Here is a 144,179-nt window from a genome sequence, read left to right as displayed (position 1 = left end):
CGTCCTGCTGGATATGTACCATTGTGTCGAGTTCTTCTCCTCATTTTAGTTCATCATGCAGTGAGTGTTCAATAGTAAAAAAAAAAAAAAAAAAAAAAAAAAAAGGAGGGTCACGGCTGTCTCTATGCTGCATTTAGTGAAGCGATTACTCTTCACTATCAGCCTCAACAGCACAAAGACTGTTGGTGTGCTGGTTGGGTGCCCGAGAGAGAGAGAGAGAGAGAAAGAGAGAGAGAGAGAGAGAGAGAGAGAGAGAGAGAGAGAGAGAGAGAGAGAGAGAGAGAGAGAGAGATAGAGAGAGAGAGAGAGAGAGAGAGAGAGAGAGAGAGAGAGAGAGAGAGAGAGAGAGAGAGAGATAGAGAGAGAAAGAGAGAGAGAGAGAGAGAGAGAGAGAGAGAGAGAGAGAGAGAGAGAGAGAGAGAGAGAGAGAGAGAGAGAGAGAGAGAGAGAGGGGGGGGGGGTTCTTAGGAGCAAAGTAGAGTAAAGTTTGCGCATCCGCGTTACCACCGGCTTACGATTGTGTTGAGAAACACAACCAGCTTAGAGCAGTTTCGCTCGGTGAGTAATGTGTGTAAATGATTGCTCTGGGGTATGACAAACATTCAATTTCTATAACGTGATCATTGCAGCAACTCAGGGCACAGATTTTAGGTGACACCCTGAAGTGTGAGCTTAAGTGGGCTACTGGATTCGGAGCTGCACAGCGTGAACTTGTATTCAGTGGTGTTCACACCTCGAGCGAGAAACCTATTTTCCAAAGGAGCTATTGTATTATCACAGGGTGAATGTTGGTACGTCTCTAGAGCTGCAATAGGATACTGGTTCACTCAGTGTGGCAGCATTGGAAGGAATCTGCATGGTTGGGATAGTGTGCTCCAGAGGTTTTCAAGTGGTGGCACAACACCGTGAATACAACAGGGTCCTTCAAGTGGTCAATCACTTCATTGGAGTGTGGAGTCCTTGAGAAGTGGCTCTGCCTCATAAAAATACAGTCATGTACTCGTCAGCCAGCACGTTCCACGTGCATGATTGTGTTCCATTCTTACCTGCTGAAGGCAGCAAACCAATATTATCCAAGCGGCTAATGCACTCCAATAAATCCTCGTTAGTCTACTCGATCCGTGCATAGTAGACGGGCTCCTCTTGGTTCCTACTGGCGTCCTAACAGAGCCTGTACACACGGTAATACGCTGCTGAAGGCACGCTACGCAGCTACTCTCCTCCATTCCTAGAATTCAGAGCAAAACGGAGAGAGCTGGAAAGGCGTTCTCCTTCTTTCTCTCTCTCTCTCTCTCAGAGAACTCTCTATCTTTCCGGCTGCGTTGCGACCTTCACGTCACCTCTTCACAACCGTACCTGCGCGGAAGCGAAGTCAAAGTGACTAGCTGCAATTGAAGTTCATCTCACCAGTATTACGCACATTGAGCTCGAATCCGGGTTCCTGAATATTGAAGAAACGCAGCATACCTTGCAGCAATCAATGTAGTTTGCAGTTGGTTGTACTTGCGATAAGTTGCACAGGGGCTCGGCATTCTATCGAAATAGCAGCGTTGTCGCTGAGTGGAGCTAAATCGGTTTGTTTTGCCGGCTTGTGGTCTCGAAGCCGACAAGTGGTGAGAGGCCTAATTGGCCTTTGTGCACGGCATTGTTGGATTTAGATGGTCCAGCTTTAGACTTGCAGACGCGCGTAAAGACAGAACGTGAAGGAAATGGCCACGCACTCCGTGACTCAACTGCGGGTTGATCAAGTGCAAAGAAAAAAGAAAGAAAGAAATGGACTTTGCGGGAAATGCCTGATTGTTCAACGGGGCTTTGGAAGTTTTCTGATCAAGCGCTCTTCAGTGTGAGTCCTCGACATCCTTACCCGCTAACATTATAACTCCACAGCAGCAGAAGCATGGCCGGGGTTGTAATATGTTCTAGTTAGAGCAGCGGAAGTACAAAGTACGTACTGATCTTGCGAGTGTTCTCTATGTTCAATATGCCAATTGAGTGGTTCAAAAGTGGAGATTCGTAAACAGTTGCTCCCCGTGCAGGTTGGAGTTAGAACAGATAACATTTGCGCTTCTTTCTAGAGATCCGAAATCGGCTTTGCCGGTGGGTCCTTTGCGTCAGTGATAGGCAACCGTTGAAAACCGTCAGCACCCGCCAGACGCAATACTGTATGGCCTATGCCTAGGGATTAGCAGGGTGCGCGGAGAGCACGCACACACATGCACTGCACACATTACGTGCACAAGATTCTTACACACCTATTGAGATGTTGGTAGAACATCGTGCGCGACATCTCTCAACGCCGGTTCAGTGTTTTCGGAACGCTACACGAAGTTGCTTCGGTAATAGCACTTCGAAAGTACTTCGAAAAACCTGTTCCTCACGGCCTGAAAGTAAACAATCCAAGAATAGATGATACAATGAAAAGGCGGAAAGCGTGTCAAAGCTTCTATGAAAGAGTCTGTCGTCCTTCCATTTGGCACAAAAATGAACTGTTCTATCTGAGAGACATGTACAATGTCATGCACATGTACATGACCTGTTGTGGACATGGAAATCCGGTCGCACGTCTAGCGGCCCCAGGGCGCTGGCCATGCAGCCGTGGCCATGCGGTAGATCTACACACATGCATTTAGGGGCCGTCCGGAAATATCGAACTTTTTTCACCAAACGAATTATTTTAGTTTAGACCCAACCCCTCCCTCCCTCCCCCTCAGAACGTAAACATTGTTGACATATACATGCATATACAACAAAAGTCGCAAGTGTGTCACTGCTCCTATGGCCATGTACATGTATCGAACTTTTCTGAAACGAAATTGGTCAACCCCCTCCCACCCCATAACGAAATTATTTCGTTTCGTGAAAAAAGTTCGATAATAATGGACGACCCCTTATGCGCTGCTGCCCGCTGGTCGCATCAGATCAACATGTGCATTGCATACAGCGTTCTGTACGCGCTGAGGGCGCCGGCCCCGGTCAATCGACCGGATTTCCATGTCCGCTACAGTACATGTAGCCTACTGATGTTGCTATAACCCATGGTTACCAGATTGGATGGAGTTGCGCAGGATGTCAGTTGCGTTTCTCGAGTTCTGGTAAGCCTGGGGTGCTGAGTGGACAGGATCGGCCAAAGCCAAGCCACCATACTTGACTGGCAGGGTGAGGAGCTGGTGTTCCGGAAGAAGAACCTCCCGCCCAAGGATGCGGCTGTGGCAAATTGCTCCAGGATGACGTCTCGAAGTGGAGCAAACTCCTCTTCAAGACCCTGGACAACACGCTGAAGGTATGACCACTCACATGATAAAGAGATCGATTCAACGCACAATATGCGGACTGGGGATATTTCCTGCCAGCAGCGGCAAGGTAATCGACACTGCTCACCCACGTCTCCACTCTCCCCTGGACAAACGATTTCACTCCGTCAGGTTCACCGATACAGCCTCCTAGGAAGCGGGCGGATGTGGCTACTTTCAGATCCCCGGAGATATCATTAGCTTGCTGAACGAGGTCCGGGGATACAATAATGATACTCTTTGTCGGTTCAACTAACTAGGTAGCCGAAAGCTTCACCCTGATCGATAAGGCGGTCGAGCCACTTCCTGATGTTGCGCAACCGTCCCTCACAAGAATAATAATCGGCGTACCAGTTTTGGATGTGCTAACTGGGTTCCTCCAGACTCTCAATCAGAGGGTGCAGACCAATGACATAATCATATATACACAGAAGCCTTGCTTGGTAGTTTAATTTAACATGTTTTTCGATTTTGACAGCATGTTACAAGATTATGGTTGTAGTCAGGAGCACTACGCGTCCTCGCCTTGTAACATGCTGTCAAAATCGAAAAACATAGTACAATCATGTAATGAGCATAGCCAGGGGACATCCCTGAGAGTAGATCTACAATGTACATGATGTAATACCTAAGTCCTTCCCGGCTAAGGGTTTCCACAAAATTCCAGAAAAAATCTCAAAATTGAAATTCAAAATTCAAAAATATTAGGCAAATTTCAATGATAGAATTAAAAAAAATCTCAAAATTTAAAAAAATTCAGCCAATCACTCGGGTTGCGCCGAAATTTCTGGATTTCACCATGGCAACACCATGGTAACGCAAAATGGTGGCCGAAGAAAAATGGTTGTGATCAATCTTCAGTCAATCTGCTTTCCAGTTCCGGTGATTATTATTATTATTGTTTTGATCCAAGGTTTCTCCACACAGGTCGATGGGACGATGGCATCCAACAGCTTACTGGAAACCCAAAACCAACATGCAAGTGGGTAATGTATGGCAAAATTCAACAAAAGGGACTCGAAATTCATAAAGAAATCAAAAAATCGCCAAAATTCAGAAAATATTCAGAATTTTTTGTGGAAACCCATATTCCCGGCTGAGAAGGGTGTGGACCTCACTGTCCTCAGGTGTACAGGACCCTTTCAAGATGATCACGGCGTACCCACGGTATACCGGTAGGCGTTGAATAGAAACCTTGCGCATCTTTACCTGCATCGACAAGAGGGAGTCCGTCTGTCTGAAGAATCCATCATGTACTACAACAGTACAAGTACATGTACATGTACATGTACATGTGCCATGACCCGCACAAAAGTCCAGAGCAAAGCCAAACTCAAAGGACGAAAAGGCGGAGAGAACCAACAGAGATGCAGGGTTTATGGTTACATGTGTCATGTACATACCTCAGTCTTTACTCAACGGTACTCCCACAGTCCCAGATATCTTGTCCGTGTACATGATTGTACTAATCGCTTCATTGAGTTACTAGTACACGGTGCATGGGTACCTCCATTGGCAACCACCCGGAAAATGCGACAACCTGTCCAAGGAGACCACTGCGACCAGGACTATACTAGTCGACTTCAGTATAAAACAAAAAACCCTGGATAAGGAGGCCACCTGGTAACAAAGACCACATTTTGAAGGCCCCTTGGACGGTCGTCTTACTCTTACTTAGTCTTAGTTATACAGGTTCCACTGACGTTGAAGTGTCACCACGCCCATTTATCACACTTGACGAGCTGATCAGCTGCTGGATATCACTAACTCACCGCGATCGCGCTCGACGAGTATCACTGCCGCTGGGAGCACGCCATGTGTACAATCATGTACCTGTACGTATGTATCAGTCACGTTACTTGGCAATGTGACAAGGAAAAGCGGAGATGTTTCCTCTTTCTATTGCCTAGTCAAAGCGTTCCAGAGCGACCATTCTCTAGTCGGATTGCCTCATTTGATGAACCAAGAGTGCTAAAAATCTAAGCGTAACAATCCTCATTCGCCCCAAAGAGTTGAAAAAAATGACGAACATCTGCTGTCCTGACAGGTCACGTAGAAATGTTGACATTCAACACTTCTCTGTCTCTTAGCAGTTTGAGTCACTTGTCCGGCCGAGTGGTTCTTATAGAGGATGGATCGAAGCCAGGAGCAGGAACAGGGTATGCGTTTCTCCACAGACTGGACGTGCTAGCGGTGGTACATGGTACGCTGATGTAAAGACAGTACATGTACATTGTATTAAATGTTAGTTTGGACATCTGTACGAACATTAATTTTCATACTTTAATACTGGACCCTTGGCCTTGTCCTAGCCTAGAGGTACCGGGCGTTGGCGTTCCTGCGGATGCGGAACACTGGTCCCCAAATGATTACTTTTATGAGTCGTGGATATCCTCACGCTGTCATTTCAGGCCAACACAGTCGACTCACAAGGTGTACGTCAACCTCTCCAGTCCAGCGTGTTGCAACGTCTCACCGGAACTTACTTAGTTTGCCCAAAAGCAAGACCTAGTCTACAGGTCTGCTACAAACCAATGGCCACCGCCGCCTGTGAGGATGGCAAAGAGTGTCGTCCGGATGCAAAGGCCGACAGAGTGATTGTGGTGGCTGGCAAGACGGGTAATGGCAAGTCGGCCATGTGTAATGTTGCCGCGGGTCGCTATGACGGTAGTTTGTTCCCTGAGTCCAACGGGCCGGCGAGTCACACGCAGGGTATCACCAGCCACAGCGTCAAGGTCGCGTACGGAGGCCAGGATTACGTGTTGAAAATCGTCGACACCATCGGCTTCGCAGACAACCGTTTCAGCAACGAGCAGGTGCTGCGTCTCCAAGCCGAACTGGGCAATGTCTGCAGTGAAGGCATCCACCAAGTTCTCTTCGTCACCAAAGGCAGATTCACCAGCGAGGACAAAGACAGCCTGAATTCGTTGATGGACGTAGTCTTTCAGCCGGACGTTGCCAAGTTCTGCACAGTGATTCGAACGTGGACACCTGCATCAGAGCTGGCTGATGGCTCGGTAACTGCGAAAACCGACGCATACAAACAAGAAGTGATCAGAGCTCATTTTCGTGTCAACGAGATCAGCACGTTTCTGATGGTGAGCAATCCAGACGACGGTAGCCCAGCCAGCATTCAAATGCGTCAGAGGTCGCGACAGAAACTCACGGAGCATATCATTCTCCACTATAGGAGCCGGTACACACCACCTACGTTCGCCACCATCACGGCCCGGATTGATCAGCGAATTAGCTCGGCCAAAGCAAAGCAGGACGTCGCGAAGAAGCTGACAGAGCAGCTGAAAACAAAATCCGAAATCGACGAGCGTCAGCGACGGGACGCGGAGGCCAGGAACAAAGAGCTGGCAGAAAAGAATGCTGCAGTGGCAAAGAAGGTGGAAGCAGCCAAAGCGCAGCAGAAGCCTCCGTCACGACCCGTGCTAGCCGCAGCATCCATGCCCATAGTGAAAAAGGTGCCGGTCGTCAAGAAGCTAAAAATCAAGAAGCTAAAATTCTGAATGTGACATTCAAGAATCCCTGGACATGAATGAAGGAAGCATATCAGCGTAGAACCTGTGTGAGTAGTAGGAGTAGGACTACAGATCCCTTATTCTCACGTACATCTATTACTACTAATACTAGCTAGAACTTATCCATGACCTTTAGGCTTTAGCTCAATATCGTATCTTTACCGTTTTTTCCAGTCAGCCATTACTATGGTTTATAACTAGGGGTGAAACAATTATACCGAGTACTCGAGTACTCGCTCGGTTTTTTCAAAAATAATCGTACTCGGAATAAATCAGAGTACTCGTTCATACATGGTACATGCATTTACTACAGAAATCTGCAGTTTCAGGGCAGCAGTCGGCAGATGGTGATGTGCAGGCTGTGTGGTGAACATTTGTTCACGAGTAGAGAGAGCCCAAATGACCCACCAACCGATATACCCGAGAAAAATTACTGCTACTCGGTTCAATCAGGGTTGTATCATGTTATTTTAAAGCCCTTGGTGTGCAATTTTTAGGAGATGAAAAATACTCAAATACTCGAATATTCGATCGGAGAAAATCAGAGTACTCGAACTCGGGATCTCAGTGCCAACTTTCACCCCTATTTATAACCTTTTGGCAACACATGATGTACATTGCCCTCATTGCCTGCTTGTGAAGCGACTCATCAACATGCCACAACAATGGCAGCATACTCTCTGTTTTCTTTCCACGCGTTTGCTGTGCAGTGAAGCGGAGGCCTAGGTCGGTGGTGTTGTAAACCACCAGTTCTCAATTGGGAAAGGCCTTCGCGCTTATGGCATTGTATTCGTTGAATGTTGTATTTCGACTCCGCCGTACCGCTGATGTTGCTGCATGGCATACGCTATATGCGTTGTGTGCGTTTTGCTGTATACGCTGTTATGTCCAGTTTTATATGCTTATGTTTTGCATGTACGCTGTTTCTGCATGCTATAAATAGCTGGTGTTATTAGTGTTCATTGTTAATTATCAGATGAAGTGAAATATACTGTGTAAAGGAAAAGAGTTGTCCTCGTGCCGTGTGGTCGTACGATCCTGACAATTTAGAGAATCTTAGAGGGTTCATAACATTTGGCGACCACGCCAGGATAGGAGCGAGCATGGCAGAGCAACTACACAATTTGGAAGCCAGCTTTATCGCCAATGGAGTTCGGTTAGGATTAGAAGGCGAGTTGTTGATGGAACATGTGGAGCAGAGGCTCCAACAGTACGAGGAGCGTGAGGAGCGCAGTGCCAGACGGCGAGAGGAGGCGCTCCGCACCGAGTTTGACAAAACACTAAAGGAGATTAACGAGCGCATCGCCAATGCGTATGAGGGTGATGGTAAAGCCGCGATGGGAGGTACAGAGGAAGCTCCCAGTAACAGCGGGGGGCGTCAACCGTTGATGAAAATCCCCTCATATGATGGAACGCAGCCACTGGAGCGTTATCTTGACCTGTTCGAGGACATCTGCTCCAAGAACGAGTTCGAAGAAAGCGAATGGCTGCTGCGACTGCGCATCGCGCTAGCGGGTAGCAAAGCGGAGAGGATATGTATTGGATGCAATAATTACGAGGAAGCGAAGCGAGAGTTGCTCGCCTCGCTCGGAAAGACTCCGGATAAAGCGTGGAAGACATTGCTGACAGGCAAGCAGCGGTCAGATGAGTCGTTTCACCAATACGTTGTCCGTGTTTGCCGAGAAGTAGAAGTGTGGGCCACACTCGCTATGACAGAAGATGGCGAGGTGGACACCAAGTATAGCGCCGATATAGGTAAAATGTCCCCGGTGCTGCAAGCAATGGCAAAGCAGGTAATCTTGGAGCAATGCGGACCTGAGATGAAGACGTACCTGGTCGAACGGCAGTGCTACGGGATGTCACTGCGCCAGGTACAGGAGCACGGCGCGTCTTACCAGGTCGCGCACGGACGACAGGGTGATACTGCCAGGAAGCCAGTAGAACGATCCGTGCCAAGGCCCACGGCGTCGGCACAGTGCATGGCGATATCGGTCGCAGATGCAGAGAAGCAGCTAAAGTCGCTGCCACTGGAAGGGAGAAAGGGTTTTCTGCAGCGAGAGAGACTCTGCTGGAACTGCCTGAAGTATGGCCATATGGCCAGAGAATGTCGGTCAGGCTCGAGATGTACGAAATGCCAGAGGAAACACCACCTGCTAATACATGAGGTGTTGGATAGAGCAGGTTACAGCCGGGAGAAACCGACTGAGATAGTTACGGAGAAGAATGTTGGGTCGTGCTGTCTACACTCGCCAAGTGTGCGGCTGATGACCGGAGTGGCACGAGTTGAGGGAAGAACTCGAAACGCGAAGGTTCGCGTGTTCCTGGACTCGGGTGCTGAGGCGTCATTCGTGACTGCAGCGTTGGTGTCAGCAATCGATGCAGAACACGTTGGGGTTGAAAATGTAGAGGTGAAGCCGTTCGGCGCGGAACCAACCCAACAGCGCATGGATAAGTACGCCATCACGATCCAGGGTAGCTCCACTAGCATTCGGGTACGCGCGTTCGTGAAACCAACGCTTGAGATGGACCTGAAGTGCGCAAGTCCGCAGACCATTGCCCAGTGGCACAGTTGGGGAGTAGAGCTGAGTGACAAGCCTCAACAAGGGACATCAGACGAAATACATATGCTGATTGGTGCAGACTATATCAACGCGGTACTGCACAGCAAGAAGGAAGTTAATGGTGAGACGGTGTGGAACACAGAGATAGGTAATGTATTATCTGGTCCAGCGTCTGCACCAAGTCAAAACAGTCAGCCGGTGACCGTGTCATGTGTCACAGCCCACATTGAACAACTATGGCAGTTGGATGAACCTCCAGGACAACATCAGCACCTGCCATCTTTCCCGCTATGTCGCCAGGGCAGCGGGTACCAAGTGGGTCTTTTGTGGCGAAATGAGCGTCGCCCAACGGATAACTTTGCTCAAGCTAGAGTCATCGCAACGCGGCTTCTTGAAAAGCTGAAGAGGAATGGGAAGCGTGCGCTCTATGATGATGTGCTGATCAGGGAGTACCGCGAGCTTGGAGCAATTGAGCTGGAGCCATGTGAGAGCGATGCCGAGTACTATGTACCGCATCATGGTGTATTCCGCGAGCACGCTGCAACCACGAAGTTAAGAGTGGTGTTCAATGCCTCGGCGACGGCTCCAGATGGCAAGTCGTTGAACGACATGGTTGACCCTGGACCGTCGCTATTACCGAGTCTCGCAGGTATGCTATTACGGTTCCGTGAATATAAGAGCGCGCTGCAAGCGGACATCCGCAAGGCTTTCTTCATGGTCGCGGTTAATCCCGAAGACCGTCCGTACCTGCGTTTCTTGTGGCCCGGTCGAAGCGACAGCGATGAACTGTTAACCTGGAGGCTAACGAAACTGCCATTTGGCGTAAACTGCTCGCCGTACATGCTTACTGCGGTGATTCAGCATCACTTGAAGGAGCTACGGGCGTTGTCTGCACCCAAAGAGCGAGATCGTATTGATCTCTTGCTCACGAGTTTCTACGTTGACGATTTGGTCTCTAGTGTGTCAAATGCCTCGGAAGCCAAGGAGATGCAAGAGTTCAGCGTGCGTGTGCTTACGGATGCTGGCATGGAGTTACGCAAGTGGCGAGGCAACGAAATCCCGTGCGATCCAGAGGCCGGAGATAAAGTCCTCGGTCTGAAATGGAAAACCAGTGATGACTTGCTCAGCATAGCAGCGCTAGGCGAGTCCAATAGGCCGTCTGTTTGGACCCGGCGATCCCTCCTCAAGTGTGTTGCATCAGTGTTTGATCCGCTAGGTCTAGCAGCACCGGCAGTTGTGCCGGGAAAGATACTGCTACAGCAAGCCTGGAAAGTCGGAGGCGACTGGGATGATATGTTGCCTGATGGCATCGCAGCCGCATGTGCGCAATGGTGGGGAGAGTTGGCCGAAGTGGTGAGCATTGACATACCACGTTGGATTTGCTGCAATCTTGACACGCCGATTGCGCTTCATGCCTTCGCCGATGCCAGTGAGAAAGCGTTTGGATGTTGTTTGTATGCAGTCGTCAATGGACAGTCGCACTTGGTATTTGCCAAGGCAAAAGTGTCACCTGTGTCTCCGCCCACGTTAGCCCGCCTTGAGTTACAAGCAGTATGTTTAGCGGCTCGCTACGCTGAGTTTGTGGTGAAGGAGCTGCGTGTTACCGTCACGCAAGTCTATGGCTGGACTGACAGTCTCACTACCGTTCATTGGATCAGTAATCCATCGTACAAATGGAAAACATTTGTGGCTAACCGCGTCAGTCAAGTCCAAGAGATATCGAAGAAGGTCGGCATTGTGTGGAACCATTGCCCGGGCCTTCACAACCCAGCAGATTTACCGTCGCGTGGGAGTAGTGCACAGCAGATCCGTAGTCCGTTCTGGAGGGGCGGACCAACCTGGATCACGGAGCCCAATGGCTGGCCCACCGCATCCTCAACCGCAGCTACAGATGAGTCCAGTGTAGAAGTACGAGTGTCAGCCACCACCTGTAGTCGAGAATCTGATAAGGAATGGTGGCTCCGATTCAGTAAATGGTCGAGGGCACAGGGCATGGTGACTCGGATGTTGCAGTGGAAGCACACTGAGCCTCGTGCTGAACTCTATTTTGCAGCAGACAACGTATTGTACCGCATCGTTCAAGCCGCATGTTTCGCTGAGGATCTTGAGCTGATCAAGCAAGGTCAACCAGTGAAGCCCGGGTCGAAGGTGTATCAGCTTGCACCGTTTCTGGATGAGCATGGAGTGCTCAGAGCCGGGGGACGACTTCAGCACAGCGAGTTGGCGTATGGAGCCAAGCACCCAGTCCTGTTAGGCAAACATCATCTGACCGATTTGCTGTTGGAGAAAATGCATGTTGAAAGGATGCACCAAGGTGTAGAAGGAGTCTTGTCGTTTATCCGTCAGAAATTCTGGATTATCGGTGGTCGACGAGCGCTACGCAACATTACTCAGCGATGTGTTACATGCCGCCGCTACAAGGCTAAGGCTGCCTCAGAAGTCTGCCCGCCGCTGCCAGAAGACCGAGTTGTTCACGAGAGGCCGTTCGCAACTACCGGCATCGACTATGCTGGTCCGTTGTACGTGCGCCGTGGTGAGTCATCTCCGAAGGTATGGATAGCATTGTTTGTGTGTGCCACCACCAGAGCAGTTCACTTGGAGGTAGTCGATAGTTTAAGTACCGAGTCATTTTTGATGGCATTTCGGAAGTTTGTCGCGAGACGTAGTTTGCCGTCTCGGATCAGGTCTGACAACGCTACAACGTTCAAGGCGGCATCTGACAAACTGAGTGTGCCATGGATGTTCAATCCTCCAGCTGCACCATGGCATGGAGGCTTCTATGAGCGAATGGTTGGTACAGTGAAGAGTGCCTTGAAAAAGGTAATGGGAACAGCGTTTCTGAAGGTTCAGGAGCTTGAGACCATCTTGTATGAGGTTGAAGCAGTGGTGAATAGTCGTCCGTTAACTTATGTGTCTGATAGCCTGGATGAGCCACCAGTAACCCCTGCAATGATGATGGGTAACATTTGGATGTCGTCAGCGAAGCCAGCAGGTACCCCGGACGCTACGCATATGTCAGCGAGATTGCGTTACCTCAGTCAGACACTGAAGCATGTCAAGAATCGTTGGGAGGTGGAGTACCTAAGTCAGCTGAACAAGCACCAACAGACCATGTCGCGCCCTTTAGCTGTGGGTGATGTTGTCTTTGTTCTCGATGATACCAAGCGCAAACAGTTCTGGCGTTTGGGACGGATCATCGAGTTATTCCCTGGTCGAGATGGCAAGCGTCGTGTTGCCAAGGTTAAGTTGAGTACCAGTACCCTGTTGAGGCCGATCCAAAGGTTAGTGCCATTAGAAGTATCGTCACAGGACGTGGCTCCTGGGCTTGCCGATACCGCTCAACCTGCTATCGTCCCTCAGCAGCCAGCGTATGAACCGCCAGCACCGTTACCACCACCACGGCAGCAGGAGATGACGCGTTCTGGGCGCGTAGTCAGAGCCCCGGATCGTTTTTGACTTGTGTGCATTGTTGTACGGCGGTGAGAAGCCCTTTGGTGGGGAGAATGTTGTAAACCACCAGTTCTCAATTGGGAAAGGCCTTCGCGCTTATGGCATTGTATTCGTTGAATGTTGTATTTCGACTCCGCCGTACCGCTGATGTTGCTGCATGGCATACGCTATATGCGTTGTGTGCGTTTTGCTGTATACGCTGTTATGTCCAGTTTTATATGCTTATGTTTTGCATGTACGCTGTTTCTGCATGCTATAAATAGCTGGTGTTATTAGTGTTCATTGTTAATTATCAGATGAAGTGAAATATACTGTGTAAAGGAAAAGAGTTGTCCTCGTGCCGTGTGGTCGTACGATCCTGACAATTTAGAGAATCTTAGAGGGTTCATAACAGGTGGAGCACATCAGACCACGTCCAGGATTCAAAACAAAATTTTACATTTGAAAGGAAGATGGAAACAATGGGGACGTATAACACCTAGGGCAGAGCTTGAACGGCTGCAAAGAGCATCAATATGGAAAGACCAAGAGAGACGATCAGCAAGCATTATTCCCAGGTGTTTATGGTTGGAAACAACCTTTATGGGTTCTGGGAAATCAGGATGGTGTAAAAGTGACATGGATGAGATTGGGGGAAGGAACATTATTTCGGTTTTAGTCAGGTTGGGTCTAAGTCGCCATGTTTGCATCCAGCGTAGGACACTGCATATCTGAGCCGACACTCGAGGTACAAGAGCCGCTGAGGACGAGGATGCTGACAGTAGGGTTGTATCATCAGCAAATAACGAGACACCTGGGTCTATAGAGGGTAAATCATTTACGTATGCTACGAACAAAAGAGGTCCAAGTATGGAGCCTTGGGGAACTCCAGAAGACACTGGTAGAGGATCAGAGTTGATGGAGAGGGCAGAAACAAACTGTGATCGGCTACTCAGATAGGACTCCAGCCAGGACAGAGCAGGGCCAGACACACCAAAGACAATATGTAGCTTGGCAAGGAGGCCACGATGCCAGACAGTATCAAATGCCTTTGCCAAGTCAAAGAAACAGAGAGCAATATGGTGTCGAGCATCACGAAGGGTGGCAATGTCTTGTACTAGACGAGCTAGTTGGTCAGAGGTTGAGTCGTTGCGCCGAAAGCCAGATTGGGAAGGGCTAAGGCATGGTGAAATGTGGCAATACAACTGGTCGTAAAATACCTTTTCACATACTTTTGAAAGGAAGCAGAGGAGAGATATTGGACGATAGTTTGAGGCTTGTGATCGGGAGCCTTTACACTTGTAGATGGGCGTGACCTTAGCGATCTTCCAACGATCAGGAAATACGCCGGAGGAGTAGGAAAGGTTGAATATAAGGCACAGTGGGTACGCCAGAGATGGAGCCAGAACTTTGAGAACTTCATTTGGTAGGGCATCAGGACCAGGGCTTTTGTTGCTTTTTAGTCTTTTTAGGTAGCTGCGAACAGATGATGTGGTGGTATGTATAGAGCGCAGATCAGAAGACACAGTCGCAGAACGTTGCAGAGGTGGTATTGGAGAGGAATTGTCGTCTGGAATACCAGCTGATGTGAATTGCGTATTGAGAGTATTAGCTATAGACTTGGGGTCAGTCACCATCGAACCATTGGAAGCTAATAACGGTGGTATGTCTTGACGTGTACTAGTTGTCCTTTGAGTGCGAACAAAGGTATACAGGTTAGGCCTGGAAGAGGGGTGAGATAGGGGGGTAGTGAGCGAACGTAAATATGCTCGATACTTAGAACGTGACAATGACTTCACCAGATTGCGCTGTTTTTTGTATAAAGAAATATTAGCATAGGTGGAGTACTTCTTACTTAAGCTATAGTAGTCATATTTGAGTTTAATTGCACCTTGGAGATCTTTGTCGAGCCAAGGGATCTTGGGGTTACGGCTGGACTGACGAGGGTGGTGGCTGCCATGTTTGGGTGTAGCGGGTCTTGCTCCGTTTTGTGGCACATAGAAGGAGAGCACGTCATCAAGAACTGTGGTGAACTTCTCCACAGCTTCATCAACAGTAGTGGAGGTGAATATAAGATGCCAGTCACAGGCAAAAAGTGCAGAGTTGATGATTGACCAAGTGGAGGGTGTAACCTTGCGGAAGGCATGTCGCGGAGGGGTAGGAGTCTGAGAGCAGTTGTAAGAGGTGTTAGCAGTGGCAATGTTGTAGGCTAGCGTTGTAATGACTTGCAAATGATCCGATGCACCAAGCGGGGCAGCATCGTCAACAGACCGTACAGAGAGGGGGCGGTTCGTAGCAAGCAAGTCCAGACAGGACAGTCTTCCATTCGGAGCGACACGGGTGGGGATTCTGCTCCATTTCTTTATCCACATACCAAACATGCATGAAACGTACCAGAAAAAGTACCGAATTCTGCCAATTTTACTGCCGGCATATCCGCATATGCCTAGTCGTGAGTTACCATCGGGAACGGACACGATAATTTACTTTTTTTACTTTCACATGTATATTGACATTGTCTGCAGCTTTTAAATACTTTTGAGCGAAGATTTCATACATGTATGTAGAGAAAGAAACTGCATGATGTTTACCAAGAGCATTCTTCTTGGGTGAGCAGCAGAAAATCTGTCTGTTCAGCGCTGCTTGGAGATCGAGAGGAGCAGACTTGTGACAGAACAACGCAATTAGTCATTTAGTGCACTCAGGCGAGACTCGGTCATGGTACTGCGGCGATCCGTCCTGATGAATTTCAGGACAGAATTGGAACGCTCGATTTCCGCAGATGTCACGGGTACAAGCTGCAGAATTCGACAAATGTTGGGTACGGTTTCTGGGGGTCACACTCTGCAACATGAGTCCACGGTACAATGATCATAATATTATTTTTCGCAACATAGCCTGCCTCGTAAGCACTGCAACTCGTTTTTTACTTTCTTGTATTTTTACTTTATTATTATTATTTTATTATTTATTACAACATCTCATGACTCGGCGGAAACACCGGCCAATGTTACGAGAGTGGGTGATTGACAACCACGGCGATAAATAGAAATAAGGGGAGGGAAAAAGAATAAAAACAGTGAAAAACACAGAGACGCAAAGGACATGTGGATAATGAGCTATGTATGTCGTAGTAAATAAGGGGCGGCACGGATCTTAAACAGGCGGAGTGAGGTCAGGTCCTTAACTTCTCTGGGTAGAGTGAGCCAAACAGAATAAGCAATAAAGAGAGGGGAGCGCAAAAGAGTGGATGAGTTACACTTAGGGAGTAAGAGCGAGTTTCTAGTTCTTAGAGAAGAGAACCAATTAAAACACATGAGATGAGGTGGGCACAACTCAAGCTTAATAATAGAATGGACAAGAGAAGCCAGGTGTGCACTGCGTCCATGTGATAACGGGGTTGTGTGAGCGATTTCATAAAGGGCGGATGATGAGAGCATGCGGGGTTGACGGAGGAGAATTTTAAGGATTTTCTTGTGATGTATTTCAAGCTTTGCAGCAGCGGAAGAGGATAACCCAACCCAAGACGTATCTGCATAATCAAATATTGGGCGAAGGTAGGCTAAATAAAAAAGAAGCTTGCAAGAAAGTGGGAGGTAGGAGCAGTGGGGGGAGAGAATTCCTAAGGATTTACTTGATTTTTTACAGATATATTCGATGTGAGGTACCCAAGAGAGTACAGAGTCAATCACAATGCCAAGGTGTTTGTGAGAAGACACTATGTCAATTGGATTTGGAAAGTTGGCATGGATGAGGGTTGTGAACTCCGGCTGGGGCGGGAAGAGCATGATCTTTGTTTTTGATAGATTTGGGGACAACCTCCAGGACGACATCCAGGAAAGAAATTCCTGAATGCCAGCACGCAAGTTGTTTTTCAGGCCAGTGAGGGAAGCTGATGAGGTGAGAAGGGTCGTGTCGTCAGCAAACAGAGACGTTCCAGGGAAGACTGCAGGTAAGTCGTTTACGTAAATTATAAATAGTAGGGGACCAAGAATTGATCCTTGAGGAACGCCTGACAATACTGGCTCTGCAGCCGAGGATGTGCCAAGCACAGTTACGTACTGATAACGCCCAGAGAGATAAGATTTCAGCTACGAGAGTGGTTGTTTGCGTACCCTGAATGCATGCTCAAGCTTTGCCAAAAGTCCTCGATGCCAGACGGTATCAAAGGCCTTGGCCAAGTCAAAGAAGCAAATGCCAGCAAGCGCTCTGTTATCCCTATGCTGGCACACCTGCTGCACGATGCGGGTCAGTTGAAGGGAGGTGGAGTCGCCTTTACGAAACCCAGATTGTGCGGGACTCAGAAACGGCGAAACATGTCTGTATAAGTGGTCATAAAAGATGCGTTCACATACTTTGGACACGCAGGGAAGAGAGAGATAGGGTGGTAGTTTGCAGGTTCGTGGCGGGAACCTTTCTTGAATACAGGTATGACTTTCGCTGTTTTCCATGCGGAAGGGAATATGCCCGTGGTAAATGACATGTTGAAAATATGGCACAAAGGGAATGCTATGGATGGTGCCAGGGCCTTGAGGACCCGGTTGGGGATGCCGTCAGGACCAGACGCCTTGCACGTCGGAAGCTTCTTCAGATGACGCCGGACAGTGGCAGTTGTGGTGATGACGGACGTGAAACAAGCTGAGGGCTCCGAGGGGGTGAGAATAGGGGGAATAGAGAGCAACGGGTCATCTGGCCGAGTCACAGAAGCAAACTGGGCGTTTAATGCCGTAGCTTTGGCCAAAGGGTCAGCCGCCTGCTGAATCCCTGTTGTGAGTGACGGAATTTCCCGTGATACGTTTCGAATTCTTGCTTGTCTCACAAACTGGTGAAGCGATGGACGGTGTCTACCCTGCAAAGTAGTTTGCACTGAGCGGATATAAGCTCTGTACTTTGTCCGCGTCAGGGTTTTCACTATATTTCGCTGCTGTTGGTATGCTTGTTTGTTTTGTTGTGTTGGGTACTTCTTAAAAATGCTATAGAGATCATCTTTCCACTTGATTGCTGTGCGGAGATGGGCATCAACCCAGGGTGGCTGACTGGGCCGTGGGCAGCGGTGAGAATACGGCTGCTTTCCGAATGGCCAGAGGTGCTTCTCAAGGGCACTGTTGAGAATGGAAGAAATGTGCGAAAGCGCATCATTGACGTTGCTGGCACGAAACCATGCAACCACTTCGTAAAACCGGAAAGAAGGAGGAAATGACCAAAACAACAGACTAACAAGACATTGACTGAACGGGGCTGCAATGCAAGACAGCGGTGGTGATGGGATGCTGCAGGCTCCGCCGACCAATGGTCTCGTCATCCACGCCTACTTCACGCATCAGAAAATCGGGAGAAGAAAAGGGAAGAGAAACAAAAGAGGCAGTATAGTGTGGAGGCGGAGGTAGAGAGGGGGAGAGAGAGAGAGAGAGAGAGAGAGAGAGAGAGAGAGAGAGAGAGAGAGAGAAAGAGAGTGAGAGAGAGAGAGAGAGAGAGAGAGAGAGAGAGAGAGAGAGAGAGCGAGCGAGAGAGAGAGAGAGAGAGAGAGAGAGAGAGAGAGAGACGTTGTAAGAGACGCCAGCAGCTCGCCGAGTTACTACTTCGAAGTATCAGAATGTTCTGTATGGTCTAAAAAAAAGAAGAGTAAATTATCGGGTCCGTTCCCGAAGGAAAGTTCGAACTCATGTCGGCCGCTAACATCCGGTAAACCCTAGCTGCAGATGCAGCGCCTAACGGTGGGGGTGAGCGGATAAGTCTCACAGCCACAGGCACAAGTCAAGTGCGAAGAAACCCCGTTACTGTACATGTAGCTGTATCCATGTACCTCTTGTGCCTGGCCACAAGTTCCCAGTTACTAGTAGTTGACTGTGTCCCCATTGTGGGTTGCAGCATGGCTGGAAATCTGCTCCCAGGCAGGACGTGAACCAGGTACCTCTCGTCTCTCAATCATGGCCTTTGACCAACCCACTGGCACTGCGCCTGCAGCCTGGTATAATAATATAATATAATAATATAATTATATTATGGTCACCACATTCAGATTAGGCTGCCCTCCACCGGCGCTGAGCACTCGACTAGGCTCACTACCTCTGTGCCAACCAAATACATGTCGTTTATCCTTGTTATTTAGGGGATTCCCCAAAGGCAGACGCCTAAATCAAGGGGGTCTCCGAGAACAATAATTATCAAGATTGGTGCTAAGAAGTTTTAAGAATAGTAGTAGTAGAATCATGCGAAAAGAGTAAGTAGAAAGACTAGTAAGTGAGAACACCTCGGGCCGAGGATGTAATCTATATAATTGTATTTTAATCTCGCTTCCTTCAATGCTCTTCTGCTTTGCACCGATTCAGCACTGCAGATCGCAGCCATGGGATCATAAATATAGGGCGACCATGCCCGTTGGATATCGATGCAAAATAGATACAAATGCAAAATGCAACTGTACTTCAAAGTACAAAATTTAATATAATTATGTGGAAGTGGGACTTGAAGTGCCGCCTAAATACACGACGGGTTTCAGATATCCTAATCTCGGTAAGCAGGGATTTCTTTGATCAGGTGAGAGATCTGGACCGCTCTCGCTACGCAGTTTTTTTATTTTTCTTATTTTGTTCATTTCTACGCAGAACACAAACCTGTCTCGAGGCAAAAATTAATAACAAGAAAGATAACGAAGTTGTAGGGAGGAGACGACTAGAACACAGAAGTTGATGATTGACAGAACAAACAACTATTGTGTCGGCCCTGACTATCCACTAGTGCAGCTGGGTAGATGGTATCTCTCTCAGTCTGTGTGCTCACAACCGGACGGGTAATTCACGTCTAAGCTCCCGAAATGGAAACTCGTTCATTATTTTCGTGTCGTTAGAAACCACTAGTTCACTGGGGATATAGGGAAAGCGCCTAGCTGCCATTTTCACATTCCAGCCGACGCTAGGGTAGCAGATAGCGTAGGTGCGTGGTCTGATAGCAGGCTGTGGATTTCGATCCTCGTGTGTAGCGTACAGGTTGGCTTGAAAGGAGCCTCCACCAACCACGAACAACCACTCGCCACCCACCAGCAGCTCAGTATCGACCAGGGCACGCATTCCGGGATTATTCAAGAGTTCCTTTTCGCCTGGGCTCGAGTACTGGTCCACTATGTCATCAACCATGCGAATTCTAGTATCGGGGATAGCCCGTTTCAGATCGTTCAGCAGCGAACTCTGCAGGTCCGGCAACGCCCTGCGCAAGCTTTTCGGAAAGGTTCCCGACCGAGCGTCGAAGGCCAAGAGCAGCGTTCCAGCCCAGGGTTCAACGTGTTTGATGACGGCCAGTAGGGATTGAAAACAGCGCAGGCAGAACTTGATGAATTCAGGATCGCGAGCTGAATACGGGTACTGCCAGCCTGGCTGCTTCAGGAACTGCTCCGTACGTACATGGATCACAGTGTAATTGCTTCCCAGGCCGGATGCTGTACGTAAGCGGTTTGCAATCTGCCGGAGTTCCACAGCAGGTTTAAAGGAAGTGAGCAAGGGGGATGAAGCAGTCGTATTAGGCGGGACGTTGCGAATATGATAGCGATCGGTACCGATCCACGTATGTATTAGCAGGCATTGGCTGTTGTTCACGACGTCCAAATGGGTGACAAGGTCATCCATGCTCCAATGTCGTTCAGCATAGCTGGGAACTGCAGCGCAGATAATGTCACGGAACGGTCCATGGGCAAGGACACTGGGCGAGAAGCAATCCTCCAGCCACGGACAGTTGGCAATAGCATCTGAACGCTTTGTGGCGGATTGCAAGCGTTGGTGTAGAACTGCCTCCCTCTCGTGCAGGCCGCTGGCGGATCTGCACGCAGCCACAGGTTTCTGGTTAAGATTGTCGGAGACGATGTAGAGAACCGTCCACCGTCCTCGACACGCTGATTCGGCGTCACTGCCACTAATAAGGTGGACATTGTTTCGAACCTTCAGTAGACGCCGGATATCCGTGAGGTCAAAATACGCAGAGAGAGGCCTGGGGATCACCTCGGTGTTCGCCTTACGTCGGTAGTGATTGTAAATGTGAGAGCCACCTCCAAGCGAAACCAAGTAACCACCATACACATCCGGTAACACCACGCGACGACGATTCAATCCCACGGAGAGCGCGAGCAAATCAGCCAGTTGCAGCATGCTCCGCGTCAGCTGTTCGCCACTGAAATAGCTCACGGCCAGAATTCGCTCAGCTGTGGTCTGCCTGTCAACATTCGTCCTTTCTTTTCGCGCTAGCCCAACGGTAACCTTCCTATCGATCACGGCACGTAGATCAGGGCGTCTAGACCTGGCCTGATCAAACGTTGTAGCGTCCACTCGGAGCACACTCAGTGCGTTTGTATTTCTGGGTAGATGATGGTGAAGTTCAGGGAAGTGACTTCCTACATTAACCTTCCCATCACTCACGGAAAACAGACCAGGGCGTCTAACATTAGACGTGGTGACTTGCCCAGACGTTGCAGCGTCCACTCCAAGCACATCAAGTGCTTTTGTATTTCTGGGTAGACGATGGTGAAGCTCAGGGGAGTGGCTCGCCCCCTTTCTCTTCAAGACAATGGCCACACAGGCGAAGTATAATATGCACAGTAGCCAAAGCAGCCAGTGAGCCGTGCGAAGTGGAAACCTGCTTCTTAAACTGCGAAACATGGCGAGGCCAAGGATTCCCAGTACAAGGGCAGTGGTCTGTTGGGAATCCCCTGGTAAAAATTAATAATAGAAACTACTACTACTACTACTACCCGCGACACATGTACAGTACACAACACTTCAGAAATGAAACTGTGCATGTTTGAAGTGTCGTGTTTTCATCAGTGAACATGTACTTGTACTGTATACACACTGTGCCAGGTTATACGTGCAGCTCGAAATTCGTTGGTGTAGTGGCTCTTAGCGTTGCAGTTGCACAGGACTCACGACAGGTGGCGAGTTTGTTTGGGCCTCTGGTGGCAAGTAAGTAAGTAAGTTAGGTTAGTTGCATGTGACTTCAGGTTTTTACAGTGCCGTTTCCATGGTTGTAGCCAATGAGCGACGTTCCCGCGGTGGCCTTGATGAGCCGATAAAGGCCCGCACGCTGTCAGCCTAGCTCTTGAAAGGAAGCGACGTACATGTACATGTACCTGTACACCCGTGGCAGCTGAAATCCGACCCCTGAGCGGTGCGTTCACATTCTATCAGTCTCTACCAGTATTTCTTAGTTTTACAATCCCGTGTTGGGTCTTTGCGACGAGAGCGCACCGCTCAGGGGGTCGGATTTCAGTTGCCAGCACTGTACATGTCCATGGTAACATTGGCCAGTAAAGACAGTGTATCGCTCGTCGTACGTAGGGGTGCGCAACCCACGGCTGATGACTGTGATGCGTTTGGATTTCACTTTCCAGCAATGGCGATGCAGATGCCACAATGCACAATGCAACTATGATCAGTCACCGAACCGTAAAGCTACAAGTGGGGAATGGCAGTGACAGCCAGGTGATACCGGTCAGCAAAACCTTGGCTTGGGCTTGGGCAAGCAAAGCACCTTGCCGGCCTTGAACCCAGCATATCATGTACTTTAAAGTTGTACAATGACTGCATGTACATGTACATTTTGTTAGATTGGTTTATCTAATACATACATGTACTACTTTTACTTGTACTAGTTTTGAACTAGCATTGGGTATTATAATGACTGGAACTCTCTCCCCGCCGCTCTTCTGTCCCAGCCTCCCCACAGCAAGGGAATGCAAGCATTCACAACTAACGTTTATCGCCATCTGCGAAGCACAAACTGGCTCTTATCTGGGCAGTCGACTCTCTATGATGATGCTCTCGCGCGTCTATTTCTATCTATGCACCACAACTGGCTCGGACAATCGACTCGCCATGATCAGCCATGATGATGCTCCTCTCAGTCACAACCCTGGTAATGTGTTAGTAGTCTCACAGTTTCTCCCGCACACTCGCTGGTCTTAACCCTTCCTTTCTTTTCACTTTGCTGACTCGTACAGCTCTATCTTTTATTTTTGGTGCGTGTTTTTGGCCGTGATGCCGAGACCTCAGGTCGGCAGAGCCATCAATGCCCCACCATCATTGCTGCGTCTCGGTGCAGCCCCTGCTCAATAGTTGTCACGTTCATCCTAGTCTCAGTATCATTGTCTTAGTTTATTATTTTCGAGCTGGGAATGTGAACATAGTAAAAAAATTAAAAAAAGATGTATGTACATGTACATGTACAACACACACATGTACAATGTAGCTAGACAAGGAAGTGACTTTCCTATCGCAAAAAAAATAATGTGCTCAAGAGTTACCCGCACTGCAATACTTCAGCTTTGCTGAAATTATTTATTATTTAACAGCTGATTGTTTTGTCTCCACTTTGATTTTGTCGAATGAGATCCTGCTGAGGCATCATCTCCCCCCCCCCCTCACATTTGCCGCTGACACATACAATGATGCAAATGTACATTGTACATGTGCATAATCGACACATGATTTCGCGGTATAGAGCGACGAGCTATCTTCTAATTCTAGAATGTCTGTGCTGCCTCCTTTGCACCACGGCTGGTAGCTCGGCCTGTTTAGCTCGTCGCTGTGCTGATGAGGCCTTTATGGCCGAAACAGCTTGCTGCCTACAGCATTGCCATTGGGTTATAATAATATTTTTATTTTTATCACCTGGCACTTGGACAGTGGACCCCAATTAGCCGATAACATGATTGTAATCAATACACTGTGTACCTTGTCCGAGCAGAGGCACAGCTGGTGGTCAGCTAGACAGTTGTCATCATGTCTAGTTTCTGAGAAGTTCTCAATCTCTCATTTTCATGCCAGGCGTGAGCCAGCCCTCTGGCCTAGCAAAATGGGTGCTCCTTTTCAGTTTAGTTTATGTTCTTTTTAGTTTAGTTTTTCTTCTCTTCTTCCTTGTTATTTTTATTTTGCTTTGCCCGTACAAGAGGTTTCTACCTTGAAAAAATATTAAAATACATTGTGTACATATACATACATGTATATATGTACTCAATCTGCGGACAGCATGCTGTTTCGTTCTTTTTGAACTTATCAGCGCAGCATAGAGGAAATGAGGCCGAACCTGATAGCAATGGAAATAAAAATTTCCAATCAGGCCCGAACGTACCTTGCCAGAGTGCTCAAACTGACAAGTCAGTGAGCTTTGCATAACGCAAACAGCAAAGGCACTACCCCACGCAAGAGTGCTCAACTGCTACAAGAGCAGGAGCGAAATACTCAATCTGCGGACAGAACTGTTTCGTCCTTTGTGGACTCGTCAGCGCAGCACAGAGGAAATGAGGCCGAACCTGATAGCAATGGAAATAAAAATTTCCAATCAGGCCCGAACGTACCTTGCCAGAGTGCTCAAACTGACAAGTCAGTGAGGTCTGCATAACGCTATATGTATATGTATATGTATATGCCGGTCTGGTGTGGATTTGGAACCAACATGGATAATAATAAAATGTAGATCTACAATGTACTATAGCCGAAGTCGTACAACCTCTTCTTCACATAAATGTACATGTACAATGTACATGTAGATGTGCAGTAGCTCTGGACATGTACATGTACATGTACGTGTACGTGTACATACATGTACATGTACAATGAATGGAGTAGGTGCAGCTGCTACGTTTTAAAGTTTTACGCATTTCCGCGATCATCAGAAAGCAGCATCAAATTGGCATTCTCTATTGGATTCTCGTTGTGTGTGTGTATACTGCTCAGTACATTTGTGCATTGGGTACTCTGCTTTGAGCTGATTTGACGTGGGCTATCAATATTGCGTTTAAATAGTATCAAGAAATAAACAACAAAGGAGCTGAAGTAACATAATGTACATGTACGTGAACAAGTACAGGACATGTACGTGAACAAGTACAATCACATCATGTATACATGTACATGTGCGTGAACAAGTACATGTATACATGTACTTATACGTCATGCCATCAGAACTCTTTCTCTCTCTCTATACATACATGTACATGTACATGTATATAATATACATGTATCTCTCCACCTACGCTCTCTCTCTCTCTCTCTCTCTCTCTCTCTCTCTCTCTCTCTCTCTCTCTCTCTCTCTCTCTCTCTCTCTCTCTCTCTCTCTCTCTCTCTCTCTCTCTCTCTCTCTCTCTCTCTCTCTCTCTCTCTCTCTCTCTCTCTCTCTCTCTCTCTCTCTCTCTCTCTCTCTCTCTCTCTCTCTCTCTCTCTCTCTCTCTCTCTCTCTCTCTCTCTCTCTCTCTACATGTACATGTACATGTACGCCGATCCCCAGACCCTTGGTCGGGGGAGTCCACGGCACCTCACCTGCGCAGCTCACGTAGCGCCTACACACCCATTGCATTTTTGTTTTGTCTTCGTTTTGTTCCCCTTCTTCCGTAGGTATGTGCAATGACGTAATAGAAGAGTACATTGTGAAGCTCCAGACGACCCCTACATATACAATGTACATGTACATATACAATGTACATGTACATGTACACTAATTTATACTGTTGGTTTAATGGCTTCAGGACACAGCTATTATGGATCCAAAATCTCACACATTGCAAGACTTTAGTGAGTATACATGTACATGTATATCACTGGTACACTTCAAATGTGTGTGCGTGTGTGTGCCTACGTGTGTGTGCGTGTGTGTGTATGTGTGTGTATGTGCGTGCATGCGTGCGCGCGCGTGTGTGCGTGTGCGTATGTGTTGGTTGCGATGGTCAATCGCAGGCAAACACACACACACAAACGCGCACATAAGCCCACAAAATCAAACGCACATACATGTACACTCACTCACACGCAAACACACGTAGATCTACGCATCCTCAAAACCTCACACCACGGACCATGTACCATGTATACGCTCGTCGCAAAAGAAGCACGATATCTGCAAATACGGATGCGGATGCGGATGCGGAAAACTCGGCTTCCAGCCGAGTCTCACGCGAACCGTGAAATTTATGTTTAATTTATCTGCAAATACACTGGATGTGCACCCAAAGTTTTTCTTTTATAGCAACGATCGGACATGATCTGAATGAGATAGATCAAGACTAGCGCCAGATAACTGCCCAATCCACACAACCTGCGAAGCCATGTGAATCGACCCCCAATGCACACCTGGTCTACACCACACGGAGTACATCGGAATAAAATGACCAAGACAGTTACCTATGCATAGCCTACACTTGCTGGGGTAACCAGCATAGACAGAACGCTGCTTTGATAGAAGCAGACAATAAATGTACTACCGTTATTTTGAAATGAAATTGAAGTTTTTTTACCAGCCAGCCTCGGCTACTGAGTACTGGGAACCCAGAGCCAACAGACATACCAACAACCTCAGCCATGAAAGCTATAATACCCATATTAAAGTTAAACCACACACACACTACACACACATACACACACACACCATCACACACGCACGCACACACACACACACACACACGCGCGCATACCTACATGTTATTTTTATGAATATCCTTCATGAACATTATGGTCATAAAAAAAGGGTTTAGATCGTATTCCGATCCACGTTTCTTCAGCAGATCTTACAGAAGCGGGGAGCCACGCTGAACGCAGTTTGAAGATTTTTACTTCAATTGTAGATTACCAAAGGCGCTTGTACCAAGGCTTTTTGCGGGGCTTAGGGTGGGCAGCGATTTGCTTCTTTAACTCTTCATTAGCCAGACGCAAGCGTTCGTTGTCCGCCTCCTGCTGCCGTCGTTGTCGCTCATTACGTTCAGCCTGGGCTTGCGCCTCCTCCGCCAGTCTTGCCACTTGTTCTTGCTGCTCTCGTGCGGCGCGCACTTTATCATCAATCCGGGCCGTGATGGCGGCGAACGTCGGTGGTACGTATCGGCTCCTATAATGAAGAATGATGTGCTCGATGAGTTTCCGTCGCGACCTCTTACGCATGCGAATGCTGGCTGGGTTACCGTCGTCTGGATTGCTCACCATCAGAAACGTGCTGATCTCTTGGACACGTGAATGTACTCCGATCACATCTTGTTTGTAGGCCTCGGTTTTCGCAGTGACCACGTCATCAGCCAGTTCTGGTGTAGGTGTTCTGGTACGAACAACCGTGCAGAACCTGGCAACTTCGGGCTCAAAGACTACGTCCAACAACGAATCTAGGCTCTCTTGGTGCGCGCCGGTGAATCTGCCTTGGGTGACGAAGAGAACTTGGTGGATGCCTTCACTGCAGACATTTCCCAGTTCGGCTTGGAGACGCAGCACCTGCTCGTTGCTGTATCGAGTGTCTGCGAAGCCGATGGTGTCGACGATTTTCAACACATAGGCATTGCCACCATACGAAACTTGAACATTGTGGTACACAATACCTTGAGTATGACTGGCTGGACCGCTGGACACCGGAAAAAGACCTCCGTTGTAACGACCAGCCAAGACATCGGCCAACGTGGATTTACCCGTCCCGGTTGTGCCAGCCAAGACTATGATTCGATCGGGCTGGGCGTCCTCAGCACAAGCTACGAAGTCTTCGAGTTGCGGCATTGCCCTCCTCTTGGTCGCGGAGTTCCTTCTGGGAACTCAAAGGCAACGATTTCGTCTGATGCAGTGTCTAATTGGCCTTGAAGAACTGCAACGAGCTGGTTCTTGCAGCAACTTATATTCTGAGCCACAGGCTAGGAGATTGTAATCGGTTGTCATTGATTTGTTGCACGTCCTTTAGACTCAACTGCCAGCATCACGCGATTAGGAAACTGCCTGCCATACAGCAATCCTATCCTGTCGTCTTTTTTTAGCTGAATTTTTGCCAGAGTGCTGACGGGGTTTCATCGTCCCCTAAGCTCTGACTTCATCCAAGGAGTTGAAGTCACCGCATCAGACTACAGAACAGAGTTCCTTGATTTGCAATTGCAGGAGGAAACGAATGTGCCATCCGAATTACGCAACGTTCTCCTGTTCAAAGATCAACATGCATGTGTACTATGTGTAAGTATTGTACAATTGTAAGTATGTAGGTGGCAGTCCCGGCTACCTCACGTCACCCTGTCTGAAGTCATCAGGGTCGGTCGCCAAATCAGTTGTCATTTTCTCGCTGCTCAACCGGCATAGATCTCAGACAGCATCGACAGCGACTGCTGTCACTATCAGCATAATGACAACTAGGCTCGCCGCTGCTCTCAAACGGATCACGTTCACCAAGTCATGAAGCAACAGAACGACTTCAGTAGGCGACGAGGAGCCAATAACTGTATTAAGGCGATAAATAGTATAAGCGAAGCAAGCGGACATTACGAAATGATCAATGAGAATACAGTCATGTACATGTATGTTAAAATTGATGTTCCTAATCGATTTTCTTGAGACTATCATCAGGGAAAAATCGTCTCACAATAGAGGCTATACGGAGAAACAAACTACTTTTAAACGTCTATAGGATAGTGGGAAGTATACAAGGTGAGGTGTGGAAAAAACCAAAGTGGGAGAGAAGACGAAAGAAAGAAGAAGAAAAGATGTGAGAGTGTTCCAACGATGTGAGCTACTACAAAAGGTGAGTGAAACGAAGGCGTGGAAGCAGGTGAATGTGATAGAGTGAGGAACTGTGAGGTGTAGGTGTATGCGAATGACTACGTGTGTGAATGCTAGGTGAAAAGTCTCAGTTTTTCTAGACAAGGCCAAAGAAGAATCACAAGGTGTTCTTGCACGATAATAGGTGCGTGAAACATAACAATGAAACGCTCAAAGGGACAAATTTTAAGTATGAACAACACTAGTGACAAATTTCTAACCTGACAAGGTCAGACGAACACAACATTCTACTGGTTGAACAATTTAAAATACATGTAGATATTACGGAGGATTAACAAGACGAAATTCGGGTTCGTGTTCGCACTCCAAGGAAAGTCGAACTCAGTGACCGAATTCGCGTGATGAGAAGGATTAGCAAACAGCACATGCATGACGTTGACACGACGTACATGTACAGGTACATTGTGCACAGACAGTACAGAGTAGTAAATTTATGACTGTCCTGACATGAATCCGCGATTCGTGTTTCGACTACTTTTCCGTACGAAAAAAATGCGAAAGTTCACAATCCAGTTGGCGAACCCAAAAAATAATGTCCGCGAACAAGAAACGCGAAGTCCGTCTAGCTAATCCTCCGTAATACTCTCTTTTTGAACACAAAGGTCAGAACTTGTGAATGCGTTGGAAAACAGCCTCCAACACTTTCACTTGTGTAATAATCATGACGTCCACGACGCAAAATGTATAACATGAATCAGAATACACTTTGCAACATTCAGGACGATAATACCAAATGATAATACATGGAAGACGTACGCGAAACATACGCCCACACTCACTCTCACACTCTCCCATACCCGTGTTATTTCTTTGTCCATCACCACTTTCTCTAGAATTTGTTCGTGACGTCTGAATTAAAACTGTCGTGAAATGACGCTTCAGGTGGTTCTGTTTACTGCCATCGTTAAACTTTTGTCACCTCGCCGCCTTTTCAATTACAGTGAAACCTGTGACTAACGACCACCCCTTTGGCCCAGAGAAAGCGGTCTTTAGTGGCAGGTGGTCCTTAGTTAGGGGTTTGCACTGCGCAACCATAATAATGAAAATGAGATCGCCCTTGCCTGGCGAAGTGGTCTTACATGTAATTACCAGGCTGGTCGCTAGTCACGGTGGTCTTTAGTTACAGGTTTTACTATATTATTTGTTGTTAAGCTTATTCACGGAGAAGGCGGAGAGCCCGAACGTGCGGGAAAACATTCTAGTGGGTATCGCGCATCGTAATCCAGGCTCCAAGCATGCAGCACATCAAAAAGCACCACATTCATCACGTGAACAGATTGTGTGTTTGGACAGGTGAACACCGGCCACGATGCACCACAATGCTGTCTTCTATTCTTTCATCAGCAACACAACGGTATAGTGGATTTCAGCATGATTAATCTGAAATATTATCCAAACTGGTTTTGCAAGCTGTAGATCATAAAATATAATTACAGTCCATTCATCGGAAACAGTCCCGCTGGCTTTTGAAGGTCGGATTTGGGCCGAATTGAGGATCCAAAACCCATATTAAATCTCAAAAATCTTGGTTTGGGATCTGCTTCTCCACACATTCTTCCATGGCATACCTGTCCTAATTTTGTAAAACCTGGCTGAATTTCTATTTCCCTGTTCTTGGACTTTTCTGCCCTAATATGTGGCAAGGAGTACATGTAATTGCAAGGGTCACACAATGCAGGATATACTGTTGTTTTCACGATATCTACAACTACATGTACATGTGCGGGTGACACCAACAAGTTAGGGTGCCAGTTTCCAATGAATGGACTGCAGTTGAGTACATCGTCATGACGGCGGAATGTTCAAAGCAAAGCAAAATCAGGCTTGAAACGAGGCCCACGTGCTAGTACTAGTACAGTGCACATGTATGCATGTACATGTACATGCAGGTAGTGTCGCATGTGGACAGCCAGGAAAACAGCGACAACCACAGCGTACTCGTGCATACGTGTACATGTATATTTTCAAGACGCAAAACGAACCGCGGAAACACCAGCAAGGCTGAAATTACTTGTAAATTGAAACAACTATGAAGCGGATAATAATAATATCAAACATGTAATCGTAATTCCCCACGTGATCAGTTGTACAGAACACTATAATAATTATGAGCAAGTGAGGGCTAGTTGAGAGGTCTTACGAGGGCTAGTTGAGAGGTCTTACGCATATTATACGAGACGCAATTCTCGCTTCTGGACCTACATGTAGCTAGAACTTTAGAAGGACACAAACCTGGCCTAGAGTTCAAATGTTGAATCTACTACTTCAGTACTCCTATCAGCGGTTGCTACTAGCTACTACTATTAGCGTTATAATGATCTGCTTTGATAACAGCGACTGATGCGACTCAGTAATAATTGCCTGTATTGCCTTTGAACTTTCTAATCATCTTTCCGATCACGTGATCATGAACTTTCAAAAAAGTTCTATTTGACTATCCTATGGATGCCAGCAGCCTAGTAATCTCCCGAAACATATCTTGCATTTATTACTGGGGGAAACACTATCAAAATACTTCTACGGATTCTAGTGGATACAAATGAGGAGTTCATCCCTGCTAGGAGTGGATCTAGGGATTGCACAAAGCGGCAGCAATGTTACCGACGTGCAGAAATGATTCTTGGTCGAATAATGTGAGATCTATGATGCACAGTTTCTTTTTTTCAGTAACTCTCTAGGAGACAGGACTCTTATCACGGCCAGGAAAGATTACAAATTCCACACTATTTACCGCCATCATCAATGAGAAGATTGACAGTTTTTTTCAGTCAGAATTATAATTCAAACAGCTATGAAAACCTAAGGAAACCAACCACACAACGAACTTAGCCCATAATTTTGTTAAATACTGTGCCGCCTATTGGTCCAAGCACAACTACGCTTGCTATTCGTCCCAACATGCTCAGGGCCTTTTTCCACCACGGCATTTCTTCCTTGACCTTTTCAGTCAGCTCGTCGTTGATGCGCTTGAGCTCTGCCAGCTCCGCGGCGTTCTGCTCTTCGTAATCCTCCTTGCTGATGCGCGCCGCCGCCAGGTCCTCCTCCAGCTGCTGAAGTTTGCGCTCGGTCGCGGTCTGCTGCTGAATGTGGCCATCGATCTTGTCCTTTACTGCGGCAAACCGAGGTGGAACGTAGACAGCCTGATAATGTAGAATGATATGTTCCATCACACGCTTTCGTGTACTCCTGCGTACCCTGTAGCTGTGGTCATCGCCGTCGTCTGGGTTGCTGACCATGAGGAAAGTGTTGATGCGCCTCAGGCTGGAGTGTAGAGCGACCAACGTCTCCTTGTAGGCCTGTGTCTTGGCCGAGATAACGTCTTCTCGCAGCTCCCCGCCCGGCGTTCTCGTTCGGACCAGGGTGCAGAAGGGTGCCACTTGCGGCTGAAAGATCACGTCAATGACACAATCAGAGGCAGTTCGCTCTTCCTGGGTGAATCGGCCATCGGTGACGAAGATGATCTGGTTGATCCCGCCGCTGCACTTGTGTGCCAGATGCGCAAGCTCCAGTAACACCTGCTCTTCAGTGTGCCGGTTGTCGTGAAATCCGATGGTGTCGATGATCTTCACTGCGTAATCGCGGCCGGCGTACGGCACAAGGACGGTCTTAGTCGGCAAGCCCTCGGTCTTACTGGTCGGAGAGCTGGACTCCGGGAACAAGTCACCCTTGTATCGACCCGCAATGACGTTTGCAAGAGTGGACTTGCCCTTACCAGTCCGACCCATTAGGACAATGGTGCGATCAATTGTCTTTCCATCCGGACAGGGAATGTAGTCGTCGAAGTTGTCCATCACAACCTTGCGTCAACTGAGTCAACTGAATAGTAGTACCCGGGTGTCTGACGTACGCTAGAGCAGTGAACCGTTTCACCAAAGACCTACTCGATTGAGAGCCAATAATTCACAAGTTAGTCACTCCAGGCAGCTGTAAATTGCTCTGAAATTTGTTCTGAAGTAGCCGTTGAAATTGTGTGCTTTTATGCACTGATCATACTATGTCTTGACCGGCTTCGTTGGAGAGTGGCAAAGGGTGAGTAATAGGTGTTTCGATGTCGTCAGACCACACGGACAATTACCACCAGAGGAGTTGCCGGCACGTCCGGCTTACTGACTGGAGCAAAGGGCACCCCAAAAGTCTACGGTCTCTGTTTCGTAGTTTTACCATCCCGTGTTGGGTCTTTGCGATGTGAGCGCACTGCTCAGGGGTCGGATTTCAATTGCCAGCTCTGTAGTAGTACCGTGCAATAGTATACAATGTAACTAGACATGGTCATACGTGCTGTACGCGCAGTGTTGTGTACTGTGTAGTTTCTAAAAAATGTCGCTCTGCGCTCAGCATGAGTCATGTTGACGGGTGCCAGGGACATCCCTGGCCTGGCCTGTCACTGACACTGAGACGTCACCTACACCGACAATTAATTCTTTCGTTTGCCCCTGCCATGCGCCGGCGCCTGATCTGCTGAGTGCCGTGAAAATTCACCAAAATGCCTCATTCTTAGCATTCCTTTATTCGCTTCCATGTAATTGGGCTTATTGCCCGTTTGGTATTGCGAATTCAAATAAAAAAAAACAACAAAATACATACAATTATCCCTTACTGTGCATAGTTCGAAACTCTCCCCCCCCCCCCCCACACACACACAATGGTTGCCTCTTTGCTTTGTCATACCACAACCATTCAATGCGGTGAACCCCTCGATAGGCGATTTTGCCTTTTGGTCATCCTAATAAAGTTATTATTACAAGTGCAAAAAGAGCTGTGAATGTCAGTGACGAGCCGATCCAGGGCATGGGGTTTGTTGGGGCTCCAGCGCAGGTACATACATACTTCCCACTTCCGCCCCCCCCCTCCTCCGCTTTCCTTTTTTTGTTTTCCATGTTTTAGTAGAAGTACAGTGTGTCACACAAACAACGTGAACATTGAACATTATCAGTTGTCTGAGGATTACCGTAGCCCTGCTACATGTATGTGTATGAAACGCAGCGTTACAGCAATGACCTTTCCTTTCAACGATTTTCGTATGATGCAGTGTCTACATGTAATCGGTCTTGGAAAACTGCAACGAGCTGGTTCTTACAGCACTGTATACGGTGCCACTGGCTAGGGGGTTGCCATCGGTTGCCATTGGATTGTTTTATGTCCTTTAGACTTTACGGCCAGCATCACGCGATTAGGAAACTGCCTGCCATACGGCGATGCTAAACTGTGGTCCATCCTTAGCTGAATATGTGCCAGAGTGCTGACGGGGTTGACGGGGCTGACGGGGCTGACGGGGTTTCACCAAAGCTATTTCCTCCCTTCGTCGTCTTCTGCGCGCTACCTCGGCGCTCACCTTGAAGATCGCCTAGATTTGGCCACCCATGTAAACTATGATTGTGGTCACCAAGGTTGCCAAGACAATTGGCGCCCTGTGGCGCGCACGCCAAAGCCTATCAAGACGCTCTCCTGAGGTGTATGACAGTATGTATAGGCGGTCATATTGCCCGACCTGCTTTATGGCTCCTGCTGCTTTTCAGCCGCACTGCTAGAGGGTCAATTGAAACGACTACAAACCGCGCAAAACAGAGCCATTAGCTGTATCGATTGCAACCCGCCCCGGACCGTCATGCAGCCGCTGCTCACTCCCTGTACGGTGTCAGCGAGCGATACAGGCAGAAAATTGATATTGATCACTATCTGGCGGTGCATACACGTCCGCACCAGCCCTGTGCTCACCCAGCTTCGTATCCCAGCACCCATACCCGCCATCAGCAGTCAAATGGCCTACTACGCCAGGCAAACCGTAGCCGCTGCCGTCAGCGGAGAATTTCTGTTGCTTACCCTGCTGTGGAACGCTCCCCCTGGTGAGGTCCGCACAATTACCCAGCTACCCGAGTTTAAGCATGCATGTGTGCCATTCGCCTGTAGGGAGTATTTTGAGTTAGTGCTGGTCGCTCTGCTCTCCATCCCCGTACAGTTCAGTAATCCACACGTTGTATTCCAGATACATCGTATCCCCCCCCCCCCACTATACTCTCGATTTTTAGCATCCTGATCTCTCACTATGTCCTTGTTTGAAAGTGCGAAGTAAAAATAAAACCACAGCAGATGATTTCACCGCAAGAGACTACAGTTTACCTTTGAGCTCCACACAAAATATTATAGAAAGTCCAAAAATGTTTTGCAAGCTGTGAATCATGACATACATGTATAATTATTATACATTTGTATACATCGTGATCTTGTGCACATATTTCAGCAGGCAAAACGAACCGGGGAAACACCAGCAAGGCTGAATTTACTTGTACACGGAAACACCTGTGAAGCGGATAATAGCGAATAATAATTATCAAACATGTAATCCTATTCCCCACGTGATCAATTGGACAGAATACTATAATTATGAACAGGTGAAGGCAGTTTTTTTCATTTGGAATTATAACTCCAACAGAACCTGAGGAGACCAGCCACACAACTTATTTAGAAAAAATCTCGCCAATTACTTTCCCTACTACTTGCCCCAACATTTTCAGGGCTGTTTCCCACCACGGCATTTCTTCCTTGACCTTCGCAGTCAGCTCCTCGTTGATGCGCTTGAGCTCAGCCAGCTCCGCGGCGTTCTCCCTCTCGTAATCCTCCTTGCTGATGCGCGCCGCCGCCAGGTCCTCCTCCAGCTGCTGGAGTTTGCGCTCGGTCTCCGTCTTTTTCTGAATATGGCCATCGACCCGGCCCTTGATTTCGGCAAATAGAGGTGGCACGTAGACAGCCTGATAATGCAGAATGATGTGCTCGATCATACGCTTTCGTGTACACCTGCGCACCTCGTAGCTGCGGTCATCGCCGTCGTCTGGGTTGCTGACCATGAGGAAAGTGTTGATGCGCCCCAGGCTGGGGTGCAGAGCGATCGACTCTTCCTTGTATTCCTGTGTTTTGGCCGAGATGACGTCTTCTCGCAGCTCCCCGCCCGGCGTTCTCGTGCGGACCAGGGTGCAGAAGGGCGCCACTTGCGGCTGAAAGATCACGTCAATGACACAATCAGAGGCCTGTCGCTCTTCCTGGGTGAATCGGCCATTGGTGACGAAGATGATCTGGTTGATCCCACCGCTGCACTTGTGTGCCAGGTGCGCAAGCTCCAGTAGCACCTGCTCTTCGGTAAAGCGGTTGTCGCAGAATCCGATGGTGTCGATGATCTTCACTGCGTAATCGTGGCCCGCGTACGGCAAGAGGACGGTCTTAGTAGGCAAGCCCTGGGTCTTACTGGTCGGAGAGCTGGACTCCGGGAACAAGTCACCCTTGTATCGACCGGCAATGACGTTTGCCAGAGTGGACTTGCCCTTGCCTGTCCGACCCATTAGGACAATGGTGCGATCAATTTTCTTTCCATCCGGACAGGGAATGTAGTCGTCGAAATTGTCCATCACAACCTTGCGTCAACAGAGTCAACTGAATACTAGTACCCGGGTGTCTGACGTACGTTAGAGCAATGAACCGTTTCACTAAAGAGCTACTTGACTGAGAGCCAATAGTTCACAAGTTAGTCACTCTGGGCAGCTGTAAATTGCTCTGAAATTTGTTCTGAAGTACCCGTTGAAAGTGTGTGCCTTTATACACCGGTCATACTATAATCTTGATCGGCTTCGCTGGAGAGTGGCAAAGGATGAGTAATAGGCGTTTCAATGTCGTCAGACCACACGGACAAGTACCACCAGACGAGTTGCCGGCACGTCCGGCTTACTGACTGGAGCAAAGAGCACCCCAAAAGCTAGAAACGGCTAGGCACGCGATGGAAGTATACTGGTAAGAAGTGCAGTGCTGGCAACTGAAATCCGACCCCCTGAGCGGTGGGTTCACATTCTAACGGCCTCTGTTTCGTAGTTTTACCATCCCGTGTTGGGTCTTTGCGATGTGAGCACACCGCTCAGGGGGGGGGGGGTCGGATTTCAGTTGCCAGCACTGTAGTAGTACCGTGGATTACTACAACTATGACGTCATGGTCATACGTGCTGTACGCACTGTACGCGCAGTGTTGTGTACGAGTACTGTGTAGTAAAAAAATGTCGCTCTGGGCTGGCCATGAGTCATGTTGACAGGTGCCAGGGACGGCCCTGTCACTGAGACGTCACCTACACCGACAATAATTCTTTCGCTTGCCCCTGCCATGCGGCGGCTGAGAGCCGTGAAAATACATACACACACAATGGTTGCATCTTTTCTTTGTCATACCACAACCATTCAATGCGTTGAACCCCTCGATATGTGATTTGCCTTTTGGTCATCCTAATAAAGTTATTATTACAAGTGCAAAAGAGCTGTGAATGTCAGTGACGAGCCGATCCAGGGCATGGGGTTTGTTGGGGCTCCAGCGCAGGTACATACATACTTCCCACTTCCGCCCCCCCCCCCCTCCGCTTTCCTTTTTGTTTTGCATGTTTTAGTAGAAGTACAGTGTGTCACACAAACAACGTGAACATTGAACACTATCAGTTGTCTGAGGGTTCTCGCCACCCTTTCCAGTTGCAATGGCCACTTGCTCCGACAGCACCACTGAACTACCTGCTGAGGTCATTCCCTACACCCTCATTGCAGCATGGAAGGACATTCCTGCGCAAGTAATCCCAGGGAATGCAGGCCTTCATGTCACGCATATTGTCAGCACCTGATGCGCCAGGAATGGTTGTGCGCGACAGCATTCCATGGCTAAATTTGACTATTCCATTCGCCAGTCCCACACCTTGTCTTCACCCCACTGAACTGTACCTTGCTCCCTAGAGCTATAGAAACACCTCAGTGCAGAATGTTTTTGCGTTGTGCTTCTTTCTTCTCTACTTATTTTTGCACCTTTTGGCGGCCCGCTTCTCGCTGATCCATTGCCTGTACGCTACTCTGCCTGGCAGCAACTCCGATTTTACTTCTCCGTCTTGCTGGGAGTACATGTACATGTAGGTGTATGAGGTTATGAAAATGAGGCTTGGTTACAATCATGTACTTCGAAGTACATAAACACGTACTGTAAAAGCCATTATTCTCACGAGGCGCATATAACGGTTGGTTGGTTGGTTTTTATTTCACTTCGCACATTCAAACGTGATGACGACCCAATAAAATGACGGCGAAGGCTTAGCCTAGAAGTGGCTATGGAAGAACATAGTAAAAGCTATGGAAGCACATAGTAAGAGAATAGGATACTAATAACTGCGGGTAAACGGGGGGAGAGAGAGAATACGATGTATCTGTGATACTACGTGCGGGTTACTGAACTGCACGGGGAGGGAGAGCAGAGCAATCAGCAGCAACTCGAACTACTCCCTACAGGCGTATGGTACACATGCATGCTTAAACTCAGGTAGCCGGGTAATTATGCGGACCTCACCAGGGAGAGCGTTCCACAGCAGAGCACCAGCAACAGAAAATCTCCGCTGACCGCGGCGGCTACGGTTTGCCTGGCTTAGTAGGCCATTTGACTGCTGATGGCGGGTAGGGGTGCCTTGTGCCGGGGTCAGAAGCTGGGCGAGCACAGGGCTGGTGCGGGCGTTGATGCACCGCCAGATGGTGATCAATATTTTCTGCCTGTAGAGCTCGCTGACACGGTACAGGGAGTGAGCAGTGAGCAGCGGCTGCATGGCTGTCCGGGGCGGGTTGCCATCGATACAGCGGATGGCTCTGTTTTGCGTGGTTTGCAGTCGTTTCAGTTGACCCTCTCGCATTGCGGCTGAAAAACAGCAGGAGCCATAAAGCAGGTCGGGCATTAAGACCGCCTTCACATACACCTGACGAGAGCGTCTTGATAGGCTTCGGCGTGCCCGCCACAAGGCGCCAATTTTCTTGGCAACCTTGGTGACCACATAGTTTACATGGGTGTCCCAATCTAGGCGATTGTCAAGGTATAATTATAACGATTTCCCAAAATTGACTAGTTTCGGTGTACCAAAGGTAACGATTCTCACTCATTCTCAGCGCTCAATAGGACAGTATATGTATCGATTTCTGTATAACGATTTCTATTTTAACGACAGATTTCTCCTCGTTAACTCGTTAGAGTTAGCACTTCGTTATGGCTTTTACAGTATGCCATGCTGGGAGAAGCTGGTTGCAGCAGTTAGCATTCCCGGGCGGAGGGGTGGAACTGATGGTGGTGTATGAATGACAGAGAACGGTCCAATGCCTAGCTTGCAGCTCCATGTTAGTGGAGATTGCAAAAACGGGACTGTATCACGACCCAACACAACTGCATGTACTCACAGCGGTGGAAAACCTTATGGGCCTTCCAAAAATATCGCAATAGGATTTGCTAGTGTTCCACGTGATGAAAAAGATCCCAATTTTCTCACCGAGTAGACAATAAATAGAATTCAATGGATTGCGTATGGTCGCGATTGTGTTAAAATTACTCAAATACCGTACTCGCGGGATTAGGGCACTCTCTTGAATAGTGCCCTGTCTCGAATAGTGTCCCATTCGCTAAGAACCAGTGGAAAAAATGGAGCCCTCTCTTGAATAGTGCCCCCCCCCCTTGGCTCATAACCCAGCAAAAGTGGAAGTTTGGTATGCTTTTGGTAATGATCTTCTCCATGTCATTTTAACTGGCGATTTCACGATCAAGATCTCAGTTCTTGTTGCCCTTTCTCTGGAGTCATGATAGCTTACAGTAAACTTCAGGCTCCGTGTTTCTTTGCCGTCTTTGGTTTATGCTGGATCACATAAATGTACCAGCATTGAATAAATAGTGCCCTCTCTTGGATAGTGCCGCATCTGCGATGGGCATTGAAAAAAATAGTACCCAGGAGCACTAATCGGGCGAGTACGGTTAGTCATAATGGCAGCTGAGAATACAATCTTGCTCAGCAGTCCCTGGAGAAAGGGAGAGCATGCCCAATAACCAGTGAGGATCGTATACCGGTATGCTATTTCGAAGTACATAATGAGCAATAAAACCGGGCTAGGTTATTCGAAATACATGTAGAACAAGTAAATGTCCATGGATGAACTTGATCATAGAACAAAGTGTTGGGTTGCACCTCCGCCATCTCACTCCGTCACCAACTGTGTACTAGAACCGTGCTGCAGACTTTAGTCACATTATTGAGCATTGTTCGGCCTCAGCAGGCCTTCGTCGCAGCTCCTCATTGGCACGCCGCATTTCCTCGGCCTTTCTTTCCTGCTCTTGCCGAAGTCTCTCCTGCTCCGCCTCTCTGGCGTTTAGCTCCGCTTGGAGGCGTTTCCGCTCCTCTTCCTGGGCCGTTTGTGCGTTCAGGTGCTTGCTAACCCTTGCCAGAACGCTGGTGTAACCTGGAGTCGCATAGCACTGCATGTAATGCAGTATCACGTGATCGAGAAGAGTCTTGCGAGAGCGTCGGCGCATCTGCATGCTGCGTTCGTCACCATCGTCCGGGTTGCTGATCATGAGAAAGGTACCGATCTGGGCGAGGTTCGGATGCAGCCTGATCATCTCCTGGCGATACTCGGCAGTCTTGGCAGCCACCACAGCTTCGTACAGTTCTTTGGCCGGTGTTGCTGTGCGAACGATTGTAGAGAACTTGGCCACGTTGGGCTGAAAGATAACGTTCATCATCGCATCCATGGTGGTTTTGTCCTCCTGGGTATATCGACCACGTGTGACAAAGAGAATCTGATTGATTCCCTCGGTGCACGTCTGAGCCACCTTAGCCAGTGCGTGTAGGACAGCCTTCTTCGACAGGGAGGTGTCTCCATAGCCGATGGTGTCCACAATCTTGATGGCATGGTCTTTGCCAGCGTACGACACTAGGACGGTGTGCGTCGGCAAACCACTCGTTTCGCTCGCAGGGTTGCTAGATTCGGTGAAGAGGCCACCGTCGTAGTCTCCCGCCAGTACGTTTGCCACGGCAGACTTTCCGTTGCCCGTTTTTCCCATCACGACGATTGTCCGGTCTGGTTTGCGACCAGCGGGACAGGGTCTATAGTCACTTGTACAGGGCATACTGTTTAAATACACAGTCTATACTACAGACTTCACTACAGTCTACACTACAGACCACGTCGTTGAGTGACAGACACTAATGACACACTAGGTTGCTGTAGTTATACAGTGAAATTCCCCTCTCCGATAGCTTCTTGATTTCACTCACTCACAATGGCTACTCTTAGCTAGAGGTAGTACAGAAATCTGCTGGAAAGGTCACTATAATGCACTGGAACCTCAGAAACTAGAAATATATGCAAGCTTTCGTCTGCAGAAGCGATCTTTGCACTGAGGTAGCACAAGATTTTCTCGGGCTTTAATATTTTTATGTCGGTCGAGGCGCGGCACATGCAGGAAAAAGTAGTAAGAAAGTACAGCCGTATTAAAGTAAGGTTAATGCCTATGCTCGCCAGCGTCATGATTGTTATCCAGCGTTCAGCGTCATACAATGATTATGTAGATCTACATGTACATCACGCGATTTGCAACACACTTGTCAACTAGCTAGGTGTCAACGTTGCAACCCTCAACAGCAGTGGTGGGGTACGTTGAATCATTTTGGGGGAGTTCCCGCAGCGTGATCCAATGGCAGGTACATAATTATCGTACATGAGTGTATTGCACACTCAGCCTACAATCTACTCTCCATAATCAATCGTAATCTCTGGAACCACGCAAAAATTATGCCATATCGAGAGTTATGTAATGTAGAAAACCGTGTGTAAAATGTACATCAAAATGAAGGGTATGGCGGACAATTCCTCGAATTTTGCTATATTTCTTTATCCACATACCAAACATGCATGAAACGTACCAGAAAAAGTACCGAATTCTGCCAATTTTTCTGCCGGCATTTTCCGCCGGTGCCTATCCCCTCTTTGGTCCTACGTAGCCATTAACCACTACGGGGGCAGCCTACCCATAAATTTCATATGGCATTCAATTGACCGTAACTTTGGTGTTTCTCAATGGATTTGAGTGAAGTTTTGACCACACACTCCTGCCACTATGCTGGCCCTCAGGACATGATTTACAAGTTCTTGCGCCTTACTGACAGGCTTTCCAGGCCGGAAAAACTAAAATTTCCGGCATAGTGCCACGGTGTGCGAGCCACCCAGGAGCCAAACAAATGCATTTACAATTTTTTCACATTTTCGTGCCCATTCTGTCCGTGCGCGTGGCCCTGGAATCTGTCACAACGGAACCAGTTGGCGTTCTCTCACAGACTCCCACAGACCCAAGTCAATTTTTGAATTTTTTAGGTTTAGCACGTGATCATTCACAATTCTCTCGCTGATTAATGCCTCTACGATCACCTTGTGATTATGAGTTATACATACATACATACATACGTGCTACGAGGTCGTACCTTTGATACAACATCCAGTGCTGGGACGTCCAAAGCAAGCACACCCCTAAAGCAAGTCAAAGAACACCGTCACCTTGGAATCATACTACAAAACAACCTCCAATGGAACTCACATGTCACGCACATAATAAACAAATCCAAAAAACTCCTTCACCAACTTCGTAAAACACGAGGCCAACTTAACACCCCCAGTCTGCTCGTAATCTACACCGCCTACATTCGCCCGGTTATAGAGTACGGCAGTCTCGTGTTATCCAACACCACCCGCACGCAGAAGGACCAATTAGAACGCGTTCAGCCACGAGCAGCCCGTATCTGCCTGCGGATCCCCCTTTTTGCACCAGTCCATCACAGCTCACTTCTTCATCATCTCCAACTCCCCACATTAGTCTCCCGGCAACTCTTACGACAGGTTACTCTTGCCCACAACATCAAGTACATCCGCGCTCCCCTTCACCTGCAACAGCCTCACCTTGCACGACCAATCACAGAGCAGCCATATGCACTACGACACATGAGAACATACACATTGAGAACATCACACACATACCGACACACCAACTCACCCATCAACCTATCCCTTCACAATTTCAACCAACTACCCCCCGACCTGCGTGAAACAAATAGCAAGCATGCGTTTAAATCAATGGCGTCTAGCCTCATTCTATCATCCATATGCTCCTGTAGTAGCTCACACTGTACCCCATCGTGACCCCATCCCCCTGCAATGTGTTGGTTTCCTTACTTGCAAGACTGATCTTATATGATTCTGGACTGATTTGAATCATATTATCTTCCTTATTGGCCATGGGCCATCGTGGAAATAAAGAATAATAAAAAGCCATTTCCACAGCGCTGCACACCAAATCCAGGATACCCTCAGAAACCGGCAAAGACTACCACTCACGTTCCGCTACTGCCTAGTACTGAATCCTACCTGACTTCTTGACACGACTAAAGTCACTAAATCAACGTCAACTACAATAATCAAGCCACATATCTGCAACGTCACGAGGGTGCTGGCAAAAGTCCTGCTGCACGGCGGCGGGCAAAGCCCGCCGCCGTGCAGCAGGACAAAGCCCGCCGCCGTGCAGCCCAATACGTGGCTCAAAAACGTGATTTTTGGACTTGGAGCAAAATTCTGCACACTTTCACGTGTTTCCATGATACGACAAGTTGCGCACGGTCTGCTCACATTCAAATACATTGCTGCCAACAAATGACAGCGTGCAACAAAAAAATCTTTCCTTGCAAGGGCACATTTTCGGCCAGAACTCTTGAACGGCTGGTCAGATCGGGACACAAATTTCAGACATTTTGCAGCTATTCAAGCTTTTTCAACTGACGTCGCACTCAATATGAATTTACAAATTCGATTTTTCAGCGAATATTGGGTAGTCTGCCACCTTAACCTTCCAAGTTGGAAGGCTGTTGGTTTGCGCACTGGAGATGTGTTAGAGCTACATTTTACATGCACATGTACACAGTAGGTCTCGGGTCGCTGAATGGCTCAGTAGCCTGTCAGTTGTGTGCCCTATTATCGCACTTTCTGACTGTTTATCATCTTGTTACAATCGTGGATTGTTGCTGCATACTAACTCATTCTCATGTGTTTCTTCTCCTTTTTACGGATATTGTATGTGTTTACATAATAATGTTTTATTCTATTCGTAACTCGGATGTTGAGCCATAAATAAATGTAGAAAAGAAAAGGACTATGGATACGAGTTAATTAAGAGTAACTCTCCATCACTGTAACTGGATATTATACAGTCAGAAAGTGCAATAACTAGGCACACAACTGACAGAGTACTGAGACATTCGACGTCCTGACACCTAGCTTCAACACATCTCCGTAGCGCTAACCGACAGCCTTCCAACTTGGAAGGTTCAAGGTTATGAAAAGACCAAAGAGGGGAAGGCAAGCGCAACGAAAACGAGCAAAAGCTACAGTCCCAACGGAACAAAGAATGTCGATTGTTACTGGACGATGACGAGACCAGTACGATATTTGACAAAGCGGTCTTACTACAATTCGAAGCAGCAAAGCAGCACACCACCCAACTTGGGTGGGTCATAAATGTCAAAGATAAGCACAGAAAGGGGAAGCTTTGCGAAAACAAATTGTACAAGCCGAAAGCCAAACTCCTACAGCACTCCTCATGCATGACATTGTGATGGACTAGTCGACTACAAAACAAGTTGTTTCCCACGACGTACGTTTCGCCGTATGGTTCGTGACGGCTCATCAGGTGTGCAATTTGAAACTCGGATGTTGAGCCATAAATAAATGTAGAAAAGAAAAGGACATTATGGAAACGAGTCAAGAGTAACTCTCCATCACTGTAACTGGATACTATATACAGTCAGAAAGTGCAATAACTAGGCACAAAACTGACAGAGTACTGAGACATTCGACGTCCTGACACCTAGCTTCAACACATCTCCGTAGCGCTAACCGACAGCCTTCCAACTTTTTTATTCTATTTGTGTGTGATCTTTTTCCAAAAAATATTATTCTATTCTTTATTTTTCATTCGTGTCGGGTTTAACTATTCTGAGTATTCACTGTGATGATCATACAGTACATGGTGATGTTTGTGCTTCGCTCTGCCCGTAGAAGAGGCCTTTTCGGATCAAAAGTGATGTGCAACAGTTGCATTAGCCGAACACTGACTGACGGTGCAAGTTCATGTACTCGTACATCGTCCATGGTCAAAACTAGGACTAGGAGTCGAAATGTGTGGAATCGAGCGTGTGCCCTTTCCATATACATGTACATGTTTATCACTCTCTTAGTATTGACTCCCATAGATTTTTGCCTTACCTAAGCAGTCAAATATTCCTACATATTTCACTCCTTAGGGCTATACTGACCGCTTATATTTGACTCCTTTTTAGCGATTGCGCACATGCTTTGGTTAGTCGTGATCAATCTAATATTAACTTCGTACTTGGTCAGTATAGGAAATAAAATACCTCGTAAAAGACCTCGGCTTCGCCTCGGTCTTTTACTCGGCTTTTATTTCCTATATTGACCTCGTACTCAGTCAATATTAGATACATAATATTCATCGTGGTCCACAGTGTCAGTTAGGCACTGGCAGATTCTGCTCGAAAAGCAGTGAAATTGGCAGAACCATACAAACCTTATGGCGGGCAATTCCTCGAATTCTGCTCCATTTCTTTATCCACACACCAAACATGCATGAAACTTACCAGAAAAGTACCGAATTCTGCCAATTTTTCTGCCAGCATTATCCGTAGGTGCCTAGTGTCAGCACGGCTAGTGATAGTGACTACTGAGCCTCAGCCTCCAAGTCTGTAGCTGTCCCTCTGCCTGGCAGGGCGAAGGCAATCCTCACTCAGGCAGCTGATACATGTAATGAATCCTCACTCAGGCAGCTGATACATGTAATGACAATGCTCACGTTTGCTGCTTGACGCACTGTACTTTACTATAATTATTTGTTTTTTACAATGCAACACAGTTGAGAAGAAGTAGCGACGACCCGGCCATTATGGAATCCAATACACCACACCACCATAATTATTGCGCTCTTGGCCGATCCAAAATCTGCACTCACATCACCATCACCAAAGCGAGGACAATTCCGGCATATAGATTGATATTGACAATGACCCTCCAGACAGCTGTTTCGCTCCTCCTGAGCTCATCAGTGGAGGCATTGTTGTTGTTGAGTTTTATTTAAAGTCGCAGCACAAACATGCGATGGCGCCTTCTTTTATACATGCGAGCGACATGACAAATTTAATAATAATAATAATAGTAATGGGGAGGGTTGATAAATATGGTGGTAAAGACACACCTGGCAATATGGCGGTAAACACACGCCTGCCCACACACGCTCTCCCACACACGCTCTCTAGGCTGCAAAGTTTGCAGCCTAGAGAGCGTGTGTGGGCAGGCGTGTGTTTACCGCCATATTGCCAGGTGTGTCTTTACCACCATATTTATCAACCATAAGTACAGCTGCAGTGGTGTCTTCAACTTTATTCTCCCGAGTCAAGCTCCGTATGAAGACATCCAAGAAGAAGATTGCCTGATGAGTCCAACGCGTTAATTAACGGGGACGAAACGTACGTCGCAATCGAGCTATGTCGTTGCTGTGTCATCATCTATGTGCCATGCGCTACTTGATGTACCAGCCTGCTATGCCGGATACCGCCAGCCATGCATCGACCAGGCGCCAGGCGCCAACTGATGGTGGTGGTGGTGAGAAGGAGAGCTCTGTGCCAGAACTTTGCAGCCTAGAGAGCTTGTGTGGGCAGGCGTGTGTTTACCGCCATATTGCCAGGTGTGTCTTTACCACCATATTTATCAACCATAAGTACAGCTGCAGTGGTGTCTTCAACTTTATTCTCCCGAATGGGGAGGGGAGGAGAAAAAAATCACAAGTGAAAGAAGTCACCGATGGTAACTGAATAGGTTACAGATAGGTCTGCGGGAAAAAGAACCCTGTTGAAAACCGAAAACGTAACTGAGCGAAGGATTGACCATTGGTGACCAGATAAAAAAGTGACCTATTTTGAATACTTGGACGCTTTCGAGAGAGCACAGAAATGGGCGTGACAAGGTTCACAGCGCATCATGGGCGGTGTCTTGCATATGATGTTGAATGAAAGAATAATAAGAATAGGAGGGTCTTTGTCAATATCAATCTACTAGTATATACCGGAATTGTCCTAGCTGTGGTGATGGTGATGTGAGTGCAGAGTTCGGATCGGCCAAGAGCGCAATAATTATGGTGGTGTGGTGTATTGGATTCCATAATGGCCGGGTCGTCGGTACTTCTTCTCAACTTCAAATGCGCCGTAAAGCGACACTGAAATTACGAGACAAGCGGGATAGTTCCTCAACATCAAATGCTAGATCAAAATTTAGCAGCATCGGACACAGCACAGCCCTGACTGGAGTGAATGCCCCACGGGCCTCTCTGTGTGGCAAGAGGCTATTTTGCGGCGGAAGATGCTGACTGAAGGCGCAGCCAACATCAGTGTACGTGTTCAACGGGTTTGGCGGCGTGGTGTGGCTGTGTGCGACGGGCTGGCAGGACAGTGATTGCCTCAGGGGCCTCTGTGTCTGCCGCGTCGGCCAGTTCATTTCGTCGTTCGTTCCCCGTCACGTCACTATGGGACAAGTACAGTCAGCCGAAGTATCTTTGTTTTTGTTTTTTGTGGCACATGCAATAACTACAGTCATGTTACTTTTCTGGTGTTAGACTGGCTGCTGATTTTTTGCCCCCCCCCCCCACCTTTTCACACGTGCCACATGTTCCTGTCCCAGCCAAGAGCGCGTGTCGTTATCACCTGACCTTGTTATCACTTTTGTCACTTTTGTCACTTAGGGTGTGCCACGTTTCTATGCAGAATGAGCGCAATTGCGCCAATTTAGCCGTATAAAGATCAGTCTATTCTTATTATTCTTTCATTCAACATCATATGCCTCCACTGATGAGCTCAGGAGGAGCGAAACAGCTGTCTCGAGGGTCATTGTCAATATCAATCTACTACTTGGTCCGCGTCAGCAATATGTATCAAATATTGACTGAGTACGAGGTCAATATAGGAAATAAAAGCCGAGTAAAGGACCGAGGCGAAGCCGAGGTCTTTTACGAGGTTTTTATTTCCTATAGGCTATACTGACCAAGTACGAAGTCAATATTAGATTTATCACGACAAACAGTCCGTATTTCAAATTCCAGAACGATAACCTCATGAATCCCGGTTTTATGATTGCACAACCGTTGCACCACCACCTACTCATGGAGTGACAATGCTGCACTAGGCACTGTTCAACTGCGCAACCCCTAAGCAGTCAAATATAAGCAGTCAATATAGCCCTAAGGAGTGAAATATGCAGGAATATTTGACTGCTTAGGTATGGCAAAAATCTATGTGAGTCAATACTAAGGGAGTGATAAGCGACAATATCGCTGACGCGGACCAAGTAGTATATACCGGAATTGTCCTCGCTGTGGTGATGGTGATGTGAGTGCAGAGTTTGGATCGGCCAAGAGCGCAATGTGGTGGTTTGGTGTATTGGAATGCAATACAGTATTGTGGAAAGTACACAACAACAAGAGACAGGATCAAAAGGCAAGCTTCACAATAACTGTACTTCTACTAAACATAGAACAAACTGGAAGGAAAGTGGGGGAGGCACACCTGTGCTCAAGACCCAACAACAATTAACAACCTGCCCTGGATCTGCTTGTCACTTATGTGTACATGTACATGATATTTTTACAATCATGTACATGCATTCTCAGCTCCTTTTCGCCAGGTCTCAGGCGCATGCCGCATCGCAGGGGCATATCAAAACTACTTACTTGGCAGACACTCAATGACAGGGAAGTCCCCGGCGCCAGTCAACATGACTCATGCCGAGCGCAAAGCACATACGCAGCACACACGTACTAGTACTACAGCAAATAGTGGATATATCAAACGTGCCCCTTTGATTTTCGATAATTTATCACTATATCCGGTGCATCACTATAGCCGATTTGCATGTATGACTGACACATGGCACATGACTGTGCATGAAATGATGCGTACCTGCTGGAAAAAGCATGAAAATCAGCCACGTGTACTTGCGGATGCTTAGCATACAGGGAAGAATTTTCTCTCAATCACGTCTGCTGCCTGATGCATCCAGGCAACACTGGATCAGTTTTGGAAGAAGTGAACTACTGTATATTGGAAGAACACTTGTTTTGTGATCATCACTCTTGATCAGTATAATTATGCGATATTTTCCTGTGGATTTGATACGGTTTGCTTCCTGAAGCCCATCACAATAAGGGTTGGTTCACATATCGCCGGTACGCGCCGGGAGTCACCGGCGGTGGGCTTCTTACCACCTCTCCCGGCGCATTGCGATTGTGTGAACCAGTGCAGTCGTAACAAAATCATACGGTAAAATATCGCAAGGGACCGCCGGCAAAGTTGGACAGTGCCCAACTCTTGCGATCTGCCCCGGCGCCGATCCCGTACGATTTTGACCAAAAGTGGTTTGTGAACCGTTCGCGCCGGTGATCGCCGGCTGCCGGGAGCCAGACTTTGTCAAAATATCAAACCAATATGGCAATACTTGTCCGTCCTAAATTTTCCTAAATTGAAGCTAGAGAGGAGATCCGTTCGCCATTCTTGTAGTCGCTTCAAGGCGGCAAATAAGTCAGGATACCAGCCCGTCCTTCTCAGATGATCTGCTTGACCATTGTGCAAGTTATGAGACAAATACAATTGAAACAAATATAAAATTATAATGGATACATTGGCAAGTTTTTGTGACTTCATCAACGTTTGCAAGCATAATTTCGACACAATCGCTTACTAGACTGCAATAAAATGTGTAGAAGTAGTTTCATGATCTCCAGTAAAAGGCAGCACCAAGTGGCCATCACCGCAAGACCTCGAACTACTGAAGAAACAAAGAATTCAAGCTTTAATTGGCAAACCTGTCGTAGCATTTTGGCACATTCTGTACTACTTTGTAGTAGATTTGGTACTCGAACCGTAGGCGCAACGGATCGGGAGCTGGCTCACCGCCGATGTCTTGCGGCGACGATTTTGCTTATGTGAACCAACCCTAAGCGATATATCGGTATAGCCGATAATAGTGTATAATTAAAGTGATATTTTAGCTGTATTTTTTTGTGATTTGATTTTGATTTTGACGAGTTCTATCATTATAGCCGGTATATCGGTACACCCGGTCACTAACCATACTCACTGTACTACTGTCATGACCGGGGAGTGGGCCAGACATACTATCAGGATTCTACAATTCCAGGTTCTTTACGGAAATATACCAGGAGTCCAGATACCCATTCCTCACCCTCACCACACAAGAAGACCAAAGCTTCACTCTAGGACCAAGTTCCAAGCAACCGAGAAGCAACAAGAACAACGACAACCCATATACCTATATACTGCTATTATGTCCTAGTACATAGTAGCGTGCAAGCTGAAGGAGCGAAGGGCGCGAGCAGCCAGCCAGCAAAGCACGAATAGTGATACGTTTCCCAACGCTATTCATAGACGAGACACATCGACGCCACGGCAAACACTTCACAAAGATACATGTAGGAGCAGACGGAATACATTACAGATAGCAACACACGGACACGACACTACTACTAGTCTACTACTACTAGTATTTAGGACAAAGTATTTAAAATAAGTTGCCTACAAGTTAGTTCACTGAAATTTTTAGACAACCTCAACATCACGTGACAGCAACCTCAACATCACGTGAGAGCACAAATAATAATTGTGTTTGTTCTTGTGCATGCAGAAGTAGTAGTACTGGTTCTACTTGTATCTTTCGGGATGACCTTTAGTCCATGACGAATAGGGAGATGTCCGTTCATCTGACCATCTGTTGCTTGAATAACCCTGGACAAAGTGTGACCAGGACTGGCAAACAGATGCATGTACTCGTACTGTCGTCGTCAAGATCACCTTTTGGGTTTTGATGGGACTTTCCCCGCGGTAATGCTCTTGAAATAATTGATAGTTGTGCCAGCAGCACTACGATCATGTGCTAGTTGTTAGGCAGTGTGATCTGACGACATCGAAACACCTGGTGACCTATTACTCATCCTTTGCCACTCTCCAGCGAAGCCGATCATGACAGAGTGTGACCAGTGAATAAAAGCACACAATTTGAGCGTCTACTTCAGTACAAATTGCAGAGCAATTTAACAGCTGCCTAGAGTGACTAAGTTACTTGGGAACTATAGGCTCTCAGTCGAGTAAGTCTTCAGTGAAACTAATCATTGCTTTAGCGTACGTCAGGCACCCGGGTACTAGTATTCAGTTGACTCAGTTGATGCACGGTTGTGATGGACAACTTCGACGACTACAGACCGTGTCCGGACGGAAGGAAGATTGATCGCACGATTGTCCTAATGGGTCGGACAGGCAAGGGCAAGTCCACTCTGGCAAACGTCATTGCCGGTCGATACAAGGGTGACTTGTTCCCGGAGTCCAGCTCTCCGACCAGTAAGACCCAGGGCTTGCCTACTAAGACCGTCCTCGTGCCGTACGCGGGCCACGATTACGCAGTGAAGATCATCGACACCATCGGATTCTGCGACAACCGCTTCACCGAAGAGCAGGTGCTACTGGAGCTTGCGCATTTGGCACACACGTGCAGCGGTGGGATCAACCAGATCATCTTCATCACCAATGGCCGCTTCACCCAGGAAGAGCGACAGGCCTCCGATTCCGTCATTGACGTGATCTTTCAGCCGCAAGTGGCGCCCTTTTGCACCCTGGTTCGCACGAGAACGCCGGGCGGGGAGCTGCGAGAAGACGTCATATCGGCCAAGACACAGGCCTACAAGGAGGAGTCGGTCGCTCTGCACCCCAGCCTGGGGCGCATCAACACTTTCCTCATGGTCAGCAACCCAGACGACGGCGATGACCACAGCTACGAAGTACGCAGGAGAACTCGAAAGCGTATGGTCGAGCATATCATTCTGCATTATCAGGCTGTTTACGTTCCACCTCTGTTTGCCGAAGTCAAGGGCAGGATCGATGGCCATATACAACAGAAGACCGAGACCGAACGCAAACTCCAGCAGCTTCAGGAGGACCTGGCGGCTGCGCGCATCAGCGATGCGGAGTTCAAGAGGAGTAACGCTGAGGAGCTGGAAAGGCTCAAACGCATCAACGGGGAGCTGACTGCAAAGGTCAAGGAAGAACTTCCGTGGTGGAAAACAGCCCTGAAAAAACTGGGACAAGTAGCAAGCACAGTATTGCGCGATATGATTGTGCCTAGGTTAGTTTGGGCCTGGTCTCCTCAGGTTCTTACAACCGTTTGAATTATACATGTAACTCTACTTTGCAAACAATTGTCAATCCTCTCCTCGATGATGGTGGTGAAGACTTTGAAATTTGTTGTCTTCCCTGGCCCTCATACAGGTACGTGTCCTGTTTTCGAGAGAGTCATTGAACGATTATCTGTACACAAGGGGTCTCACATGAGTCGACCAAGAACCACTCATGTGGGTACCTTTTCCGCAGCTTTATGCAATCTCTTTGAACCCCTACTCCAACGTGCAGTAGGGTTGAACTCCTCAATTGGATGCACTAGAATGCGCTGAAGCATTTTTAGGTTGCTGTGGTAACTAGCCCCACTGCCAACATATTATGATCACAATGTGCATGTATATTGATCTGCTATCATAAAACGGAGACTGAAAAAAGAGCCACAACGAAGTGTTACTTTATTATGGCAATCAACAAGATGCATCCATCTGGATGTCTCTTGAAAATTGTATTATCCCTATTTTGTTGTTGAGTACTACATCACAGGAAGACCACACACATGCACAGGCATGTTTGCGATGATCTGAACAGTCCAATACCGTACGCACAATGCTGATCTGAATTTGTGTTGCACTTTCAAATTGTTTGTGATCACAGTTTGGATGTACGCTATCCAGTACCGCACTAATGGTCAGGATGCCAACATGACGGAACAAGTGGTCCCTGCAAGCACCACACGGCAGGAGTTTGCTGCAGCTTCATGCAAATTTTTTGTACCGTAGGTCCTTTCCTATGTACCTAGGGTAAAAATTGAGGATAGCATCATGGTCGGGGTTAAACTGTCCCAATCAGGGATGTATATCATCTTTTCAAAGCATTCGTCTAGGGATTTAGTTGAATCTTTTACTTGTACACAACCTTGTTACATTTGCCTTGAGTTTCTTTGGATTAGGCTTTTTTCAAATTTTCATTTTGATTTCATCGTCGAGTTTCATCCCTTGTATCTTTGGTTTTCTTCCTTCTTTCCATGTCGTATGGTTTGAATAAGCCCGTTTTGAGTCCCATGCAGGGCGTAGTCAAATAAATGTAGTAATATTACTACTCCCTGGTTCAAACACTCAACTGCCTTGGTGTATGCTCAAGCTGTGCGTACTGATGCTGCCCTTGTATGTATGTATGCACAGGTACTTGCAGTACACTTTGCTGAATAACAATCCCTCACATCTCCATCCTGGATGAGAACAGTTACGGTCGTTTTTCAGGATTCGTTTTTCTTCAGGTGGAGCATTTCTTTAGTCAATTGGCCCCTATATGTACGTCACAAAACTATCTAGCTATGCCTGAGTTGGTCCTACTCCGGAGGTCGTTTTTGACGAGGTTGACTGCGTTATTGTTTTGGTGTCCCGTGCATCTACATGTACACTACACATGTACATTGTACATGTATAGTGTACATGCTACTGTAGTTTTGATGGAGACCATCATGAACAATGGACTGTCTAATAATAATTATTATTCACTTGTCCTGTCTTTCTAAATAACATGTTGTTGCACATGTTCTTGGGTTAGTTTTTGGCCTTTATGGGGTTACTTGTTGTTTTTGGAGAGTTCATCTTTATGCTTCTTTTAAAGAAAACAAAACAAAATTGTAGTACTGATTAGCCCTTGGCTCGATTTTGCGGGCAGGAAAATCGGCAGAATTCGGTAGTTTTCTGGTATGCATAATGCATGTTTGGTATGTGAATAAAGAAATAGAGCAACTTGGAAGGTTGGTTGGTGGGGAACGTTCCAATGAGTTCCAATTCTGTGTAGCCTAGGGACATAGCTCGTGGACATCTCTCTGGCACCTTCTTGGGGCATCCCTTCCCCTCATTGAACGGTTCAATACCTAGCTTACAGCTCCATGTTAGCGGAGATTGCAAACCAGGAGTTTATCACGACCCAACACAACTGCATGTAGGCACAGCGGTGAAAAGCGTTATGGGCCTTCCAAAAATATCGCAATAGGACTTGCTAGTATTCCAAGTGATGAAAAAGATTCCAATTTTCTCTCCGAGTAGGCAATAATGAATTCAATGGATTGCGTATGTTCGTGATTGTGTTGAAATTACTCTAAATAGTCATATTCCAGCTGAGAATACAATCTTGCTCATCAGTCTCTAGCTGGGGAAAGGGAGAGCATACCCAATAAACAGTGATGGTAGTCTACCGATATATTACATAATGAGCAATAAAACAGGGCTAGGTTATTCGAAATAGAACAGTTATATTATGTCAAGGGATACAGAACAATAAGGGTAATCAAGGCGTGTTTGTCGCTACTTGAAGTTCGAGAACAAGAAGTACCGTAGCGACAAACCAGCCTTGATTGCTCTTGCTGTTCTGTATTACACTAGATCTGCAGATCTGGGTGCATCATATGGAATGTCCAAGAATATACATAATTGTACTTGATCATGAAACAAAGTGTTGGGTTGCACCGCTGCCATCGCACTCCATAGCTCCCTGTGTACTAGAACTCGGCTGCAGACTTTATTCACATTATGGAGCAACCCTTCTTGCGGCGTCGGCGTCGATTGCGTTCCGCCTCTGCAGCCCTTCGTCGCAGCTCCTCATTGGCACGCCGCATTTCCTCGGCTTTTCTTTCCTGCTCCTGCCGAAGTCTCTCCTGCTCCGCCTCTCTGGCCTTTAGCTCCTGTTGGAGGCGTGTCCGCTCCGCTTCCTGGCGCTTCTGTTCCTCCTGCTGAGCAGTTTGTGCGCCCAGGTGTTTGTTAACCCTTGCCACAACACTGGTGTAACTTGGAGTCGCATAGCACTGCATGTAATGCAGTATCACGTGGTCGAGAAGAGTCTTGCGAGAGCGTCGGCGCATCTGCATGCTGCGTTCGTCACCATCGTCCGGGTTGCTGATCATGAGAAAGGTACCGATCTGGGCGAGATTCGGATGCAGCTTGATCATCTCCTGGCGATACTCGGCAGTCTTGGCAGCCACCACAGCTTCGTCCAGTTCTTTGGCTGGTGTTGCTGTGCGAACGATAGTCGAGAACTTGGCCACGTCGGGCTGAAAGATCACGTTCATCATCGCATCCATGGTGGTTTTGTCCTCCTGGGTATATCGACCACGTGTGACAAAGAGAATCTGATTGATTCCATCGGTGCACGTCTGAGCCACCTTAGCCAGTTCGTTCAAGACATCTTTCTCCGACAGGGAGGTGTCTCCATAGCCGATGGTGTCCACAATCTTGATGGCATGGTCTTTGCCAGCGTACGACACTAGGACGGTGTGCGTCGGCAAACCACTCGTTTCACTCGCAGGGTTGCTGGATTCGGGGAAGAGGCCGCCATCGTAGTCTCCCGCCAGTACGTTTGCCACGGCAGACTTTCCGTTGCCTGTTTTTCCCATCACGACGATTGTCCGGTCTGGTTCGCGCCTAGCGGGACACGGTCGATAGTCACTTGTACAGGCCATCCTGTTTAAATACACAGTCTACACTACAGACCACGTCGTTCAGTGACAGTCACTAATGACACACTAGGTAACAGTAAAAATTTCCCTCTCTGATAGCTTCTTGACTTTCGATCAACCACAATGGCTACGCTTAGCTAGAAGTATTATAGAAATTCTGCTGGAACGTTCACGTCTCGCTAGTGGACTGGAACCAGAGAAACGTATGCAAGCGTTCGTTTGGAGAAGAGATCTTTGCACTGAGGTAGCACAATATTTTCTCTGGCTTATTTATGCCAGTCGAGGCGCGCGCGACTCATGCATTCAAAAGTATACGGCAGTAAGCAGGTACTACTGCTACTAGGTAAGTAAGAAAGGGTTTGCTCCCCACACCGGAGCTCGCGCTATTCCGCCGACTTTACTTGACACTTGACTGACTCACGAGCAAACCCTTTCTTACAAATCATCGCCGAAGTCGCAACCACTACTTCGTACTGTTGTGCCCAGCGCGGGCTTGCGACTAGTTGGTTTGGAGGTGACAGCGTTGCGAACGACTGAGGGTCCTCAACGTCTGGTCTCACCGTCTCACCGTCCAGGAGCGACACTGACTCATGCTGCTACCTGGTGTTCACGAGGTGTTTGTCGCGCTGGAAATGGAGCGTCTCTGTAAGTTTGTATCCCTGGTGATGTTTGTGCCTGGAGAGCACTATATAAGTGGTGCTCTTCAGGCACAATCCTCCTCAGCCTACTCAAGCTCAACTGATGAGGGGTGAATTCCCCGAAACACTGTGTATTGAGCAGGGAGTGGTGCTTTCTTGCAGGTTTGCCGAGTCGACGGTTCGATGAACTTCTCGTGTGCTCTGGATGGCAGTCGTGAGTCAGTCAAGTGTCAAGTAAAGTCGGCGGAATAGCGCGAGCTCCGGTGTGGGGAGCAAACCCTTTCTTACAAATCATCGCCGAAGTCGCAACCACTACTTCGTACTAGGTAAGTACTCAATAGTGTATAGTAGTTCATGCATGCCTGTGCTCACATGCTCGCCAGCGTCATGTGTTTCGCCATACTAGTATTACATCATGCGATTTGCGACAAAGTAGTCAGTAGGGGTTTCCACAAAAAATTCTGAATATTTTCTGAATTTCGGCGATTTTTTGATTTTTTGATTTTTTTATGAATTTTGAGTCCCTTTTGTTGAATTTTGCCATACATTACCCACTTGCATGGTTGGTTTTGGGTTTTCAGTAAGCTGTTGGATGCCATCGTCCCATCGACCTGTGTGGAGAAACCTTGGATCAAAAAAATAATAATAATAATCACCGGAACTGGAAAGCAGATTGACAGAAGATGGACCACAACCATTTTTCTTCGGCCACCATTTTGCGTTACCATGGTGTTGCCATGGTGATGTCCAGAAGTTTCGGCGCAACCAGAGTGATTGGCTGAATTTTTTTAAATTTTGCGATTTTTTTGAATTCTATCATTGAAATTTGCTTAATTTTTTTGAATTTTGAATTTGAATTTTGAGATTTTTTTCTTGAATTATTTTGTGGAAACCCTTACTAGTCAGCTGACAAGTGACAACACACTAGTACAGTACATGCAGGGAGCAGTGAGCAGCCGTAATGGGGACGTGAATCATTTTTGGGGGAATTCCCGCAAGTGTGATGTAGTGACAGGCTACACAGATGAAAAAAATTTCATCTGTGTGTGTTAATGCTGTCTTGTCAAGTAAGTAACTTTTCATGCATGCGCTCATTGCGTTGATCCAGTCATTGATTTCTTTATCGCTGTGTTATGAACCTCACATGCGGCGGCGTTCTGGCCTTGTGCCTTAGTAACTTGTGCCAAGTTGTGGGTCATCAAACCAACCACATGCATAGTCATTGTAGGTCTACATGTACATGATTGTACATAATCAATGTACAACAATGATAGCATGCATTGAGCATGAGGGGAGAAATAACCGGATCTGAAAAGTAGGCATGAGTCACGCGCGCGATGCCACAGTACAGTAGGGTGCAGTGCAGTCATCATGGTCATGCGTGCCTGGTGTGAGTATCACTCAGTGCTCCAAACCATTAGTCATTACTTTTTGCTATGTAGCAGTGCCGAAGCGGACTATATTGTACATGACTGTACAAGCACACATTTGCATGACTTTGTACTCGTAGTGACTAGTGCGCTACATGCAGCGAAAGACAACAACAGGAACTGTAAGTGTTACTCTGATCCTGTCAATGCGTTCTTGTGGCAAGGAGCAGAGCTGGGAACAGTGCGACGCACACAAGGACACACGTACATTGTGCATTGTACTTACGTACTGTCTGACTTCAGCTCACAGTCATTGCCTAAATCGTTGATTAGGTGTTCACGCACATTGTACAGTAGGTGTTTTCCCCTGGATCATGGAAAGTGCCACACACGTTTTGGGGCGCACGTTTCGCACGCGAGCTCGTCTTCGGAATGATCACACACGTACACATGCACTGATGATGATACATGTATATGATTGTACAATACTTTTGCAGTAGTCATTGTACAGTAGGTATTATACAATCTAACAATAATTATTATGAGTATGTACAGACAGTCATGTTGCCATTGTAGGTGTTTTCCCCTGCTGCGAAGTGCCACACAAGTGACACAGGCTGTCTGGCCTGGGTAGCACATTTCGCATGCGACTCGTGAGCGCGATTCTTGGAAGTGATCAAGTCACCAGGTCGCTATCAGTATCAAAACTGCACATGCACAACTAACTGCACCGGTACCGTTAGTGGTAGTGGTACGAAGTCAGAAGTGCCAAATTAAATTTTGCTGACGGTTTTGAAACTATAATTACTTCTCTCCTATCTGAAAACCCCGACTACTAGACTCGACACATACACATAGTGAGGTTTTGAGGCAAGTACAGACAGTGCATGTACATGTACATGTACATAATATGTTTACTATTGTTTAGCATGCACATACATGTATTGCTACACTCGTTGGCGTGACTGGCACTCTTTTGTTGGAAGTATTCCTCTAGGAAGGGAAAGTGAGCTTACATGTCCCTACAAATGAAGTACCCAGTTATACCCTTAGGCCTAACGTTCAGGGCAGGCCGCCTCCGTACTCGTAAGTCGTCACCCAACCTGGAGGGAGGTCTCCACTCTCCATACCACAGACGAATCGAAGATTAGGTACACAAGGCAGAACAACAGAGACTAAAAGCTTTCTCGTTACTCCGAGTTTCGCGTTCAAAAACATTCATCAAACCAAGATTAGACACGTGTACAGCTGTACAATGATTATCACATGTACATGAAGGTCTACAACATGAATAATACTGTATTGCACTGGCATGATTTAGTCTTACTCATGGCTTTGGGCTTTGTACTTGTAGCGCATGTAGTATAGTACAGTCGGCCTACCCTTATAACGATATTTGCGTCACACCAAGAAATATTGTTATAAGGGTAATATTGTTATAGGGGTAACTGGTTCATTTCATATACATATGTCATAATGCATGGATTTTTTCATTTTTTACACTCTTCATAGCATAAAAACTGACATACATGCACATTATGTGCACAGCAAGGTGCCCACTGGTGCCCCATTGCATTTCGTCATGTCCCAACGACTTATCAAGTGAAGCTTGCCCTACCTGGATAGTAGGCTCAACATATTCCCTGCTAGATATTGTTATAAAATGGAAAATGTCGATTGGTCACAGCCCATTTTATATCGTTATAGGGGTAATATCGTTATAGCAATATTGTTATAGAGGTTAGGCATTGTATACACAAGTCAATGGAGTGATTTGGTTTGGCAGAAAAATATCGTTATAAGGGAAATATCGTTAGAGGTTATCGTTATAAGGGTAGGTCGACTGTAGTAGTCGATCTGCAATATACATGTACACGGAGACTACTACAGTAGTACATTGTAGATGTACATGTACATGATTGTACATTCTTACATGACACGTGACCGTATCCTAGGAATTGTCTAATCACCACCTTTCCCGCCGCGGGCATGATTGAACCATCATGCCCGCTGCCCTTGGCAACACTGACGTCACTTCAGGTATGATTGACAATCATGCCCGTGGTCAAGTGGCAACGAGATGTAGCCAATAATGTGACAAGGCGCGGGTTTTGAAGAAAGAAGTGGAAGTGCATGTAGAAGGGAATGTCGCTTGTCTTCTTGACTCTTGTTACTTCGTGTGTTCTGGCTGTGACTAGTGCAGAGTGACTTTTCGCCGAACTGTGCTAGTCTTTGGCTTGTTTCAATGTTTGAGTAGGCTACGTTCCGTGCGTGCGCATGGGTCAAGTAAGAAATCCAATCATACACGGTCTGTCGAGCTTGCTGGCTGAATCATGCCCTCGCTCCCAGCCCTCTGGCCTACGGCCCTTGGGCTGGGAGCTCAGACATGATTCAGCCATCAAGCCCTCCAGACCGTGTATGATTATTATACATCATGTACATGTACATCTACAATGTCATGTAGATGTACATGTACATGTACATCTACATCTACATCTACATGATTGTACATGTATACTCCGCAACAATGACTTGTACATGTACATAACGACGTGTACGTGTACATGTACAGTCATCCCGTGCACTTGACAAGCTACATGCTTGGGCGCATCAATCGCATGCCCTCTCAACTTTTCGAGCGCTTTTATGCATGTACATGTACATGTATGTCAACATTATTTTTGTTTACGTTCCTGTTCCTGTCCAGACTAGGTAGAAAACCACGTAAACACGCCGTAAACATGCTTGTTGCCAAGGTGAGTGACGAAAAATGGCCGAAAACGGGGAACGTGGGATTCACGCTGAACGTGAGTCGTGGACCCCTGTACAAAGCACGTTTCTCATCTACGTGCCGTTTTCGCAGTGTTTGTTGTGTGAGAGTCGATGCAGTTTGCGGATCGCAGTTTTTTCTTGCTGTTTCCAGCTGCCGCTTGTTTTCGCTTTGGAGTTGCAACACGTCCGTTTCACCGACCACTCGGAGGCGACATTGATACAGTCATGGCTGGACATGCAGAGAAATCCCGGGGTCTGATGAAGAGGAAGGTGTAGTAGCGAGACTCGGAGAATTCACTGAAATTTGGTCTAGTACACTGATTTGAAAGAATTGTTTGGAGAGGAAGCAGAACCCTCTTGTGACCAAAATTGGCAACATGAAGGCTAAAGCCAGGGACTTTTACTGGAAATACACGGCGGCCACCAACACTGTTTCGTCAAGCGATGCTTCAGCCGACCTCGACCTTGGCGCTGTGCTGCCGCGAGAGTCACACGGTGGCCAAATTTCCGCACCTGGAACAGAGTTCAGGGTGATATTCCTTGAGCTCGGCGTCAGTGCTGCCATCGCTGGGCCGCCACTTGTTTTGTAGCTAGCTGGGTATGTCTAGACCAAGCCAGGGACTTTTACTGGAAATACACGGCGGCCATCGACCTGTGTAATAATACATTGTATAATAACATTGTATAATAATCGCTATTTTTAAAGAAATAAACAGTCAGGAAACAAGACATATGCTACATAATAAGCATTAAAATAGGGCTAGGTTATTCGAAATAAAACGAGTAAATGCCCAGCGATATACTTGATTATGAGAAAAAGTGTTGAGTTGCACCTCCGCCATCCTACTCCATCACTGCTTGTACACCAGAACTCTGCCATAGACTCCATTCACATTATGGAGAAACTATGGTTGCGGCGTCGGCGCCGATTACTTTCCGCCTCTGCAGCCCTTCGTTTCAGCTCCTCATTGGCACGCTGCATTTCGTGGACCTTTCTTTCCTACTCCTGCCGAAGTCTCTCCTGCTCCGCCTCTCTTACTGTTAGCTCCTGTTGGAGGCGTTTCCGCTCAGCTTCCAGGCGCTTCTATTCTTCCTGCTGGGCAGTTTGTGCGCCCAGGTGTTTGTTAACCCTTGCCACAGCACTGGTGTAACTTGGAGTTGCATAGCACTGCATGTAATGCAGTATCACGTGGTCGAGAAGAGTCTTGCGAGAGCGTCGGCGCATCTGCATGCTACGTTCGTCACCATCGTCCGGGTTGCTGATCATGAGAAAGGTACCGATCTGGGCGAGGTTAGGATGCAGCCTGATCATCTCCTGGCGATACTCGGCAGTCTTGGCAGCCAACACAGCTTCGTCCAGTTCTTTGGCCGGTGTTGCTGTGCGAACGATTGTAGAGAAATTGGCCACGTTGGGCTGAAAGATCACGTTCATCATCGCATCCATGGTGGTTTTGTCCTCCTGGGTATATCGACCACGTGTGACAAAGAGAATCTGATTGATTCCCTCGGTGCAAGTCTGAGCGACCTTAGCCAGTGCGCTCAAGACATCTTTCTCCGACAGGGAGGTGTCCCCGTAGCCGATGGTGTCCACAATCTTTATGGCATGGTCTTTGCCAGCGTACGACGCTAGGACGGTGTACGTCGGCAAACCACTCGTTTGACTCGCAGGGTTGCTTGATTCGGGGAAGAGGCCGCCGTCGTAGTCTCCCGCGAGCACGTTTGCCACGATGTTGATTCTTTTACACAACCTTGTTACATTTGCCTTGAGTTTCTTTGGATTAGGCTTTTTTCAAATTTTCATTTTGATCTCATCGTCGAGTTTCATCCCTTGTATCTTTGGTTTTCTTCCTTTTTTTCCATGTCGTATTGTTTGAATAAACCCGTTTTGAGTCCCATGCAGGGAGTAGTCAAATAAATGTAGTAATATTACTACTTCCTGGTTCAAACACTCAACTGCCTTGGTGTATGCTCAAGCTGTGCGTACTGATGCTGCCCTTGTATGTATGTACAGGCACTTGCAGTACACTTTGCTGAATAACAATCCCTCAAATCTCCATCCTGGATGAGAACAGTTACGGTCGTTTTTGAGGATTCGTTTTTCTTTAGGTCGAGCATTTTTTTAGTCAATTGGTCCCTACATGTACATGTACATGTATGTCACAATACTATCTACATGTAGCTATTCCCGAGTAGGTCCTACTCCGAAGGTCGTTTTTGACGAGGTTGACTGCGTTATTGTTTTGGTGTCCCTTGCATCTACGTTATACATGTACAATGTACAGTGCTGGCAACTGAAATCCGACCCCCTTGCCGCCGCGCCGCGCCGCGCCGGCAATGGGGTCGGATTTCAGTTGCCAACACTGTAGCGTGTACATGTATAATCCACGCTACTGATTAGCCCTTGGCCCGATTTTTCCGCCAGAACAATCGCAAGAATTTGGTGGTTTTTGGTATGCATCATGCATGTTCGGTATGTGAATAAAGAAATACAGAAACTTGGAAGGCTTACATTTTAGGTGCGGAAAGTTCCAAAGAGTTCCATCTCCATGTTGTCTAGGGACATAGCTCCTGGACATCTCTGTGGCACCTTCGTGGGCCATCCCTTCCCCTCATTGAACGGGCCAATGCCTAGCCTCCAGCTCCATGTTAGTGGAGATCGCAAGGAGTGACGGTATCACGACCCAACACAACTGCATGTAGGCACAGCGGTGGAAAGCGTTATGGGCCTTCCAAAAATATCGCAATAGGACTTGCTAGTATTCGAAGTGATGAAAAAGATTCCAATTTTCTCTCCGAGTAGGCAAAAAATAGAATTCAATGGATTGCGTATGTTCGTGATTGTGTTGAAATTACTCTAAATAGTCATATTCCAGCTGAGAATACAACCTTGCTCATCAGTCCCTAGCTGGGGAAAGGGAGAGCATACCCGATAAACAGTGATGGTAGTATAGCGGTATGTTACATAATGAGCAATAAAACAGGGCTAGGTTATTCGAGATAGAACAATTATATGTCAAGGGATTCAAAACAATAAGGGTAATCAAGGCGTGTTTGTCGCTACTTGAAGTTCGGGAACAAGAAGTACCGTAGCGACAAACCAGCCTTGATTGCTCTTGCTGTTCTGTATTACACTAGATTGCAGATCTGGGTGCATCCTATGGAATGTCCAGGGATATGCATTGTACTTGATCATGAAACAAAGTGTTGGGTTGCACCCCTGCCATCTCACTCCATAGCTATCCGTGTACTAGAACTCGGCTGCAGACTTTATTCACATTATGGAGCAGCCCTTCTTGCGGCGTCCGCGTCGATTGCGTTCCGCCTCTGCAGCCCTTCGTCGCAGCTCCTCATTGGCACGCCGCATTTCTTCGGCCTTTCTTTCCTGCTCCTGCCGAACTCTCTCCTGCTCCGCCTCTCTGGCCTTTAGCTCCTGTTGGAGGCGTGTCCGCTCCGCTTCCTGGCGCTTCTGTTCCTCCTGCTGAGCAGTTTGTGCGCCCAGGTGTTTGTTAACCCTTGCCACAACACTGGTGTAACTTGGAGTCGCATAGCACTGCATGTAATGCAGTATCACGTGATCGAGAAGAGTCTTGCGAGAGCGTCGGCGCATCTGCATGCTACGTTCGTCACCATCGTCCGGGTTGCTGATCATGAGAAAGGTACCGATCTGGGCGAGATTCGGATGCAGCTTGATCATCTCCTGGCGATACTCGGCAGTCTTGGCAGCCAACACAGCTTCGTCCAGTTCTTTGGCTGGTGTTGCTGTGCGAACGATAGTCGAGAACTTGGCCACGTCGGGTTGAAAGATCACGTTCATCATCGCACCCATGGTGGTTTTGTCCTCCTGCGTATATCGACCACGTGTGACAAAGAGAATCTGATTGATTCCCTCGGTGCACGTCTGAGCCACCTTAGCCAGTGCGTTCAAGACATCTTTCTCCGACAGGGAGGTGTCCCCATAGCCGATGGTGTCCACAATCTTGATGGCATGGTCTTTGCCAGCGTACGACACTAGGACGGTGTGCGTCGGCAAACCACTCGTTTCACTCGCAGGGTTGCTGGATTCGGGGAAGAGGCCGCCGTCGTAGTCTCCCGCCAGTACGTTTGCCACGGCAGACTTTCCGTTGCCTGTTTTTCCCATCACGACGATTGTCCGGTCTGGTTTGCGACCAGCGGGACAGGGTCGATAGTCACTTGTACAGGCCATACTGTTTAATCAGTCTACACTACAGACCACGTCGTTCAGTGACAGACACTAATGACACACTAGGTTGCTGTAGTTATACAGTGAAATTCCCCTCTCTGATAGCTTCTTGATTTCACTCACCCACATTGGCTACGCTTAGCTAGAAGTATTATAGAAATTCTGCTGGAACGTTCACGTCTCGCTAGTGGACTGGAACCAGAGAAACGTATGCAAGCGTTCGTCTGGAGAAGATATCTTTGCACTGAGGTAGCACACTATTTTCTCTGGCTTATTATATGCCACTGACAGTCGAGGCACGCGCGACTCATGCATTCAATCAAACGTAGTAAGTAAGTAGTTCATGCATGCCTCTGCTCGCCAGTGTCATGTGTTTCGTCTTCATACATCATGCGATTTGCAACGAACTAGGCAGCTGACAAGTGACAACACACTGAGCAGCCGTAATGGGGACGTGAATCATTTATGGGGGAATTCCCGCAAGTGCGATCCAGTGACAGGCTGCACAGATGAAAAAATGCTGTTTTGTCAAGTGAGTAGGTAACTTTTCATGCATGCGCTCATTGCGTTGCTCCACAGTCATTGATTTCTTTACCGCTGTGTTAGCATGGTTAGAACCTCACCTGCGCTGCGGCGGCGTTGTGGCATTGTAACAGTAATTGTCATCAAACCAACCACATGCATAGTCATTGTAGGTTTACATGTACATGATTGTACATTGTACAGTGTACATTGTACAACAATGATAGCATGCATTGAGGGGAGAAATAACCGGATCTGAAAAGTAGGCATGAGTCACGCGCGATGCCACAGTACGGTGCAGTGCAGTCATGCGTGCCTGGTGTGAGTGAGTGGCATGGCACTGAGTGCTCCAAACCATTACTTTTTTGATACACGTAGCAGTGCCGAAGCGGACTACATGTCATGTGCAAGCACACATTCTCATGACTTTGTAGTCGTAGTGACTAGTACTGAGTAGTCGTAGTGACTAGTAGTGGTAGCAGCGAAAGACAACAACAGGATTACAGCCTACAGGAACTGTTAGTGCTACATGTACTCTGATCCTGTCAATGCGTTCTTGTGGCAAGGAGCAAAGCTGGGGACAGTGCGACGCACACAAGGACACACGTACGTGTACTTTAATACGTAACGTAGTTGTCAACTGATGTCTTCACTTCAGCTCACAGTCACGGTCATTGCCTAAATCGTTGATTAGGTGTTCACGCACATTGTACACTGTACACAGTCTGTAGGTGTTTTCCCCTGGAAAGACTTTATTTAAGTGCCACACACGTTTAGTTTTGGGGCGCACGTTTCGCACGCGAGCTCGTCTTCGGAATGATCACACACATACATATACAGTCAACTTCGCTTATAACGACACTCGGCGGGGCATCAAAAAGGTGTCCATATTCGCGAAGTGTCGTTATACCCGAAGTCTCATTATTATGTATTACAGTGGGATGGGACTTTGCTCTGGGCATGGAAATTCTGTCGTTATTAGCGAATTGTCGTTATATCCGCAGTCGTTATTAGCGAAGTGGACTGTATGTCATTATTGATGATGATACGGCACAATACTAGTGTCTGTAAAAAAGAGAAGAAGCACATGAGAACGAGTTATGCAGCAACTATCCACGACTGTAACGAGATGATAAACGGTCAGAAAGTGCGATAATAGGGCACAAAACTGACAGGCTACTAGTACTGAGACATTCAGCGACCCGAGACCTAGCTCTAACACATCTCCAGTACGCAAACCAACAGCCTTCCAACTTGGAAGTTTCATGGTTACGTAGGACCGAAGAGGGGAAGGTGAGCGCAGCGAAAATGTGCACAAGCTAAGTCCCGCGGCAACAAAGAATGAGCCGTCACTTGTACTCCGGGTAGCACATTTCGCACGCGACTCGTGAGCGCGATTCTTGGAAGTGATCAAGTTTCGAAACTGGACAAGGTTCCAGGCCCGTGACTCAGAGCTAGAGTTGGGGACTTCATGGCTTCTCCCTTGGATTGGAATGTTGATGCATCTCGAAATACAATTTCGCTATCATACTACTCGAAGTAGTTTGATTACTATAAATTTAAGCATGCCTTATTCATGGCGGAGCTAGAAAGTATATTGATATTGGGGTATGACATAATGCTACAAAGCATAATAATTATGTAAGTGTATCATGTGCAATCTATCCCGGTCAGTGGTCAGTGGCCCAAACGTGCTGTCAGTTCCCCTAAATGATTCGCTCTGGTCAGAACAGTTTCGTTTCTCGTTGATCTACCTGACCTTGCCTTACACCTGCCCATTGCTGAAGCGATGATAGCGAATTGATGTACATGTATTTGTATGATTATGCACACTGTATATGCGGCTCAACACATTACGTCATTGGCGAAAGCCTCCTATCTAGACTGGCATAAATACGTTACCTCGAGCCCTCTCTCGCACCATGCCAAGGTTACTTCTTCCAGGTTTGGAAAAAATAGTTCTTGCCTCCTCGACAATCCATTTTGTGTGTGCTTAGTGCCAACAGAAGGTAACCGGTATATTTCTGGAGTTAGCCTGTATGTTAAGTTAAGCTCAACCAAGACTAGTGCATAGAGGAATAGTGGGTTTCGACAACTGCTCTATTCAGCTGCAATTCACTGCCTTCATTGCGTCTACAGCCTCAGCATGGCCAGTGCAAGTGACTACCGACGCTGTCCCGCTGGTCGCAAACCAGATCGGACAATCGTCGTGATGGGAAAAACAGGTAACGGAAAGTCTGCCGTGGCAAACGTACTGGCGGGAAAGTATAGCGGCGGCCTCTTTCCGGAATCCAGCAGCCCCGCGAGCCAAACACGTGGTTTGCCGACGCACACCGTCCTAGTGTCGTACGCTGGCAAAGACCATGCCATCAAGATTGTGGACACCATCGGCTACGGGGACACATCTCTTTCCGAAAGGGATGTCCTACACGCACTGGCTAAGGTGGCTCAGACGTGCACCGGGGGAATCAATCAGATTCTCTTTGTCACACGTGGTCGATTCACTCAGGAGGACAAAACCACCATGGATGCGATGATGAACGTAATCTTTCAGCCCAACGTGGCCAAGTTCTCTACTATCGTTCGCACAGCAACACCGGCCAAAGAACTGGACAAAGCTGTGGTAGCTGCTAAGACTGCCGAGTATCGCCAGGAGATGATCAGGCTGCATCCGAATCTCGCCCAGATCGGTACCTTTCTCATGATCAGCAACCCGGACGATGGTGACGAACGCAGCATGCAGATGCGCCGACGCTCTCACAAGACTCTTCTCGATCACGTGATACTGCATTACATGCAGTGCTATGCGACTCCAAGTTACACCAGTGCTGTGGCAAGGGTTAACAAACACCTGGACGCACAAACTGCCCAGCAGGAGAAGCAGAAGCGCCAGGAAGCGGAGCGGAAACGCCTCCAAGCGGAGCTAAAGGCCAGAGAAGCGGAGCAGGCGAGACTTCGTCGGGAGCAGCAAAGACAAGTCCGGGAGATGAGGCGTGCCAATGCGGAGCTCCAACAAAAGGCAGCAGAGTCGCAGGGTGATGACGACTGCATCATCTTGTGATCTCTCCATGCTCCACAGTGCAAAGTGCAACAAGGTAGCACGGTGGTGGACTGTACGTTGTGTTCCAATTCGTTGTGGCGGTATTGTTTTCGTCTCGTCGTGACAGAAACATGGCCTATAGGCAATAGGCTATACATGTACTTGAGAAAACACCAATAGCTTACTTGTATGCATTGTATTTTTTCAGTTAGAGCCCTTGAGCACTGTTGCAAGTCAAGGGCAACTCTGCTTGGGGACAGTTGTACATGTACATGTAGTACACACTATTATTGATTTGGTGCGAGGCTCCTACTTTATTTTGGCCTAAGACTGTGGCACTGTACACATATTTGAGTGTGATACTTGATAATTGTGAATATTGAACTCCCATTGCTTCCTGTTAACGCAAACTGGCAGTCATTTTCACCTGAAGCGAAAATAGTGAGCGCCATTGTAGTACCAGATATCACCATGTGCATGTAAGTCCAGGCGCCTCAGAGTCCAATTTTTATTAGACTTCTCTTGTGTTTGCATCGTGAAAACTCTTTCCTCATTTTCCACTTTTCTACTTTATTTTGTCTTCCCATTATTTAAGATGCTAGTTTGTTTTGTTGGTCGGTTCTGCTGCATTGCCGCCCTTCTTGTCAAATAAACTGTTCGCAGGTACATGTATTTGAAGTGGCATGCGTGGGCAGATGTTGAGAAGATACAAGTCATGAAGAAGAGAAAACAAAGATAGGCCCCCAAATCCAAGCCAGTCCATGTCATGATCTTCTGAATGGAGTGCAACACTTGACTAGCATGCTGGCTCTGAGCACAATTCAGGTTTCCTGTGACTGTGAGCAACTTTGGGAAGAGAGAACAGCTCAATCGAGTAGACGGGTAGAATGCAAGGATGCGCACGCAGAACATGTGCAGCACTGGACTTCGGAAGCAGTGTGGGTGTATCAGAAGTCTCTCCCCCCCCCCCCCCCTGCCAGTCCTTCTTGTGCGTAACCATGGTAACGGTGTTGCAAGGTCAGTAAGTGGTACATTCACGTTGTAGACATAGAGCAAGAAATCATGAAACGTCGATCTATGCACGTAACACTATTTTCAAGACCATCATTAGGTTCTTGTTCCGGTTCTACAGGCCATGTGGCTAAATGCTTGCGAAAATGCTCAATACCGCGAGGATAGGGCGTATGGTGTTACATGTGCAAGTACAGGGCGCTCCATTGGCATTGTGCGTCTGCCTGTCCATTTGTCGCACCGCTGGATTCTTCCTGTGTAAGCGGCCGTCTTGATTCCCTGGCGAGTTCAGATGAAGTCCTGCTTCTATGGTGAGCTACGGGTAAGGTAATCCTCAAACAACTGCGAATGTGCAATGTTCACGTTGGCTGCGTGACGCACTCTACATCTACCAAAACATGGAAAACATAGAGGAAAGTGGGGGAAGTCGGTTGTTAGTGCACCTGCGCTCAAGCCCCAACCAACACCGTGCCCGGAATCTGCCTGTCAATGACATTGTCAGCTCTTTTTTACCGCTCTCAGGCAGGCGCTAGGCGCTAGGCGCATGGTAGGGGCAAATCAAAAACTTGACATGCGCCACTCCAGTGACATCTCAATGACAGGGAAGTCCCTGGCAAGGCTGGCATCAGTCCCGATGACTCATGGTGAGCGCAAAGCTACACAGTTCACCATGGTACACAACACAGCACGACTATGTCAATCAGTAGATTTACTACTACTACTAGTACTTGTACTCATAAAAAGTACACACTTCAGGCTCATAACAAACATCTTGAAAGTTTTTTGTCTTCACAAGTATACTTTCAAGCCTTCTCGTCAGGTTAAGGTGGCGATCTACCTTCAGGGGTCAAAATTTTGTGAAATTTTCAACTTGCTCTGATTTCGTCCAATGCGGTGCCAAATTGCTCGTATAGATCCCAGACATCATCTGTGAAAATTTGAGTGAGATTGCTTCATCCATATGGCTGCTATGAGCTTGCAAAGACCGAATGTAACATATATTTGACTTGCACAATTGCAACTTTTTGGGGAAAACGTAGAAATCGGTCTTTTCACGGTAAATCCTTGTGGATTTTGTTCAAATTTTCTGTGCTTGTCAGACATACCACTGCTGAGTCATGCCATACCAATAGGCACATATTACGTCATCATGGACACAGTGCGCATGCGCAAATCAATAATTCGATAATTTGTGAAGTATTCAAACAATTGTGAAAAGAATTCGGGTGGACACACCCATTCCCATAGCGCTGCATATCACATCCGAACCAGTTCCGTTATTTTACAACGTTTCGGCACTTGGCCATCATCAGGTAATAACAATGAATACCGTGGAAGCCACACAAGAGCAGTATATACGCAGAGTGTAGCGCCAAAAAAGATGCGAATTATGTCACCTAGTATGGTCTTGTGACTCGTTGATGCTGGCTTCCGCACACAATTCGAAATAAATCTGGGGATCAATCCCTCTCGCCGGCACTGCAAAAGAAAAGACAATTGACACTCGCTCCTCTGCAGCTTCCAAGACCATTGTACAAACCGCCATCAACGAGTCACAAGACCATACTAGGTGACATAATTCGCATCTTTTTTGGCGCTACACTCTGCGTATATACTGCTCTTGTGTGGCTTCCACGGTATTCATTGTTATTACCTGATGATGGCCAAGTGCCGAAACGTTGTAAAATAACGGAACTGGTTCGGATGTGATATGCAGCGCTATGGGAATGGGTGTGTCCACCCGAATTCTTTTCACAGATGAAGCTGCAGGAAGCCTCAGCCCTTCTTCAATTCAAACAATTGTGTTTGGAAAGTCTATTGGAGACGTCTCACGTCGTCGCCTGTCACCAAGATCGGGTGGAATGAGTACTGTCCGTCGTCTTGGATGTCCGAAGCAGCCAATCTGACTGCCAGAAGCTCTCGATATCCACCTATCCGCGGAAAATATCCCTGACGTTGACGACGCTATTCAAATTTATTGGCAAAAAAATTGCCAAGCGAAGACGTATTTCAACTTCATCTCCAACTCTGACTACTCTGACGATGACGATGTCAACAACAGTTCTAGCTATTGTGGTGATTAGTTTGTCTCTCTCTCTTTCGGCGTCAGGCAGTGAGTGCAAAATATAGCCTACTGGAGTTAGTCTGTGAAATATTGAGTGATTTCTGCTATTTCTGGTCATATCAGTATGCTGTCAGCTGTACCAGTCCACATCCCATCGTAGATCTACTAAGCGAGCAGGCAAACCCAGATATTTGCCTTGGGATTTCATTGTGTGTGGTGAGAAGAGAAGTCCATTCACTTCTGAGAAATTCAATTTCAAATTGGAAGTCCACAGGCCTGTATTTAGTATGCGCCGAATTCATCACCGCCAGTGACGCTTTGCATAGTTTTCAATATTCTACCGCCCATTTATACTAAGACCTGTGGCGGCAACGCGATCCTATTCAACCTGTGGTCATGTTCTCCGAGATGAGTTCAGAAGCAGACATGTGAAATGCTACGCTGGACCTGAGGCAGTTTACCAAAGTGGCAGTGCTGCAACCGCATGCGATCGCCGTCATATGTGACGGAAACGGCATGGCTGCACCCTGGATATGCCTCATTCATCAGCACCTTTATTGCCATACCCATGGAGAGAGGCCACCAGTGAAGGCTGGGTTTCCGACTCGATTTTACCTGCAATGCTCATGATTGAACAAGCCCTTAGAGAAGAAATGAAGACTCTAGCTGAACATTGAAACCAGATAGCATCGCGTTTCTGCTCGGCACCGCACTAAGTAACACCACTGTGATACAACCAGGAAGAGCTGGGAACGTGTGAGAAGTGACAAAGAAGTCAAGGAAGAAGTAAAGAAGACTGAAGAAGAGCATTACTAATCATCAAGGAGACCAAAATGAGGTCACCTACGAGCCAGATGGCTTCTGATGTGAAGATTTGTAGGCAGGTAGGCTGGAATTGGATAGACCTTTTTTGTGTGTTTTTGGTAACTTTTTAGCCTATCCCGCATTTTTCTACCACGATTGCGGCAAAGTGGTAGGTGCTATACCCCTAAACCTATACATTTCTGAGCTCTGTGATGCATCAGCTAGTTCGTGAATGTCTTCGTTTAGCCATTCATCATTGCTTGTTCTCACATTGGTTGTGGACCCGATCATGACTTTTTTTGCGGATGCGCGCGTCAAAACGCTTTGTTGTGACATGGTGATCTAAAGGACTTTGCAACTGTTTCTTGATATTCAATACCTAGAATTATATGTTAGGAACGCAGTAGCAATTGGTTATTTTCTACCTGATGGATGCATATTTCAATTTTGCGGTTAAGAGGTGCGGGTGCGGCCAATTATCGTGATTCGGCAATAACAATGGACATGAGCGGAGTCTGTCCTCTATTTGTGCTGCTCCTTGTCCTTTGGTACATAATGAATGTCTCCAGAAAATTTGACCTAATTCCAAAAAGAATTGGCTGAGATGTTTGTATTTTACGGTGGACTATCCGCGAAGGTAGATCGCCACCTTAAATACAGGCAAGGGAAAAGGAACAGGAACAGTGGATTAAATACAGTAAGAAGGTGGTAAAACAGCGCAAAAAAAAGAAAGAAGATAGCTAAAGTAAACAGCGAAAATTGCAATAATGACACAAAGGTGCAAATGCGAGAAAACTCAATAAGCGTGACATGTAGTGCGACAACAAGAGACAACCACTGGACATACATGTAACTAACGAGGTTTTGACGACCTACCTAACAGCCTAAGTGTGAATTTGATTTGTTTCTGCTTGCAAAGGTTGGGTTTCTTTGTGTGGATGTATACAGCTTCCAAAACATTCAGCAATCTAGCACTGCGTACACGTGACACAATCGAAAAACAATCATCTGGATACACAGCACGACAATCAGGATGCTCAAACAAATGACTAGCTGTGGACGACTCATACTTATCAGAACTAACATCAGAACAATCAGCATGTGCGGTGGACACATCCGATTTCACATGGCTAGTCGAGTGGACCCTAGCCGTTGCCTCTGTCTGTGCTTTAGTCGCTGCCATCGCCGCCGTTGCCGATCTTGTCATTCTTCTGGTTGATGCGGTTCCTGTCACTGCCACGCCAGTAGGTGTCTTGTCCGGTTGTTTTTCTGGTGGTCTAGTTAATTGTCTTACATTGCATTAATCTGTCGCTTCTGGATGCTGTGCAATCTGCTTCTGATAGAGCTGCTTGGCTCGAAATTGTTAACAGATGCGTTGACCTCATGCAATGAGCGAAATGCGAACTGTCATTATTATTATTATTATTAGTTAATTGTGAGGTGACGTTGCTTGGTGTTGATGCCGCTGCGTTGGACCATCTTGTACCAGGATGATTCTTTGCTGGACGTCCCCTCCGTGGTCGAGTGGATCGTGCGTGTTGTGGAATAAGGTGTAGCGGTGCGTGTTGTCGGATGCGTGCGTCCAGATGTTTTACCACCTTCTTACTGTATTTAATCCACTGTTCCTGTTCCTTTTCCCTTGCCTGTATTTCACCTGCCGAGAAGGCTTGAAAGTATACTTGTGAAGACAAAAACTTTCAAGATGTTTGTAATGAGCCTGAAGTGTGTACTTTTTATGAGTATTATCGCATTTTTGTCTCAGAGGAAACTGTTTACTAGTACTAGTGTTAGTAAATACCCGGGCCACGGTGCATGGTATGATCATGATGATTGCATCGCGTACTTTGTAGTGTGTGTGTATTGCCTTTTCCGACTTTTGGGGTGCCCTTTGCTGCACTCAGGGAACCGAACGTGCTGGTATCTCGTTTTGTGGTTGATGGTACAGTACACAAATGCACGCCACATAGTATTTTTAGTCAAGCTCAACAAAATTTGACAACACAAAATAACGTACATGTCTACAGTCTAGCATGTGACTGAGTACTAGTACATGTAGTAGCAGTGGGTCTACCGTTCGGGATGACCGGGACGAATAGGGAGATGTCCCTTCATCTAACGATCTGTTGCTTTGGTATCGCTGGAGAAAGCTGGACCAGGACAGCCAAAGAGATACATCTACTCGTACGGTAGTTAAGATCACCTTTAGGTTTTGATGGGACTTTCCCCACGACAGCCAAAGAGATACATGACTGTATATGTACATAGATGACCTCGTTGTCAAGATCACCGGCTTTAGCGTTTTAGTTTAGGTTTTGGTGGGACTTTCCCCGGGGGAACGCTGCTGAAACAGAAACTGAAATACATGTAGTTGTGCTAGCAGCACTTCGATCATGTGCTAGTGGTCAGTGTGGTCTGACGACATCGAAACACCTATTACTCACCCTTTGCCACCCTCCAACGAAGCCGGTCAAAACATAGTATGACCAGCGTATAAAAGCACACAATTTCAACGGCTACTAGTACTTCAGAACAAATTTCAGAGCAATTTACAGCTGCCTAGGCTAGAGTGACTAACTTGTGAACTATTGGATCTCAGTCGAGTAAGTCTTTAGTGGAACCATTCACTGCTCTAGCGTACGTCAGACACCCGGGTACTAGTATTCAGTTGACTCGGTTGACGCAAGGTTGTGATGGACAATTTCGACGACTACAGACCGTGTCCAGATGGAAAGAAGATTGATCGCACGATTGTCCTAATGGGTCGGACTGGCAAGGGCAAGTCCACTTTGGCAAACGTCATTGCCGGTCGATACAAAGGTGACTTGTTCCCGGAGTCAAGTTCTCCGACCAGTAAGACCGAGGGCTTGCCTACTAAGACCGTCCTCGTGCCATACGCCGGTCGCGACTACGCAGTGAAGATCATCGACACCATCGGATTCTGCGACAACCGCTTCACCGAGGAGCAGGTGCTACTGGAGCTTGCGCATTTGGCACACACGTGCAGCGGTGGGATCAACCAGATCATCTTCGTCACCAATGGCCGATTCACCCAGGAAGAGCGACAGGCCTCCGATTCCGTCATTGACGTGATCTTTCAGCCGCAAGTGGCGCCTTTCTGCACCCTGGTTCGCACGAGAACGCCGGGTGGGGAGCTGCGAGAAGACGTAATCGCGGCCAAGACGAAGGCCTACAAGAAGGAGTCGGTCGCTCTGCACCCCAGCCTGGCACGGCTGTTTCGCGTGATTCAAAAGGCAAGATGGCGTCCTTTTACACATTTTTGGTAAAAACCCACCTTTTTAACGCCTTGGCGGTGCCCACCCAGAGATTACACGCAGTGCAAGGAAATATTTTTTTGCTTGGTGCCAAAAGAGCTACAGAGCTACAAAAAAAAACATTGTCGAGTTGTTTGGAGTTCGTCTCGTTGTAGGCCAAGTCAAGTGGTTTTGAAGTGTAGTGTTCGCTGTCTTGACGTGGAGTTTCGATAAAAGATGAAGGCGACATCTGCCAGACCCAGTGACTCTTCGGTTTATGCCGTTCTTCGACACAACATCATTTTCGTGCAGGAACTATTGTTATTACTTCTACAATAATTATAGTAGTTCAAGTTCTAGTATTACGGATCATGTCACAGTGCATTGTCCTCTACTTGCCTGTGGACGAGGAACGTTGTGTAGTTCCTGCACGTGCTCAGCACCTGAACTGTACGTTCCTTTAGAGTTTAGTTCAGGATTCAGGGCTACCCGTAGATGTGTTGACGCATGCCACCTGGTGGCTGAATCAGTGCACGTGATTTTCAACCTGGCAGGAGGAAGCAAAGAATTTTCATGGACACTCGCTTGAGTATTTTGACAAGTCCCCCCCCCCCCTTTCTGGTGCTGTTCTGTTGGCACACTGCATCTGCATGGCGGGCCTGGGACAGGCATGCTCCCATGCAGCTGCTGTACTATTCTGGCTGGATTCTGATATGAGATCACAAGGCTAGCACAGCAGGATCTGCACAGCAGGATCTGCACAGCAGGATCTGCACAGTGGCTGAACATCAGCAGTAAAGAAGGTGCAGTATAAGAAGTAGTAAATTCGATTTCAGTGGTGCAGAACAGTTTTGATTTCAAATTGCATCGCTGCATTGTATTTTGACTTTTGTCTCATGTTTGAAGTAATTAGTTACAGTTTTGCTGTTCAAATGATTTCTGAATGTATCAGAGTGATAATGTTGACCTACCTATGGCCCGCCACCACCCGCGCTGATGTTGTGAGCGACAAAACAGTTTACTTCTCCATAGGTAGCTAGATTTGGGAATTTTCCCTTGGCTTTAATACTGCAATTGTTGTGCATTATAAATTAAGCACTGGTGTGTCGGCAGTGTGGTTGTTAGGTACTGCACGACCAAGACCTTTAGACGGTCAACATCTTTGTTTGTGTTCTGCAGGCCAGAGCGAAGGAGGTTGAATTTGTGGTGTATTAATTCACCTCCTTCCTCTCCAAGAGTACATACATGCGAAGGCGTGGCTCGCCCGAACAGCGTGGCTTCGTCAATATCGACACCCAACAAACTCTCCCCGGTGTTTTGGCTCTTGTTATCCACCGAGCACGCCCCCTTAAGATTCTTCTCCTGCTTTGGTCTACCTCCCTTTCTTGCACTCTCAATCCACCCACATACAATGCATTTATCATCTGTGTGCGGCATCCAGGCTAGTACATTTGGCAGAGCCTTACTACAGCCACCACCACCACTATCCCCTCCCTTAATATCACCACCAACATCACACGGTGTTTCACTTTCTGCTGACTTCTGGATAAATAGTAAGCATGCCCTACAGAAATGTGTGGGGTGGACACCACTTTCATCTTTTTCTACCTTGATACCTAGAACATTGAAGATCTGCAATGCATAATCTTTCACTAGATAAAATTAATAGAGGGCTCCAAGACTTCCGACCACTCCGATGGCTGGGCAGTTTACATCCACCCAAGCGACACAACATACCCACATGCTCAAGGTGAAAATTCAAATTTTTGAAATCAGAGCTCATTGTTCAGCCATAAGAGACGTCAGAAAGAACACCATGCACACAAAACTACCCTACAGATCACAATGACACTAACGTATTTTGTAGATGAAGGTTTCCGCTATACAAATAAACTTCCCTCGCCGCCACCAAAACTTCCCCAACTAGCTACCCAGGGCAGTTTCCCTGGGCTACGTACAGCAAAAGACACGCTCAAAAAGGAGTAAGAAATCGACAAGAAACGCTTGAAAAGTCGCTCGCTCGAAGAAAGAAGCACTCGTTTTTTACACGCGATTGTGCTACAGCTACTGTACTCTCACACGAGGCTATTTTTGTTGTTTTCAGTGTCTCAGGCTCCGCTCGGTGAGGCCGAGAAGCCGCGTGTAGAGAGCTGGCCCTGAGAAAATTCTCAGCCCTTGAGTACGCTTGAGTACGGGAAAATCCCCTACTTCGGTGACTGCTGGCCTGGCCTCGAACCCGAGATGCTGTGCACGGGTTTTTGCAGTCTGAATCAGCCGTGTGGGGCGCATCAACACTTTCCTCATGGTCAGCAACCCAGACGACGGCGATGACCACAGTTACGAGGTACGCAGGAGAACTCGAAAGCGTATGATCGAGCACATCATTCTACATTATCAGGCTGTCTACGTTCCACCTCTGTTTGCCGAAGTCAAGGGCAGGATCGATGGCCATATTCAGCAGAAAACCGCGACGGAGCGCAAACTCCAGCAGCTGGAAAAGAAGCTGAAGGCGATGAGCATCAGCAAGGAGGATTACATGAGGGAGAACGCTAAGGAGCTGGCAGAGCTCGCGCGCATCAATGGGGAGCTGACTGCAAAGGTCAAGGAAGAAATACCGTGGTGGAAAACAGCCCTGACAACATTGGGACAAGTAGCAAGCACAGTGCGCGATGTGATTGTCACGCGGCGTAGGTAAGTTTGGGCCTGGTCTCCGCAGGTTCTTACAACCGTTTGAATTATAACTCTACTTTGCAAAGAGTTGTCAATCCTCTCTGTATTATCCCTATTTTGTTGTTGAGTACTACATCACAGGAAGACCACACACATGCACAGGCATGTTTGCGATGACCTGAATCCAATACCGTACGCACAATGCTGATTTGAATTTGTGTTGCACTTTCACATTGTTTGTGATCACAGGGTGGAAGGATGCTATCCAGGACCGCCACTAACGGTCAGGCCGCCAACATGACGGAACAAGTGGTCCCTGCAATTGCGCAAGCACCACACGGCAGGAGTTTGCTGCAGCTTCATGCCAACTCTTTGTACCGTAGATCCTTTCCTATGTTACAGTATGTACCTAGTGTAGTATTCCTACCTAGTACCTGTCCTTGCTTGTTAGTTGTACTGTAAGTTGTAGACAATGTAGTATCCTGCATGTACGTAAACGAAACTACATGCATGATGCATGGACAGTCTTTTTAGCACTCTGAGTCATACGTAACATGTACACGTCATGTACATTGTACATTCGGTTGCCAGCTCTTATCACCCACACACTAACACGTTCACATCTACTGCACTAACTTACATACACTGCACACTAGCTCGTACTTTGTACATATTTGCCTTGAGTTTCTTTGGATAAGGCTTTTTTCAAATTTTCATTTTGATTTCATCGTCGAGTTTCATCCCTTGTATCTTTGGTTTTCTTCCTTCTTTCGATGTCGTATGTTTTGAATAAACCCGTTTTGAGTCCATTGCAGGGAGTAGTCAAATAAATGTGAGCCCCAGCCAGCAGAAACCTGAACATGTGTAATTTTTTCAAAAATTATTTTTTCCCTCGAAATTGTTTCTACACTATTAATCATTCAAGTTATCAAGTTTGGTAACAATCTGATAAGCGAAAGCATGGAAAATAGAGTTTGAAGTCAGAGAGGTCAAGATTCGGTACAGTTGGCGCAGCATCCATGCCTAGTGACTCCATGCAAGTTGATCCTACAGTTTCTGATTGTGATGTGGAACAGGTACATGTAAGTAAATAGAATGCAAGTCAGGCTTGCCCTCTTGGTGCTGCAGCCTGTGCAGGCATGAGTAGTTCAGAAGTCACAGTGACGATATTCCGTATACATCACTACCTTCTTTACAACACCAGAGTGCAAAACGATGATTGGTGGCTGGCCTTCCAAATTGTGTTCAGGGACCTCTGCGCTGGCAGTTTGGGCGTTGTCCCAAAGCTTGCCATACTGATAGATGTACTGATCAATACTACTGACATCCACTCCCTTGCACACTTTCACTCAGACCATGATTTCAGCATAATTGTATTTCAATGATATGAGCGAATGCTGGCGTTTTGTAGCACGTGAACATGTTGCCCCAAAGCGTTCAGCCGGTTTGAGTTTTTAGGGATCCCCTTTCTCAACACAGGCAGCAGCCAGCTTGATGTCGTCTGGCAAGGTAGAGTACTGAGAATACTACGCTCTGTTTTGCGCCGTGAGAAGCCCTCCACCAGTGTCTGCAACATCATTGTTGTCGATGTAGAAATACGGATCGCTCAGCGGGTCGAAATTCAGCTTCTCCTCGCAGTCGCTATTTCTTCAGCACTGACTATCGTCGCCACCAGTATCCAGTGTCGATTTTATGAGGGCTCTTCGTTGCTATGCATATGACACTCGCCACTGCTGGACAAACTCAGCGAGATCGCCAACAAAGAAATAATTCCGATCGCGAACTAACTTTCAGCGCCGCTTCGTACAGGGAGTCTCACGCTGACAACTCTGGACCTAAGTCTTTGTCGCGACACCTGTCGCCATCGCTGTGTCTAAACTCAACCTCCGTGTGACGAGCTCTCACCTAGCGCTAAAATCAATTGACCAGAGACATTTGAAGACACTTGAAACTCCTTTGACAACAAAGACACCCACTCGATCGAAAAGAATCTTCAAAAGCCAGCTCACTGCGCGTCCCAAACTTTGACGTCACATTTTGATGATTGATATCAAGTACACAAGTGCTGGTTTTCGCTGGCCGGGGCTCATGTAGTAAAATTACTACTCCCTGGTTCAAACACTCAACTGCCTTGGTGTATGCTCAAGCCGTGCGTACTGATGCTGCCCTTGTACATGTATGTATTATTATTATTATTCACACATATCCGCCGGATGAGTACGCGTGGCCCATGCACCATGGGGACCCACGAATACAAACCAGCATATGTTCCCTCAGCAATACAAGCAAGCAAGCACGCAAAGATAAATGAGAGCCCAGGCAGCGAAAACAAAACGAAGAGAGATGAGGACATAGGCAACGAAAACAATTCCAAAGCATAGCCAGGGATTGAATGTGTGCATCTGGGTACGACAGTTAACACGGCTAGTGCAGCCGTACAGAGCGTAGCAGCATGTAAATACAAAAGCGCCACAGCAGCAGCCAAGAGTGTGCAAACACTAAAAAAGAAGATCAGTCCATGAAAAAATTATTGTCGCCACAGGTAGACATCTCCGGCAAGAATGCATGCGTGCGCACAAGTAGGCAGGTAAGCATGTCAGATGTAATCGTATTATTATGGCCAGGCTAATTAACAGTGCTGTTTCGCAATGAATTCCATCGGCATTTATCATACGCCACCTTCCGAAGCTGGGCTATGTATGTATGCACAGGTATACTTGCAGTACACTTTGCTCAATAACAATCCCTCAAAACTTGATCCTGGATGAGAACAGTTACGATCGTTTTTGAGGATTCGTTTTTCTTCAGGTCGAGCATTTCTTTAGTCAATTGGCCCCTATATGTACATGTACGTCACAAAACTATCTAGCTATGCCTGAGTTGGTCCTACTGCGGAGGTCGTTTTTGACGAGGTTGACTGCATTATTATTTTGGTGTCCCGTGCATTTACATGTACACTATACATGAGCACTCTTGCGTGGGGTAGTGCCTTTGCTGCTTGCGTTATGCAGAGCTCACTGACTTGTCAGTTTGAGCACTCTGGCAAGGTACGTTCGGGCCTGATTGGAAATTTTTATTTCCATTGCTATCAGGTTCGGCCTCATTTCCTCTGTGCTGCGCTGATGAGTTCAAAAAGAACGAAACAGCATGCTGTCCGCAGATTGAGTATTTCGCTCCTGCTCTTGTAGCAGTTGAGCACTCTTGCGTGGGGTAGTGCCTTTGCTGTTTGCGTTATGCAGAGCTCACTGACTTGTCAGTTTGAGCACTCTGGCAAGGTACGTTCGGGCCTGATTGGAAATTTTTATTTCCATTGCTATCAGGTTCGGCCTCATTTCCTCTGTGCTGCGCTGATGAGTTCAAAAAGAACGAAACAGCATGCTGTCCGCAGATTGAGTATTTCGCTCCTGCTCTTGTAGCAGTTGAGCACTCTTGCGTGGGGTAGTGCCTTTGCTGTTTGCGTTATGCAGAGCTCACTGACTTGTCAGTTTGAGCACTCTGGCAAGGTACGTTCGGGCCTGATTGGAAATTTTTATTTCCATTGCTATCAGGTTCGGCCTCATTTCCTCTGTGCTGCGCTGATGAGTTCAAAAAGAACGAAACAGCATGCTGTCCGCAGATTGAGTATTTCGCTCCTGCTCTTGTAGCAGTTGAGCACTCTTGCGTGGGGTAGTGCCTTTGCTGTTTGCGTTATGCAGAGCTCACTGACTTGTCAGTTTGAGCACTCTGGCAAGGTACGTTCGGGCCTGATTGGAAATTTTTATTTCCATTGCTATCAGGTTCGGCCTCATTTCCTCTGTGCTGCGCTGATGAGTTCAAAAAGAACGAAACAGCATGCTGTCCGCAGATTGTGTACACTATACATGTACATTATCCATATAAAAATCGCTCTGTGAGCGGTTCTGAAAAACCTTTACTGGTACTGCCCCGTCGTAAAAGTAAGAAATTAGAACTGGCCCATTGTCCCCCCAAATGCGAACTGATCCACCTAAATCGCGAATGACGGGACCCGAACGCACCAGTAGCACGAGGTCGGGAGGGCACAGGACAGCAATTATCATAGGGTAACACCACCTACCGCTAGTACAGTACATGGCCTATAGTCCGGACCAAGTTGTCCAACGTCCCCATCTGCATCCACAGGTAGGAACATCGTGCTACTGGTGCGTTCGGGTCCCGTCATTCGCGATTTACGTGGATCAGTTCGCATTTGGGGGGACAATGGGCCAGTTCTAATTTCTTACTTTTACGACGGGGCAGTACCAGTAAAGGTTTTTCAGAACCGCTCACAGAGCGGTTTTTATATGGATAATTTCAGTTCTTTTTCCGTTCCCTCCAACCCCGGAGGTAAACATAATGACCACGCGCACGCGATGTACTGTATGTAGCCATGAGACTGCAATAACACACTGATACATACCAGCCCTCCCCGCCGCGCTACCCCGCACACAGATACACAAACATGCGTATGCACACGGCACACACACGTGGCCACGCACATGCACAAGACACAAACAGGAAATTCTTCATATATAATGCCATGCAAAGCAGTGGCCACCGTACTTGAGGAAGTCAGTTGTGAAACAAAAATAATTCAACTACAGCGTGTAGACAAGCTGACGGCCAAAGCACAACATAGCAAACATGACATTTGCCCAAGGATTGCAGTTTGCAGACCACGCCATGGAAGCAGCGAATACAGAATGTAATATCATACAAAGTGACAAGCAAGGGAGAGGCCATCATACCCCAGAAACTTGCAGAAAGTCACACATCCAACAGATAGAGAAGTGAACAGCAATCTGATACAGCCCACACAGGACAAAGCTGACCTGATACTCGTCCCAGGATCGCAAGTGGCAAATCCTTTTCCAAGGCCGTCACAGCCGGGGCTGCCCCACTTTTTCGGCCGTTTTTTTTTTTTTTTTTTTTTTTTTTTTGGAGCACATGACAAATCCTTGTCCCCGATCATGGCTTGTTGTGAACCCTCTAAGATTCTCTAAATTGTCAGGATCGTACGACCACACGGCACGAGGACAACACTTTTCCTTTAGACAGTATATTTCACTTCATCGAATAATTAACAATGAACACTAATAACACCAGCTATTTATAGCATGCAAAACAGCGTACATGCAAAAACATACGCATATAAAACTGGACATAACAGCGTATACATGGATGCAGCTAATGGGACTTCGGTCTTTGACCACTTGGTGGTGGGTCTAATCTACTCACCTCCCACCGTTTAGGCGCTGCATCTGCGCCTTTGATCCTAGAGGGTGGTGGCGTTCCCACGGCGGATGCGGAAAACCCGGCTTCCAGCCGAGTTTCACGCGAACCGTGAAATTTTTTATTTTTTTTATTAACAGCGTATACAGCAAAACACACACAGCGCATATAGCGTATGCCATGCAGCAACATCAGCGGTACGGCGGAGTCGAAAGACAACATTGCGACGAATACAATGCTATAAGCGCGAAGGCCTTTCCCAATTGAGAACTGGTGGTTTGCAACATTCTCCCCACCAAAGGGCTTCTCACCGCCGTACAACAATGCACAAAAGTCAAAAACGATCCGGGGCTCTGACTACGCGCCCAGAACGCGTCATCTACTGCTGCCGTGGTGGTGGTAACGGTGCTGACGGTTCATACGCTGGCTGCTGAGGGACGATAGCAGGTTGAGCGGTATCTGCAAGCCCAGGAGCCACGTCCTGTGACGATACTTCTAACGGCACTAACCTTTGGATCGGCCTCAACAGGGTACTGGTACTCAACTTAACCTTGGCAACACGACGCTTACCATCTCGACCAGGGAATAACTCGATGATCCGTCCCAAACGCCAGAACTGTTTGCGCTTGGTATCATCGATAACAAAGACAACATCACCCACAGCTAAAGGGCGCGACATGGTCTGTTGGTGTTTGTTCAGCTGACTTAGGTACTCCACCTCCCAACGATTCTTGACGTGCTCCAGTGTCCGACTGAGGTAACGCAATCTCGATGACATCTGCGCAGCGTCCAGGGTGCCTGCTGGCTTCTCTGACGACATCCAGATGTCACCCATCATCATTGCAGGGGTTACTGGTGGCTCATCCAGGCTATCAGACACATAAGTTAGCGGACGACTATTCACCACTGCTTCAACCTCATACAAGAGGGTCTCAAGCTCCTGGACCTTCAGAAACGCTGTTCCCATTACCTTTTTCAAGGCACTCTTCACTGTACCAACCATTCGCTCATAGAAGCCTCCATGCCATGGTGCAGCTGGAGGATTGAACATCCATGGCACACTCAGTTTGTCAGATGCCGCCTTGAACGTTGTAGCGTTGTCAGACCTGATCCGAGACGGCAAACTACGTCTCGCGACAAACTTCCGAAATGCTATCAAGAATGACTCAGTACTTAAACTATCGACCACCTCCAAGTGAACTGCTCTGGTGGTGGCACACACAAACAATGCTATCCATACCTTCGGAGATGACTCACGTACCATACGCCTGTAGGGAGTAGTTCGAGTTGCTGCTGATTGCTCTGCTCTCCCTCCCCGTGAAGTTCAGTAACCCGCACGTAGTATCACAGATACATCGTATTCTCTCTCTCCCCCCGTTTACCCGCAGTCATTAGTATCCTATTCTCTTACTTTGTGCTTCCATAGCTTTTACTATGTTCTTCCATAGCCACTTCTAGGCTAAGCCTTCGCCGTCATTTTATTGGGTCGTCATCCCGTTTGAATGTGCGAAGTGAAATAAAAAACCAACCAACAACCAACCACGGCGCACGTACAACGGACCAGCATAGTCGATGCCGGTAGTTGCGAACGGCCTCTCGTGAACAACTCGGTCTTCCGGCAGCGGCGGGCAGACTTCTGAGGCAGCCTTAGCCTTGTAGCGGCGGCATGTAACACATCGCTGAGTAATGTTGCGTAGCGCCCGTCGACCACCGATAATCCAAAATTTCTGACGGATGAACGACAAGACTCCTTCTACACCTTGGTGCATCCTTTCAACATGCATTTTCTCCAACAGCAACTCGGTCAGATGATGTTTGCCTAACAGGACTGGGTGCTTGGCTCCATACGCCAACTCGCTGTGCTGAAGTCGTCCCCCGGCTCTGAGCACTCCATGCTCATCCAGAAACGATGCAAGCTGATACACCTTCGACCCAGGCTTCACTTGTTGACCTTGCTTGATCAGCTCAAGATCCTCAGCAAAACATGCGGCTTGAACGATGCGGTACAATACGTTGTCTGCTGCAAAATAGAGTTCAGCACGAGGCTCAGTGTGCTTCCACTGCAACATCCGAGTCACCATGCCCTGTGCCCTCGACCATTTACTGAATCGGAGCCACCATTCCTTATCAGATTCTCGACTACAGGTGGTGGCTGACACTCGTACTTCTACACTGGACTCATCTGTAGCTGCGGTTGAGGATGCGGTGGGCCAGTCATTGGGCTCCGTGATCCAGGTTGGTCCGCCCCTCCAGAACGGACTAGGGATCTGCTGTGCACTACTCCCACGCGACGGTAAATCTGCTGGGTTGTGAAGGCCCGGGCAATGGTTCCACACAATGCCGACCTTCTTCGATATCTCTTGGACTTGACTGACGCGGTTAGCCACAAATGTTTTCCATTTGTACGACGGATTACTGATCCAATGACGGGTAGTGAGACTGTCAGTCCAGCCATAGACTTGCGTGACGGTCACACGCAGCTCCTTCACCACAAACTCAGCGTAGCGAGCCGCTAGACATACTGCTTGTAACTCAAGGCGGGCTAACGTGGGTGGAGACACGGGTACCACTTTGGCCTTGGCAAATACCAAGTGCGACTGTTCATTGACGACTGCATACAAACAACATCCAAACGCTTTCTCACTGGCATCGGCGAAGGCATGAAGCGCAATCGGCGTGTCAAGATTGCAGCAAATCCAACGTGGTATGTCAATGCTCACCACTTCGGCCAACTCTCCCCACCATTGCGCGCATGCGGCTGCGATGCCATCAGGCAACTTATCATCCCAGTCGCCTCCGACTTTCCAGGCTTGCTGTAGCAGTATCTTTCCCGGCACAACTGCCGGTGCTGCTAGACCTAGCGGATCAAATACTGACGCAACACACTTGAGGAGGGATCGCCGGGTCCAAACAGACGTCCTATCGGACTCGCCTAGCGCTGCTATGCTGAGCAAGTCATCACTGGTTTTCCATTTCAGACCGAGAACTTTATCTCCGGCCTCTAGATCGCACGGGATTTCGTTGCCTCGCCACTTGCGTAACTCCATGCCAGCATCCGTAAGCACACGCACGCTGAACTCTTGCATCTCCTTAGCTTCCGAGGCATTTGAGACACTAGAGACCAAATCGTCAACGTAGAAACTCGTGAGCAAGAGATCAATACGATCTCCCTCCTTGGGTGCAGACAACGCCCGTAGCTCCTTCAAGTGATGCTGAATCACCGCAGTAAGCATGTATGGCGAGCAGTTTACGCCAAATGGCAGTTTCGTTAGCCTCCAGGTTAACAGTTCATCGCTGTCGCTTCGACCTGGCCACAAGAAACGCAGGTACGGACGGGACGGTCTTCGGGATTAACCGCGACCATGAAGAAAGCCTTGCGGATGTCCGCTTGCAGCGCGCTCTTATATTCACGGAACCGTAATAGCATACCTGCGAGACTCGGCAATAGCGACGGTCCAGGGTCAACCATGTCGTTCAACGACTTGCCATCTGGCGCCGTCGCCGAGGCATTGAACACCACTCTTAACTTCGTGGTTGCAGCGTGCTCGCGGAATACACCATGATGCGGTACATAGTACCCGGCATCGCTCTCACATGGCTCCAGCTCAATTGCTCCAAGCTCGCGGTACTCCCTGATCAGCACATCATCATAGAGCGCACGCTTCCCATTCCTCTCCAGCTTTTCAAGAAGCCGCGTTGCGATGACTCTAGCTTGAGCATAGTTATCCGTTGGGCGACGCTCATTTCGCCACAAGAGACCCACTTGGTACCCGCTGCCCTGGCGACATAGCGGGAAAGATGGCAGGTGCTGATGTTGTTCTGGAGGTTCATCCAACTGCCATAGTTTGTCGATGTGGGCTGTGACACATGACACGGTCACCGGCTGACTGTTACGACTTGGTGCAGACGCTGGACCAGATAATACATTACCTATCTCTGTGTTCCACACCGTCTCACCATTAACTTCCTTTTTGCTGTGCAGTACCGCGTTGATATAGTCTGCACCAATCAGCATATGTATTTCGTCTGATGTCCCTTGTTGAGGCTTGTCACTCAGCTCTACTCCCCAACTGTGCCACTGCGCAATGGTCTGCGGACTTGCGCACTTCAGGTCCAGCTCTAGCGTTGGTTTCACGAACGCGCGTACCCGAATGCTAGCGGAGCTACCCTGGATCGTGATGGCGTACTTATCCATGCGCTGTTGGGTTGGTTCCGCGCCGAACGGCTTCACCTCTACATTTTCAACCCCAACGTGTTCTGCATCGATTGCTGACACCAACGCTGCAGTCACGAATGACGCTTCAGCACCCGAGTCCAGGAACACGCGAACCTTCGCGTTTCGAGTTCTTCCCTCAACTCGTGCCACTCCGGTCATCAGCCGCACACTTGGCGAGTGTAGACAACACGATCCAACATTCTTCTCCGTTACTATCTCAGTCGGTTTCTCCCGGCTGTAACCTGCTCTATCCAACACATCATGTATTAGCAGGTGGTGTTTCCTCTGGCATTTCGTGCATCTCGCGCCTGACCGACATTCTCTGGCATATGGCCATACTTAAGGCAGTTCCAGCAGAGTCTCTCTCGCTGCAGAAAACCCTTTCTCCCTTCCTGTGGCAGCGACTTTAGCTGCTTCTCTGCATCTGCGACCGATATCGCCATGCACTGTGCCGACGCCGTGGGCCTTGGCACGGATCGTTCTACTGGCTTCCTGGCAGTATCACCCTGTCGTCCGTGCGCGACCTGGTAAGACGCGCCGTGCTCCTGTACCTGGCGCAGTGACATCCCGTAGCACTGCCGTTCGACCAGGTACGTCTTCATCTCAGGTCCGCATTGCTCCAAGATTACCTGCTTTGCCATTGCTTGCAGCACCGGGGACATTTTTCCTATATCGGCGCTATACTTGGTGTCCACCTCGCCATCTTCTGTCATAGCGAGTGTGGCCCACACCTCTACCTCTCGGCAAACACGGACAACGTATTGATGAAACGACTCATCTGACCGCTGCTTGCCTGTCAGCAATGTCTTCCACGCTTTATCCGGAGTCTTTCCGAGCGAGGCAAGCAACTCTCGTTTTGCTTCCTCGTAATTATTGCATCCAATACATATCCTCTCCGCTTTGCTACCCGCTAGCGCGATGCGCAGTCGCAGCAACCATTCGCTTTCTTCGAACTCGTTCTTGGAACAGATGTCCTCGAACAGGTCAAGATAACGCTCCAATGGCTGCGTTCCATCATATGAGGGGATTTTCATCAACGGTTGACGCCCACCGCTGTGACTGGGAGATTCCTCTGTACCTCCCATCGCGGCTTTACCCTCACCCTCATGCGCATTGGCGATGCGCTCGTTAATCTCCTTTAGTGTTTTGGCAAACTCGGTGCGGAGTGCCTCCTCTCGCCGTCTGGCACTGCGCTCCTCACGCTCCGCGTACTGTTGGAGCCTCTGCTCCACATGTACCTTCAACAACTCGCCTTCTAATCCTAATCGCTCTCCATTGTCGATAAAGCTGGCTTCCAAATTGTTCCATAGTTCCTCTGCCATGCTCGCTTCGTATCCTGGCGTGGTCGCCAAATGTTGTGAACCCTCTAAGATTCTCTAAATTGTCAGGATCGTACGACCACACAGCACGAGGACAACACTTTTCCTTTAGACAGTATATTTCACTTCATCGAATAATTAACAATGAACACTAATAACACCAGCTATTTATAGCATGCAAAACAGCGTACATGCAAAAACATACGCATATAAAACTGGACATAACAGCGTATACAGCAAAACACACACAGCGCATATAGCGTATGCCATGCAGCAACATCAGCGGTACGGCGGAGTCGAAAGACAACATTGCGACGAATACAATGACATAAGCGCGAAGGCCTTTCCCAATTGAGAACTGGTGGTTTGCAACATTCTCCCCACCCAAATGTTGTGAACCCTCTGGTTCTCTAAAGTATCAGGAACGAACGACCCCACACGGCACGAGGACAACTATTTATTCTCAACAGTATATTTCACTTCCATCGACTAATAACAATGAACAATGAATGGAACAACTGAACACTAAAACCACCAGGTAGTTATAGCGTGAAAATGACAGCGTATATGAGAAAAGCATACACATACAACATACAACTACAGCGCACACAGCAAACCGCACATAGCGCCTGTAGCGTATGCCACGTCGTAAACATCAGCGGTACGGCGGAGTCGGGATACAGCTGCATTGAAACGAACACAATGTCACAAGCGAGAAGGCCTTTCACTCTCGAGAACTTGTCGTTTCACAACATTCTCCCCACCAAAGGGCTTCTCACCGCCGTACAACAACTCACAAGTCAAACGATTTGGGGCATACTACGCGTCATCTTCTGCTGCGGTGGTGGGCATGGTAGAATATCACTAAAGCCCACCACTTCGGCCAACTCGATTTCGCGAAGCTTGCCGCTGTGGACTGTTGCACACGACACTGTCACCGATCCACTTCGACATGGGGTGGACGATGGACCAGACAACACACAACCGATAAGCTTGCAGATCTTGGCTGTCACACATGACACCGTTACTGGGCCACTGCCTCGTGGGGCAGACGCTGGACCGGATAACATACATCTAATCTCCATGTTCCACACAGTCTAGCCGCTCACTTTTTCCGTGCTAACTTCTACGCCTTGTGTTTCTAAGTCTTGCGCCTCTAACTCTTGCGCCTCTTGCGCCTCTACGTCTTGCGCCTCTTGCGCCTCTACGTCTTGCGCCTCCAACTCTTGCGCCTCTACGACTTGCGCCTCTACGCCTTGCGCCTCGACGTCTTGCGCCTCGACGTCTTGCGCCTCGACGTCTTGCGCCTCTACGTCGTTCGGCCGAGACTCCAGCTGCTTCTGAGCGTCTCCGACCGATGTCGCCATGCTCTGTACCGACGCAGTGGGCCTTGGATCTGATCCTCCCGCTGGCTTCAAGTACTCTTCTGACCGCTGCTTGTCTGTAAGCAAAGTCTTACGCGCCTTGTTCGGCGTCCTTCCGGGCGAGGCAAGCAAATCTCGCTTTGCTTCCTCATAATATGTACTGACGGCGATGCGCTCGGCCATCTTCTTGAGCTTTTCGTTAAACTCTGTGCGGAGCGCACATTCTTGCCGTCTAGCACCGCGCTCTTCAAACTCCTCGCTCTGTCGGAGCCTTTTCTCCAAGTATTCTCTCAACCTATCGCCTTCGAATCCATACCGAATTCCGTTGGCGATAAAGCTGGCTTCAATGATCCATAGGCATAGTTCCTGTGCCATGCTCGCTTCGTATCCTGGCGTGGTCGCCAAATGTTGTGAACCCTCTGGTTCTCTAAAGTATGAGGAACGAACGACCCCACACGGCACGAGGACAACTATTTATTCTCAACAGTATATTCACTTCCATCGACTAATAACAATGAACAATGAATGGAACAACTGAACACTAAAACCACCAGGTAGTTATAGCGTGAAAATGACAGCGTATATGAGAAAAGCATACACATACAACATACAACTACAGCGCACACAGCAAACCGCACATAGCGCCTGTAGCGTATGCCACGTCGTAAACATCAGCGGTACGGCGGAGTCGGGATACAGCTGCATTGAAATGAACACAATGTCACAAGCGAAAAGGCCTTTCACTCTCGAGAACTTGTCGTTTCACAACAGGCTTGTTGCAGAAAAATGTCTTTCATTGCAGTTACACTGAAATGGCACCAAATGCCTGAAAATGCTTGCAACTGGCTTCAATTTTTGAATTTTTTCCCGGGGAGGGTAATGTTTGTCCCCGATCGTAGCGTCTTCTTCGTTTGTTGCAGAATCAAAAAGACTTTCATTGTAGTTACCGTACACTGAAATGGCACCAAATACCTGGAAATGCTTGCAATTGGCTTCAATTTTTGAAATTTTCCGGGGGGAGGACCCCGCATCCCCTTCCATGGCCGCCCCACCTCCAAAGTCGGTGCGACGGGCCTGTTTTCAATGCATAACATGCAGGTGTACATTAGACGCATGGACAACATCTGACCGTGTCGCCAGCATACAATGTCATCACATGTTTACCCCACATGTGCACAGTAGAAGCACAATGAAAACAATGGAAAAGTACGATGTGGTTGCTGAAGCATCTTCACACTTCAAATTCAGACTTCAATGTGGGCGTCACGGGATGAGATACCTGCAAGATACAAGTGATGAAGGAAGAAAGCAGAAGGTCGTGAGGTAGGCTATGAGTAGCCCTTTCCCAAAGATGCCATAGTTTTTGCAACTTTTGCTTTTCGCAACCGTGCCAAAACAAGTGCTAGTTGCTGAAATCGCATCCATATTTTCAGAAAAAGCTCAAAAGTTGCCAATATCGCAACTAAAATTGGAGAGTTCTTGTGCAAAACCTACAAAACAGGGAGCAGAAATAGCAATGCTGCGACAGCAAACTCGTACACCCCTTCCTGCTGTGAACCACCTTTACACATTGCCAGTAGCCTATTGCATGTATCCTACATGTACATGTACATCATTACACTGCACGGAAAAGGGAATGCACATAAATATCATAACTACCGTTGATCTACTGTTTCTCAGAAATGAGCCTGAAGGCAGGCGAGAAATGAGCGAGCACGAGTATGTATTTGTCCAACAATGCAACATGTAGTCGGTGACTTGACCTTTTGACCCCATGCCATGGGCCAATTGCGCCAAGGTTGCGGAGAAGTTGTGAAATAGTTCCGGAAAATGAAGGAAGTTGCGAAAGTTGCGATTTCTTCCTAAACAACGAAAAGTTCCGAAAAAAGTGGCCAGCATCTTTGGGAAAGGGCTAGCTATGAGACACCACAAACGGGTCACCTACATGTATGTTCAGGGCTAGTGCACTCACACGCAGAATTGTCATAATCGAGCATTTCTCAAACTGAGAAGTGCAATGAAATCCACTTGCATGCACAGGAGCAATTTTGCAATATTATGATGCGCAATTCGACACGATCTGCGATGCTGCATGCGATGTGCCCTGCTGTCATGATAGTGACAGTCACCACGGTATGTTTTGTCAACGTCCCCCGTGCACTCTTCTGTCAAGTCCAAAGTGCTCACATACTTGGCAATGTCTTTGCAGTGATTAACTTTTATCCTAGTTATGTCACGGGTAACTTTAATGAAGTACCCGCAGGCCGTGTCGATCCGCACATCGTCCACTCTCTCATGTACTTGGCCTGCTATGTCTGTGTATCCATTTCATGTGCGATCCACAAAATCGACTAGACAGTGGGTGCAATACGCTCTCTATCTGAAGACGTTCTTCTGGCGACATCTCGCCATGTACTTGGCCTGCTTTGTCTGTGTATCCATTTTCATGTGCGATCAACAAAATCTCAATGCACTACAGAGAGTAGACAGTGGGTGCAATACGCTCTCTATCTGAAGACGTAAACCATTAAATTTTTTGGAAAAGTTATACGTACACCTGAAACGTAATGAGGTACAGGAATAGAGAGAGTGACTACAATACGCTCTCGACCTGATATAGTGATAACGTGTTAGAAGGTAAGAGGTCTACAGTCCCACCGTACCCTTCCGACACGACTGTAGACCAATAAATTTTTTTGAGAAATTATACGTACACCTTAATAAACGTAATGAAGTACAGGACACGGCTGTTCAGCTGCGGCCATCTATCAAAATGGCGTCGAATTCACTGGAAAATCGCAAATTTGCACATTGCACGTTCGATTTATGAACTTGGTGTGTTTTCAGGTGGATCCTTTTCGAATCAAGTAGAATCAACTAGGTAACCCTATGTAAATTGGGTTTGTTAGACCTGACCAAACGCGAAGATCAAAGCAACAAAATAAAAATTGTAACAGAAGGAGGACGAAGAAGAGCAGGACTTAGTCACTATGGAGTAAGCTAGCCGAAAGAGAAGGATTATAGTGGATGCCGTTTCCCTCCATGCCTTAGCTACGGCCACGGAGTGGCCTGGACATGAGCAGCGTTCTTGATAGGCGTTCGAGCCGTTTCATGGGCGCAGGAACGCTTCACTCTAATAAGAGTGGGAGTTGGATGCTCTCCGAGCCTTGCTCAACGAGCAAGCCAAGGCCACATGGAGTCGGGTTACAGCTGGCACGGCGTGCATCTCTAAAAGGTGCAGATTAGGCGTAACATGGCATTTGTTTCTCTTCACGATCTCGTCTTGAACGAGCTCATGAAATGTTCGATGTTGCTCAGTGCTAAGCCATCATCATTATTAAAACCTGCAGAAGACAATGGAAGTGAAGAAACAGTGCAAGCCTGAATTTCTAGTCCGTGGTTTTGTCCCAGGAATATCTATTGGAGCTCGGAATACAGCAACCAGTGTAAAACTGATCCAACAGGGCTTCTTACAGTTGGTATTACTGTAGTATTATTCCGCGGCAACGACATAAGAGCACCGCACAGTATTAACAGTATGGATGAGCTACCTTGTAGTGATATGATGGGAGTGAGCAGGAGATTCAGCAACAAACTGTCACCTGAAATTGTCAGTCTGATCATGCAATGCTGCCTGCGACTCCTGCTGGATTTAGTTGCCGGCAAAACCTCCAAAATGCTGCTGGTGGCACACTGCTAATGGCCTTACAGAGCTAAGCCCTAGTAGCTGGGCCAGCCTTAAATGCGTGGGGCTTTCTGCTAGGCTGCTTCTGCGTCGGCTACTAGTATGCATTAATTGCTGCAGCTTGGCATGTAGTGTGACCAATGCTGTGTACTGCCCATTGCTGTTGCCGTTGGATGCGGCTGGCGTTGTGCTTATCGAGCTGGCCGATCTCTGCCAGCATTGATGCAGCGTAGATCCAGGGATGGATCCCCAGGTCAAGATGCAAAACTGGCACACCGGTATGGCTGATCTCGACCAGCAGAATTTGGGACCGGATAACAACGCTACTACACATCGTTGCGAGCGACGTCTGGGAACCAGCAGCAACGAAAGCGCTATGATCATCCTTGAGTGTCCGCAAGGTGTGTGACTTTTTGCCCTCATCTGACACGTCAGCAGGCGATGAATCCATCATCCTCTTTGGACAGTGGCAGTGTGTAAGCATTGCTGCACTCCACTTAATCCCGACAGTCCATAGCTATTGTTATCTCCGTGCATGGTTGTTTCCACGAAGAGTCTGACCCAGGACATAACACTGTCCTCAGCTGAACTTTAAATCTAGTGTCTTTTTCCATTACCGGTATTGAGTGGTAGTCATACACCACTGACGTATGTGCTCATTTTCCTGTTCTTATTGCAGTGCAAATTTTTCAGTGCCGCACATCCGTATTCATGTTGTGTTTGCGTCTGGGTGGGTGCGTGTGCGCGCGCACGTATGCGATCGTGTGTGTGTTGTGTGTAGCCATGACTATGACTATAGTATGAGTGTGCTTTTGCTGTGACTTATGCCTGTGCAGTCTGACTGGAGTTACACCCAGTTTGTCTGCCTGGTAAATATGTTCTCTTCCAATTGTGACATCTGCCTTCGGAAGTTGTGCCGTTACGCTGTGAATATATAATTGATGGCATGTACATTGTTGTAGACACGTAACGTTTGTCAGTTGTGGCTTGACACAGGAGTATGCTGCATGCATTCTACTGTGCTATGCCGCTACCACCAAATCACGGTGCGAGCGTCTTCCAGGACTCGGCTGCTGCGTACTCGTGCTGTGCATACCTTTGATCGCGTGGTAGTTTCTAGTCATGATGTATAATGTTTGTACTCAATTCAACACAAGGCACAGCTATCACTGCTTAGTAGTGCGACTATCATGTAACACAATTGTGCACAATTATCATGATCGCAGCAGCATGATGTTGTTCAAGTAAGTCCTCCGAAATATCAACTCCCATGCCCTTGAGGCCATTTTTCATGCTCAGATGCAAAGTACGTAGTACTGCAAGGCTAATCAGCGAATTTCTGGCCACCGATCCAGCATACAGATGCCAGGACATGCAGAAGACCATCCATCGAGCCCTAAAAATCACACAAAGTGCAAGAACATCTCCACCAGCTTCCAAAAAAATGTACCAGCTTCCGCTCACGAATTTATGTTTGTCGGATGGCCGAAGCCTTGGGCCAACCAGGAAAACTTCCTGAAAGCACGGGAAAACTCCAGCAACGCTTCTCTGGGAGCAGGAAATACGGCTGCACAATAACATACAACAATAGTTACGACGAACAAAAATGGCCCAATTCTCTTCGACGATCGGGACCAAAACGACGCTCGTCGTCGAGCGAGGTATCAAACGATTCGTCTTTCCTTTCTCTTCTGGAAAATCGCGAGTTACTGGTCAACAGGCTCGGAGGAAGCCGAAGATATCATCGTTTGCTACGATAAGTTTAGGAAAAATGCGTATCGCGAGCAGAATTTTCAAATGACTCATGCTCAAAGCCGACGCCATCTTAGATGTCCGCTGACGTGATCATATGAACAGCCGTGAGGAATAGAGAGAGTGACTACAATACGCTCTCGACCTGATAACGTGAGTACAAGCCACTCTCCACCTAATAACGTGTTAGTAGAAGGTAACTGGCAACATATCAATGGGTTGCCTTACCGTGGTCTAGAGGAGACGTCTTCGCAGCAATATTTTCCGTCCTGCGCATTCAGTCGCTGACGCGACAGCGTTTACTGGGCCGTTCCAGTTGCGGAAGACATTCGATTCATCGGGCCAATTCAGCAACAGGGCCGTGGACACACAGGGGGCAGAGGAGAGACATTGTTAGGGGACAAGAAATATGCAGTGGCAAGTGGCGAGTGCCGCATGGATGTCAAGTTGTCATGCACAATTCAGCTATTACTTACCGTCCAGCTAGTCCTGCCTTTGCTCGCTCGTCCTGGTTCCTCCTCGTTCGTCTTCCTGCACGTCTGCACTTCTCCTTCCCCACCGTTGGCTTTGCGATACGGGGGTGCCGGTGTCATATAGTAGAATGACCCCCGTAGTGGAATCCCCCCCCCCCCCCCCGGTCATTGTACTATATAGTAGATTGCCCCCGGGGTCACTCTACTATATAGTACAACGACCCCCCTCGGCCGGCGAAGCGAACTACCAGCGAAGGTAGTACCTATTCTCATGGCGACACTTCGACACAAGCTCACTCCTTTTGTTGAGAGAGAGGTGCTTGGGTGCTTGCGCGATTGCCAATTTCTCTGCCAGGCACAGGTTGCACCTTTTGCTTTTGTTGCTCTACCACTCGGTATTGAGCACTCTCTTGGACAGCCTGGAACCTCTCTATTTTAATATCAATGCACCTATCACACACACAATAATCCAAAAGGAGCAAGGAGCACACAGAAAACGCAAAGGAACACTGAACTTGCAAACTTTCTTCCAACTCCAAAACAAAAACAATCCAACACAAGGTGGGATGTTCATGTCTCCTAAAGAGGAAAAGTGCGCGACCTATGTACAAATGTTGTGGACTTTTCACCACATATTCCCACAATCAAGAGTACATAACCCCGGACTCTTGCCACAATCCATAATGTCCACGTGGAATCTGTGGTGTAAACTCTATCCCTTTCTACCTGCACGTGCGAAACGACAAGTCTGGTGGACTCTGAAGTAGAATGACAGGGGGCAATCTACCAAGAGTCAATGTTCATACATGTCACGTGCCTGTTGTCAGGTTGTTGCTAGCATTTGGCCAATCAGAGCAGCACCGTACCAGGGCATTATCAGACGATAATGCCCGGGTACGGCGTACCCATGCCCATTAGGAATGACCCCAGGCGTACTACGTACGCTGGTGCACTGCCAAATATGCACCAAGCCATGCCTTTTGGGCAGTGACCTGGTACATAATTGGCAGTACTCCAGCGCACATAGAACACATGGGACCATTCCTAAGGACACCACATGCACTCGCACACACCACACAAAACGAAACTACTAACGTGCACCGTCCAAAACATTTATATTTTACTAGCAATAGAGAGGTTTTGCATTCCGAATTTCGGAATGATTTTCGACTGTGCTTTTCCGAAAAAAGCGCGTGCCGAAAAACGGCATTTTCAGTGTTTTGCATTCCGAAAATCTGATTCGACTTCGTTTCCAAGGGTTGCCATGCAAAACAAAATGGAGAGCGTCGAAGGGGTTGAGCAGGATCAAATCTATGTGCAGGTCAAACTGAATTTGGGTGCGGTTCGAAGACGAGGACGGACTGATGGTGGACCAAGTGATCCAACAGCTGAAGACGAGGTTGGCGAACTACTGTCTTGTACTGTCAGTAGGCTCCATGGCAAAGAAAGATAGATTGTGATGGAGTGTGAGAAGATTAGTCAACATGGCGAGATCAGCAAAAACCAGCAAAAATCAAAACTACATACGTGGACATTTTTCAAATAATCGAGAGCAGCAGAAAGCAAAAATACAAACATGAAAAATACACTTTTTTGTATTCAAAATATGCACTCCCAAACATGAAAGAGCCGAAAATCCATTTTCGGAAAACCATGCACTTTCGCCACCACACTTCCGAAAGTTCGACTACTTTTTCGACTGCTGCCGCCACATTCCGAAAATAATTCCGAAATTCGGAATGCAAAACCTCTCTAGTGTCGACATAGGAGAAGTAATTTATAACAACGTGACAATAGCACACAGCATGTCATTACCATGCATTACTAAATTCAAGTCAATTGAGACGAACAAGTCAACAGGTGAACATGCATCACAAAGTTACCTATCTGGAAGAGATCAGATTGTATCTCGAACTCCTACCGTAAAATATACAGTTACATCTACATTGTACTTCAAATGTACCTAGCTACATGATTGTCCAGTGTACACATGGACCTCAAGTAAACTGAAAGCAATGCGAACAAAATCTCAGATGTATGTGAAAAAGTATCATTGTTCCGAATAAGAACACTTACAATGTACTCTCAAAACTAGTCTAATTACTAGTGCCCCTTGGTCAAGGATGTTTGCGGCCAACGTTAACGCCAAAGCAGCAGCGAATCAGCTAACTTTCGTACCGCCCAATAGGCAACACTAACACCAAAATGCAAAGACATATTCCTGGAACTGCAAGTAAATCTGACACAAAACGTTCTATCATTCCACGGAGAAAGCTCCTTCCGATCTTGTTCGACCCTTCATTCATATGACAGCTGATTGGAACCTTCCTCCTCCCTTGACCATGTTTACCTTATTTGTCTACAACTAGGCACGTGGCATGTATGAACTATAATAAACACATGGTACGGAGGGCATTATGGCTGATTGTATGCCCTAGTGCGTAGCCCTCGGTCGTGCACCGTAGCCCGCGGGCCTGCGGCCCTTGGGCTACGGTGCACGACCTCGGGCTACGCACTAGGGCATAAATCAGCCATAATGCCCTCCGTACCATGTGTTATTTTATACCATGGTACGGTACGGAGGGCCTGTTTTCAGCCAATCAGCGCTCGTCTAGCCATGGTTATATTGGCCAGTATAAATCCCGCGCGGGATTTATATATATAGAATATAAATCCCGGTGCACGGTACGTACGCTAGGGCACTGCCACCGTACATGTTCACTGCCTGAAAGGCAGTGAACTTGTACGGCGGCAGTACTCCAGCGCACGGACCATACATAAACAGACACAACGGACACCACATGCGCGTGTACACTCCACACAGAACGGCACACTGACGAGGAACAGTACACAATGGAAAAGAAGAATGACCTGGAATTCGTCTACAGAGTATTCTATTATACTGAATCTGAAGATAAAGAACGTCGAATAACCACGAAGTATCCCGAATGGGTCAGCAATGTACATTGTACTTCGAAGAGTTGAAGATCATCAACGGACTGTCTCCTTCGTAAATAAGTTTATAATACCAGTTTACATGTACTTCAACCCGATTGGAAAAGGCTACAATAGATTGGATTGAAATGTGATACAAAACAGTGTATGCAAATGCATCTACTTGCAAGCAAAACTGATTATGAGATGCCGCATGTGAAAATCAGCACTGTACCATAATTATAGTAACACTTACTCCCAAAGAGTCCAAGCTGTAATCTAACTAGTGACGGTAGTTTGATTCAACGACAAACTCCAGCACCGCAGCAATTCAGTCGACTTCCGCACCGCTCACGACTCAAGACAAGATCATGAAGATGCTACAATATGCACTGGAACTGAAAGGAAATCTTATGCCAAACATCCACGGAGGAATCTCCTTCTGATCTTGCTCGACCATTCTTTCAATTGACAACTGATAACCATCAGAAGATGTTCATGTACTGCATGATGTAGGAGATCTCCAAATAGGTTCGTTGTTCTGGAAATGCGTAGGGGTACCTGGCATAAGTAGGATATGACCCTCGTAGTCGGGTTATACCGTACCCTCATATAAATCCCTCCTGCTATCGCAGTCGGGATTTATATTCAGCCGGTATAACCCTCTGACTCGGGTTATATCCTCTACATATACTTTATGGACTCTTGAATCTACTATATAGTAGAACGACCCCCCGGTCATTGTACTATATAGTAGATTGACCCCGGGGTCACTCTACTATATAGTACAATGCCCGGGGGGTCCATCTGCTGGGGGGTCATTCTACTATAGTACACCGGAAGGAATTCCCACCATGTATCCATGTACATGAAGTTCCACCATGTCTCCATATGCCATGTACATGTCCACGGCCACGTCAGCAGTTTGTATAGTACCGGAAGGAGTTCCCACGATGTCTCCAAAGGCCTAGAGCGGACGTCTTTGCAGCAATTCTTTTCACCCTGCACATTCACTCCGCCGACACGACAGCGTTTGCGGGGCCGTTCCAGGTGCAAAAGGTCCACGTCAGCAGTTCTCAACTATTTCGCGTACGGGATAGTCGCCGCGACAGCGTTTAAGGGGTCGTTCCAGGTGCAAAAGGCATCCATCAATGGCACTTTGCAGTACGGGGTACGGAAAGGGGCCTCCTCGTTCGACTTCATCGACTTCTAATTCTGCAGTTCTCCTTCCCGTCAGGGGTACCGAAAGGGGCCTCCTCGCAGTCGTCCTTGCCGTCAGGTCCACGTCATGCAATTCTCAACTATTTCGCGTACGGGATAGTCGTCTTTGTCGTACGCGACATCGGCGTTTACCGAGTGGCATTGGCACAAAGCAGACCGTTGACGGGGTCACGTGTCAAAAAAGTATCAACAAAAACCCAATAATATTTTTGTTATAAACTACGCAGTAATACATGTCAAACAAGTAACGTAGTTACGTGATGTCTGCGGCCTTCATCCTATTCATAGCTATTTTACTTACTTACTTTTTTTTCTTTTTTTTACCAGGCGTGGGCCATCCCCTGATCATAGGTGCCAAAATAAAATAAAAAACAAAAACAAAGGCCAAAAAAAAAATACATGTACACTATACATGTACACGTTATGTACAGTATACATGTACACTATACATATACACTACAAAAGGAATAGAATACGAAGCTTGGGTTGGCTGTGACTCCGAGTTTCACGCCTATGGCGATCATCAGACAGCAATGATTACAAAAACGAATGTTCTTGATGGTGCCAGTGGAATCAGAGAATTTAAGCGCAAATAAGGTCAAGCGGTGATTCTATGCATGTACTTGCAAGATCAGCGCCAGACATCAGGTGTAATCCTGGTTTATGTAACTGGAGGTGTGAAGTTAGATAGGTAGAATTTGTTCTCATGTCTGCACTTGGCCACTAGCTCCGATCGCTTGTTGATGTTCACCCTTCTGTCAGCATGCAAGATCTCCAGCTTCTCACGCAGACAGAGAGGGCAGCGCTTGGTGGCATTGGAGTATGCTGGTGTTTGGGCGACAACTGACCAACTAATGCTGTACCCGGCATTCTTGCGCTTCATGTCCCAGATGAGCTTCGACAACTCGGTACTCTTCTCCATTCGCTCATGCCTCATTGACGTCATGTGTCCGTCGTATCGCTTCTTGAACGTCATTTCCGTTAAGCCAAGGTACTCATTTCTATCGTCTTTTCCGGTTTCTGTCGCGCTGGCCTTGTATACGATTGACTGGATCTGGCAGTTTCCATGCATGGGGCAGTTAACTTTATCCCTGCAGTTGCATCTTTTCTCTGTTCTCTGTTGATCATCTTTCTGCTTCTTCCGCAAGACCGAATTGTTGTGAGCCTTTAGTACACCAGACATGTTCTGCATGCAGCTGTAACTTACTTTTACTGTGTTACTGTTGAATATTTTGTTTAGGCGTGAGCGAGGTGGGAAATGCTTCTCGACGAGGTGCAAGAATCTTTGCGCGACATTCGTGGCTACTGTTTTGCTGAACGGAGGATTGTACCAGATGATCTTTCGTCTGCGGTTTTTCTTCTTTTTCTCTTCATCTTTTTCTCTCTCCTCCATGTACACGATCTGCTCGGCGTAACCGCTGGCCTTGAGCGCACTGTTGTACAGAGGTGCCGCCTCCTGGAAGATGTCTCTGTTGGACGAAATATCTGTCAATCGTCTGCTGATAGACTTGGGTATTTGTTGGATGATGGTTGGCGGGTGGTTGGATAGTGTGTGGACGTACATCGGCGTGTCATTTGGTTTTCGGTAGGGGCGGTAGGTCCCGTCGGCTAGATTAAGTGTTACGTCGAGGTAGTTTACGACCTTCATGCCGGCATCGATGGTAATTTTCAGCCCAAGATCTTTAAAGATACGGCATATCTCCTTTCTTGCTCTGTCTGCTGCACTGCCTGTCGCATCTCTCAAGACCGCCAGCCCGTCGTCGCGGTAGAGTCCGATGTTATCACTGTCGAACTTATCAGCTAGCTTTGACAGTGCGTAAGTTCCCACTAGCTCGCATGTCTCTGCTCCGTCAAAACAACCCATTGTGACGTCAAATAGGCCTCTTCCGTCCTTTTTCATCCATGCTGCATCACTACTAAACAGGAGCGACTTTCGCGCATGCATGATGATATCTCGATCTTGCTGGCTGACGTCGGAATGCTGTGCTGCGAATACAATGGATTCTTCCAGCAGGTCTTGGGAGATTGTTGGGTAATATTCCACTATGTCGAAGCAGACAAACGTGCATGCCGCTTTATTGTCTATTTCTCGGAACCAGTTGACGAGTGCAGACTGTCTGCGTGAGAAGCTGGAGATCTTGCATGCTGACAGAAGGGTGAACATCAACAAGCGATCGGAGCTAGTGGCCAAGTGCAGACATGAGAACAAATTCTACCTATCTAACTTCACACCTCCAGTTACATAAACCAGGATTACACCTGATGTCTGGCGCTGATCTTGCAAGTACATGCATAGAATCACCGCTTGACCTTATTTGCGCTTAAATTCTCTGATTCCACTGGCACCTTTAATACCACACTATATCAAGAACATTCATTGAGTTTTTGTAATCATTGCTGTCTGATGATCGCCATAGGCGTGAAACTCGGAGTCACAGCCAACCCAAGCTTCGTATTCTATTCCTTTTGTATGAAGCTCTGCACCCCGGTGCATTGAGCACTCTTTCGAGGACCACACCCAACTTTCCGTGTGTACATGTGTAGTGTACATGTACATTATACATGTACACTATACATGTATAATGTACATTGTACATGTATAATGTACATTGTACATGTATAATGTACATTGTACATGTATAATGTACATGTACACTACACATGTACATGTACATTATACATGTACACTATACATGTACATGTATAGTGTACATTGTACATGTATAATGTACATGTACACTATACATGTATAGTGTACATGCTACTGTAGTACTGATGGAGATCATCATGAACAATGGACTGACTAATAATAATTATTATTCACTTGTCCTGTCTTTCTAAATAACATGTTATTGCACATGTTCTTGGTTTAGTTTTTGGCCTTTTCTCGTGCTATGGGGTTACTTGTTGTTTTTGGAGAGTTCATCATTATGACATTGTTTCTTCTAAAGAAATAAAGACAAAACTGTAGTACTGATTAGCCCTTGGCCCGATTTTGCGGGCAGGAAAATCGGCAGATTTCGATAGTTGTCTGGTATGCATAATGCATGTTTTGTATGTGAATAAAGAAATAGCGAAAGTTGGAAGGCTTACACTGTAGGTGCGGAAAGTTCCAATGAGTTCTGACTCCATGTTGTCTAGGCACATAGCTCCTGGACATCTCTGTGGCACCTTCGTGCGGCATCCCTTCCCCTCATTGAACGAGCCAATGCCTAGCTTACAGCTCCATGTAAGCGGAGATTGCAAACCAGGAGTTTATCACGACCCAACACAACTGCATGTAGGCACAGCGGTGAAATACGTTAAGGGCCTTCCAAAAATATCGCAATAGGACTTGCTAGTATTCCAAGTGATGAAAAAGATTCGAATTTTCTCTCCGAGTAGGCAATAATGAATTCAATGGATTGCGTATGTTCGTGATTGTGTTGAAATTACTCTAAATAGTCATATTCCAGCTGAGAATACAATCTTGCTCATCAGTCCCTAGCTGGGGAAAGGGAGAGCATACCCAATAAACAGTGATGGTAGTCGACCGATATGTTACATAATGAGCAATAAAACAGGGCTAGGTTATTCGAAATAGAACAGTTATATTATGTCAAGGGATACAGAGAAATAAGGGTGTTTGTCGCTACTTGAAGTTCGAGAACAAGAAGTACCGTAGCGACAAACCAGCCTTGATTGCTCTTGCTGTTCTGTATTACACTAGATCTGCAGATCTGGGTGCATCATATGGAATGTCCAGGGATATACATTGTACTTGATCATGAAACAAAGTGTTGGGTTGCACCCCTGCTATCGCACTCCATAGCTCCCTGTGTACTAGAACTCTGCTGCAGACTTTATTCACATTATGGAGCAGCCCTTCTTGCGGCGTCGGCGTCGATTGCGTTCCGCCTCTGCAGCCCTTCGTCGCAGCTCCTCATTGGCACGCCGCATTTCATCGGCCTTTCTTTCCTGCTCCTGCCGAAGTCTCTCCTGCTCCGCCTCTCTGGCCTTTAGCTCCTGTTGGAGGCGTGTCCGCTCTGCTTCCTGGCGCTTCTGTTCCTCCTGCTGAGCAGTTTGTGCGCCCAGGTGTTTGTTAACCCTTGCCACAACACTGGAGTAACTTGGAGTCGCATAGCACTGCATGTAATGCAGTATCACGTGGTCGAGAAGAGTCTTGCGAGAGCGTCGGCGCATCTGCATGCTGCGTTCGTCACCATCGTCCGGGTTGCTGATCATGAGAAAGGTACCGATCTGGGCGAGATTCGGATGCAGCTTGATCATCTCCTGGCGATACTCGGCAGTCTTGGCAGCCACCACAGCTTCGTCCAGTTCTTTGGCTGGTGTTGCTGTGCGAACGATAGTCGAGAACTTGGCCACGTCGGGCTGAAAGATCACGTTCATCATCGCATCCATGGTGGTTTTGTCCTCCTGGGTATATCGACCACGTGTGACAAAGAGAATCTGATTGATTCCCTCTGTGCACGTCTGAGCCACCTTAGCCAGTGCGTTCAAGACATCTTTCTCCGACAGGGAGGTGTCCCCGTAGCCGATGGTGTCCACAATCTTGATGGCATGGTCTTTGCCAGCGTACGACACTAGGACGGTGTACGTCGGCAAACCACTTGTTTCACTCGCAGGGTTGCTGGATTCGGGGAAGAGGCCGCCGTCGTAGTCTCCCGCCAGTACGTTTGCCACGGCAGACTTTCCGTTGCCTGTTTTTCCCATCACGACGATTGTCCGGTCTGGTTTGCGACCAGCGGGACAAGGTCGATAGTCACTTGTACAGGCCATACTGTTTAAATACTCAGTCTACACTACAGACCACGTCGTTCAGTGACAGTCGCTAATGGCACACTAGGTTACTGTAGATATACAGTGAAATTCCCCTCTCTGATAGCGTCTTGATTTCACTCACCCACAATGGCTACGCTTAGCTGGAAGTATTATAGAAATTCTGCTGGAACGTTCACGGCTCGTTAGTGCACTGGAACCAGAGAAACGTATGCAAGAGTTCGTCTGGAGAAGATATCTTTGCACTGAGGTAGCACACTATCTTCTCTGGCTTATTATATTGCCAGTCGAGGCACGCGCGACTCATGCAATCAATCAAACGTAGTAAGTAAGTAGTTCATGCATGCCTCTGCTCGCCAGTGTCATGTGTTTCGTCTTCATACAATCATCATGCCATGCGATTTGCGACAAACTAGCAAGTGACAACACACAGTCACACTGAGCAGCCGTAATGGGGACGTGAATCATTTTTGGGGGAATTCCCGCAAGTGTGATCCAGTGACAGGCTGCACACTGTGCACAGATGAAAAAATGCTGTTTTGTCAAGTGAGTAGGTAACTTTTCATGCATGCGCATATGCGCTCATTGCGTTGCTCCACAGTCATTGATTTCTTTATCACTGTGTTAGCATGGTTAGAACCTCACCTGCGCTGCGGCGGCGTTGTGGCATTGTGCCTAGTAATTAGTTGTGGGTCATCAAACCAACCACATGCATAATCATTGTAGGTCTCCATGATTGTGCATTGTACACCAATGACAGCATGCATTGAGGGGAGAAATAACCGGATCTGAAAAGGAGGCATGAGTCACGAGCGATGCCACAGTGCAGTACGGTGCAGTGCAGTCATGCGTGCCTGGTGTGAGTGAGTGGCATTGCACTGAGTGCTCCAAACCATTACTTTTTGATACACGTAGCAGTGCCGAAGCGGACTACATGTCATGTGCAAGCACACATTCTCATGACTTGTCTTTGTAGTCGTAGTGACTAGTAGTGGTAGCAGGCTCGAAAGAGAACAACAGGATTACCGTGATTACAGCCTACAGGAACTGTTAGTGCTACTCTGATCCTGTCAATGCGTTCTTGTGGCAAGGAGCAAAGCTGGGGACAGTGCGACGCACACAAGGACACACGTACATCAACGTACGTAACGTAGTTGTCAACTGATGTCTTCACTTCAGCTCACGGTCACAGTCATTGCCTAAATCGTTGATTAGGTGTTCACGCACATAATACATTGTACACTGTAGGTGTTTTCCCCTGAAAAGACTTTATTTAAGTGCCACACACGTTTAGTTTTGGGGCGCACGTTTCGCACGCGAGCTCGTCTTCGGAATGATCACACACATACATGTACATGTACATAATACAGTCAACTTCGCTTATAACGACACTCGGCGGGGCATCAAAAAGGTGTCCTTATTCGCGAAGTGTCGTTATACCCGAAGTCTCATTATTATGTATTCCAGTGGGATGGGACTTTGCTCTGGGCATGGAAATTCTGTCGTTATTAGCGAATTGTCGTTATATCCGCAGTCGTTATTAGCGAAGTGGACTGTATATCATTATTGATGATGACACGGCACAATACTAGTGTCTGTAAAAAAAGAGAAGAAACACATGAGAACGAGTTATGCAGCAACTATCCACGACTGTAACGAGATGATAAAAGGTCAGAAAGTGCGATAATAGGGCACAAAACTGACAGGCTACTAGTACTGAGACATTCAGCGACCCGAGACCTAGCTCTAACACATCTCCAGTACGCAAACCAACAGCCTTCCAACTTGGAAGGTTCATGGTTACGTAGGACCGAAGAGGGGAAGGTGAGCGCAGCGAAAATGTGCACAAGCTAAGTCCCGCGGCAACAAAGAATGAGTCGTCACTTGTACTCTGGGTAGCACATTTCGCACGCGACTCGTGAGCGCGATTCTTGGAAGTGATCAAGTTTCGAAACTGGACAAGGTTCCAGGCCCGTGACTCAGAGCTAGAGTTGGGGACTTCATGGCTTCTCCCTTGGATTGGAATGTTTATGCATCTCGAAATACAATTTCGCTATCATACTAGTTCGATTACTATTAATTTAAGCATGCATTATTCATCGTGGAGCTAGAAAGTATATTGATATTGGGGTATGACAATGCTACAAAGCATAATGTCATGTAAGTGTATCATGTGCAATCTATCCCGGTCAATGGCCCAAAGGTGCTGTTAGTTCCCCTAAATGATTCGCTCTGGTCAGAACAGTTTCGTTTCTCGTTGATCTACCTGACCTTGCCTTACACCTGCCCATTGCTGAAGAGATGATACTTGATAGCGAATTGATGTACATGTACTTGTATATGCACACTGTATGTGCGGCTCAACACATTACGTCATTGGCGAAAGCCTCATATCTAGACTGGCATAAATACGTTACCTCGAGCCCTCTCTCGCACCATGCCAAGGTCACTTCTTCCAGGTTTGGAAAAAAAGTTCTTGCCTCCTCGACAATCCATTTTGTGTGTGCTTAGTGCCAGCAGAAGGTAACCGGTATATTTCTGGAGTTACCCTGTATGTTCAGCTCAACCAAGACTATTGTATAGAGGAATAGTGGGTTTCAATTGACAACTGCTCTATTCAGCTGCAATTCACTGCCTTCATTGCGTCTACAGCCTCAGCATGGCTAGTGCAAGTGATTACCGACGCTGTCCCGCTGGTCGCAAACCAGATCGGACAATCGTCGTGATGGGAAAAACAGGCAACGGAAAGTCTGCCGTGGCAAACGTACTGGCGGGAAAGTATAGCGGCGGCCTCTTTCCGGAATCCAGCAGCCCCGCGAGCCAAACACGTGGTTTGCCGACGCACACCGTCCTAGTGTCGTACGCTGGCAAAGACCATGCCATTAAGATTGTGGACACCATCGGCTACGGGGACACATCTCTTTCCGAAAAGGATGTCCTACACGCACTGGCTAAGGTGGCTCAGACGTGCACCGGGGGAATCAATCAGATTCTCTTTGTCACACGTGGTCGATTCACTCAGGAGGACAAAACCACCATGGATGCGATGATGAACATAATCTTTCAGCCCGACGTGGCCAACTTCTCGACTATCGTTCGCACAGCAACACCGGCCAAAGAACTGGACGAAGCTGTGGTAGCTGCTAAGACTGCCGAGTATCGCCAGGAGATGATCAGGCTGCACCCGAATCTCGCCCAGATCGGTACCTTTCTCATGATCAGCAACCCGGACGATGGTGACGAACGCAGCATGCAGATGCGCCGACGCTCTCGCAAGACTCTTCTCGACCACGTGATACTGCATTACATGCAGTGCTATGCGACTCGAAGTTACACCAGTGCTGTGGCAAGGGTCAACAAACACCTGGACGCACAAACTGCCCAGCAGGAGAAGCAGAAGCGCCAGGAAGCGGAGCGGAAACGCCTCCAAGCGGAGCTAAAGGCCAGAGAAGCGGAGCAGGCGAGACTTCGTCGGGAGCAGCAAAGACAAGTCCGGGAGATGAGGCGTGCCAATGCGGAGCTCCAACAAAAGGCAGCAGAGTCGCAGGGTGATGACGACTGCATCATCTTGTGATCTCTTCATGCTCCACAGTGCAAAGTGCAACAAGGTAGCACGGTGGTGGACTGTACGTTGTGTTCCAATTCGTTGTGGCGGTATTGTTTTCGTCTCGTCGTGCCAGAAACATGGCCTATAGGCAATAGGCTATACATGTACATGTACATGTACTTGAGAAAACACCAATAGCTTACTTGTATGCATTGTATTATTTCAGTTAGAGCCCTTGAGCACTGTTGCAAGTCAAGGGCAACTCTGCTTGGGGACAGTTGTACATGTACATGTAGTACACACTATTATTGATTTGGTGCAAGGCTCCTACTTTACTTTCGCCTAAGACTGTGGCACTGTACACATATTTGAGTGTGATACTTGATAATTGTGTATATTGTACTCCCATTGCTTCCTGTTAACGCAAACTGGCAGTCATTTTCACCTGAAGCGAAAATAGTGAGCACCATTGTAGTACCAGATATTACCATGTGCATGTAAGTCCAGGCGCCTCAGAGTCCAATTTTTATTAGACTTCTCTTGTGTTTGCATCGTGAAAACTTTTTCCTCATTTTCCACTTTTCTACTTTATTTTGTCTTCCCATTATTTAAGATGCTAGTTTGTTTTGTTGTTCGGTTCTGCTGCATTGCCGCTCTTCTTGTCAAATAAACTGTGCGCAGTTACATGTACATGTATTTGAAGGGGCATGCGTGGGCAGATGTTGAGAAGATACAAGTCATGTAGAAGAGAAAACAAAGATAGGCCCCCAAATCCAAGCCAGTCCATGTCATGATCTTCTGAATGGAGTGCACACTTGACTAGCATGCTGGCTCTGAGCACCATTCGGGTTTCCTGTGAGCAACTTTGGGAAGAGAGAACAGCTCAATCGCGTAGACGGGTAGAATGCAAGGATGCGCACGCAGAACATGTGCAGCACTGGACTTCGGAAGCAGTGCGGGTGTATCAGAAGTCTCCCCCCCCCCCCCCCCTGCCCCTGCCAGTCCTTTTTGTGCGTAACGGTGGTGCAAGGTCAGTAAGTGGCACATCTACGTTGTAGACATAGAGCAAGAAATCATGAAACGTCGATCTATGCACGTAACACTATTTTCAAGACCATCATTAGGTTCTTGTTCCGGTTCTACAGGCCATGTGGCTAAATGCTTGCGAAAATGCTCAATACCGCGAGGATAGGGCGTATGGTGTTACATGTGCAAGTACAGGGCGCTCCATTGTGCGTCTGTCTGTCCATTTGTCGCCCCGCTGGATTCTTGCTGTGTAAGCGGCCGACTTGATTCCCTGGCGAGTGCAGATGAAGTCCTGCTTCTATGATGAGTTAGGGCTAAGGTAATCCTCAAACAACTGCGAATGTGCAATGTTCACGTTGGCTGCGTGACGCACTCTACATCTACTAAAACATGGAAAACATAGAGGAAAGTGGGGGAAGTCGGTTAGTGCACCTGCGCTCAAGCCCCAACCAACACCGTGCCCAGAATCTGCCTGCCAATGACATTGTCAGCTCTTTTTCACCGCTCTCAGGCAGGCGCTAGGCGCATGGTAGGGGCAAATCAAAAACTTGACATGCGCCACTCCAGTGACATCTCAATGACAGGGAAGTCCCTGGCATCAGTCCCGATGACTCATGGTGAGCGCAAAGCTGCACAGTACACCATGGAACCAACACAGCACGACTATGTCTATCAGTAGATCTACTAGTACCGGTACTTGTACTAGTGAGTAGTGTTAGTAAATACCCGGGCCACGGTACATGGTATGATTGCATCGCGTACTTTGCCTTTTCCGACTTTTGGGGTGCCCTTTGCTTCACTCAGTAAACCGAACGTGCTGGTATCTCGTTTGGTGGTTGATGGTGCAGTACACAAATGCACGCCACACAGTATTTTTAGTCAAGCTCAACAAAATGTGACAACCCAAAATTAATAACGTACATGTCTACATGTCTAGCATGTGAATGAGTACTAGTACTGTAGTAGCACTAGGTCTACCGTTCGGGATGACGAATGACGAATAGGGAGATGTCCGTTCATCTAACCATCTGTTGCTTGAATATCGCTGGACCAGGACAGCCAAAGAGATACATCTACTCGTACGGTAGTTAAGATCACCTTTAGGTTTTGATGGGACTTTCCCCACGGAAATTCTCCTGAAACTGATAGTTGTGCCAGCAGCACTACGATCATGTGCTAGTTGTTAGGCAGTGTGGTCTGACGACATCGAAACACCTAGTGACCTATTACTCATCCTTTGCCACCCTCCAACTAAGCCGGTCCAAACATAGTATGACCAGTGTATAAAAGCACACAATTTCAACGGCTACTTCAGAACAAATTTCAGAGCAATTTACAGCTGCCTAGAGTGACTAACTTGTGAACTATAGGCTCTCAGTCGAGTAAGTCTTCAGTGAAACCAATCATTGCTTTAGCGTACGTCAGACACCCGGGTACTAGTATTCAGTTGACTCGGTTGACGCAAGGTTGTGATGGACAACTTCGACGACTACAGACCGTGTCCGGATGGAAAGAAGATTGATCGCACGATTGTCCTAATGGGTCGGACAGGCAAGGGCAAGTCCACTCTGGCAAATGTCATTGCCGGTCGATACAAGGGTGACTTGTTCCCAGAGTCAAGTTCTCCGACCAGTAAGACCGAGGGCTTGCCGACTAAGACAGTCCTCGTGCCGTACGCTGGTCGCGACTACGCAGTGAAGATCATCGACACCATCGGATTCTGCGACAACCGCTTCACCGAGGAGCAGGTGCTACTGGAGCTTGCGCATTTGGCACACACGTGCAGTGGTGGGATCAACCAGATCATCTTCGTCACCAATGGCCGATTCACCCAGGAAGAGCGACAGGCCTCCGATTCCGTCATTGACGTGATCTTTCAGCCGCAAGTGGCACCTTTCTGTACCCTGGTTCGCACGAGAACGCCGGGTGGGGAGCTGCGAGAAGACGTAATCTCGGCCAAGACGAAGGCCTACAAGAAGGAGTCGATCGCTCTGCACTCCAGCCTGGGGCGCATCAACACTTTCCTCATGGTCAGCAACCCAGACGACGGCGATGACCACAGTTACGAAGTACGCAGGAGAACTCGAAAGCGTATGATCGAGCATATCATTTTACATTATCAGGCTGTCTACGTTCCACCTCTGTTTGCCGAAGTCAAGGGCAGGATCAATGGCCATATTCAGCAGAAAACCGCGACTGAGCGCAAACTCCAGCAGCTGGAGGAGGACCTGGAGGCGGCGCGCATCAGCAAGGAGGATTACGAGAGGGAGAACGCTAAGGAGCTGGCAGAGCTCGCGCGCATCAATCGCGAGCTTGCTGGAAAAGTCAAGAAAGAAATGCCGTGGTGGAAAAAAGCCGTGAAGGCGCTGGGAGTAGTAGCTAGCACAGTTTTATTGGGCCCAGCAGGAGGCGCAGCAGTCGGCGCCGCGCTTTCGTCTTGGTAGCTTGTGTAGCTGGTCTCCTCAGGCTCAGGTTCTCACCGCGGTTTGAATTATAATTCTAGCTGGAAAACACCTGTCAATCATCTCATTGATGATGGTGAAGATTGTGAAATTTGTGGTCTTCCCTGGCCCTAATATGTATCCTGCCTCCTAGAGAGTTATTGAGAGAAACGAATGACTAGTAATGTACATAATAATAGATCTCACATGATTCGACCAAGAACCATTCCTTCAGGTACATGTACATGTACATGTACACAATGTACCTTCGCCGCCGCTTTGTGCAGTTTATTTGCTCTGTAGATCCACTCCTGTTTGGAATCCGTAGAAGCATTTTTGATTGCCCCTCGTAATGTAAGTAGTAATGTGACAGGAGATAACAGCGTGTTCATAACGTTAGCAGGTAGTGTTAGTATGGCACGCTGATACGAACAGTAGACTACGCAGTTGAACTTCAGGACAAAATGGCGTTTCTCTCACCTGCTCTTACATGAGATCTAGATTTAGTTTTCTGTCCAACTGATCACAAGATTAAAATTATTTTATAGGAAAGAAAAAAAGGATAAATCCTTGGCTCTCCATCCGAGTCCATTATTATAATAGTATTATCACATTTGTTTCGTTTCACATGTACATGTACATATACATCGTACAGGTGCTACTGGTAGTGCTGTTTCCATGCCTGTCGACATGCGGCACCACTATGGAACTAATATACACGTACATGTACATGTACATGTACATGTACATTGACCTCGTTTACAGAATACTGTAGTTGATTTGCTTCAATTTGACATTCGCCGACGTCACGAAACTGTACATACCTGATTAACGTTTATGATTCACAGCTTGCAAAACCAGTTTTAAAACCAGTTTGGATAACAGTACAATGATTAATCGTGCTGAAAAATCCACTCCCATTGTCTTGCTGATGATAATTATTATGACGGATCAAGGGAAGCTTCATGAATGATGCGTCATGTTGGATTTTGACCTGTCCAAACATTCAGAGCTGCCTTGGCACACAAAGTCATGTACATGTACATGTACATGTACATGACTTTGTATGTTCAGGTAGTTAGTTGTAGCCCGTTCGAGTTGAGAATCTATTGCAGCAGACTTAGCGCCACGTTATCAAACCCAATTACTTGTATACATGTACAGAACAGAACAACAAGGACAATCAAGGCTTGTTTGCTGCGACTTGAAGTTTTATGCTCTCGCAATCATCAGGCAACATGCACATGTATAAATAACTTTCGATTACAAAGGAGAATAACTTTAGACTGGGACCGGGAAAAGCCCAGGAACTGAAGGAAACTTGTCAGTAATACGAAGGACTTGCTTGCTCGCAGCTAGGCATACATGTATGCGGATAATGCCGGCAGAAAAATTGGCAGAATTCGGTACTTTTTCTGGTATTAAAGTTTCATGCATGTTTGGTACATGTATGTGGATAAAGTCGAGGAATTGCCTGCCATAAGGTTCGTATGGTTCTGCCAATTTCACTGCTTTTCGAGCAGAATCTGCAACCTTTTCGAGCATTATCCGCCAATGCCTACTCGCAGCTTGCCAGACCAACTGCCTCATTTGCAAGTTGATCCTTGGAGTTGCATGTCATGTATACATGTACAATGTACAATGTATTGTACGAGTAGGTTCAAAATTCCCTTGCTCACTTACATAGTACATTGTTTACGTACACGTGTATCACATTTCATTCCTCCTTTCGCCCATTCGCCCATTCACGCCACAGCAAGTAGCCATGAGCGGCTATTTTGACAAGGGCAACAAACAAAAGCACCTCGTGGACGGCCACGGTTGACACTGGCCACAAGTCTGGTCGCTCAGCTGAATAAGCTGGGTGTGCCAATGAAGACCATGGAAGACCTTTCCAGGTGCCGACAACAAGCAGCGGACAAGACAGACTGGAAGAAACTGTGCAGCTCGATACCAGAGGAAAATCAGTATCAGCAGCTACTACACCTTGCTGATGATGCTCACAAGATAGAAGCGGAAAAAAACACTGAATTTCTTTATTTAGTGCTCTACTACGCGAAATGTGCTATTATTATTACTATTATTTCGCCCATTCATACTTCCAGGGTCTCATGGCCACCAGACGATAAGCATCCATTTTCTTTCAGGAATCCTTAAAAAAAATACATAAATAAATAAAACATTGAATGAATGAACTAGAAGGTGTACAGTGTATGGTTGGTTTTTATTTCACTTCGCACATTCAAACGGGATGACGACCCAAAAAAAAACGGCGAAGGCTTAGCCTAGAAGTGGCTATGGAAGAACATAGTAAGAGCTATGGAAGCACATAGTACATGTAAGAGAATAGGATACTAATAACTGCGGGTAAACGGGGGGAGAGCGAGAATACGATGTATCTGTGATACTACGTGCGGGTTACTGAACTGCACGGGGAGGGAGAGCAGAGCGATCAGCAGCAACTCGAACTACTCCCTACAGGCGTATGGTACACATGCATGCTTAAACTCAGGTAGCCGGGTAATTGTGCGGACCTCACCAGGGAGAGCGTTCCACAGCAGAGCACCAGCAACAGAAAATCTCCGCTGACCGCGGCGGCTACGGTTTGCCTGGCTTAGTAGGCCATTTGACTGCTGATGGCGGGTAGGGGTGCCTTGTGCCGGGGTCAGAAGCTGGGCGAGCACAGGGCTGGTGCGGGCGTGGATGCACCGCCAGATGGTGATCAATATTTTCTGCCTGTAGAGCTCGCTGACACGGTACTGCCTGTAGAGCTCGCTGACACGGTACACTAGGAGTGAGCAGTGAGCAGCGGCTGCATGGCTGTCCGGGGCGGGTTGCCATCGATACAGCGGATGGCTCTGTTTTGCGTGGTTTGCAGTCGTTTCAGTTGACCCTCTCGCATTGCGGCTGAAAAACAGCAGGAGCCATAATTTAAGCAGGTCGGGCATTATGACCGCCTTCACATACACCTGACGAGAGCGTCTTGATAGGCTTCGGCGTGCCCGCCACAAGGCGCCAATTTTCTTGGCCACCTTGGTGACCACATAGTTTACATGGGTGTCCCAATCTAGGCGATTGTCAAGGTGAACGCTGAGGTAGCGCGCAGAAGACGCTGAGGGGAGGAGACAGTCGCCGCTTTTGACTGTTACTTCCTGTACATGCTGCTGGGGAGAGATAGTCAGAACCTGGCTCTTGGTGGCGTTCAAGATGAGGCCTCGGGACTTCAGCCAACCGGCCAGAGCAGTTGCCGCTGTGGTAAGGGTTCTGGACGCTTCAGCCGCTGAGGCCTGGGAGTTGTACAGGGCTATGTCATCTGCAAATTGTACACTTGGCACAGGCGAGGAAACCAAAGGGACATCGCGTGTGTATATACTGAAGAGGACAGGGCCGAGAACAGAGCCTTGGGGCACTCCGCAGGTGCAAGCCAGCGCAGGGCTGGTTGAAGGCGAGATGAGGATCTGCTGCTTGCGGCCGGACAAGTAGTCGACGAACCAACTAAGGGCTTTTCCAGAAATTCCAACCGCTAGGAGGTCTTGAATTAACTTGTCGTGGTGCACTTTATCAAAAGCCTTCGACATGTCTAGTAGGCACAGCCCTGTGGTCTTGCCACTGTCTTTCGCCTTATACATCATAATAGCTGACGTACTCTACATTATGTATATCCGAAGTACTGTAATCCGAGGCACATGTATATCTGAGCCTGAGGTACACTACACTACATGTATATCTGAGCCTGAGGTACACTGCACTACACTATATCCGAGGTACTGTACATGTACATTTGAGGCACTGTACATCAGAGGCACTGTATATCCGAAGTCAAATGACTGGCATAGCACAATTCAGGGTCCTTCAGCACATGTATACCCCACAGTACCTATCCAGCATGCGGGCAGATCTACGTTCCAGCGACGCTTTACTGTACTGTAGCATCACAACTCCTATTTCCATTGTACGTGTATGGTCATTTATACACACAGTCATCTTCATATCATAATAATACAGAGGCAGAGCACCTTATAACGATAATTATTATTATGTCAATGTTGTGCTAGAATGCTGACAACTACTACACATTATTTTGGCAAGAGGAGTGATTGAGCAGAGTAGCATACGATAGTGTTAAAAATTCTCATTCTTGATTTTTCATCATTGCAAGTAAAGTAAAATTAGTTGATGTCATGTTATCATGCAGCTAGAGGCAGACTGATGCACCGAATGTGGCCCACACGGCCTGTGCAGTGTGCCCACAGGATGGTGGAGTTGCCACCTATGACATCACCAGTGACGTCACGGCGACATCGCCTGCGCCGTCACAGGACACCAGAAGCACGGCGATCGTGATCACGGATTTACAGGAGGCGCATGCACACGAGCGCCGCTCGATGAAAAACTTCAACGTGCGCAGTTCGAAGACTATGTAAACAACCAACATTATACATGTGCAGTCAACTGTCTAGAGGTTGATAACAGTCATATCGACCGGGAGCATACACACATGCGAGAATCCAGGAAAACAAACTTGGACAGCGGGTTTAAAGATCGGCGCCGGACTGCACCGTTGCAATCACAGGATAGTGCACTTGCCGATGAGCGCACCGACGGCCACGCGCAGAACCTCGTGCATCATGATCATGATGGCATCGCCGATCTTGTCCATCTCCATGTTGACGCCGGCCGCCTCGGTCTCCAGGCGCCGCATCTCCTCGCTGCCGGGCAGCGCGGACGCCTGCTTCTCGCGCAGACGCTTCAGCTCCGCCGCCAGACTGTCCTTTGTCGCCAGTGCTGGCCCGACGCGCTCTCTCACCGCGGCGAAGCACGGCGGAGAGTATGACCGCGGGCTGCCCGACAGGATGTGGTCGAGGAAGATCCGGTGCGTTCGCTGGCGTCCCTCCAGCGACTGGTGCTCGCCGACCTCGGGATTGTTCACCATTAGAAAGCCGCGCACGCTCGCCATGCTGGGAAGCTGCACCATCATCTCCTCCTGGAACTGCCGTAGCTTTGCCGAGTGGTCCTGTTCGCGAGTGAACGCGTGCGTGCGAACCACCGTGACGAACGGCAGCACGTCGGGATTGAAGATTGTGTTGACCATCAGCTTGAATGCTTCCTGCTCGACGGCGGTAAAGCGGTGCTTGGTGACGAAGAACACGTGGTGAATCCCTCCATCACATGTCCGAGCAAGGTCCGCCAGCGCTTGCAGAACGTCCTTCTCCGACATGTCCGTATCGCCGAAGCCATTCGTGTCCACGATTCGTACGCGGTACGTGCGGCCCTCGTGGTCGAGAGTCACAATGTGCGCTGGCGTGCCTCTAGTTCGGCTGTGGGGACTTGCCGATTCGGAAAACAAGTCCCCGTCAAATCGGCCAGCAATTGCGTTCGCCAGCGCTGATTTTCCATTACCCGTTCTACCGATCACAACAACAGTGCGATCCACGGGCTGGTCATCATGACTCGCTGATATCGACATACCGGATAGCGGGATACTGTGCTGCGCTTTGCTGCTTGCTGCAGACGTCTTGCACGTCGCCTTCGTGTGGAAAAGACACAGCGCGGATTGAACACTGTTCAATCTCCAGAAACTACTGTAGCGCAGCAATGTTCACTCTCAGCCCGCCAGAGAAATTTTATCCTGGAGCACCAGGCCTCTCCTTTTTGTACTTCGCTCTTTAGATGGTAAAGCGGCAGGACCTGGCAGCGAGCTACGTCCTCGCACGATGAGCTAAAGTTAGTTGTACAGGCGTCGGTGCATGCACACAGTACAGGTAGGCCGTTACTGCTTACACCTACAATCAAAATTTCGCTTTGCCTTTGAGTCACACTTGTGTTGCCATGTGTTGACAACACCACGAAAAGGTCGACTCGACTCGTATCCTACTCTTTCAGGCTAAACGGAAAGAGGAGTTAGAGGACGCGACCGGGTCGATGGAGTCATCACACCAGCTGCTTATCTCATCAAGGATGAACTCGACTCATTATCACTACAGTACAGTCATTGCAGTACTACTACTAGTACTAGTACTTAGTCTTAGTGCTCAGTATTAGTAGTAGTACTGGGCCTCTGAGTCTGAGTCTGACGGTGTTTTCCCGTGGTCTGCAAATAAGACGTAGAGTCATGTAAGTAACGACTACGTTCCCAAACTCACAAGAAGTGAAGGCACACTCAGGCGCCGCCGCACACACACAGAGCAATCGTGCAACAGCTGTAGTCTGACTGTACTATCTGCTCTGCACTTCTATTTCTTTCGACTGCTATGCATGACTCACGCTCACACGCTGTTTGACCCTTGCTTGGCCTTGGCCTTGCTAGCTATTTTGCTGACCGGTCGGCGGTCGGCCGTGCATGATGACTGGCGGGGTTGGTTTGGCTTTCTCGGGTGCTTCCCCTTCATGAATGCGACTTATTACAGACTGTCAGTATCGATATCAGCTGCATGTCGCGCGCACAGTCAGTGTGCGCGCCCCAGTAGAACCCAGGCCAGGGCCAGGTCTCGTGAGTTGTGGTGCATTCGCGCGACTCGAGGCTCGCATGCACGCAGTCTCCTTGTGCAAACTGAGACTCGAGTGAGACACTGAGAGCACTTTTTCCTCGATGTCGATTTTAGTTTCTCTCAAGCGCTACATGAGTACATACTGTGGAGGCGCATATTCTGCCAGGCCTTAGTGAAGCACAGTGCAGTTGTACAGCTAGCTGTTCGACCTGGACATCTCTGGACAGCCGGTCGGCGGGCAGGGGTATAAAGTCGGGCTGCAGCTCAATCCGCACGTCAGAAAACACTTCATTCACAGCTAGCTGGCTTTCGTGTTCCAGTTGAAATCGAGAGCCATTTGGCCTTTTCCAGTTTCCTTTCCCTTTACAGCTAGTCCGTTCCATCTACGTAGCAAGCAATGGCTGCATGTGAATTGCACGACTTCAAGCCATGCCCGCCGGACAGGAAACCGGATCGCACTATCGTGATCATCGGCAAGACAGGTAACGGCAAATCCACGCTGGCCAATAGTATCGCTGGAAGGTACGATGGCGACCTATTCCCGGAGTCGGACTCTCCGATGAGTGAAACGCTCGGCCGCCCGACGCACAAAGTTCTAGTTTCCTACGGCGGAGAAGAGCTGGCGGTGAAAATCGTCGATACCATCGGGTACGGTGACAATCGCCTGTCGGAGGAGAAGGTTCTTGTGGCGCTGGCGGAGCTGGCACACGAATGCGACGACGGAATTCACCAGCTGCTGTTCGTCACCCGCGGTCGCTTCACCAAGGAGGAGCAGGACACGATCGACAAGATGATCAACGTCATTTTCCAGCCGGACGTGGCACAGTTCTCCACGCTGGTGCGCACAGCAACACCAGCCAAGGATCTGGCCCCGGCCGTGATCGACCAGAAGACGGCCGACTACTGGCGGCAACTGATCGAGATCGATCCACGGCTGCGGAGGATACCGACCTTCCTCATGGTGAGCAACCCGGATGGCGGCGACGAAAGCAGCATCGAAATGCGCAGAAAGACGCGCGAACGCCTCATGGAACACATTGTTCTCCACTACAGAAAGAAGTATATTCCGCCGCTTTTCCCCGACATCCAGGCCAGAATAGGCAAGGAAATGGAGGCCAAGAACGCACTGCAGGATGAAGTCGATGAGCTGAAACGCCAGCTGGAGACCTCGGCGATCAGCCAGAAAGAGTTCATGGAGAAGCAAGGCGAGATCTTCAAGGAGATGATGCGCGTCAACCAGGAGCTTGTTAAGAAGATGGAGTCGATGAAACGTGGCGGAGGCATGTGTACCATACTGTAGGCAGTGTGTGCCTTTAAAAGTGCTCACTGATATTGATTGCCAAACATTGGACCACATGTGTCATACCTGATGAGAGAAGATCTTGGGTTTTGGAACTTTTTTGGGGTCTTAGAACAATGCTGCTCCATCCTTCTTCTTTTTTTCAATTAGTTCGCAGTTAAGAAATACCCCGCAGTTGATCTGTTTTCCCTGGCTCACTTCCATGCATCCACTGTACATAGGTCATGCCTTGACCACCCATTGCTAGTCTTTTTCTCAGAATAGCCAAACCCGGCTGCAGTGAGCGGCATAGCCCGTACGAGTGATATCCTGATGGCTGTGCGTGTGCATATTTACGCTACTAGATCTGTTTTTCATCCACCGCCGCACCATGACTGCCCTCTCCAGCCGACCTCTATGCGTGTCCACAGCACACCGTCACGGCATCAGCCAAGCGACACATCCGTTGGTGCTGAATTCAGGTCCGTATCAACAGATTTGTGGCTTTGCTGGTGGTGTGCTGTGGCAACGTATGGAGGTCGGCTGGAGAGCGCAGTGTTGGTGCGGTGGACGATGGCAAATCTGTACAGGGCCGAATGCTGCTGCTTACACCTTTGTTTACTACATTTGTTAATCCCCAAATTTTACCTGATTTTACCTGCGTTGCTCTGTGTCGGTGTTTTATAACAACGTCATCTGTGTTGAGCACTCTAAACGACGTCCACTGATCAACTTGTCTTCTCAGGCCAGGGTCTAAAGTAGTTTGGGTTTGTAGCTGACTTCTGCTTGTGACGACATGATCTGGAACCTTTGACACTTGAGATGAAACATTACGTTTTGCAGCATCCGTGTTTACTGCATGGGTCATCAGGGATTTGTCTGCTATCTGATTTAGCATTGACCCTTTGAAAACCGGTTCGAACGGTCCTGGATGTACATTGCAGTGATTGCACATGCACATACATGTACAAATATTACACAGCAATGAATGAAACAAGTCTCATTCCGCTGTATATACATGTATAATGTACATGTACATCATAGCAATATTTTCTGTGCTGAATCGAATACCAACTAGATTGTACATGACTGTGTAGCTATCACCAACACCAACCTAAGCTTTATAGTGGCCAAGTCCCACTGAACATGTCATACGTCGCCTGATGATTGCATTCCGCCAGAAACTCTGAGTTTCGACAAATCTGCAAACCTCCATTGTGCCTTTTGTGTGTACAGGAGTGTATATTAGAATGGTGCAATGGTATTGTAATAGGTCGCCGAGTGGTATCAGGAGGCACACACAAGAAGACTGGTTAATATTATGTTCTTCGGCTCAATCTGCCTGAAGTTATGTATACAACTGCTCCGGCTCAATCTGCCTGGAGGGACTCTGAAAGGAATATAACTGCTCCGGCTCAATCTGCCAGGAGAGACTCTGAAAGGAATATGACTGTTCTCTTATGTTCTGCTCTGCTCTGAAGAAATGAGTAAAGCATGGCAGCTTTTATAGGGCGAAAAGGAAGGAGATCATCATAGCGTCTGCATGAGCCATGAGTCATGAAAAAGGGCAAAAGTCTGTTGTGTCAGTCCAAACAGAACTTGGGAAGGCATAGCAACAGTATCTAAATGTATAAGGATGAAAGAAGCAAGCGGAACTTTGGAGGAGAACAGAGGCCAGGGAGGGCATTGGCAAATGGATGCAAACAGGATCTAGAAAGGGTCATGACTGTCCGCATGACCTCAGTCAGGGTCAGGGAGGTACAGTACACCATGTGGGTGTTAGTTCTACATGTACATAATATAGGTGTGATGATCTAAACTAGCAAAGATATGTAGTATGCAATCCAGCAAGCGCAAGAGAAACACAAGTAGTGAGAAGTGATATAATTAGCTTTGCAGGCTTGTCAGTAAAGGAGTGACAAGAGTCATGCAGTGCGTGTACGTGTACATGTGACATGATTAGAGGTAAAAATAGATGTAGATGTAGTAGTCAGCTACAGTTCAGTACTAGCAAGGCAGGGATACTACACCCTCCCTTCCTACAGATAATCACGCCCTCGTGATTTTTCCAAAGTATTAAACAAGGCTTGGTAGACTGATAATAAAGTAGGGACCCTGTGTGTATAATGTGTGAAGGACCTGTCTCTCTGTGGAGCGGGAAAAATTTCGGACGGTAAAAAAAGGATGTGTAAAATCGCGTCACTGTGGACGGTAACAGTTCTTCATTCGCGTCTCTCTGGGACGGTACAACGGGAAAAGTAGACTCGCGCATCATGTGGCGGTATATCATTGTTACTTGTACTGGTTATTGGAGTGCGTGCTTGCGGGATATACTGTATTTGGGGTCTGAAACGGATTGCTTGGTCGGAACGGGGTGGACATGATCGGGATGGGTAACGAAAAGGCTAGGACACTTTGTGGTCAGACCGGGGAGAAAGCGGTTGTAGGGGAGTGTCAGTGGGACGGAATGTTGGGCGATCTAAAACTGGGTAACGCATGTATCTGGACGGACCTGAAGGGATATGGAGGGTTGTGAGTCCTAGGCTGTTGATCGAATGGTGGGGCGGGGACTGGGAGTGGGATTGTCTGTGGGATGGAGTGGCTGAAGGAACGTGGAGGGCCTTGTGTATAGCGTGTAGTGTAGCAAACACACTAAATGTGAGAGATGTTAGCAGGGGAGCAACTTTGGCAGCAAAACGAGTTAGTGAGAGGAATATGGCAGCAATGATCATGATCACAGAATGGAAACAGTCACGGGATGGCGTAGCTTGCATGATACGCGGCGTAGCTTGCACGATAGGGGTGGCATGTGTACTAGTAACAGTTGCATTTGACCGGGTTGATGATTGAGTAGGGATAGAGGAAGAATGGTGACATACCTGGGTTGAAGGGAAGATGTGCCGTGTATCGCGACGACGATAGCAATACGCTATGGCATGGCCAATCTGCTTGCAAAATCGGCAATATGGGCGAAGACGAAAGGGCCGACGTCGCTTGGGTCGTACATATACCGGTGGCTGTAGTCCAGGGACATACCGGGCATGGAAACTCGCTGAAGAATGATGGTGATCCATTTTGCCGAAATGCGTACGTGACAGCGTCGATCTGCGGTATGGATGGACTGACGAACCGGGATTCTGCATCGTTCTCAGGTCCTCATGGGTTTAGAAACGCGGTGGGGGCCAATTAACGGTGCTTTCCGCTCATCGTTCGAGGCTGCCATCAATGTAATAGGTACTAACAACGAGACTGACGACAACGATTGACTAAGGATGGTAACAACATAACAAGACTGAAGTTGCGTAAACAGATCTACAGGGACGAATTCACGCACCGCTGCCACCAGTGTAATAGGTAGGTTCGAATCTTACAAAGGAACGTCGTTAACTTTAACCACCGCTGCCACCAGTGTAATACAGATACTAGGTGGGTTCGAATCTAGCAATTATAAAATTAATCCCACCGCTGCCACCAGTGTAATAGGTCGCCGAGTGGTATCAGGAGGCACACACAAGAAGACTGGTTAATATTATGTTCTTCGGCTCAATCTGCCTGAAGTTATGTATACAACTGCTCCGGCTCAATCTGCCTGGAGGGACTCTGAAAGGAATATAACTGCTCCGGCTCAATCTGCCAGGAGAGACTCTGAAAGGAATATGACTGTTCTCTTATGTTCTGCTCTGCTCTGAAGAAATGAGTAAAGCATGGCAGCTTTTATAGGGCGAAAAGGAAGGAGATCATCATAGCGTCTGCATGAGCCATGAGTCATGAAAAAGGGCAAAAGTCTGTTGTGTCAGTCCAAACAGAACTTGGGAAGGCATAGCAACAGTATCTAAATGTATAAGGATGAAAGAAGCAAGCGGAACTTTGGAGGAGAACAGAGGCCAGGGAGGGCATTGGCAAATGGATGCAAACAGGATCTAGAAAGGGTCATGACTGTCCGCATGACCTCAGTCAGGGTCAGGGAGGTACAGTACACCATGTGGGTGTTAGTTCTACATGTACATAATATAGGTGTGATGATCTAAACTAGCAAAGATATGTAGTATGCAATCCAGCAAGCGCAAGAGAAACACAAGTAGTGAGAAGTGATATAATTAGCTTTGCAGGCTTGTCAGTAAAGGAGTGACAAGAGTCATGCAGTGCGTGTACGTGTACATGTGACATGATTAGAGGTAAAAATAGATGTAGATGTAGTAGTCAGCTACAGTTCAGTACTAGCAAGGCAGGGATACTACAGTATTATGGTAACTGCGAGTTTTCAACTTTGTGTCGGATTTCACCTGCACCTGTACATTACATTGTACATAAAGTGCTGTTCGATGAAATCCGATTTTTTGTTGTTGAAATCGGATCGATCTCGGGACACAAAAACCAACACCGGGCGTTGTGCAGCCCCAGACCTGAGGCCGCTTTGCGGTGTACAGGTGAGTGGCGGAGGGCTGACACAAGACCGAAGAGATCGGATTTCGGTGAAGAGCATTAATTTTATCTGCACCTACTAAATCATTCTGGATAATTATAACTATACAGTATACTGGCTCGGACATAGAAGTAACATAGTTCAGTCGATTGACCGGAGCCGGCGCCCTTGTAGCGACCTGACTCACTGAGTATTACGTCACTATCACGTAAGCATGGGCAGGAAAATAAAACATTCTCTTTGCCTTTGCCAGGCTTTGGTCTCAACTTCTTTGTTGTCCGGTTGGCCAAAGTAGACAGTTCACATATGGCATATTGAGCGACAAAGGGAATTTTGGAATGAAGCCAGCATATCATTCAAATATTCTGAAGAAAATGAGGACAAAACATTCATATTATGGACAAAATGCGTTCAGAAATGCCTTTTATGGATGAATTTGGAATGGTTGAGGCGTTTGCTACATTTCTCCATGGATGAACACTATCGCTACGGCTGCTGGGGACACACCCCAGCCAAACTATTCCGGATATGTTTTGATTTGCACCATAAGCATGATAGCGTGAAGCCAATGAATATTCCAAGGTTGTAATTCTACTGAAATGATCTACACTTTCTGCCTATGTCGAGCATATTTTGGCATATCTTTTTGCATATCTTGCTAAGCCTTTGGCATATTATGGACGTTTTCGCTGATATGCGACGAGCATAATATCCTCTTTTTTTAGCATATTTGGTCGAGGCCTAATTCAGGTGCACGATTTTCGGAACTGGGCCTAGCCAGCTTCATGCATGACACCGTTGTCGACCGGCAATTATGCTTGTAATGCCACTTTTGCGTGCGAAATGGTGTTATAATGCCAGCATTATGCCACCTGGAAAGAAGGGACTATAATGCCAGCCACAATGCTAGCATTACCCGCCCATGCCTACGTGTGACCGGATTTCCATGTCCACGATCGCACATGTACTCGTACGTGATCGTACTGAGTCAAAGTGGGCACTAGGCACTCGACATTATTGTGTTGTTATGTCTGCAGATCTGGGAATGCTGCCTGGTTGGGCCTCTCATCCAAGAGCAGGTTCGCTGACAGATTTACCACAGACATGTGCGCATGCCTCCTCGGCTTGACATTGAATAACAGTTATTACTATTAGCCCCCGTCAGCTGTTCGTTGTGATTCACAGGTGCGAGGCGGTCGTGTTCGATTTGCATGACTGTGCGCCAGGACAGCAGGGTCCCTGCTTGCTCACACGTCTACCCGTAATTCTTGCTGAATGCCATAATGATCACTTATCAGTGTTGTAGGACCAAAGCAAAAAAAAACAGCCCAAATTCGGGAAATGGAACAAGAGAAAACACAAGCATGAAGTGACATCAAAGACAGTTTTCTGCATGCATTGTAGATCTACATGTACATGTACGTGGTGTGGGCACGGTAAAGACTTGACTAGGCACTCCAGTCATGAGGTCGCTGTCTGGGACGGGCAATTGACAGGTTCAGCCTTCTCACCGCCGACGGCTGATTGGCTGGCGTTGACAGGCACGCAGGAAAATCGTGCGAGGTGTTTACAACTTTCTTCCACTTTCTTGCTGCTGTCTGCCGCAATCAGTGATTCATGAGTAAGCGCCGACGTGCCTGAACACAATGGACGATCGCGCATGCGCCAACCTGGACAACTCAGTCGGTGTTCAGCACTTGATCAAGTTCAGCTCCGAGCTCTCCGAACAAACGTTATCCGCTAGCGCTTGGTGAAGAGTTTTTTCTTAGTCGACGGTGGATAGTTGCTTTTCCATTATAGATTTCACCCCCACGGGGACGGCAGAATGGCTGGCAATCTGTGCACGCTCCTGATTGCCCTGTTTGCGGGCACGGTGTTGGCCACCACCACTCCGCAAGGTAAGAGAGAAACCGCCTCCGCATCGGTGAAAGAAAATTATTCGTAGACATAATTCTGTCACCTTCGCTTCTCGCGTGAGGAGGAAGATAAGATCTCGGTGAATGGGGTGTGCATGTGGGCTTCCACGGCCGTGGGCCATGAGCTAGTTTGACTAGTTGGTGCCAGATGAATATCGATGTTGCGACAGTGTCTGTGAGACTCACCGATCCCTGTGGCCTGACAGCGAAGCGAAGTCATTGGCCTTTTCCAGTCAAGGAGGACTTGGCGAAAAGCTGATGTCACGCCAAACACATCGACAAATGTGTTGCAAACGACTTGAACATTGTGGGAGGCTGGCTTTCCGAACCACAGAGTAGTGTGTCGGTAGGTATCGACCCATCCTTCCCCTCTCTTCGTGCAGTCCGGAAGGATGTGTCGCCGAAGTCTACCATTTTTCAATTACCTCTCTAAAAGTACGAACCTTGCAAACTGGCACTATCGCACCGGGGCCATGGCTTTCGGCGAAGCTCGACGATGACAATTCGCATTACCATGTGTTGGCTATGATGCGGATGGGTATGAGCAGCTTCCTGGCAGATGAAGACTGCCAATGTACCGCTATCCTGAAATGAATTGGCGGTGAGGAACGATACAGAGCGAAAACAGGTGGTGCAAACCAGAGTGCTAGGTGGACAAAAAGTAGATCCTGTAATACTGTCACACGCAACGGTGAAAAATTGTTCTTCTATGTTCGCAGAGTACGTAATTATGTTAGTCCTGATCTGAACGGAGAATGAACTCACTGTCTGCAAATGGCCCGTGGCGGCTGAGCTACCCCAATCCTCGATCATAGCTCAAATGATCAGAAGCGGTTTACTGTCGACTTAGCGGGGGAGGGGGGTGTAGATTGCAGGGGAAACTCAAGTCGTCCAGGATACATTGTGAATGGTTGCACGGAAGAGTGAGACGTCGTGGTGAGCGATGGGGACTTCTAAAGTGGCTCCTTCCTCACCAGCAGTCGTGTTTATTGTCTTCACGAATGATGATACCTGTTTGCAACAAAATATGTTGACATGTTTAAAAGCACTGAAGTGCTCAGTATTGGCCTACAATGCGTGGTGAAAATTGCTATACACAAGTTGAATCACATCTACAATGCAACAAAGAATAGCCCCACAAGACCCAGAGGACTAAGCCAGCTGCTGAAAATGTCTCGTTGCAAGATAAACACTCTCACATTGGACCTTTCGTCTACTGATGCGTGATAAAATGGTTTTGCTCTGTTCGTTTTTTTTTGTCTGCAGAATACGACCTGGTGTGGGAGAAGAAGGCCGCGGCTTCGAGCGCAGGCGGCGGAGTGGCCGTGGACCAAGCCACTGGAAATGTTTACTCAACGAGCACATCGTGGACGACGGCAGGCACCGGCAGCAAGTCGGTGGTGGTGACCAGTCGCTCCTCCGCCGGAACCGTTCTGTGGACGAAGAGCCATTCGAAGGCATCCGCCACGCTCACCAGCTCCTTGTTCGTCAGCGGTGGTCATGTGTACCTGGCCGGTAACACGCTGGACGCATCCAGCAGCACACAGAATGCGTTTGTCATGTGCCTGAACGCCGTTGACGGAACGCAGCTCTGGGAGAAGACGCACAGCGGCGCCAAGGTGGAGGCGATTGCTCTGTCCAACGACGGCGCTACCCTATATAGTACGGGCGCGCATACGGTGAGCGGAGTGCTGCGCTCGTTTGTACGCATGATGAGCACTACCACGGCAACCACCGCGTCCACGTTCACGATCGGCACGGCAACCTTCAGCGCTCACACCGTCGCCGTGGACACGGCGGGACGCGTGGTGGTCGCTGGCGGCAACACGAATGGCACGGCGGTCACCGCGACGACCGCGGCGTACGCCATGGCGTTCACAGTCACCAGCGCTGGCGCCACCAAGGCCTGGGAGCTCAATGTGCTGCCGTCGTGGACGGGATTGGCGTCCGTGCACAGCATCAGTGTCATCAGCACCAGCAAGACTCTGGTTCTCAGTAAGTACAATCAAATGTGTGAGTCTTAGCACGAGCACACATTTCCAGTTCTTCAAGAAAAACAATTTGAAAATTTCTCACTTTGCTCTTGCCTGTTCGTCACCTTCTGTGAACGGTGAAGTCATTCCTGAGTAGCCCATGCAATACTTATCATCATGGAACAGGTCACAACTATTGGCATCGTTGTCATGAGCACCAGCGAGACCCTGGTTCTCAGTAAGTACATGTATTTGCACTCATGCCTCAGTTTTTCGGACCCCGAAATTATCTGGGCACTTCGGTCTACCGGGCACAGGCGCGTGCTCGGCGATGGGCACGGGGGGCATGTGCACCCCCCCCAAAAATTTTCAATCTGGGTAATTGCAATTGTAATGTATGCAAATATGCTCTAAAATTCAAGAAAGGTTGCAAACAAATTGCAGAAAATCGCCGGGGGGGGGGGGGGCTCCCCTCGGCTCCCGTGCACCCCCCTAGTTGGGGGGCCGAGCACGCCCCTGGGGCACCCTTGGACGAATTTCAGTGGAAATATTGCTACTCTTTTGTCACTTTTCCCGTTTGTGTCTTTCCCTCAAACTAGTGAAAATCACATGCCATATCTATGGCCTTTTCCCATCAAGATGCATGTGATTCGGAATTGCGGACACGCGACTTCAAACCGAGAGTTACGACCTACTTATGTGAATATACTTTAGACAATATTAGTAACGTGAAAGCAGGGGTGGGACTTCTAATCGAATGTGACGCACATGTATAATCGTTGAAATACGATAACACATTATTGCATACTTAATCATTGTTTTGTACGGATTACGCTCAGTCACGATAATTCCACTGATGAAAAAAAAAGTAAATTATCGTGTCCGTTCCCGAAGGGAACTCACGACGGCCGCTAACACCCGGTTAACCCTCTGTTTTTCTTTGTTGTACGATGATTACGGCGGAATGTGTTCTTTTTATATTACGATATTTCTAACTATAATTATTCTGTCTTCACCCCCTCCCCGGTGTGTGTGTGTGTGTGTGTGTGTGTGTGTGTGTGTGTGTGTGTGACGCACTGCAGGTGGCACGGCGTTCAATCGCAACTCCCCGCTGGTGTTCTACAGCACCGTGCAGCCGAGCACCGGCGCTCTGCTGTCGCACACCGCCGGCCAGTACGGCACTGTCATCGGTCTGGAGACGCTTGACGACGCGGCCGGGCAGGGCCTCGACGGGCCCTACATTGCCGGGCAGGAGCAGCATGGGCGCTACTTTGTCTACAAGTACAGCGCTCGCATGCACAAGATCGACCGCTTCGTCTTTCCCGCGCCAGGCACCGCCGTGCCGTTGCCAGTCTCACTGACCGACTCGGCTCTCTACGTGACGACAAGCGGCGGTCGCCAATCGGCACAGGCTATCTACATTGCGGGCACCCAGACCGCAAGCACTGGCTCGGTAGCCATTCTCAGAAAGCTCCGTAAGTGCTCAATGATTGTACGGAAATGGCAACATTAAAAAGACCATTCCTAAAAACTGTTTCAACTCAATCTCTGGAGCTGTTTTGGCCTTGTTAAGTCTCACACACGGAGCTCAGACTTCCAGACCGATCGCAATCGTAACCGATTGAAATCGCACAGAGAGTATCATTCTATCATCACCACAGAATTGTATTGGTGACTGCTTCTGTTTGCCAACTTTAACTCCTTCACGTGTGTGTGTGATAATGGAGTAGATTGTATTCAGCAAACAGCACTTTTAAATGTTTCGTTTGACAATACAGTAGGCATCCAGCTGACGATAATACATCTCGGGTTCATCCTAACACCTTCCACGGGAGAATTATTATTCTTGTAGGCCAAAATAAAGTGCGCAAAGAGGGCTAGATCAGCACGATAATGAGTTTTGTTCAATTTTATCAGTCTCTGACTGGCATCATGCTGCATTACATGATATGCCAAATAGCGTGAAGCTAGACGTGGGAGAGCATTGCAGAGCAAGTGCGTACAGAGTTCAAAGTTGCATGGTTACCTGTGACTTGTGCTCCTGCAGAGCTCAGCGCCTGCCATATACACACTGTAGTATGATTGGTATGCAAGTGGTGTGCAATGCACTCCCAAGTCTAGCTTCACATTATTTGGCATATCATCTATTGCCACCTCTGACTTTGTGCTTCCTGTTGTGTTGTACAACATACAGTGCTTGTTGATAACTGCAACGCCGGCCAGTGCAGTGTTCCGCAAGGCCACTGTATTGACTTCATCAACAGCAGCGTGTGCCAGTGTCAGCCAGGATACGCAGGGTTGGACTGTTCGGTGAACGTGGACGAATGTGCTAGCTCGCCGTGTCTCAATCAGGCAACGTAAGCCGCTGTAGTCAGTGCGCGTGTGTGTTTGTGTGTGTGTGTGTATGTGTATGTGTATGCACATGTACGTGTATGCACATGTACGTGTGTGCACGTGTATGAGTGTAGCATACATGTGCATGCGTGTGTGTGTATGCGTACATACATACATACGTCCTTACATTATTGTGTTCAGATTTTGCGTTAGAGAAATGCATGTTTTACTAATTAGAGTAACTGGAGTGCTGATGTGAGCAGAAGGAAATACTGTCCCTGTGAGCCAAATTATAGTTAGCAAAATTGGGGTGATCTTTCTCCGGCACTTTCAAATTCCTTTCTCAAGCGCTCATCTAAGCAACTGTCTCTTCTCTCCGTTCAATTCCCTCACAGCTGCCAAGACCTGGTCAACATGTACAATTGCACGTGCCGACCTGGTTTCCATGGAGACCGATGCCAGAGTGCCACTAACGACTGCCAGTCGAGTCCGTGCATGAACGGCAACTGTCGCGACACGCCGTCGGGCTACTCGTGCGTGTGCCAGACGGGCTGGACGGGCCAGAGGTGCGACGCCAGCGTGGACGATTGTGCGCGTGTCAGGTAAGGCCCCGTACTGTGGAGTATTTATATTTATGGTGTAGAGCCGTGAAAGGGAGTGCTGTTTGAGTTCTAAAACAGAACCTCCGTATGTTTGAATTGGCGCGATGGCAATACTGTAATCGAGCGCTTAGTCTGGTAGTGTTCAATGAGTACAGTCGGACCTCGCTTATCCGGTCCTCTTTTATCCGGATCCCTCGCCATCTGGAAGAAAATCGTTGGTTACCGATTTACAGCATAATGCCATGTATCAATACAGTATGTGTGCTTGATTATTCGGTTCCCTCGCCTATCCGGCTACTTTTGTGGATAACGGATGTGTGCGGTTAAGCAATGTCTGACTGTACACTCTTCTTACTGGTTGTCATCGCTTTCATATTATTGGGCAGAACTGCCCGTTTGACATGCGATGTAAAATAAAATAAACAACGCCAACAACACTGTCCCTCAAAGGCTGCACTGGCTTCATGGCTACACAAGACCAGCAGAAGCAGGTTTCGATTGTTCCCGCCTTACCAAAGTCTTTCATAACGTTACTTTGCGGATAGTAATTTAAATTACACGTGTCGGTAGGCCAAACAGTTGTTCTGGTCACGGCCTGACCAACCAGACCGGCTCAGCCGTCCCTGTGGTACTACAGTCAGACCTCGCGTAACCGCACACATCCGTTTTCCAGAAAAAATATCCAGATAGGCGAGGGAACCGGATAATCGAACACATACTATAATTATTATGTATGCTTGACCTATGCTGTAAATCGGTAACCAACGATTTTCTTCCGGACTTCCGGACGGTCTTCCGGACGGCGAGGGATCCGGATAAAAGAGGACCGGATCCGCTAGGCTTATGCACAGATATACAGCATTCCCTCACTAGTGGGACCATTGTTATTAGGCTAGGGCCTGTTTTGGACTTCCCACTCTAAATAAAGAATACAAACAAACAAACAATAAGCGAGGTCTGACTGTACAATGTAGCATCTGTATTTGATCAACTAGGGCTTGGCTGATACTTTACCTCTCGGAGGATGTAGAAATTTAATGTTGGCACTGTAAGGTACGGCCATTAGCCTGCCTGGGTTCGACTGCGTACATTGCCTCTGTAAACCTGGCATGTGTTGAGCCTTGTGCGCAGGCAATGGGTGTGATCCAGCACTTGACGATGCTGTATTGTTTTGTTTTCGTTTGTTTGCTTCATTTGAATTCGCAGGACCAAACGAGCATAGATTCTCAATAGCATGGTAGCAAATTATGGAGGGGGAAGTGAAAAGAATGGGTGATGAGAGAAAGATAAAAGAAAGCATTTCTGTGTGGTTGTGTGCTGCAGTTGCGGTCCAGGACAGTGCATTGACGGCAACCAGTCATATGCATGCAAGTGTCCAGCTGGCTACAAGGGTACACACTGTGAAGTGAACATTGATGAATGTGCATCCAACCCATGCACTAACAAGTGAGTGATGAGTATTCGTGATCAATATAGGCAATGTGGAAGCCGGAGTTGGGTTGTTGGTGTCTACACCCGCCCGTCCCACCAGCACACACCCACCCACACACACTTTCTCCCACTTTCTCTCCCTCACTCCTCACTTTCCTCACTTTTCCACTCTCTCTCTTCTGTCCTTTCTCTCTCTTTCCTCTCGCTCTGCCTTGTCTCTTTGTCTCTTTGTCTGTGAGTCGCTTTGTCCGTGCCTCTGTCTGTCTCTCACTGTTTGTATTCCTCCCCTCATGCATACGAGTTTTCATCAGACCCATGGTGTCTTTGCATAGAGTTGAGTGAATTCCATTGCTACCAAATTCTTTGTATCTGTATATCATGAGCTACACGCCTCTCTCATTCATCCTGTGTGTCCTATATTACCTCTTGCACCATACACGTGCAGTGGAGTGTGTGTGGACAAGGTGAATGCATTCCAGTGCCAGTGCCCAGTGGGTACACACGCTCCGATCTGCCAGGACCTGGATGACGCCTGCGCCAGGACACCGTGTGCTAACGGCGGCATTTGTACGGATCTCATCAACGACTTCAAATGCACATGTGCCACCGGTGAGTGTCGACGAACTTAGCAAGCCACTGGCCAGTGATGTGTGTGTGTGTGTATTGACATTTTAGGTTGGAAGAGATGCACCGAAAGTATGGGAAATAGTGGTTGACCAAATAGTTGTGAAGTAACAGTACACTGTCTCCGGATGTTTGTTTTCTCCGGATGTTTTTCTCAACCTATTGTTTGCATTACCTACCCCCCTTGTCCAGGTTACACTGGCAGAAGATGCGAGGCGTTCGTTGACACATGCAAGAGCAACAACTGTTCATCGGGCTCGACCTGCCAGAATGTCAAGGGCAAGTACTACAACTGCTTGTGTCAGCCGGGCATGGCCGGAAAATTCTGCAGCGTAAGTCTATGTATAAATGAATGAAAATGTTGGTTTATTTAGCCTACAAGGTACGAGTTTTAAATGTTGGTTTTCTTTTTTTTCTATTTTATTTTTCCACAATCACGTGGCACTAGCCAATGAAAAGGTGATGTGCGCGATAGCCAGCCATGGCGACAATAGAGGGGAGAAGGTTTCATTCGGCTCTCCCATACCAGATCAGTGCAGTACATGTACGTCAAACTGCCCAGCTCCTCTAGGGTGTGTGTGTAAATGTCCATAGTTGCATGTACGTTTTCCCGTTCGTCCTTTCCGGCAGCGAGGAACAGTCGACCCCTGGTATAGAGTGGTGGTTGCTGGTACAAAGCATGGTCTTTTACAATGAGCTCATTTGGCAAAAAAAAAAACTTCAAGCCATGATGTCATAACCATTGCCCTGTAGGTATAATAGACTCTAAGACCGATGGTGATTCTTGATTCAGTAAACCTGTCAAGGCGACCACCTGTCCTAGAATACTGCTGCAACCAGGACCAAGGGATGCTACTTCCAGTCAAATGACCCCTAATAAGGAGGCCACCTGGTAACAGAGACCCCGTTTTGGATGGTCCCCTGGGCAGTCTCGTCTTAGACAGGTTTCACTGTCGTGAACACAGAACTTTACCAAATTGTGAATCTGATCAAGTCTGGCAAGTACATGATGGGGATTACCCCAAAGAAACTTCTATGCGTGGCCATTGTTAGGTGCAGGGAATTTTCTAGAACCGCCCCAACCGGTTTTCGACCGGTTGAAATTGTTGGCGACCGGTTGAAAAGTTACAAATCAGTTCCAACCGCCCGTACTTTTCTGTGGGTGAATGGAGCTGTGAATGGTCAAACGCTTTTTTCTGGACGGATACTTCCAGCGAAGCCGCGTGGGCTGGTACTAGGGTCACGAGTTTGTACGGTCCGTACGGTCGAACCATGTCGAGTGCCATATTTGGGTTGTATTTTGAAAAACATTTCCGCGGGGGACCCCCGGACCCCCACTCTTCATTGGACCGTAACCGGTTGGAAATTCGTCCTAGAATATACCCTGACTGGTGGGAATAAAACGTCCGTCCTGATCCTTTTCACCTGGTGCAGTTTTCCTGCTCACGGCGAGGAGACGAGTAAGACAATGTTGTGAGTGTGAGTTTCAAACACACTAAGGCAATCATCAGCCAACAGTTGATCACGGGGCGTAGCTGGTCCCCCTTCAAGGGGAGTGCACAGCCGCATATGTGTAGGACGGCTGGTGCATGTCATTCATGGTCATTATATGCATGCTGAACCCAGGTCGAAATGTTCAGAGGGGTGCAACCCCCCCGTGTCCCAAGTGAGCTGCACGCGTGGTTGATTGCCTGCTTATGAGTGAAACTCAAAATCACGCCGCTTTCTCGCTCGTCTTCTTGTTGCAAGTAGCTGTGTCCTTGGCCATCGAGCACTCCATTGGACAGTCTGGGACCTTTCTGTTTTTCCACAATACTGCTCAGGTTGATGTTGATGAGTGTGCAAGCAGCCCATGTAAGAACGGTGCAACTTGCCAGGACCTGATTGCTCACTTCAAGTGCAAGTGTCCAGCCACACACAACGGAATACTTTGCGATACCAAGGTGAGCATGGAGTGTGTTGTCGACATGCACCCATCCTTGTGCGCATACACACAAGCGCGCACAGACACACACACACACACGTACACACACACGTACCCCCCCCCCCACACACACACACGTCTGTATGTCGTCACGTATATTTGTTATAGCATAGTGCTTTACTGGCCGGTGTTCCACCATGCATGTATGTTCATACTGGAAACTCATTGGAGAGTGTATTACAGGAGAATGGCATAGGTATGAATGGAAGAATGCTCCGAAGAACTAACCATGACTAGAACAAAGACCGATCATGGATGATAGGCTTCTGGTCTTCCTAAAACCCCGCTCCAACCTTTGAAATACATGTACTCGATATCTGGCAGCTCCTGTAATGTCATTTCTCTATCCATCCATCTATTTATCCATTTCTCCATCTATCCCTCAATATATTTTCGTTTTGTTTTCCAGATCCCGTCCACGACTGTTGCACCTGTTATTACAACCGAGAGCAAGGACTTCCCCAACATCATCGACGTTGGTAATGCGGACCAGGTGGCTGACCTGATCCTGGATAAGCTCACCGTAGATGAGCTGTCACCGAGCGTGATCAACGAGGTGGCTGGTAAGGAATAGTAGCTGTCTAGTATGTACGTCATTGTCCTCTAATGTCGCTCAGCATGTAGTTTTCACTGCATTCGGCCTTTAGAGAACGGTATGGAATACCTAGTCGAAACTTTGTGGCTTCTGTGCTTGGTGCGTTGGTTCGCTTCCCTCTAACCAAGAATCTTTGGTGGAACAAAAAACGATTTTATTTTACTCGTAGTGAGTATACTGCTATTGGAGTGTTGGAGTGATGTTTCACAAATATGTTTCATTGAAGTAGATTTTCGATGTCCTATGTGTGTGTGTGTGTGTGTGTGTGTGTGTGTTTGTGTGCGTGTGTGTGTGTGTGTGTGTGTGTGTGTGTGTCCTCTAGATCACATTGCTGACCTGCTGTCGCTGCGCGGCGCTAGTGCAGCATCACAGGACAAGGCCCTGCAGGCCGTCGACTCCGTCCTGACGGCCAGCCCGGACGCGCTGCGCAGCAGCAAGGACGGCGCCAAGAACATCTCGGTGGCGCTGGAGGGCTTTGGCGGCACCTACCTGCACGGCAAGCCAGACGGAAACAGCTTCTCCAAGCCAATGTGAGTCATGGCTCTATCTAACCAGGTGTCATATTCTATTCCAGGGGTGTCGGAAGGTATTTCAGTGTGGTACGGTCAGCCATCTGAAGTACAATTTACTCGTGGGGGATGGATGGCTGAGCCGAAAATTTTGGAAATTTAGAGCCCAAATCGGTGTATTGTATTGAATCTCGGGGTACTTGGGGCAAATAGCGGTACGGTCAATACCGTAGTGACCGTACCGTGTGCGACGCCCCTGTATGCATCAGAACCTACCTTCACCGGATGCTCCTGGTGCAGCGGAATCTACCATGATATCCGCCATTGATCCATGGATGCACGTTCGATCCACAGCTCTTTGGTGCATGAAATTCTGTCCAGTCAATACAGGATTGTGCATGGTACACGGTCCGGTAAACGCAGGTTCACTGTAATTTTGTTACATCCTGGGACCGCAATCGCGTTCAAGAGAAACACGAAATTTACCAGTCGTGTGACTTGTCAACACGTTGTTATCATGAATATTCTAAGCAGGCGTTTTCTTTTCCCCATAACTCTAATCAAATCTCTTCTCTTTTCTGTTGGAGCTAGGTGTCAGGTCGTTGAATGTCTGGGTACTCTGTCAGTTGTGTGCCTAGCTGCTGCACCTTCAGACTATATAGTTATGGAAGCTAGTTAGGTTTACTCACACCCGTACGTCCCTTTACTTTGTACATTCCACGCAAAGTGGTCATTGGCTACCCCAGCCATGTGTTGCTTGGAATAAAATAAATAAATAATTAAATTATCTTGTTGTCATGTGATAAGTAGAGCGTCCATGACTGTTGTCAGTGTTGATGCCATTGGGAAACCTACGTATTTTTACAGCTCGTCAAGTTTAAATTTCTTTTTCTTTTAGAAAGAAATATGTTTTGCTTTTTCATTATTTTGTTGTGCCAGGCCAGTGATATCATGTTCTATGATTGTTCATATAAAGGGCCTTTCACACAAATTCTTTTTACATCTAATCCGAGCCGGGGCATGTGCATTGTGTTTCTACCTCCTCTGTGCAGGGAGAACATAGCTATCAGTGCTAAGAAAGTCTCCCGCCAGTCCTTCACCGGCATTCGCATGGGCGTCTATCGGCATTCCGGCGGCAAGGGCAAGGTGAGTGAAGCTGGCAGTCGAGAGTTCCAGGGGCGGATCCAGAGATTTCTACAGAGGGGGTTTCCAGTTTTAGCCAAAACTGGATAGCTGATGCCTGTATGTGTATGTGCATATGGTTTTCAGTATTACCTTTCCGAAATTCAGGGGGTTTCGCGTAATCCAGGAATCCCCCACCCCTCCTGGATCCACAACTGAGTCAACTCCACTAGACTTGCTAAAGGCAACAGCCTGATTGAAATGCCATGGTTGGCTGTCACCTTTCATTCGCATTAATTTATTCCTGGCACTCGTTGGACGAGCCATGAAATGTTGAATAGTATACGAATACTTGTGTTCCGCACTCGGCTTTGCACAAGCATGTTTAGCACTCTTCTGCATCTTGCAAGGTCACCTAAATCCCATAGTCTGATGGCTTCACTTCAAATCGAATCGTTCAGGCAATTGCAATCTTTCAGATTGCAGAAGAAATCAGATTTCTCATCATAACGTCCATGTCCATCAGCATGGAGAGTTTGATGCCTGCATCAGGGTTGAATAACTGCTCTTTGTGGAGTCGTTTGAATAGACATGGCATCTTTAATTTTTTTTGTTCAACGTCTTTGTGTGCACATGTGCGCGTGTACATGTGTGTGTGTGTGTGTGCACGTGTGTGTGTGTGTGTGTGTGCATGTGCATGCATGCGTGTGTGTTCATGTACGCCTGTGTGTCACTTCAGCTCATGCTGGCCAACACCAGCGCCACGCATCACGCGCCCAGCCGACCAGCGGGCAGCGGCGACGAACTCGCCGACATCACCGTACCGCGTGAACTGCTCAACACCAACAACCCCAGCGTGGTCAACCTGGTTCTCTACGACGACGACAAGCTGTTCGTACGCAAGACCGTGCCGGACTCGGAGAGCATTGTGTCCCCGGTGGTGGCGCTGAACGTCAGCGGAATTGACCACGCACACCTGGCCGAGGACGTGGTGTTCACGCTCAGGCACGACGCGTGCGCCATCAATGTGACATGCGAACATCGATGCGTTCACTGGAACTACGAGAAGAGAATGTGGTCTAGCGAAGGTAAACATACATGCGTCATACAATTACTGCAATGTTCATATCATCAAATAGGCAATGGGAAGTCAGCGTTGAATCTCCTTTCCTTTCTAGGTCGACTAACGGCCATTCCACTAGACTCGGGCGGGTTCTTGAAGTGTTAACACATCAACTTGCATCCCTGTTTCCCGTCTATCACAATGCTCAAGCTCACAGTGGTGTGTCGTGTTTTGCTGCTGGTTTCTGGATCACGTAGGGTGCCGCAAGATTTTCTCCAATGTGACCAGCACCAAGTGCAGCTGTGAGCATCTCACAAACTTTGCCATCCTGGCCAGCTACTCGCCAACCATGGATGAGCACACGGAGACGCTGTCCATTATCAGCTTGGCCTGTGGTATCCTGTCGATGATCGGGCTGGGATTGACCTGCATCGTCATTGCACTGTTCAAGGTAGGTCGAATTGGCTGGTTCGCTGTCTTCCCATGTGTGTGTGTGTGGGAAGGGGGGGGGGGGGGGGTGTAAGTGTGTGTGTGTGTCTTTCTATCACTATGCATGTATAACCAGAATGTGTGCCTGTCTGCCTGCCTACCTGTCTCTCACTCACTCACCTACTTCCTCTTTCTGTCCTTCCTGCTTACTCTCTGCTCCGCACCATCAACTCCCCACCACGAGCATCTTCCACTGCTTGTATTTGATATACTCACCCACTCGCCACTCACTCATTCATCATCAACCCTGCATTGATAAACACACTGCTTTCCCTTGCAGACATGGCGATGACTTGCTTTCATTATAACACCATCAGCCAGACCAGTTGCTCTGCAACGGCACAGCTCACTAGCGATAGCTGTACGGAGTGATAAGCATGCAGAGCGACTCCCTGTTCAGACAGTCCAGAAGCCTGCCCATACACCCAAGCTGGACAGAACAATGAAGTAAATGTGTTTGCTGCTGTTATGCTTCTCTGCTGCTGCTGCTGCTGCTACTGTTGTGTTAGAAACTACGCGGTATGAGTGCCATGAAGATCACGTTCTGCTTCAGTTTCTGCATGTTCTGCTCACTGCTCTTCCTGCTGGTGGGCGCGGAGAGCACCGGCAGCAACACCACGTGTCACGCCATGGCCATCCTCATGCACTTCTTTGTCCTGGCAACTATGTGCTGGTGAGTGGGGGGGGGGGGTAAGAGGAAAGGGGGGGGTAAGAGGAAGGGGGGTAAGAGGAAGGGGGGGGTAAGAGGAAAGGGGGGTGGCGAATCTCCATGAACAACAACCAACCAACTTCTTCAGCACGCACACTAATCTTGATAGGTAGGAATGTGGTTGCTCTTGTGACTGATAGCTATGTCCATGATATACATAATTACACAAAAAAGGCACAAAAAAGGTTTACAGAGTTCGTTGCAACTCCGGGTTTCTTGCACAATGCAAACATCAGGTGACTTAGAGTGCTCCATGTTACTGGGTTGAGCCCTCTCCGCTGGCTAAAGGAAAATTTCCTCCTTTACATGATTTTTATTATACAGATTGAGCACTGTCAGCACACTGCAGGGATGAATTTATCGGGTATCGCAGCGCAGTTTGCTACGCAAAATCGATCTACTGTTACTCAAGAATCACAGTGACACGCAGAAAACTGCGATACATACATGTACAGGCTATTCATGCTTTTTGTAGCTTACGCCACAATTGAGATTTTGCATAGGAAAAACTGCTATGCAAAAACATGGCAGTAAATTCATCCCTGCACTGGGTACATCCTCCGGTGATTTTTATTATAAGTATTAAAAACGGTCTCCGTTACGTTTCAATGTTCACTGCAGTTAGCTGCTCAATGTGTTCTGTCGTGTGCGGCGCGTGTGCTTTACAGGTCGTTGGTGATGGCCATCAACCTGTACCGCAATCTGGTGACAATTTTCAGCCGCAAGTCCAAGAACATCATGAACTACTACCACTTGATCGGCTGGGGTGAGTACCATATTGTCCGGAGTATCAGCCACACCTAACTTAGAAATTGTTATCGATGAAAGTAAATTCTCAGCCAACCCTCGGTGGGATGACGATTTCTGACGGTTATCACATGAATAACGATGTTCAAATCTTAAGGTTTTGTTCCATTGTTCTTGTGGTATGAGTGCGCTGACTTTACTTTCATCGATATTAGGTTTCTTGTCTCCACGCCGACCTTTTTAGAATTTTTTTGTAACGAAATACACACATCTACCCTGTTTGTCATTGCTAATTCGACTATCGCAATGTGAGCCGCATCGACTTGTTTTTCAAGTGGTTTACTTTTGTTGTTTTTTTAGTGCTCCGTTCTTCGGTGCCCGGTAGTACTGTCTTGTCTCTCTTTATCTCTCACTCCCCCGCCCTTTCTTTCATTCTATCTCTCTCTCTCTCTCTCTCTCTCTCTCTCTCTCTCTCTCTCTCTCTCTCTCTCTCTCTCTCTTTCTTTCTCTCTCTTACTCACACATACACACACACACACACACACACACACACACACACACACACACCCTATCACCATGCCTCTCTCTCTTATGATTCTTGTTCTGCATTGTCATTGTGCGTGCACATGTGTGTTTTGTGTATGTGTGTGAATGTGTGTGGATATGTGTGTGGATATGTGTGTACGTGTGTGTGTGTATCTGTGTATGTCTGCATGTGTACTACAGGTATTCCTTCCTGTATGGTTCTGATTACCATCTTGGCTGAGTTTGCTGGCCACCAGGACGTCTACGTCTCGAAGCACTAGTACGTATTCTTCATAGCTGCCGGCCGGTCTGCGTACATGTGTGTGGGTATGTGTGTGTGCACGTCTGTGTATGTTTGTGTGTGTGTGTGTTTGTATGTACGAGCGCGGGCGTGTGTTGACGAGTGTGCGAGCGTGTGTGTACGTATATGTTATCTCTATGCAATTAACAAACCTCCCACTTTCTCTTCATTTGCCCTTGCAGCTGTTGGTTCAAGAGCAGCTCTTGGTACTTCGGCACCTTCATCGCTGAGATGGGTGCTATTTGGCTGGTCAACATAGTTGTCTTCATACTGGTACTCAGGACCTTGAACCGCAAGAGCATCTCCAAGTACGACGTCAAGAAGTAAGTCACTCTGAGGTGCAGGAAAGCGTAAAATTGAGAAAAATAATGCAGAATGCACAGTCGATAGTAGACGGTCTACCCATGTCTGAAAGGGACGAAGAGGTTAAGTACATGTATAGTAGAACCTGTCAAGGCGGCCACTCGGATAAGGCGGCCACCTGTCCTAGAAGACCACTGGAATCAGGAGCAAGGGATGCTATTTCCAGTCAATTCACCCTGGATAAGGAGACCACCTGGTAACAGGGACCACATCTTGAAGGTCCCTTGAGCGGTCGTCTTAGACAGATTTCTCTGTATATTCTTCCATATTATTAAGGAACGTTTTCTAGAGTCAAATATCAGTGGAAGATTATCGTCACTAATTCACTTTCAAAGACAAGAAATCACCTTGATCAATTTTCTTGGATTTGTGTCGAATTGTTGACGCGCAATCCACACGTGCAAAAAGATGGTGTAGATGAAGAAAAAGAAGAAAAAAAGAGGACGAATGCTCGCATGTAGACTCTCTGTACCTTTTCGCTGAGATTCGCATTGGCAGCCTGACAACCAGTTGCTCTATCTATACTCTACATGCTCAGTTTAGAGCAGGGTATGACCAGAAGTAGATAAACAAGAGTGTGCAACTCCGGATCTCTCCTGCATAATCTGCAGATACCCCCGCCCACGGCGGAATTTTTTGTTGACGTCACCTTTTTTCAGAAGAACGCGCATTTCGCCGCGGAGCAGTGTGAGAGCACGTGCTGGGCACCGACCTTGTAGTGTAAAGCCGGCCAAGAGCACGAGGGAAAACTTTCCGAAAGCCTCGCAGCTCGTGCGTCGTCGAAGAGATTACGTCAACAAAAAATTCCGCCGTGGGCCTACCCATCCGCGAGTTTCACACTCTTGTTTATCTACTCTTGGTATGACTGTTAACACACGTCTCTGCTGCTAGTGTTTACCGGGTGTTAGCGGCCATCGTGAGTTCCCTTCGAGAACGGACACGATAATTTACTTTTTTTTTAAACACATTTCTGCTGTCAGTAATAACTGGTCCTCTCTCTCTCTCTCTCTCTCTCTCTCTCTCCCTCTCTCTCTCCCTCTCTCTCTCTCTCCCTCTCTCTCTCTCTCTCTCTCTCTCTCTCTCTCTCTCTCTCTCTCTCTCTCTCTCTCCCCTCTCTCTCTCTCTCTCTCTCTCTCTCTCTCTCTCTCTCTCCCTCTCTCTCTCTCTCTCTCTCTCTCTCTCTCTCTATCTATCTATCTATCTCTCTCTCTCTCTCTCTCTCTCTCTCTCTCTCTCTCTCTCTCTCTTTCTCTCTCTTTTTACCTACCACAGGGGCCGTGCTCAGACCAAGATCAACTTGACCATCTTCAACCAGCTGAGCATCGTCTGGGTGTTTGCGTTCGTGGCTCTGGCCAGCACAGGCACCACTGCGCGCATCTTCGAGTACCTGTTCGCCATCGCCACCACGCTGCAGGGCCTGGGCGTGTTCGTGCTGTGCGTGGTGCTGAACCGCGAGATACGCAACACGGTCCGCGAGACGGCCATCTCCACCGGCCTGCTCTCCACCAGCAGCAGCAGCGGCGGCAGCTCCTCGCTGGGCAAGACGCGCAGCACCTCGGCGGGCGCCAGCCGCTTCAGCCGCATGAGCCGCTTCAGCCGCACCAGCCTGGCCAGCCTCAACAAGCCGTTCAGCAGCCTGTCGCGCAAAGACAGCCAGCGCAGCAACGGCAGCAGCAAGAGCGGCGAATCGGCTTCCAATGGCAGTGTTGTCCTGGGCAACGACAGCCTGCGCCGCAACTCGTCGCTGAACCGCAAGGACTCGTTCGGCACGTCGACGCTCGGAAGACACAACGAGCACGAGGAGACAATGATGATGGCCGGCAACGCAGCCATCACCAACCCGCACTTCAAGCAGGCTCCCGACAGCACCAGCGAGTCTTCCTCCGTCGCCTCGGCATAAACTGTCAATGGCCAGAATAGCCGACTGCATGTCACAGGCATGAGCGTGCTGTGTCTGTGTGGAGTGTCTTGCTCTGCACAGATGTCCAAGTTCATCATAAACTGCAAATGCCCAGAATAGCCCGCTGCATGGCAGGCATGAGCGTGCTATGTCTGTGTGGAGTGTCTGCTCTGCACAGATGTCCAAGTTCACCATATCCTCGTAGTCGAAGATCTGATCCAAACCGGGGTCATAGAGCCATTGTCAATCCTCTGCAATTTGTTCACGCTTAGTTTGATCTGTCCTCAATTGGCAAGCTTTCTCCTTCTCTAATTTCGTCCACATCAATCCTTTTTTTCGACCAAAGATTTGTTGTAGCAGCATTTGCTCACTAACTGATTAGGTATCCAGCGATCATTGACACATGTTCACACCTAGCTTGACTTGATATTTGCCGATAAGTATATTCATGACTTTCATATGTTCAAATATTTTCGAAGTAGAAGCAGGTCTTCTCGTTTCTTTCCCTTTCACACCAATCACTTGCAATCCCTATTGTTCAGGGTACTTGTGACACTTGAATTCTTCCTTTGGACTTTCCCCCTTCTTGTGCCCCCCCCCCTTTCTCTCTCACTCTCTATTTCCGCTGCAGCACGCATTCGTTGATAATTGTTGTAGACTGCATAATCTAGAAAACTGTCACACAGCGTGGTCCTTTCTGCTCTCCTAAATTCATTATTGTTTTCACACACCGTATGCCATCAAGCAGGGCTTGCAGTATTCGTTTTCTATTTTGTAAATTTTCTATTGTGTTTGGACAATCAAGGTTTTTGCTCGCCTTGTGAACGCACTCGAGTGCAGCTCTTCTTAACGCAATTCTTCCTGAAGCTACATGCCCAACCATACTGACGCACTACTACCTGGAAGTAGTCTTATTACTACTACTACCTGGAAGTAGTCTTATTACTACTACTACCTGGAAGTAGTCTTGTTATTCCAATACTAGTAGTAGTGTAGTTGTAGATGATGAAATTATGACTCTGGAAGAAATAAGACAACCCCTCTGTCTTGGTGTCTGTTGGTGTGTGGTGTAGACCAGGCTGAATAGTGGCGGTCAATTCTTCAGCCTTGCAAGCTGTTGAATGGTGCAATCCCAGCACAAGTTACTATGGCTTCTGCTGTAGCAGCTCTATTATTCAGCGGCCTCCGGCGATGGGCGTCAAATGGTGTGTTTACCGGACTAATGATTTCGCACTCATAGCAGCTCGACTGGCTACATGCAGCACAGGACACGTAGTCTACGAAACAGCAGCAGGCTTTGTGGTCCACTGGTCTTGGCACTTTCACAACAACAAACACACACGCACACAGAAGTCTCTGCTGTGAGCACGGTGGGTCGACATGCAATGGTGACTTCGCATGGAGTTTGAGCACATAATTAAGCTCAAGTTACCCACAAAGACATCGGCTTTCCAACTCTTCGGCCATTGGAAAGCGTACCATCTCCATAAACCTCGGTGCCCCATAGAGGGAATTCACTGAGACATAGAGTACTATGACACTCTGTCATGAATATACGGATGCC

At 47.8% G+C, this 144,179-nt stretch overlaps 12 protein-coding genes across 13 annotated transcripts in view; 7 read left to right on the top strand and 5 right to left on the bottom strand.

Annotated features, from left to right (window-relative positions):
* LOC135829599 (uncharacterized) overlaps positions 1-1,360 on the bottom strand; it is a 25,410-nt gene extending 24,050 nt beyond the window's left edge. Inside the window, exon 1 of the mRNA XM_065341992.1 lies at positions 1,047-1,360. Within this exon, the coding sequence (XP_065198064.1) occupies positions 1,047-1,226 (180 nt within the window). The 5' untranslated portion in view covers positions 1,227-1,360. The remainder of the gene's footprint in view (positions 1-1,046) is intronic.
* A 4,219-nt stretch (positions 1,361-5,579) lies between these two features.
* On the top strand, positions 5,580-13,253 carry LOC135829424 (uncharacterized). The gene is made up of 2 exons (XM_065341833.1): positions 5,580-7,547; positions 13,223-13,253. Exon 1 carries the CDS (start codon positions 5,825-5,827, stop codon positions 6,803-6,805), a length of 981 nt encoding a protein of 326 aa, XP_065197905.1. The 5' UTR covers positions 5,580-5,824; the 3' UTR covers positions 6,806-7,547; positions 13,223-13,253.
* Positions 13,254-31,177: 17,924 nt separating this feature from the next.
* On the bottom strand, positions 31,178-32,143 carry LOC135829250 (uncharacterized). The gene has a single exon (XM_065341654.1). It carries the CDS (start codon positions 32,141-32,143, stop codon positions 31,178-31,180), a length of 966 nt encoding a protein of 321 aa, XP_065197726.1.
* A 2,664-nt stretch (positions 32,144-34,807) lies between these two features.
* Positions 34,808-35,749, bottom strand: LOC135829249 (uncharacterized). The gene has a single exon (XM_065341653.1). It carries the CDS (start codon positions 35,747-35,749, stop codon positions 34,808-34,810), a length of 942 nt encoding a protein of 313 aa, XP_065197725.1.
* Positions 35,750-39,402: 3,653 nt separating this feature from the next.
* On the bottom strand, positions 39,403-40,221 carry LOC135829248 (uncharacterized). Its single transcript, XM_065341652.1, has one exon. It carries the CDS (start codon positions 40,219-40,221, stop codon positions 39,403-39,405), a length of 819 nt encoding a protein of 272 aa, XP_065197724.1.
* Positions 40,222-50,371: 10,150 nt separating this feature from the next.
* LOC135829629 (uncharacterized) lies at positions 50,372-111,905 on the top strand. Of its 2 annotated transcripts, none has more exons than XM_065342028.1 (2): positions 50,372-51,477; positions 111,270-111,905. In XM_065342028.1, exons 1-2 carry the CDS (start codon positions 50,512-50,514, stop codon positions 111,285-111,287), a joined length of 984 nt encoding a protein of 327 aa, XP_065198100.1. In that variant the 5' UTR covers positions 50,372-50,511; the 3' UTR covers positions 111,288-111,905. The 2 variants fall into 2 exon arrangements, with proteins under 2 accessions (XP_065198100.1, XP_065198101.1); XM_065342029.1 differs by lacking the exon at positions 111,270-111,905 and adding an exon at positions 52,100-53,103 and having other exon boundaries at positions 50,372-51,452.
* LOC135829631 (uncharacterized) lies at positions 76,857-78,064 on the top strand. Its single transcript, XM_065342031.1, has 2 exons — positions 76,857-77,273; positions 77,502-78,064. The coding sequence occupies exons 1-2, from the start codon at positions 76,885-76,887 to the stop codon at positions 77,551-77,553; spliced, it is 441 nt and encodes a 146-aa protein (XP_065198103.1). The 5' UTR covers positions 76,857-76,884; the 3' UTR covers positions 77,554-78,064.
* Positions 106,488-108,455, top strand: LOC135829638 (GTPase IMAP family member 4-like). The gene has a single exon (XM_065342035.1). It carries the CDS (start codon positions 106,884-106,886, stop codon positions 107,796-107,798), a length of 915 nt encoding a protein of 304 aa, XP_065198107.1. The 5' UTR covers positions 106,488-106,883; the 3' UTR covers positions 107,799-108,455.
* Positions 110,110-111,905, top strand: LOC135829630 (uncharacterized). The gene has a single exon (XM_065342030.1). It carries the CDS (start codon positions 110,270-110,272, stop codon positions 111,239-111,241), a length of 972 nt encoding a protein of 323 aa, XP_065198102.1. The 5' UTR covers positions 110,110-110,269; the 3' UTR covers positions 111,242-111,905.
* A 3,900-nt stretch (positions 111,906-115,805) lies between these two features.
* Positions 115,806-116,705, bottom strand: LOC135829247 (uncharacterized). Its single transcript, XM_065341651.1, has one exon. It carries the CDS (start codon positions 116,703-116,705, stop codon positions 115,806-115,808), a length of 900 nt encoding a protein of 299 aa, XP_065197723.1.
* A 1,095-nt stretch (positions 116,706-117,800) lies between these two features.
* On the top strand, positions 117,801-119,733 carry LOC135830123 (uncharacterized). The gene has a single exon (XM_065342514.1). It carries the CDS (start codon positions 118,124-118,126, stop codon positions 119,024-119,026), a length of 903 nt encoding a protein of 300 aa, XP_065198586.1. The 5' UTR covers positions 117,801-118,123; the 3' UTR covers positions 119,027-119,733.
* Positions 119,734-125,115: 5,382 nt separating this feature from the next.
* On the top strand, positions 125,116-143,652 carry LOC135829722 (adhesion G protein-coupled receptor E2-like). Its single transcript, XM_065342116.1, has 19 exons — positions 125,116-125,326; positions 126,611-127,339; positions 128,400-128,792; positions 129,512-129,674; positions 130,047-130,253; positions 131,577-131,699; positions 132,130-132,293; positions 132,501-132,640; positions 134,132-134,251; positions 134,702-134,855; positions 135,210-135,417; positions 136,449-136,542; positions 137,258-137,606; positions 137,839-138,032; positions 138,580-138,743; positions 139,448-139,545; positions 140,253-140,331; positions 140,535-140,675; positions 141,988-143,652. The coding sequence occupies exons 1-19, from the start codon at positions 125,254-125,256 to the stop codon at positions 142,613-142,615; spliced, it is 4,221 nt and encodes a 1,406-aa protein (XP_065198188.1). The 5' UTR covers positions 125,116-125,253; the 3' UTR covers positions 142,616-143,652.
* The last annotated feature ends 527 nt before the right edge of the window (positions 143,653-144,179 follow it).

The sequence above is a fragment of the Sycon ciliatum genome, chromosome 13 (assembly GCF_964019385.1).
Source record: "Sycon ciliatum chromosome 13, ocSycCili1.1, whole genome shotgun sequence".
Taxonomy (NCBI): Eukaryota; Metazoa; Porifera; class Calcarea; order Leucosolenida; family Sycettidae; genus Sycon; species Sycon ciliatum.
The sequence above is the reverse complement of the archived record's forward strand: the minus strand, read 5'-3'. Positions and strand labels throughout refer to the sequence as shown.

Excerpts from the sequence above, each read along its gene's own strand:
- LOC135829424 (XM_065341833.1), top strand. The coding sequence starts at position 5,825 with ATGGCCACCGCCGCCTGTGAGGATGGCAAAGAGTGTCGTCCGGATGCA.
- LOC135829250 (XM_065341654.1), bottom strand. The coding sequence starts at position 32,143 with ATGGACAACTTCGACGACTACATTCCCTGTCCGGATGGAAAGACAATT.
- LOC135829249 (XM_065341653.1), bottom strand. The coding sequence starts at position 35,749 with ATGGACAATTTCGACGACTACATTCCCTGTCCGGATGGAAAGAAAATT.
- LOC135829248 (XM_065341652.1), bottom strand. The coding sequence starts at position 40,221 with ATGGGAAAAACGGGCAACGGAAAGTCTGCCGTGGCAAACGTACTGGCG.
- LOC135829629 (XM_065342028.1), top strand. The coding sequence starts at position 50,512 with ATGGACAACTTCGACGACTACAGACCGTGTCCGGACGGAAGGAAGATT.
- LOC135829631 (XM_065342031.1), top strand. The coding sequence starts at position 76,885 with ATGGTCAGCAACCCAGACGACGGCGATGACCACAGTTACGAGGTACGC. Across the intron at positions 77,274-77,501 it reads GTGATTGTCACGCGGCGTAG|GGTGGAAGGATGCTATCCAG; the intron begins GTAAGTTTGGGC and ends TTGTGATCACAG.
- LOC135829638 (XM_065342035.1), top strand. The coding sequence starts at position 106,884 with ATGGCTAGTGCAAGTGATTACCGACGCTGTCCCGCTGGTCGCAAACCA.
- LOC135829630 (XM_065342030.1), top strand. The coding sequence starts at position 110,270 with ATGGACAACTTCGACGACTACAGACCGTGTCCGGATGGAAAGAAGATT.
- LOC135829247 (XM_065341651.1), bottom strand. The coding sequence starts at position 116,705 with ATGTCGATATCAGCGAGTCATGATGACCAGCCCGTGGATCGCACTGTT.
- LOC135830123 (XM_065342514.1), top strand. The coding sequence starts at position 118,124 with ATGGCTGCATGTGAATTGCACGACTTCAAGCCATGCCCGCCGGACAGG.
- LOC135829722 (XM_065342116.1), top strand. The coding sequence starts at position 125,254 with ATGGCTGGCAATCTGTGCACGCTCCTGATTGCCCTGTTTGCGGGCACG. Across the intron at positions 137,607-137,838 it reads GAGAATGTGGTCTAGCGAAG|GGTGCCGCAAGATTTTCTCC; the intron begins GTAAACATACAT and ends TGGATCACGTAG. Across the intron at positions 140,676-141,987 it reads TCCAAGTACGACGTCAAGAA|GGGCCGTGCTCAGACCAAGA; the intron begins GTAAGTCACTCT and ends TACCTACCACAG.